The 115,353-nt window shown below is 47.5% G+C and overlaps 7 protein-coding genes and 1 non-coding gene across 12 annotated transcripts; 2 read left to right on the top strand and 6 right to left on the bottom strand.

Annotated features, from left to right (window-relative positions):
- Positions 1–5,638: 5,638 nt before the first annotated feature.
- On the top strand, positions 5,639–20,201 carry MPO (myeloperoxidase). The gene is made up of 13 exons (XM_064494973.1): positions 5,639–5,714; positions 5,847–5,940; positions 6,268–6,443; positions 6,668–6,791; positions 6,885–7,014; positions 7,102–7,308; positions 8,154–8,472; positions 10,289–10,449; positions 12,119–12,374; positions 12,833–13,003; positions 13,792–14,029; positions 14,761–14,975; positions 20,006–20,201. Exons 1-12 carry the CDS (start codon positions 5,639–5,641, stop codon positions 14,966–14,968), a joined length of 2,160 nt encoding a protein of 719 aa, XP_064351043.1. The 3' UTR covers positions 14,969–14,975; positions 20,006–20,201.
- LPO (lactoperoxidase) lies at positions 17,186–53,053 on the bottom strand. Its single transcript, NM_001303552.2, is given in 13 exon segments — positions 17,186–17,867; positions 18,054–18,291; positions 18,951–19,124; positions 19,986–20,238; positions 27,312–27,472; positions 29,008–29,332; positions 30,537–30,743; positions 31,494–31,623; positions 32,073–32,190; positions 33,214–33,374; positions 37,673–37,757; positions 38,989–39,066; positions 51,945–53,053. Coding segments are annotated over 12 exon segments (2,136 nt in total). The 5' UTR covers positions 39,065–39,066; positions 51,945–53,053; the 3' UTR covers positions 17,186–17,659.
- Positions 53,054–56,213: 3,160 nt separating this feature from the next.
- Positions 56,214–68,167, top strand: MKS1 (MKS transition zone complex subunit 1). 4 transcript variants are annotated; one of them, XM_064494972.1, is made up of 18 exons: positions 56,214–56,324; positions 56,722–56,831; positions 58,095–58,165; positions 58,627–58,782; positions 60,232–60,329; positions 60,516–60,644; positions 60,904–61,008; positions 61,442–61,550; positions 62,091–62,147; positions 63,223–63,261; positions 63,519–63,584; positions 65,077–65,147; positions 65,491–65,560; positions 65,659–65,719; positions 66,459–66,592; positions 67,113–67,195; positions 67,281–67,378; positions 67,474–68,167. In XM_064494972.1, the coding sequence occupies exons 1-18, from the start codon at positions 56,245–56,247 to the stop codon at positions 67,563–67,565; spliced, it is 1,629 nt and encodes a 542-aa protein (XP_064351042.1). In that variant the 5' UTR covers positions 56,214–56,244; the 3' UTR covers positions 67,566–68,167. The 4 variants fall into 4 exon arrangements, 3 of the variants coding, with proteins under 3 accessions (XP_064351042.1, XP_010988699.1, XP_031323927.1); XM_010990397.3 differs by having other exon boundaries at positions 63,223–63,265; positions 65,659–65,766; XR_004141840.2 differs by lacking the exon at positions 67,474–68,167 and having other exon boundaries at positions 63,223–63,265; positions 65,659–65,766; positions 67,012–67,195; positions 67,281–67,345.
- Positions 68,168–68,431: 264 nt separating this feature from the next.
- Positions 68,432–79,177, bottom strand: EPX (eosinophil peroxidase). 2 transcript variants are annotated; one of them, XM_010990396.3, is made up of 13 exons: positions 79,093–79,168; positions 78,892–78,985; positions 78,463–78,638; positions 78,157–78,274; positions 77,936–78,065; positions 76,861–77,067; positions 75,394–75,712; positions 73,684–73,844; positions 73,077–73,332; positions 72,481–72,651; positions 70,009–70,246; positions 69,141–69,353; positions 68,432–68,864 (listed from the first exon to the last, which is right to left on the bottom strand). In XM_010990396.3, exons 1-12 carry the CDS (start codon positions 79,166–79,168, stop codon positions 69,152–69,154), a joined length of 2,148 nt encoding a protein of 715 aa, XP_010988698.2. In that variant the 3' UTR covers positions 68,432–68,864; positions 69,141–69,151. The 2 variants fall into 2 exon arrangements, with proteins under 2 accessions (XP_010988698.2, XP_064351041.1); XM_064494971.1 differs by having other exon boundaries at positions 68,432–69,353; positions 79,093–79,177.
- A 3,467-nt stretch (positions 79,178–82,644) lies between these two features.
- LOC116157976 (U6 spliceosomal RNA) lies at positions 82,645–82,749 on the bottom strand. Its single transcript, XR_004142207.1, has one exon. It is a non-coding gene; the product is annotated as a U6 spliceosomal RNA (small nuclear RNA).
- A 9,118-nt stretch (positions 82,750–91,867) lies between these two features.
- LOC105097802 (olfactory receptor 4D1) lies at positions 91,868–92,807 on the bottom strand. The gene has a single exon (XM_010990395.2). It carries the CDS (start codon positions 92,801–92,803, stop codon positions 91,868–91,870), a length of 936 nt encoding a protein of 311 aa, XP_010988697.1. The 5' UTR covers positions 92,804–92,807.
- Positions 92,808–103,437: 10,630 nt separating this feature from the next.
- On the bottom strand, positions 103,438–104,373 carry LOC105097885 (olfactory receptor 4D2). Its single transcript, XM_010990522.3, has one exon. The coding sequence runs from the start codon at positions 104,371–104,373 to the stop codon at positions 103,438–103,440; it is 936 nt and encodes a 311-aa protein (XP_010988824.3).
- A 5,459-nt stretch (positions 104,374–109,832) lies between these two features.
- On the bottom strand, positions 109,833–110,768 carry LOC105097801 (olfactory receptor 4D1). Its single transcript, XM_010990394.3, has one exon. It carries the CDS (start codon positions 110,766–110,768, stop codon positions 109,833–109,835), a length of 936 nt encoding a protein of 311 aa, XP_010988696.1.
- Positions 110,769–115,353: the final 4,585 nt, after the last annotated feature.

Below are 115,353 nucleotides of genomic sequence, written 5' to 3'. Positions count from 1 at the left end.
GAATATAAAGATAGAAAGATAAAATGATGTACTTTATTATTAAAGAATGTAAACTCCATGAGAGCAAGTAATTTGTTAATTGCTTTATTCCCAGTGCCCAGAACAGTGCTGGCACAGAGCTGCTCAGTAAATACATGCTGAATGAATGAATGCACATGGATGAGAAGATTTCATGTCATAAAGATGCCAATTGTCACCAAATTTATGTATACAATGAATTCAATACCAATAAAAATCTCATTTGGATTTCTGATGGAACTAGACAGGAAAAAATTCACAAGAGAAAGAAAATGTGTTAGAATGTTGAAGATTCTTTTTGGAAAAGAAGAATAGGAAGGAGAATTTATCTTGCAACAAATCAAAACATTAGAAAGTTATGGTAATTGTAATCATGAGATATTGACAAACGAATCGATAAACAGTAAATCAGTAGAATAGAATAGTTTAGAAATAGATACACATTTATGGTCAGTGATAAAAGTAGTGTCTCAATTCAGTGGAGAAATGACAGATTATTCAATTAAAGACATTGGGACAACTGGTTATCCATTTGGAAAAAAATGAAAGTAGTCCTCTACCTTACACTATTCACACACACGAAATTCAGACATTTTAGCAATCTGAATGTGAAAAATCAAAGTAATAAGGTATTAGAAGAATATACGGGAGAATATGTTTATGATTTTGAAAAAGGAAGAAATCCTCTTAAACAAGTCTGAAAAGGAAAATCTACAGAGGAAAAGATTGATAAATTTAACCACCTCAAAATTAAGACCCTATGAAAAACATAAGTGAAAAATGACAAACTGGAAAAAACATTAGCAACATACATGACAGCTGACAGATTACTGTTTATCCAGAATACATAATAATTTTGCACATCAATAAAAAGAGTGATTATCAATATGAAAATAGACAAAACTAAACACAGGAAATTTACAGAAAAGGTAATACAAATACAAAGATGCTTAATCTCACTATTAATTGAGGAAATAAAAAAAATAAGAATCACAATAATGTGATTCCAATCTTTGCCTATGAGAATTTTAGTTTGGAGGACAGTTTGGTAATATCTATTAAAAATTTTTTTTTAAATTTTTACTTATTTAATTAATTTTTTGTGGCAGAGGTAATTAGTTTTACTTATTTATTTATTTTTTGGAGGAGGTACTGGGGATTGAACCCAGGACCTTGTGTATGCTAAGCATGTACTCTACCACTTGAGCTGTACCCTTCCCGCTATTAAAAATTTTAAATGCACAAAACCTATGGCCCACCTCTCAGTCTTTACCCTGGAGAACACTTGTGTGTGTGCACAAAGAGGCTCTTGCTACAACATTTTTAATAGTGTAAAATGGGAAAAGTCAACTTCCATCAATAGAAGAATGGTCGCATAATGGGAGGTGTAGGTTACTCAACTAAAGAATACTAGGTAACAGTTAAAAAAGTGAGATAGTTCTCTAAGTAGTTCATGATAGATCTGCAAGAGGTATGGTTGCGTGAGAGACGTATGCCTCTCAACAGTATGTACACTGTGACATCATTTATGGAAAAAATAAAGGGGGAAGGATATTTCCCACAGGTCTATATCTATGAATGAATGTAAAGTGAAAAGATTTGGAAGGACAAACACAAAAATGACAACAGCGTTTATGGCTCAGCAGTGGGGGGAGGGGAATGTAGTAGTTGGAAATGGTGTAATAACCTGATCTAGAGGGATCTTTAAAGTGATCTGTGATATTTCACATTGTAACTGACTATACTTTAATAAAAATAAACGGACAAACAAAGTGATCTGTGATATTTTAATTTCATTTGAAACATATCCAGGTGTTAGTTACCTGCATAATTCAAGATTAATTTTTAAAACTTTAAAGAGAGAGAAAACAAGGTCTTTGGGCTGGGTGCAATTGGTGTGTCAGAGGTGTCTTTGCCCCTGTCCCTTCCCCAGCTTCCAAAGCCTCCTTCACTCCAACCACACACACACAGGAAATCTGGCTGCAATTCCAACTGAAACAGTGTTAAGAAAGAATGAACTGTTTTGCAAGCAGTAGCAGAGAGAGCCCGTTATCCCACAGACAGTTGGACTTCACCCTGGGGGTGGGGATGTTTGGGAAGGTCAGTGGGGGAAAGGAAGGTAGGGGTGTGGGTGGGGAGACTCCCTCAAAGGACTGTAGTCTTAGATGTGGCAGTTCCAGCAGTGCCCTCCAGAGGCCACCCCCAGGATGGGGAGCTAGCGGGTTATCTGCGGGACAAGGCTTGTCTGAAATACCTCCTCAGGCAGACATGGTCTCCTTCTGGTTACTCTGCATGCTGAGAAGCCCTTTGAGCCTCAAATACACCTGTGCCAGACCAATAAGGCTTAGATGAGAAATCAGCAGAGGTACAGACCAGGCGGCCTTGGAGTGACCTCATTTGGGCCATTCTTAGTTGGTCAGAAACAGGGTAAAATCACGGAGCATCTCAAACTTCTGCACACAAATGCAGGCCCACAGCCCAACAAAAGGCAGGTGGTTTGGGGATTACACATCTTGAGAATTCTCCCCGCTCCACATGGATAGTGAAAGGCATTTTAACATCATTCTTTGAAAAAGCTTTAGTTTTTCAAACTGCCTCATCACCGCCCATGAAAAATCAGGGCATGTCTCCTGACGTCCATGAATCACTGCAATGCTTCCTGCCTGGCACTTGGCCTCTGGGGCCTGTCCCCTCGGTGCACCTACCATTCGGCTGCCCAAGTTAGCTTTCCTACTATTTTCTTTATTATTATTATTAATTATATTAATTAATTAATAATAATAATTATTATTAATGGAGGTACTGGGGATTGAACCCAGGACCTCCTGCATGCTAAGCATGTGCTCTACCACTGAGCTATACTCTCCCCTAAAGTGAGCATTCTAAAATGGAACCCTGATCATGGGCTTCAAAGACTTCATGGCTCCCCAGAGCCTTCAGGACAAGAATTTCTCAGTAGGTCAGCAAGAGTGTTACATCCTGGGCCTCTGCCTGTCTTCTCAGCCTCATCCTGCCCTACCCTCTCCCCCACGTTGGAAGCATCTGCATGAAGCCCACCTGTGTCAAGGCTTTTGCTGTGTCATTCTCTAGGCCCAGAATGCTCTTCCTCTGTATGTCTACTTGGTCAACTTCTAAACATTTTTCAAGATAGTCTCAAGCACTGATTCCTCAAAAAAGCCTTCTCTAATGCTCCCAAGGAATCCTGCACAATCCTGCACATCCTTGGGGGTGCCATTGGTCTGCGTACTCCTGTGCTCATTGAAGACAAGACCTTTGCTCAGTGAAGTGCACCCAAGGGCCAGCACATGTGCAAGAGGTGAGTACACACTAGTTGAATAAAAACCCAAGCTAAAGGTCAGGAATCAGTGCATAGAGGCCACTGGGTAAAAAGCACTGGTTTTTAAGTCAAGACCTGATTGCTATATTATTCTGAACTGCGCCACACCGCTGCCCTGGGCAAAGCCGCTTCCTTCCCTGGCCTCCGTCTTTCTCATCTGTGCTATGAGGGGCTTGTGTTAAATGTCTCTTTCATCTTGAGCTCTGACAATTCCCTTAATAGAGTAAAAGGACCCTAATTGTCAGCGTCGATGAGGGTGATGGGGAACAGGTGCTCCCACACATGATTGATGGGAGGATGAGGTGAAATCTTCATGAAGCCATTTGACAATTTTTTAAAAAAAAGCCCTAAAAATTTGGATACCCAAACACGTGGCAATTTTACTTCTAGGACTTTTTGCCTAAGGAAATAATTGAAGATGCAACTAGAGATTTAACTGCATGGATAACGATCCTTGTATTGCTTATAATAGTGAAAATAGGAAATGACCCCAGTACTGAACAAGGGAGGACTAGTGATTAAATCATAGTACTTCATACAAATATTATGCAGACATAAAAATGAAATAAATCTATATTTATTGACATAGAGAGATGTCCAAGCTAAATTAAGTGTTAAAAGTGGATTGTAAAACAATATTTAAAGTATGTTCTTATCACTGATTAAAATACATATTATATCTACATACAGGATATCAAATTATGAAATAAGATTATTGGTGAGTGGTGGGATTATGGGAAATTATCTTCCTTCTTGCTTCTTATTTACGTGAAAGACAACGACAAACCTGGAAAGAAAAAAATTACCCATAAGGTCACTTGATTGTAAATATTTTATTTACTTATTCTCTAACATTTCATGAATGGAAATATACTCCTTACAGGACTTAAAAAGAAGCATCTTCAAAATCTTATAAAATTCTAGAAACTGATTCACAAAAAGCCACTTGTCCAAGTTCACACAGAGCAAGTCACTGGCAGAGCAAGGCTGGAAGAAAGGCCTCCTCTCTCGTGGGCCCCTAGGCTCTGTTTCCTGGCAGGTGCCAGGATCCCTGGGCACACTGGGAAGATGTCACTGCCCCTTGTTCCTTGGCCAAGATGTGGTCTGGGCATAGAAGGCAGGAGTGAGTGGCCGGAAGGTGGCTAGAGGTAGGAGGTGTGGTTAGACCAAACAGGACATGGGAGACACAGTTGACACGTGCCCAGCCTGATGAGGGCCCAGGGAGGTGGACAAACACAGTCATTAGTGATAGGGCACTCCTCCTGCCTGAGAATGGCAGGCCCTTTGCCAGTTGTCCTCAAGGCGTCTCCCTCTTCTATTTCAAAAGTTTAACGAAAATCCTTCTAATTATACTGTTCTTGTCCTTGAGAGGCCCTGGGCTGTGTCACCTAACTGACCACTAACCACAACCAGCCCTGCTCTCTCCTGGTTCCTGAAATCTGGGAGCAGATGGTGGAGGTGTTGAAGACAGCCCCCTACCAAAAGCCAAGAAGAAAGAGGGTAAGCAGTCATAGAGAGGAAGTTACTTTGGTCCTCAGCCCATAGACCCCAGAGTCTTCTTTCCTGTGAAGCCCAACGGTCCCCAGCCAGATTTCCTGTCCCTATAGCCCTCGCCAAGGATAGAGGGCTGCCCACCAGGGTCGGCCCCAGGGGCCAGGTTACACTTGGGGGTGGGGGACGGTGCCCAGAGGCTGATCTGGCCATCATCACTCCAGGTCTCCCCTTCATCTTCTGCTTCCCATAATTCCCTAGGTTGTTGGTTCCTAACTTTGGTCCCTTTCAAAGGAAACCTGGATACTCAGTTTTATCAGAATTTTGAAGGAGGCTTCACTGTCTGTACTCCCTGGGGACAGCACCAGTCTAGGCACACAATGGGGAGCTGAGAAACTCTGGGGTGGTGATGCTAAGTTCAAAGACTGGAGACAGTTCTGGTCCCTCTTCTCCTGCCCATCTCTCTGATCTCAGGGAGCTCTTTTGTGCACCCCAGCTCCGGTGGGGGAGGAGAGTTCAGTCTCCAGGGGCGGGCCTCCTCTGCCCTGCCCCTCCCCCAGCGTGGAGGACATAAAAGCCCAGATTCAGCTAAGAGGGGATGCCAATGCCAGGTGGAGCACTGGGACTTTGGAGGTGGGGTCCCGGACTCCGTCTGTAGGCAGAACCTGCCGAGGGGGTGCTGGGGTATGAAGGTGGGAGTGAGGGGCCTGGGAAGGGAGAGATGTGGGGCTCTCTTCTCCCAAATGCACTGTGGCCTTTGGACACTTACTGGGCTTGGGGTCTTGTTGCAGAATGAAGCTGCCCCTGGCCCTAGCAGGGCTCCTGGCCAGTCTGGCCACGCTCCAGCCCTCTGGGGGTGCCACTCCAGGTAATAGCTCAGAAAGAAGGGAAAACATGGTGTGCTGGGGGAGGTTCTGAGTTTCAGGGATTCCACCTGGGCTCCGGGACCTGATGGGGACTTTGGGCCCATTCCTGACCTCGGGATCCCTGTTCTGAGCAGCTGTCCCGAGGGAAGTGGAGACCTCGGTGGTGCTGACCTGCATGGAGGAGGCCAAGCGGCTAGTGGACAAGGCCTACAAGGAGCGGCGGGAAAGGTGGGGTGCCGGGCACTGCTGGGCTCTGGACAAGGCTACCCTGGACCTCTCAGGGAAGAAACAGGCAGCAGGGAATTTGTGGGTGGGGATGGGTCCCTCTGTCTGTCTGTCAGTCTTTATGTCTCTGGGTGTGAGAACATCTTTAAAACCATGCCTTCTGTGGCCTAGTCTCTGGATACCCAGGTCCATACCCTGTTTATAATGAGAAACCTGCTTCCTGACAGTGGGTCTGCCTACACTGTCCTTCGTGTCCCTCGCCTGGGCTGGGGCTCTGTTGAGTGTCTCTGCCTGGTTTCTCTGGCTCTCACTCCTCCTTCCGCCAATCAGCATCAAGCAGCGCCTTCGCAGTGGCTCGGCCAGCCCCATGGAACTGCTGTCCTACTTCAAGCAGCCAGTGGCAGGCACCAGGACAGCTGTGAGGGCTGCTGACTACCTGCACGTGGCCCTAGGCCTGCTGGAGAGGAAGCTGCGGTCCCTGTGGCCAGGCCCTTTCAACGTCACAGGTACCACCCCCCTACAACCCAGCCCCTCACTCCACTCGTGACCCCGCCTAGTGACTCCAGCCATCTCCCAGCAGTTCCCCCAACACCCTCTTCCAGGGAGTCTCAGGGGCCTCCTGGCATCTCCTCCATGTCCTCAGACTACACCCTCAACCAAGGCTTTTCAGCCTAGGAATGAAAATGGTGGGGCTCGGCAACCACCCACGCCCTACTTTCCTGGCCCACAGATGTGCTGACGCCTGTCCAGCTTAATCTGCTTTCCAAGACTAGTGGCTGCGCCTACCAGGACCTGGCGGTGAGGTGCCCAGAGAAGGACAAGTACCGAACCATCACCGGCCAGTGCAACAACAGGTGCAGCCTCTGCAAAACGACTCAGGGCAGGGTCCCAGCAGCCTGGGGCCAGCTGGTGTCAGCGCCCTGTCCTCTCTCACCACCACCCTGCAGGCGCAGCCCCACACTGGGGGCCTCCAACCGGGCCTTTGTGCGCTGGCTGCCGGCGGAGTACGAGGATGGCTTCTCCCTGCCTTTTGGCTGGACGCCCGGGGTCAAGCGCAATGGCTTCCAGGTGCCCCTGGTGAGCGCTGGCCCGTGGAGGGGGCGAGACCCCACGGAGGCCAAGACCTCGTGGTGTCCAAGCCCCCTGACTCCCCGTGTCCCGCAGACTCGCGCTGTCTCCAACGACATCGTGCGCTTCCCCACGGATCAGCTGACCCCGGACCAGGAGCGCTCGCTCATGTTCATGCAGTGGGGCCAGCTGCTGGACCATGACCTCGACTTCACCCCGGAGCCAGCCGCCCGCGTCTCCTTCCTCACTGGCCTCAACTGCGAGATCAGCTGCCTGCAGCAGCCGCCCTGCTTCCCACTCAAGGTGCTCCCTCCTTGCCCCACCCCCAGCCTGCTGGGTCAGGGGTTGGGGTGGATGAGGGGGCATCGGTCCGGAAGGGGCCACCTCCCTCGGTGCCCAGCTTTCCTTCCCCAGCTCCCCAGTAGGGCTGGCCCTGCCCACTTCCCACTGTCCCTCCAACCTCTGTTTGCAGGTGCCCCAGGCTCAGTCCTCTTTCTTCCCCACACAGGGCTCCCTCCCCACAGCCCACAGCACACAGATCCTGGATTGTGGTCTTGGAGCCGGCCAAGAGCGGACTGGTGTGCTGAGGCACATGCAGAGTAGAGAGGAGGAGAGAAAGGAAGTAGAATCTGAGAGAGAGGCAGAGAAAGACAGGGCCAGAGTGCAAGACAGGAAAGGGACAGGGTAGAGAGACAGTTACGAGAGAGGAACGGAAAAGGAAGAGGAGGCCGGCAGGGTGAAGACCAGATTCAGAAGACAGAGTAGGGAGAAGCAGACACAGAAAAGAGGAGAGAAAGCAGGTTTGGGGGGAAGGGGTCAGAGGACTGGCCCGCCCACCTCCAGGGGGCCCCACATCCCCCAGGTCAACGTCCTAGTCATCACCCCCCAGCTCAGAGGAGCTCTGCTGGTGGAACCGCAGGCCCACCAATCTTTGTGGGCCTTGAGGGGTCTCCTTGCAGGCTGAGGGGGCCAGAAGTTCTGAGGAACTCCTTTTTGATATCTGGGTCTCCCCTTCTGGTCCTGGGCTCCAGGCCATACCCCCTCCCCAAGATGAGACCAAGGCCTTCAGGAGGGTGGACGGGGGAGAGCCACTCCTGACCTCTGTCCCTGCCCTCGGTGAGCCCGCCGGGCCTCTCTCTGTGCTGCAGATCCCCCCCAATGACCCCCGCATCAAGAACCAACGTGACTGCATCCCCTTCTTCCGCTCCTGCCCGGCCTGCACAGGGAGCAACATCACCATCCGCAACCAGATCAACGCGCTCACCTCCTTCGTGGACGCCAGCATGGTGTACGGCAGCGAGGACCCCTTGGCCATGAGGCTGCGCAACCAGACCAACCAGCTGGGGCTGCTGGCCGTCAACACCCGCTTCCAAGACAATGGGCGGGCCCTGCTCCCCTTCGACACCCTGCACAATGACCCCTGCCTCCTCACCAACCGCTCCGCGCAAATCCCCTGCTTCCTGGCAGGTCAGTCCTGGGCGGGGACCTGGGCTGACACAGGGGTGCCCCCTGCTGGAGCCACAGAGGGCCTGTTTGCAAGCCGCTTGTAGATTTGAATTTAGAGAGACTCTCCTCACCAACTTCAGATTAATCCAATTGCCTTGGTAACAAGGTGGATGAGCCAGAAAGGCAAAATCAAAACCAACAAAAACCAAAAACCCAGACCTAAGAAGGAGACTCAGGGATGGCTAAGGATCTTCTGTCCATCTGTCCCTCTCTTTCCCTTTGGGCTCTGGGAGCGAGGAGAGTTGAGTCCTCTAGGGAGAGGAAACTAAAGGGACCACAGTATCCAATATGGTAGCCACTAGCCACACAGGGCCATTTTCATTTACATTTAAGTTAATTTAAATCAACCTAAATTAAAAACTTAGTTCCTCCACTGCACTAGTCACGTTTCAAGTGCTCAATAGCCTTATAGCTAGTGGCTTCCATGTAGGACTGCTCACATGCAGAACATTTTCATCAATGCAGAAAGCTATATTGGACAGAGCTGCTCCAGAATATCACCTCCTATCTACCTTGATTCCCTATAATAAGAGAGGGTGGGATTTTCGATGTGAACAACTGGCAGTCCTAGGAATATGGCTGGGGCAGTGATGGTGGCCATGCCCAGAAATTTTCTAATGATTCTTAATGTAGACCAGTAGTGGGTCTGAGGCCCTTCTCTCTGGCCTCCCAATTTCTCCTCTTGGTGGCTTCCAGTGGCTAGGCCTTAGGGAAGAGGATCAAAGTCAGTGACTGTAGAGAGGAGATCAAGGTCACACCAGGATGAGGGGGGAAGGTATAGCTCAACGTGGTAGAGCACATGCTTAGCATGTATGAGGTCCTGGGTTCAATCCCCAGTACTTCCTCTAAAAAAAAAGGAAATAAATAAATAAACCTAATTACCTCCCCACACTCCCCCAAAAAAGTCACACCAGGGTGGACTTTCTGGGGTGAGTGGTAGAAGAGAAGCTCTCCTCAGCCTCCACGTGGTGTTGAGCCACATGTCCTCAGCCTGGATTGTCATGTTGGCAGGTTGTGAGATGGAAAATCTGCTCTCAGAGAATTTCCTTCCACCAAACTTTAGAACCTGGGGAGGACTGAACCCAGTGTCCTGCAGGAATGGGCCTGGCCCTAAACCTCTGGTCCTTCCAGAGGAGGTTTAGGGGAGGACTGGAGGGATCAGAGGGTCTGACTTGATTCTTCTGGACAGTCTCAGGTGTGGACTTCAAACATCCTGTGCCTTGGCCCCCTCCCCCGATCAAGCTGCACATCAGTACATAGAATGGGTGGCGGCTTTCTAGAGTCCAGTGTTGAGAAGGATTTTGAGGCTGCATCCAATTTTAGCAGGAGAGAGGGCTGTGATCATATGCTGCGTCTGGCATGGGCAGAAAAATAGGGAGAGCCAACATGCATGCTACTTTTTGGACTTTCCTGAGTCAAGAGAATAAGTCAGCCAGACAGTGTTCATGGATCTCCTACTTTGTACCAGGCATTAGGTGTATGTTGGATAGGAGGGTCAGACACAAAATGGCACAAGCCATGGTCCTCACATATGGGAAAGTGGCAAATCACGTGTTAGATCTGATGCCTACTGAATGAACATTTTCAACCAGCAGTGCCACTAAAGAGGGGCAAAGCTCTCGTGGTGGACCAGGGCATCAGGGGATACCTTCTAGAGGAGATGAAAACTGAGCATGGTGTGGAAAGATGGGTGGAGAGGAGGGCTGGGTAGGGGGCATTTCAAGCCTTGGCTTGGGAGGAAGGTCTTAAGCTTGACAGTAGCTTTTGCATCCCCAAGGGGACTCCCGCTCGAGTGAGATGCCTGAGCTCACCTCCATGCACACACTATTACTGCGGGAGCACAACCGGCTGGCCACAAAGCTCAAGCGCCTGAACCCCCGCTGGGATGGAGAGAGGCTCTACCAGGAAGCCCGGAAGATCGTGGGAGCCATGGTCCAGGTAGGCAGTCCCGCGCATCGGTGATGCTGGGGCTCGGCAGACTTGGGATCCAAATGCTCCTCTGCCACATCCTAGCTGTGCAAATTAACCTTCATGAGCCTCAGTTTCTTCACCTATGATACTGTGAGGATTAAATACCTGGCAGATCCTAAGTGCCCGACAAGTGTCACTTGCTTTCTGTCCCTTCCTTCGAGGGCTTTCTCTCCCTTTTTCTTTCCTGTCCGCCAGGAATGGTACTGGGATGTTTAAACAGGTGGGACTAAAGTGCCTGGCACAATAGCTGTTCAGTAAATGCTTCTCCTTTCCTTTGTTTCATTGTCGCTCTTGGCTTCTTTACATACACACACCCCTTCTTTATGGCTCTATCACAGCTCCTTACTCTCCTTATTGTGGGGCCAACTGACATCCTTCAAAGCCCAATGACCCCCATTCCTGGGCTCTCAGATGTCTGCCTGTGATCCCTCAACAGATAAAGCACATTCTTTACTGGGCATGTTTCCCCTAACAAACTAATAGCCCTAGGTAGTGCCTAATCTCACAGTAGCTCAGGCTGGCTTGTTTCAGCCCACCTTATCAGACTCATAAACCCCCGGTGTCCCTTCACGGACCCTAAACTTCTTACTTCACCTACAGCCAATCAGAGACTTGTGCACAAGCCAATCAGTCACCTTGTGACCTGACCTTATAGAAGACTCCAACAATTGGCCCTCGGCGCTCACGTAGGCACCTCTCATCTCTGTGGCCTGCTGTTGTCTATGGCAGCGTACCCTTAACAAACTCCCTTACCATTTCCTCCCTCATCTCTGGTAAATTCTTTTACCAACCTCTGTCACCGGCCTCTGTCAACCGTCCCATTGTGGACCACAACGCTTATCCTTGCTTGTCCCCGGGCAGTGTTCCTGGGTCCCTCCTCCAATTTGTGCTGCTTCAGCACACCCATCCTCTCCTGAAGCCATAAACACAAACACACACACACAAACACACACACACCGCCCCTGGCCCCCACCTTGTTACTATTCCTAGATTCTGCGGGGGAGAGAGTTACAAGAGCCATTGGTGCGTTTTTGATTTGCATTAAGAACTTGAGTGAGATTTGTTTAAGCCTCAGAGGAGATTCTAGAGTCTAGAATCTAGAGTGAGACTGTTTCATCTCTTCTGGGAGAAGTCATCCAGGACATGGCCCTTTTCACTGGGAGAAGTCACCTAGGGAGACTCTTTTCCTTCTTGCCTTTCCTCCTTCTACAGACAATTTATTGAACCCCACCGTGAGCCAGGCACTTGCTGGGCACTGAGTAATTTCAAGAGAAATGAGAGACAACCCTTGTCCTCAATGAGCTATAAGTTAGTAGGAGAAATGAGACGTTAGTAACTCCAGGGCAAGGGAGCTATTGCAGGGACTAACAAAGCCTTTTGTCATTTAATCCTCTAAGGCAGAGGGCAGCTTAATTACCCTTAATTTACATTTGAGGAACTGGGGCTCAGAGTGGTTAATAATTGTCCCAGAGTCACACAGCAGGCAAGCAGTAGAGCCCTGTCTTTGCCTCTTGGTGCCACTCTGTGAGACCCAGATCCAGTGCTGTGGGAGGCAAATCCTTGGCTACAGAGGAGGAAGGGATCCCTGAGCCAGGAGCAGGCGGAGAATCTGCAGGGAGGGGTGATTTTTGTTTAGATCATCACTTACCGGGACTACCTGCCCCTGGTGCTGGGGCCAGAGGCCATGAGGAAGTACCTGCCCAAGTACAGATCCTACAATGACTCGGTGGACCCTCGCATCGCCAATGTCTTCACCAACGCCTTCCGCTATGGCCACACCCTCATCCAACCCTTCATGTTCCGCCTGGACCATCGGTACCAGCCTATGCAGCCCAACCCCCGTGTTCCGCTCAGCAGGGTCTTTTTTGCCAGCTGGAGGGTAGTGCTGGAAGGTGAGCAGGGCCTAAGCCAGGAGTGAGTGAGCCGGCAGCCGAGGCTGGGGTGGGGGCAGGCTTGGTCACGGCAAGCTCGGGCGGAATAAACCCTCTTTCCCTCTTATTTTAGGGACCTGATCTGACTTTCCAGCCTCAGTTCACCTGATTCCGCTTGCCCATCTAATAATAAAGGGTGGGGTGGAGATGGCTTTTAGGGAGCTGGCTCCTTCCTGTGGGTTGTGACTCTCAGTGACTCAGGAAGCCAGGGTCTGGGAGCATGGCAACCTTGCAAGTCTGAATGGCATGATTCCCTAAGACCTCAATGCCCCAGCGAGGACCTGCCCCCTGGGGACACCGTGGCACCAGGAGCCACAAGTGCCCAGCCCTCTTCTGCAATCCCCCTAGTTCTACCTTACTCCATTTCAGCTCTGAAACTGAGCCAAATCCTTCCCCCACCCTGGCTCCTCTTGCCCCAGGTGGCATTGACCCCATCCTCCGGGGCCTCATGGCCACCCCTGCCAAGCTGAACCGCCAGAACCAAATCGTGGTAGATGAGATCCGGGAGCGGTTGTTTGAGCAGGTCATGAGGATCGGGCTGGACCTGCCCGCTCTGAATATGCAGCGCAGCCGGGACCATGGCCTCCCAGGTGAGGGGCTGCAGGAGTCCCCCTGACCCTCCCCCGCTTCCCGCCCAGGGCCCTGCTGTCTCCAGTGTCCCTAGCTGCCCAGCCCCGCGCCCACCAGCCTTGCTCTTAGGAAGCCATCCCAGCTCAGGCCCGTACCTCTCCCTGGTCCATTTCCAGCTCCTCTCACCCCTTTTGTGTTGCTGTAACCCTCCAAATTGGAGCATCACCATAACAACAACAACAAGCCCTCCCACCCCTAGTCTGAAAACCTGTTTCTACTACATTTTGTTTTGTTTCATCTTACTTGAACTCTGAGAGGAAGAGATTATTGTCACTTCAAGTCTACCCGTGAGGAAAGAGGCTTGGAGAGATTCAGAAACTGCCCGGGGTCTCCAGCCTCATCAGTGACAGAGCTGGAATTTGAACCCAGATCAGCCTAACCCCAATGATATGGGAGAGCTGGTGTGGCTGATCCTTTGAGGCAAACTGTGCCCCTCACAGTCTGAGATTTCCAGAGGGGCAAGGAGATGCTCCTATTCTTGGATCCAGCAGGAGTTATGCAATTAAGGATTTACCTCAGGGTGGGAGGGCACGGGGAAGACAGAGAGGCTCCTGGAGATACCCAGCTGTCCTCAGGCTCCCAGAGAGGCTGGAGCTAAGGGTTCAGAGTTCCCTGGGGGTTTACAGTGGGGTGGCAGCCCCTCCATATCCTCCTCTCTCACGTGTACCTCTGTATGTGGCCTCGGTGTGTTGGGAAGGTGGGCTAACTGGGACCCACCCACAGCCACCTCTCCCCTCCCCGCATACAGGGTACAATGCCTGGAGGCGCTTCTGCGGGCTCCCGCAGCCCAGCACAGTGGGCGAGCTGGGCACGGTGCTGAAGAACCTGAACCTGGCGAGGAAGCTAATGGCCCAGTATGGCACACCTGACAACATCGACATCTGGATGGGCGGCGTGGCTGAGCCCTTGAAGAGCAAAGGCCGTGTGGGCCCGCTTCTCGCCTGCCTCATCGGGACCCAGTTCAGGAAGCTGCGGGACGGCGATCGGTGAGGAGGCGGCCGAGCGGCTCAGGCTGGCTGTGCGGCTCCGGGCCTGTCCCTGACCCCCTGGGGGCCCCTCTTCCTCCTGAGAAAGGAAGGGCTAGGAGGAGTCCGTGATTTCCCAGTGTGTTCCGGGGAGCCTCCAGGTCACCCCTAATGTGCTCTGAATCTGTTGATGGTGTAGCAAGGAGGGACCTGGGCCTGGTTGTGAAGGAGGGAAGCGAGACCTCGCTGCCACGCCAGTCACTGCTCCGGGTCTCAGGGCGCAGCCATGGCGCTGCCTGGCCCTGTGGAACAGTCCCGTCCTTGCTTCCCCACCGCCTCTCCCACTGTCGTTTCACTGTCATGTATCTCTCATAGCCACTTCTCACCTCACCTGTATTGTGCTTTTAGGAAAATCGGGGAAAAGGTGGACAAATTATAAAGCACTCCCAAGTTTCTCTCTACCCTGTGGATATAGCCCAGGGCCAGGGCACAGGGCTTGGTGAGCGTGTGTGGGCCTGGCTCCCTGCCTATCATTAGTGGTGCCCTGGAGGCAGGGGATAGGCAACTGGGTAGCCATGAGTGGGGCTCTACTTGTTTGAAAGCGCCCAGGCTGCCTGAGAGCCCGGAGCTCTCCTGCACTGCAGGGCTGCTGTCTGCATGGTCCTCTTGCATCCAGGATCAGCTCTGGACAGTTGATGCCCTCCCAGCCCAGGAGAGCCTCGGGCACAGTGGCCGTGGGTGTTCCCGTGCAGGTTTTGGTGGGAGAACAAGGATGTGTTCAGCACGCAGCAGCAGCGGGCCCTGGCCAAGATCTCCTTGCCCCGCATCATCTGCGACAACACAGGCATCACTGTCGTGTCCAAGAACAACATCTTCATGTCCAACACATTCCCTCGGGACTTTGTCAACTGCAGTACACTCCCTGCCTTGGACCTGGCTCCCTGGAGGAACAGGGACTAGAGGCTGGGTAAGGGGGTGCAGGGTGAGGTAAAGGCTGGGCAACCTGGGCTGGCCAGTCGGAAACAGAGATCTCCCTTCCCTGGGTGAGCCCATCCCTGTTCTGGGTGCCAGCCGACAGAGGAAATGAATGACTAGACATTCACTTGTGTGTGTGTGTGTGTGTGTGTGCGTGCACGCGCACGTGTATGCGTGTGCATTTCATGTGTGTGTTGCCTATGAGCACAGGTAGTGTTTTGTTTGCTGTGTATACGTGTCATTTACGTGAGTGTGTGCTTGCTGTGTCTATGCCAAGTGTATGGAAGGCAGCCAAGCAGATTGGTGAGGAGCGCGTGCTCAGGAGCCGCACTGCTTGGGTTCAGATCCTGCCTCTGCAGCTTACCAGCTGCGTGACTTTGATCAAGTTCCTCCACCTCGCTAAGCCTGAATTTTCTTCTTTGTAAATAACAGCTGTCGTGCCTCCTTAGCGGGTCCATTTGCATCCTCTAGTACTTTGTTGAGCACCTACCCCCTGCCAGTCACTGTGCTAGGCTTGGGAAAAGTCAGACACCGTGTCTGGCCCTCGTGGACCCTACAGCTTGACAGTGTCCCTGGTCAGCAGAGGTGAACCAGCGACCCCCGGAGGAACGGCCATTAGCAGTGCGAGGTGGTTGAGTTATGAGCCCAGGCGAGTCAGGCTCAGTCCATGGCTCCCCTTTTGCCTCCTTACCCTGTTCTCTTGCTTATTCACAGGAGCCTGCCTGGAGAGGAACTAGGGCCCATTGGCCCTTTGGTACCGTTTGTTTGTACCTGATGATTATTCTAATAAAGCACCACTGATAGGGACCTTCGCTCTGTCTGAGTCTGCAGTGGGGCTGGGTCCTCAGTGTGAGGCTTGCTCCGGGCTCTGAACTTGAACACGGGTGGTCTGTGCCTCAGGGCCCTTCATTTTCTGAACTGGAGGTCAGGGCATCCAGGAGTCCTCCTCTGGCTGATTCCTATATGGAAGGCAGTCAGTTCTTAGAAGCCTAGGTGCCAAGCCAAACCTAGCAGACCCTCCTCCGTCACCTTCCACCCGCACCACCCCAGAGGACAGGACTTGTGGTCACCAAGCTCTTTTGTTCATGCATGGCTCCAGTAAAGATTTGCTACCCACTCACTCCATGTCAGGCCTGTGCCAGGTGCTGGGAAATAGAGGAGACACAGCTTTCCTGGGAGAGAGAAAGAGCTGGGGGGTGATGGGAAGGTAGTTCCCTCCCCAGATGACAGGGCACGACTGGGTCCTGCTCCCCTGCAGCTGGCACAGTGATTCAGAGACCCTCAGGACAGTTGACTCCTTCTCACTCCCACCTTCATGTGGCCAGGTTCCCAGACAGGAGCAGCACATGGCTGGGCTGAGGGAGGGGAGGGAGGGTATGTCCCTAATAATCTTGCCTAGAACTTGATCCCTATAAATGACTGATGGGTCCCCTCCCCATTCCCTCCTTTCTTCCCACATTTGAGGAGGGGCACCCACACCTGAAAGTATGCAGGATGCTGGGGCTCAGGTACCCTGAGGCACCCCAGGCAGATATATTAGCATCTCACCATGTAGCTGGATACAGATTGCTCATCTCCGGTTCACTGATGGTGAAAGGGGCATTCAGAGAGGTTAAGGGACTCATGTGAGGCCTCGAAGAAAAGGTGCCAGAGCCAGGGCTGCAGCCCCAGTCTTCTGGGTCCTGGGCTAAGTGCCTCCCACCCACTCCCTGCCAGTCAGGGGATCCGAAGTCCCCGGCTGGCTGACCCAGGAGGGTCACTTTTAAAGAATTCATGAATATGTATCGAGCAGCAGCACTAGGGATGTTCTGGAGCTGCCCGCCCATTGCCCATCAGAGGCTGCACAGGCTCAAGGACTGGCCTAGAAGAAGAGGGTATTTCCCTGAAGGGCCTCTGGAAGGGAAAGTACTTTAGCTCTGGGGGGATCCAGGCTTGGATCTCCTCCCTGTTGACCCCTTGGCACTGCCCTCTCTTGCCCATCCACGGCCTTGGCTTCTTTTCCCAGGAGCCTCTTGCCTCCCCCTTTTCTTTAAGAGCACTTGCAAATCCCACCAAACCGTGCCCTCTCACCCCACAGACTCAAGCACACGCCTCTTAGTGGTGAGACACGTCTGAACTGTAAACATCTAGTTACTTATTTGGCATTGATTCCCAGGCCTGTCTTCCAGGGGAACAAGGTCATTGCCAGTGCCTGTAGTCAATCAGCAAAGTTTATTGAGCAATTACTGGGTGCCAAGCACCATGCTGGGGGCTACCGGACACACTTAGAAGCAGGCTGTGGTCCCTGGATCAAGGCGTTTACAATCTAATTCAAGGGGACAGGAGGAAAGATACATGTGCAAAGACCACAGCCTCAGCCAAGACTTGTTTAGGAGAGAGGATGGGAGATACCTGGAAGGCATCTCAAGTGGTCCAAGTCTTGACAGAAAGGAGGATTTCCACAGGCAGAGAGGATGGGGGAATGCGGGTGGGAGCAGTGGGATTCAAGAGGAAGCGCTGGAGAGGCCAGAGAGGCTGGCCTTGGGCTGGAGCGAGGCTGGGGCGTGTAGAGAGATCCTGCTGGAAAGAAGGGCTGGGACTAGGGTGTGGTGCTCTAAGGGACCAGGTCATTGAACTTGCTTGAAATGGCATCGCGGACCAAAGGGTGCTTTACTGCACAGTGTGGAGTCCACGCCCCTAATTCTCCACTGAGGCCCAGGGTGAGAGGTCTAACTTATCAATGGCTGAGCAATCCACAAAGCCGTGAGGGTAGCTGTTGGCCTGGAAGGGGTGCAGCGGGACCTTGGTGATGTGGGTGTTGTCACAGACAAGGCGTGAGAAGGACATTTTCTGTAGAGACTTCTGCTGCTTCTTAGTGAAGACCCCAGGGTTCTCCCACCAGAACCTGCAGAGACAGACGCAGAGTTTCTCCATCAGCCCAGCTGTGGGCCCCTCCCAACTCTGTCAAAGGGTAGGAACGAGGTCATTGGGGCCATGCCGAGGTCTGGAGTTAGTCCTCAGGCAGGATGTCAGGACGCCCCCTGCAGAGAAGGGTCTCCCTCCCCGCCTTCGCCACGGTGGGGTCACTCGCCTGTCTCCATCTCGGATCTGCCGAAACTGCCTCCCTAGTAGGCAGGCCAGGAGAGGCCCCACCCGGCCCCTTTTAACCTGGGGCTCAGCGATGCCCCCTAGCCAGATGTCGATGTTGTCGGGGGTCCTGTACAGATCCAGTAGCTTCTTAGCCAGCTTCTTGTTCTTCAGCACTGCGTGCAGCTCCTTCAACGTCTGGGGCTGTGAGAGGTCACAGAAGCCTCTCCAGGAGTTGTACCCTAGGGCAGAGAGGCTGAAGCTGTCTCATCCCAGGGACTTCTTGCCCACAGTCTCTTTGGGGGACACGCCCACTGCATCAGCCCCAGAAAGTCTGGATTCGCAGCCTCTGGGACAGGGTAGGCAGGGAGCCATTGTTTTATACTGTGGCACTGAAGCCTAGAGAGGGCTAGTAGGTTCTTTGGGGCTTGCTCTGGGTCCAGGCACTATTCCAACCACTGTACAAATATGTAAACTGAGGAATAGAGATGTTAAGTAACTCGCCAAAGATCGCACAACTAGACAAGGTGTAGCCGGGATTTGAACCCAGGCAGTGTGGCTCTTAAGTACTACATTTAAGAAGGTCCAATAATCATTGCTTTCCCTCTATGATCTGTTTCTTAATATTTTCGGGGCTTTAAAACTGGTTTTAGAAGCCAGTTGTTGATTTCTTTTTCATCTGAGGAGCTCAAAGATAGTACCAGATGTGTTTTCTGGTCTCTGCATTAGGGAGAATGGAAGATTCCATTTCACAGAGGAACAAAGTAAGTTTTAAAAATGGGCATCTTGGTCTTCTGTTTTAAAACTGATCAGAGCCTCAGGGCTATAGAAGAGAGTCCCCAGGAACCCTGGAAAGTAGCCACAAGTTCCCCAGGCATGGCTGGACCCCTGGCCCACTCACCGGGCATCCCATGGTCCCGGCACCGCTGTATGTTGATGGCGGCTAGGTCAAAGCCGTGGATCGTGTAAGGGGGCTGGAAGAGCTTGTTGCGCAGGTCGCCCGTCATCATTCTCTTCTGACTCATGAACTTGGACTTCTTGGCCAGCAGGCCCCGTACCAGAGGGTCAATTCCACCTGCAGGGAGACCAGGCCCTCATGGGGATGGGGGTAGGCTGGGGACATCTTCCACTGCTGTCTGCCCCTTCCACCAGACATTTTCTCGTAGGTGAAAGCAGAGCTAACTGAACCTTTTGGGCTGGAAGTGGGGAGGGAAGAGCCCGCTGTGGCCTGCAGGGTGGGCTGGGGGCTGGGGGCTGGGGTCCAGTTCAGACTGCACACCTTCGGGGTGGAGGGAAGGGGGCACTCCGGGGATGATGGCATGAGCATCAGCCTCAGGGACCTTTTCCCAAGCTCTAGTTCAGAGAGTTGGCTCCTTCTCCTGCCATATGTTCCCGCAAGGAACTGTGCAGCATGGGAAGAGATGGCAGAAATCAAATGCCCTGATTTGTCAGGCCTTAAGGAAAGCCAATTTCATTACAGCCCAGCCCAGGAATCCTAAGGGGAGCTGTGTCCAACCTTTGGCACTTAATGGAGGTGGAAAGCTGTAGAGAAGGCAGAAAGAGCAGTTTATTTACCAGACCCATGCATTCTTTCTACAGCAATCAGAGAAGCCTGAGACAGGGAAAGAAAGCAGAGGAGGCAACTTAAGGTCAGAGGAGGAAGGAAAGAATAATAGCTAATATTTAGTGACCATGTTCTGTGTGTCAGGAACCACTGCAGACTAAGTTCTATCCATATATTTCAATTTTTGTATAGCCTAGTTAGATAGATATTATTATTGTCCCCATTTCACGAATAAGAAAACTGAGGCTCAAGGGGGTGAATTCACTTGCCCAAGGTCACACAGGAAGTGCACGGAGTCTGACTTCCAAGCCAGGTTTCCCTAGAAGCAGGCTGCAGAGTGAGACAGCCAGGTGCTGCCCTGAAAGGACATACCATCTTTGACTATCCTCCAGGTGTTGAAGAAGAGGGTGTGCAGCGGGAGCTCTGGTTCTGGACCCCATGGCTGATAATTCTCATCCAGGCGGGACATAGTGGAGGGGACCTCCAAGTGGCCAAAGCGGAAGGCAAAGGTGAAGACATTGGAGATTCGGGGATCCACAGATTTGTTATAGCCTCGGTATGGAGGGATCCACTTCTGCATCTCATCACCTAGCACAATGGGTAGGTAGTCCCTAAAGGTGATAATCTGGAAGGGAAAACGAGTTGTGAGAAAAGGGCAGGAGGAGACGTAAACCTCTGCAGAGTGAGGTGGGAGAGAAGCTCCAGCCAAGAGGGATGACTGGTCAAAAATCAAGGATGGCTAATGGATAGCACATGTGTCCAATTCCCCTTCCTATGACCCTGGCAGACATTGCTAATTGATCACGACGTACTTTCTGCTGCTCGTTCATAATTTGTCTCCATGTAGGCTTTACCAATCAGTCACTTTAATTTGGCACTTGAGATGTACTCTCTTTGCCATCTTTGCTATAAGTTTACGACTTTGAAGCTAAAGTGACAGTCTTTATGCATCACTTTAACATCATGAAGTCATATTATTAAACTTTTCCCCATAGGCCAGGGTGAGTAGAATGAAGAACCACAGGAATGATTCACAGGGTAACCAAGGAAAGTTCATTCAACCTCCAGTTCCCAAAGAAATGCTGCACTGCAGAGAGATCTGTTTTTCATTTTGTTTTGCTCAAAACAATGAACTAACATAAAGTGAGAAAATTTGGAAAAATCATGCCACCACTTAACTCAATAATTATAATAATTGTTTCTTCTTTCGAATCTTTGTCTACAGGATACCTATTTTTACATAACTGTAATCCTGGAGAATGCATGCTTTTGCATTCTGCTTTTTCACTTAAAGTTTCTCACATTTCTACCTAGCTCACAACTATTATATAATTAAATGTGTATGATATTCTCTTGCACTTGTGGGTCCTTTTTTTTATTGTTTTACTCTTTGGTTGCTGCCCATTTCTTCAGCAGCTTAGATCTAGGGATGTCATCCTTGGAGCAGGCAGTCTGCTCCTCAGGCTGTGGGAGTCAGCAGGGGACAGACCCCTGCCTCTGGCCACAGTGACTGGCTCAGCTGTGGCACCAGACGAGGCTGGTGAGTCAGATTCTCTCTCTCAGGAACTTAGATTTCAAATGCAGCTATCCTAGACTGTTTCTGGTGGCGCCTGATCTGAGGGACAGATGGGGTGATATGCGCTGTCATTTCCTACCATGTGCAGAAAAGCAGGGAAAACCCATCTGCAGAGAAGGAGAGTGGAGAAGTGAAGAGAGGAGCAGAGAGGAGGGAGAGACAGAGCGAGAGTAGCTGCCCTAATTCCAGATGGTTTCCAGGCTCTGGCTTTAACCCTTTCTGAGGCCCAACTACAGTCCCTGCCCAGGGGTTCCAGGAGAAACCCTTACCTGCTTCCACTTGTCTAGGGTGAGCCAATACAAAACACCTGCACTAGTCTGAGTGGGCTTCTTCCTCCTGTAGTCCAAGAAGCCTCATTGCAGGTGGAACTGTGTCTCCCTCAAATTCATATGTTGAAGCTCTAACACTCTAGTGGGACTGTATTAGGAGATAAGGCCAGTTAAGATGTAATTAAGGTTAAATGATGTCATAAGGGTGGGGCCCTAATCCAATAAGACTAGTGTCCTTACAAGAAGAGAGAAGTGCATGCATGGAGGAAAGACCATGTGAGGACACAGAGGGAACACGGCCAAGCCAAGGAGAAAAGCCTCAGGGGAAATTAGACCCGCTAACTGCTGAATCTTGGAATTCCAGCCTCCAGAACTGTGAGAAAATAAATTTCTGTTGTGTAAGCCACCCAGTCTGCATTATTTTGTTATGACAGCTCAACCAAACGAATATAAGCCTCAACTCAGATAGTCTTTATGTAGATATTTTTAATTCTTTGAATGATTTCCTACAAACATCTCTAGCAGCAAGATTTCTGAGTCTAAAATTTTCATAATAAATGTTGAATTCTGGAGACTTTTCTAAGAAATAAATGGAAATAGATCTCTTTGATGGTGAAGAGCACGTGCTTCTGGTTCCAGAATGAGATGGAGTAGACTCATTTTTCCTTAGTCTTCCCCACTAAATAGAACTAAAAACCTTGGAAATTATTCAACAGACAACAATAAATAGACTCTAAAAGCTGGAAAGAAGGTGGGCTGGATAAGAACCTCAGGACTTGAGGAATGACAATAAGATGAGCTCCTACACATCCTAGTCTGGGTCCGTGAGAAGCTGGCACCCTGGAAGCTCCAATAGGAATAGACAAAAGAAGCTATGAAAAGCCTTCTCTCTCTTTCTGCAGAGGACTGGGTCAGGAGAAGTTCAGCAGGGACCTAGCAAAGAGCCCCCAAACCCACTTCACAATCCAAACCATTAGCCATCTTTGCCCTTGATACACAACCCAGGCTGGTGAATGGTCTGATCTGCCTGCAGCAGTAAAGCCCCGTCTCTCTGTTCTTCATCCATTGGCTTAGAGACTCAGGTGCAGTGGCTTCTGATCCTCTAGAAGATTGCCTAGCAACAGAAGGGAGCCAGGAAAGTACCTTCCTGCCCTACAGACAGAGTCAACAGGGGTTGAGTTGAAACCCCAGAAACACCAGAAGAATGAAGCAGACGAGGATGCCGTTGCAAGGGCTCAGGAAACTAAACTGTCTTTGGAACTAAATCCCACAAAAGTATGCCAGAACCTACACGCCAAACCTAAATAGAGTAACTGCATTCTTAAACAGAAGAATTAAACAGGATCAAGAATCTTGTCTCCTAACATAGTAACTAAAATGTCTAGGATACAACTGAAAATCACTCATAAGGCCAAGAACCAGGAAAGCCACAATTTGAGTGAGGAAAGACAATCAACTAATGCCAATGCTGACACGAATCAGCTGTTGGAATCATCTGATAAAGATTTTAAAGCAGCTGTCATAAAAATGCTCCAACAATCCATTATGTTATCTTGAAACAAATGAAAAAAACAGAACGTCTCAGCAAAGAAGTAGAATTTTATTAAAAAATTGAAATTATAGAACTGAAAATACACTAACTAAAATGAAAAACTTGTTGGCTAGACCCAGTAGTATGGTGGATGTGACAGTGAAGACAGACCAATAGAATTTAGTCAATCTGAGCAACAGAGAGAAATAGACTGAAAAAAACTCCCAAAAGTGCCCCCCCAAACCTCAAACAAACCAGAACCTCAGGGTTCTGTGGGACAATAATAAAATATCTAATATTCATATTAATGGAGTCCCAGAAGTAGAGGAGAAAGGGAGTGGGATGAAAAAGTATTTGAAGAAATAATGTTTGAAAACCTCCCCATATATTTACAGATTTAAGAAACTGAATTTCAAACAGAAAAAATCCAAAGAAAGCTACTCTAAGACACATCATAATTAAATTTCTGAACACAAATAAAAAGTGTTAAAAATAGCCAAGGAGAAATGACTCATTACCTATAAAAGAACACCAATTTGAATAACAGTGAATTTCCGATCTGAAATCATGGAGGCCAGAGAAAAGTGGTACATTTTTCAAGTGCTGAAAGAAAAGAACTGTCAACCCTGAATCTAGTATCTGGTAAAACTATTCTTCAAGAATAAAGATGAAAAAAAGACATTCTCAGATGAAGGAAAGTAAGAGAATTTATTGCTAGCTGATGTATCCTCAAAAACTGGCTAAAGGAAACTCTCTAAGCATAAAGAAAATGATAACAGAAGAAGGCTGGGAATTTCAGAAAGGAAATAAGAACAATGTAATGGAAAATAGAAGCAAACAGACTAAATTATTTTCTACCTTATGAGTTTCTTTAATCATAGTTTATGGCTAAAGCACTATCTGATGTGGTGCTAAATGTAGGGATCTAATGGAAGTAAGTTTTCTACACTTCATGGAAAGGATAAAACACTGACACCTGTAGGTTTTGATATGATGCACATATGACAATACTGAGAACAATTACTAAGAAAACTATGCAAACTAGATATTAATAACAGACAGGCAGCAGGAAAATGTTTAAACACTTCTAAATTAAATAACGTACTTCTAAATAGGCCACAGGTCAAAGAGGAAGTCTGAAAGAAGATAACAACAGAAAATACATATTGAATGAAAATGATAACAGAACATATCAAAATTTGTAGGTTACAGCTAACTCAGTGCTAAGAGGGAAATTTATATCACTTATTATACTTATGTTAGAAAAGAGGAAAGCTCTCAAATTAATACTCTAAGTTCCAACCTCAATAAACTAGAAGGAAGAGCAAAATAAACCCAAAGCAAGCAAAACAGGCTAAAGAAGAAAAATCATATGATCATACAAATCAATGCAGAAAAACCATTTGACAAAGTTCCACATCTGTTCATGGCAAAAACTCTCAGTAGACTAGGCAATAGAGCAGGACTTCCTCAACGTCATCTAGAGCAGCTACAAAAAGTTCATAACCAACATTATACTTAATGATGAAAATTTGAATGCTTTTCTTCTATTATTGGGAGATAAGAATGTCTGCTCTCACCACTCTTACTCAATATAGTACTGGAAGTTATAGCTACTGTAATAAGGGAAGAAAAAGAAATTTAAAATGAAGAAATATAACTGCCTTTATTTGCATATGGCATGATTATCTATATAGAAAATCCCAAGGAATCTACAGAACTCCTGGTACTAATTGAGCTCAGCAAGGTCATAAGATACAGAATCAGCAGATAAAAATCGTAAATTATCTGCAAGCTTCAAACTCCCAATTTATCCCTTCCCTGTACACCAGAAATTGACACAACATTGTAAACTGACTAGTATTGAGTCACTTCAATTAAAAAATCAGTTATATATTTATACACTGATAAGAAGTGGAAACTGAAATACGAGATGTAATATTTATAATTCCTCCAAAGAAAATGAAATTCTCAGGTATATATGAAACAAACATGTGTAGGCTCTGGATGATAAAAATTACAAAGAGCTGAAGAAAGAAATCAAAGAAAATCTAAATACTTGGAGAGACATACTATGTTTATCTACTGGAAAATTCAACATTGTAAAGATGTCATTTGTCCCTAAACTGATCTATAGTTTTAATACAATTCCTATCCAAATCTCAGCAAGATTTCTTTGTAGACATAGATTAGCCTGTTTTAAAATATATACAGAAAAGGAAAGACCTTACAGTAGCCAAAATAATTTTGAAAAAGAAGAAGAAAGTGGGAAGAGTCATTCTTCCCAACGTTAAGTCTTATTATGTGGTTACTAATAGTTATTAATTACACAGTGTGGCAATGGTGTAGGAATAGACACATAGATTGGTGGAATGGAACAGACAACCCAGAAATAGAGTCACATAAACATGTCCACATAACTTTTGACAAAGGAGCAAAAGCAGTTCAGTAGAAGAAAGACAGTCTTTGCATAAATGGTGCAGGAGCAGTTAGACATCCGGTAGCTCCCCCCAACCAATGAACCTTGATCTAAACCTTATGTTTTACACAAAAATTAACCCCAAATAGATCATGGACTTAAATGTAAAACATAGAACTATAAAAAGTCTAGGAAAAAAAAAAAAACAGGAGAAAAATCTTTGGGATCTAGGACTAGGGAAAGAGTAAAGACTTGACACCAAAAGCACAATCCATGAAAGAAAAAAACTGATAAATTTGACCTCATCAAAATGAAAAACTCTTACTCTGCAAAAGATCCTGTTAAGAGAATGAGAAGACAAAGTACAGACTGGAAGAAAATATTTAAAGTCACATATCTGACAAAGGACTCGTATCCAGAATATATAAATCATTCTCAAAACTCAACATTAAAAGACAAAATCCAATTTGAAAATATGCAAAACACATGAGCAGGTATTTACTGAAGTGGATATCCAGATGACAAAAAACACATGAAAAGATATTCAATGTGATCAACCATCAGAGAAATGCAAATTAAAACCACCATGAGATATCACTACATACCTACCAGAAAGGGTGAAAAAAAATTAGTAATGACACCAAATAATGACCAGGATGCAGAGAATTTGGGTCATTCATACATTGCTGATGGGAATGTAAAAATGATACAGCCACTCTGGAAAACAGTTTGCAGTTCCTTTTGAAACTAAAAATGGACTTACCATATGACCCAGCAATTGCACTCTTGGGCTTATATTCCAGAGAAATAAAAACTTATTTTCATGCAGAAACTTAGATATGAATGTTCATGGCAGCTTTATTCACAATAGCCCGAAATTGGAAACTATCCAAATGCCTTTCAATAGGTGAACAGTTAAACAAAGCATGAGATGGTTTTCAACAACAGAAAGGAATGAACTATTGATATATGCAACGACTTGGATGAACCTCAAGGAAATATGCTGAATGTGAAAAGCCAATCTCAAAAGAACACATACTGCATGATTTCATTTATATAACATTCATGGAGTAACATAAGTGTACAGATGGAGGATGGATTAGTGGTTGCCTGGGGTTAGGAAAATGGGAAGGGGGAGGGTGGCTGTGGCTATAAAAACGTAGCACAAGGGAGTCTTGTGGCGATGGAACTTGGGTATCTTTATAGTGGTGGTGATTCCATGAAACTACACATGTGATACAATTGCCTGGAGCTACACACACACACGCACCACACCGCATAAACCACACATGAAGATGACTGTGTTTATAACTGATGAAATCTGAATAAACTCTGTAGTTGTTATCAATGTTAACCTCCTGACTGTGGTCTGGTGACATAGTTCTGCCAAGTGTTAATACTGGGGGAGGTGCATGAACATGTTTTGACAACTTCTTGAGAATCTACAATTATTTCAAAATAAAATGTTTAAACAGTAAGAGTCAATATATCACCATTTCTACATCTCTTCTAGTCAGTTGGCAACAATAGCAATTAACTGTGCCGGAGACATGTGGCTTAAGTGCAGAAATTTTTAAAGAAGATAATCCAATCAAAACAACCGAAATAAGTGGGCTGTCACAGTCCCAGGAGTGATGGAGCCTACGGTCCCAATGAGGGCACCTGGGCAGGCACACTGAGTGACCACATAAGACTGACTCTCCAGTACTCTGAATCCAGGGATTCATTTTGGGGCTAAGAGGCAGAAGAAACACAGGTGAAGTTTACAAGAATGAGACGATGGGAAAGCAGCAGCAGAGCAAGGGGGAAAGCAGAGGGGCTAGCGGGAGGTGTGGGGACCAGCAGAGAGCAGAGTCAGGAGCGGAAGCGAGGCTGGCGTGTGGCGCAGTGCTCCTGGGCCCACCTGCATGAAGGCTCCCAGGATTTTCCGGGCTTCCTGGTAGAGCTTCTCTCCATCCCAGTGAGGGTTGAGTTTCTTTAGTTCTCTGGCCAGACGGTTGTGCTCTCGGAGAAGCAGGGTGTGGGAAGTGGCCAGCAGGATCTGCTCTGAGGCTCGGGAATCTCCTAAAAGCCCACAAGGTAGGAAGGTGGGTTCCCCGGAGCAACCCCAGACCCCAGGAACCTGCACGAAGAAATCAGTGACAATGTCCCAAAGAGAACCTCTCCTAAGCCCCTCTTTCCAGTTAATTTAAGGGAAGTCAGGTGGAAAGAGATCAGGGTTGGGATTCATAGATTTGAATCTCAACTCTACACACACACTTTAAGCCGTGTGACTTAAGACTTAACATTTCTAAGCCACCGTCTTCATATCTGGGAAAATGGGGCTAATAAGGTCGACCCTCAAGACTGACATAAAGACTACAGGTGACATTAAAAAATTAAAATTTGGTAATTAAATCCCAACTGCCTTCCAAGATGGGACCCACAAATAAACAAGGGGCTTTTCATTGTGTGGAACAACTTTGAAGGTTTTAGGACTCCAAGTTTGAGGGTAGGGTCCAATTCCTCTGTGTAATACAGGATGAGATAGAGACAATTGGGAGGGATGGAGGAATAGGATGGGAGGTCAGATAGATGGTGCAAGACCGGATCTTTCTCTTTGTGTCCTCCAATCTTCAGGAAAGTCTATTAAATTCACAAATGCTTAGTCGTACTGGGTAATTTTTTGGGGGGAAAACAGGAAAAGGCTTGGTCTGGATTGATGTGAGAGATGCAGGGACACAGCTAAGAAAAGATCTGGCCCTACAGACTGGCCTCCTGCCATGTCTGGGTGGCAGGGGGCTTGCCCCGGGGGAGTGGATCTTTAGAAGAGAGAAAGCCTCCGAAAGCCAAAGGCAGAGAGGACCAGGAGGACAGGAGCCCCCAGAATGAGAATTTGGTTGTGCACGGGCTGTATGGAGTAGGGGCTTTGTGCCAAGTTTATAAAAAGCATTAAAGCTATATCTTCCTCTTCATCTAGAACTTCCTCTTCTAGGAAATTAGCTTAGTAAAAAATTTTTAAATGTGCACCAAGATTCATCAACAAGGATGCTCATTAACTTAAAAACAAGAACAAAAAAATCACAAGAAAACCAGAAATGACTTGAATGTCTCCAAATCGGGTTGACAAAATCAGTTATGATAATAAATGTCACGGAATACCAGGCAGCCACTTAAGAGCCTACTGTAGAAGATGATTTCATGATGTGGTGCATGAAGGGAAGTCATCAGGTTACAGAGCATTATTTCAAGTGCAACCTCAATGATGTAAAACAATGTAGAGAGATGGGATAGAAAAAAACCTGGGAAGATAGTCATTCAAATGCTAAGAATGATTATCTGTGGGTGGTGGGATCTTGTGAATTTTCTTATTTATTTTTACAGTGAACATACATTCTTAGATTCTGTATTCACCTGGGCCCTTCTGCCTGTCCTGGACAGTGCCCGGGGCGGTGGTGGCTCTGTGTGTGTTTTTGCAGAAGATGATGAGAAGGAACAATGGTAAAGCCTCCCCGGAGGCTGCCCAGGGGCCTCGTGAAGTTTTTCTGGCCTCCCTCTGCTCTCAGTCCCCAGGATAACCCCCTTGTCCTCGGGCACCTCTGTTCCCAGCCTAAACTCACCCGCCAGGAAGCAAGGCACTTGGGCAGTGGTGTTGATGACCTCACAGGGGCTCGGCTTCTTGTTGACAAAGGGTGGGTAGGCCAGCCCGTGGTCCCAGAACTCCTGGTTGACGGCCATGAGGCCCAGCGGACTACTGAGGTCACGGAGACTGCTGGCCAGGCTGGGCTCAGAGCCGTACACTAAGCTGGCGTCCAGGAAGGAGGTCAGGGCGTTGATCTGCTCTCGGGCCAAAGACTGGTAAGGTGGATTGGGGCAGACAAACCCAGCTCGGAAGAAAGGCATGCATTTCCCTTGAGTCATCACCTTGCGGTCGTTGCGCGGGAACTGCAGAGACATTAGGGTGACTGGGCAGAGGTGGTACAGCTAGCAACCCCAGGGCAGGTCCAGATGCAGCTGGCAAAAATGCTGATGGTGTCCTCCTGGGACCCTGGGACCAGACGCTGGCTCCAGGTGCCTCCTGCTGACACTATACATCTTGGGCCCCCAATACCTTGAAGTTCATGACGTCCCGCTGTGGAAAAGGGCTGAAGGGATTCATTCAATCTTTTATAGCAAAGGTTACAAATTTTTGGTGGGGAGGGAGTCCTGCGATCCCGGCACAGGGAAGCAGAACATGAGACAGGAAAGGGTTTGTTAATAATAACTGCTAACAACAGCTACCATTTATTTATTTTGGCCCTTCCATGTGCTAGGCATTATGCATACTTTATCTCACTCTGGTCCTCATAAAGCCCTGTAAGGTAGGTAATTTGGTCCCATTTTACCCAGGAGAAAACTGAGGCTCAGAAAGGTTGAGTCATGTGCCCAAGAACTTACAAACTGCAAAGGAAAGATGTGGGATTCAGAGCTAGAGTGACCTCACTCCATAGCTCATGTTCTTTATAACACAGCTCACAGCCTTGATTTATTTCAGTGAAGAAATCACTAACTGTAAAATCCCTGAAGAAAAGGTGCATCATGGCAAGTTCCTTGTCCTTCCTGCTGGAAATTCCCATAAATACTGGCTGCTCATTCTGACTCATCCATCAGGTTTCAGCTTTTTCTGGAAGGAGCCTTCCTGGACCCCATGGTGACTTACAGCAACATTCCACAAATTTTACTGTGTATGAAATGAATCTCCTGGGAATCCTGATAAAATGTAGAGTCTGTTTCCCAATGTCTTAGACAACAATGTCTTGTTGTACTTCTAACAAGACCCCAGGTGACACCAAATGCTGCTGGGCCGGGGACTCAGACAGCCCTCCCCAGCTTCCCAACTTTGCCATTAGTTGTTACTGTCCATTTCCTACACAGACCTTTCGTCCTTGAGGGAAGGGACAGTGTCTCATTTGCCAGGCACGGAGTAGATGATTAATGTCTATTTACTAAGTAAACGAGTGAGTGAATGAATAGATGTGTGAGGCTTGGGAAGCTGTCAAATCAGCATTCAAGATCTACCAAGAGGTCCTGGCTGACTGCCTGGCGGGGAACGTCTGCTACCTTAGGGAGGCAGGGGGTTTGTCAGGGACGCGCAGTTGCAGTGGCCTACCATGATGGGGAAGCAGTTGTCTCCCTGGATACAGTGCTCATCACACTGCGCTTTGGAGTACTCGCTGCTCCCCAGCTCCGTGTCCGGGGAAAAGTCCAGGTCGTGGTCCACAATCTGACCCCACTGCATGAAGAGCAGGGACCTGTTTTGGTCCAGAACACCCTCTTCATTCAGGTAGCCAACAATCTTGTTGGATACCTCACGGGCCTATGGATGGAGAGAGAAGGAGAGGGAGAAAAAGATGCTTCAAGGATTTAGCTTCAACTGCAGTTTATTGAGTACCTATGATATGATAGGTGTGTTTCATCCTTATGACAAGCTTGTGAGGCAGGTGGCGTTACTCCCATTTTGTAGATGTGGAGGCTGAGTCCTAGAAAGGTGAAGTCAATTGACCAAGGTCCTACAGCCACAAAGGGCCAGGTTTGTATGACTGGATGGCTTGCAAGGCCAGTGCTCTTTCCACTCGGAGAGGGAAAAAGAAAGACAGGCTGTTTTCTGAAGCCAGTGCCATGGAGATGCCCGGTGTCTGGGATTAGGGGAGGGGCTCTGGGAAGAGGGCCTGCCAACTCAGATGAGGCCAACAGAGAGGACCTCCAGGCAAACAACGGCTGGTGCACTCCAGGGGATGGGACAGGGCAGGCGCCAGCGGGATGCAGCAGGGAGGCCATCTGCCTGGGAAACCCCAGGGCACTTAGTCTGTTGGCAGCTGGGAAGTGACCATCAGGTAACCGGGCTCCGGGACCCAGGCTCTGCTGCCCTCTAGTGGCACTTTGGGGAACACTTCCAGGGAGCAATTCCAAATCTGCATCTCTCCTGCAGCTCCACCGCGCACCCTTTGTCCTCCCACCTATTTCTTCTTCCTTTCCTTGAGTGTTTGGGGAGTGCATCCCTTCTCTTCTGACTCCCATCCTTCACCTGCCTGCCCGGGGCTCTCCCCGACCCCGGGCCTGCACTCACCAGCGGGAGAGGGAAGCCATTCCGCCTCTTCCCCCGCGTCCACCCAAAGGGCAGGGAGAGCCCGTCCTCGTACTCCGCCGGCAGCCAGCGCGCCAACGCCTGGTTGGCGGCTCCCAGGGCGGGGTGCCTCCTGAAACAGCAAGACCCGTCCTCAGCCTCGGCCGGTCGGCCCCGGGGTCTGCTTCTCCGAAAACCCCACTGGGATCCCCTGGGGAAGGACCTGGAGCCTCTGAACGAGGGATAGGGGGCCCGGAGGAGGTGCTTCTCAACTGTGGGGTGTCTGGGCTACTCTCACCTCCGAAGGCGTGGGGCTCCTCTGCACCGGGGAAAGGTGCTGCTTCCAGTGGATTACAGTGGTCTCTAGAAGGTGGGGAAGTTAGGGGGGTTCCAACAGCACAGATTCCAGTGGGACGCTAGTTCAGGAGGGTAAGGCAGTGGGAGTTCTGCCTGTAATGTCCAAGTGGCAAAGTCCTGGCTGGGTTGGGCAGGGCAGGTGGCCTGGGCAGGTGGGCTGAGCCTGGTGGGCTGGGTGTGGGGATGGGAGGCACCTGCCTTCTATACCCACCCATGGCCACTCACCCGTTATTACAGTCTCCTGTGATGGTGCGGTAAGGGCTGTTCTTGTCACATTTCACCACGGAAACTGGGACGTCACAGCCCACCTCCCAAGAGAGTGCAGTCAAGTCCAGGCTGGGGTCTGAAAGAGAAGGGATGCCAAGTGGGCTGGATTCTTCCTCCGCTTTCTGTGTTTCTGTGGACGCCAGATGGGCTGGACTCTCTCCAGTTTCTGTGGTGGTCCTGTCCCTGGCAGGATTTAAGTGAGGGGCGCTGTGGTCTTGGGAGGATAACACATTGGGAAGCTTTAGGCATCAGAGGCTTCCACGTGGGCACAGAATGGAGAGACACCAACCTCCTAATGCAGGCTGTGCTCCATCCCAGTGCCCGCAGTGAAAGGGAGGCAAGGGAGTCTGGCTCTGGGGGGCTTCTTCGGGGGGCTCATTTGTGAAAGTTGGCAGAGGCCCCAGCACATTTTGAATCTTGGAGTCCAAACTGCTCCCTGCTTCTCCCTACCTTGTCCCAGTTTCCTTCTTTTGCAACTTTGGAATTTGCCCAAACACCCAGGCCAGGGATCTTCCTCCACTTGATGTTTGCCCAGGGAGAACCTGTAGCCTCTTCCTCTAGTCATGACCAATCCCCTCCCTCCGTGACCCTCCGTGAGCTGTGCCATTCAGTAGGGGGTGGGGCGGAGGGTTGGGGAGGTCACGACCAGTCCATCAGCTCATTGTTTCAGCCCCACAGCACCCAGAACAAGAGGGAAATCTCATCACCTGTGACATAATCCCAGTAAATCCCCTCGACACAGGTGGCTTAAACTGGCCCTTTCACAGGTGGAAGTGGTGACACTGTGGTTTGGGACAAGGAACTGGTGTTTATTGACATTAGTCCTTCCTCTGAACAGAGACCTAACAGATGGCGTTATAACAAAGAGCGTGAATGTCCCCTCAATGCGAGCTGGCAGTGGGACCTTGCTGGGCCTGAGTTCCTTTCTCTGCAGGAAAGAGCATGGGCGTCGCTGAACTCAGCCTCTCCTTGCTCTGCAGGTCTAGGAGAGAGAGAGGTGATGGCTCCCAAGAGGAAATGCAGCTTTTGCTGGCTTCTGCTCTCCCCTGTGGCGAGATGACCCCTTCTTGCCATCAGAGGGCTGGTGAGCTTTCTGTACCTGTGATGTTGGTCTGGGTCACTTTCTGCCACAGTCTCTTTAAGGACTCCTCCCACACCTGCCCGTTGCGGATGGCTGTGCGCGTCCGGCCCTTGGCATGCTTGAGGTACTCTGAGAGCTGTCGAGTGGTGGGCACCTCAGAGCTCATGGCAGCCTTCAGCCTACAATTGAGAGCAGTGGGGGAGTCACGACCCAGCCCCTGGGCTTCGACCCTGTAGAAGGAGTTTGAGGCGCCGTGTGTGTAGGGAGGAACTGGGTGGGGGGTGGACAGCATGCTGGAGACCTCCCCCCACTTCTGTGTTCTCTTCTGATGCCTCTGGAAAATCTCTTCTGGGAGGAGGAAGCTACAGCATGTCTTTAAGCTTTGTGACGTCTGCTTCTGAGGGAAGGCAGGCAGAGGAAGGTGAGCCCTTCCTGAATTAGAATTGGCAGGTGGCAGCTGTGCTGGCTGCTTCCAGATCTGTTGGGGAACCTCAGACTCACCTTAGTCCCAGGATGTACGGATTTAGGCTAAGAAACCCCTGACCGTGGAGCTGGCTTCTCATTGAGCCTCATGGACTGAGAATTCTAGAAACACCATGCCTCTGGGCCTCTAGTTCTGCCCATGAAAGCATCCTTAATTCCATCTGGCCCTAGAGTGAGTTTGGGGTTTGTTTAGATGTGGCTGGAGCATCCAGCCTCTTGCTGCCCATTTATTTGGCCGGATGTTCAGCCTTTTTATTCTTAATTTCCCGTGTATAAAATGAGAAGCCAAAAACCCTTCTACTACTAAGAAATTGGAGATTAAGGGCAAGATGTCAGAAAGTCCCTCTATGAGAACCTCCAGCCCCTGCGGTGCTCCGCTTCATCATGTGTGAGTTGAGGGGACTCCAGGAGATGATCTGTAAGACTCTCCACGAACCCCCTCTAGACTCAAGGCTCTAAGACTCAAATATTGGAAGTGGCTCAAATTCTCACAAAGACATCCCTGCTTTGGGGGTGAACTGCACAGGCTGTAACACCTGGCCTGTCCCTGTAGATCAGGTTATTAACTCTATTTCAGGTGTGAGGGGGCCTGGTGTCTCAGCCTGAGGGGCTACGTGGCTAATTACCAGACCTACATGCTTCTAACCTCCCCTCCACCTTGGTGAAAAAGAACCCAAGAAGATAAGCCTGCTGCCTTTTGTTGCAGGAGACCTCATGGCCCAGGGGCCCAGACTCCTGCAGGTCCAGTATGGTAACCACTAGCCACATATGGCTATTTACATGGAAATTCATTAAAATGAAATACACTTAAAAATTCAGTTCCTCGGTGTTCTGGTCACATTTCAAGTGCTCAGTAGCCGCATGTAGTCAGGGGTTCCCATATCGGACAGCACTGACCTAGAGTTTGGGCCTAGAGGTCACGTTTGAACCCTGGTTCCACCAGGATGGGCTTATGGATGTGACCTCCGAGTGAGCTGTGTCTCCTCTGTGAACTGGGAATCAGTGTCACTGACACCAGTGCCCATGGCCTTTGCAACATGCTGTCTGGGTTTGACTCCTGCTGCCACTTACTAGTGGCCTTTGGGCAAGTTACTCAACCTCTCTGTACCCAGTTTCCTTATCCACAAAATGAGGATAATGGTGGTAACCATGCAATTTGATCATTTGGCCTCAAAAACAGCTAAATCCTATAGTTGGGTTAAGCACTGCATAGGATTTGAGGGAGGAAGGAATGAGAAAGGCCAAGAGCAGACTCTGGCACAGAACAGAATAAAGCCACATGCCTTAGCACCAGGCCACCATCTTCATCAGCCAGGTCCCAAAGGGTCCCCCACCCACGAACAAGGAAGGGGGTTGCTGGGCCTCCCAGGGTTTCACCGAAAGTTCCCATGCAAGGTCCTATGTGCGCCTTCCTTCCTCCTGGGCCAGGGCTCCGTGCAGCCTCCTGCCTGAACCTGACTCACCCCGGAGGTACCTCCTGCTTTGCCTCAGGGTGGGGCTCCCTGGGGGGAGGCAGGGCCTTGGAGGAACTCTTTCCATCTCTAGGCCTCCACCCTCTATCTAGTCAGCATCCTCCCCCATCTGGATGGCCGCAGCAGACTCCTAACTGGGTTCCTCGCTCCTCTCCTGTCCTTCTCCCATCCAGCTCCACCCCACTGCCGGAGGGAGCTTTTTGGAATGAAAAGCAGACCAGGCTGCTCTCTGACTGAAGTGCTTCCTTGGCTCCCTGACGATGTGTGTGAATCCACATGCTTACTGCATCCATGCTCGTGACCTTGTGCAGTCAATGCCTCTATCTAGTTCCCAAACATTTTCATCACCCGCCAAGGAGACCCTACGCCCATGAACAGTCACATCCCATCCCTCCCTCCTCCTCCCTGGTACCCACAAATCTGCCTCTGATTCTTGGGTCCTCAGGCTCTGCCCGCGTGCTCCTACTTTCCTACCACTGCCACCAGCACCAGCCTCTTTTCTGTTTCCTGAGCACCCTAAGCTCTTGCCTGCCTCAGGACCTTTGCTTCTGCTGTTCCCAGACCCTGGAATGCCATCCCCCCAGCTCTCTACATGGCTGGCTCTTTCTCACCCTCCATCTGGCTTCCTGGATCCCTGCACCTGGAGCCGCAGCCACTGCTCTGTTTATTTCCTTTCTTGTCCTTCTCACAGATCGTGAATTGCTGGATTGTTTGGGTGCTTGTGAACAAGATGCTTAAATGTAGATTCTTGACATCTCCACGAGGCCCCAAGTCCAAGAACTAACCAGTGGGGGCAAGTCTGAAAGCAAGGCTGGTGCTCCTGTGCTGCGCAACTCACAAGGGAGGTGCTGAACACCGATTTTGTGGCTTTTATTCTGCCCCACCTTCGGTCTCTAACAGGATTGACATTAGGGAGGGAGAGAGAATTTTCATTTGGAGATGGTTTCCCTGCTGCCACCATGGGGCTTCCTCTTTGGACTAATTCTAGTAACAAGGGACTTAACAGGCAGCTCCACTGTGTGTTTGTAGCTGGTGATTGACACCTGCCCAAAAGGCCTAAAGAAAACAAGAAAAGAAGAGGCGGCTGGTGCTCTGAACCTAAGAGCAGAGTAAGCCAGACAGGGCAGCTCTGGGACCCAAATCCGCACATCCTCCAGCAGCAGGGAAAAGTCTCCTGGAGCCTCCTTAAAAGGGACCTGACTCGAGAAGGTGTGGCGAGGGGAGAGGGAGTGAGCCCCAGGCTCCTGGGCTGAGGGTTGGAGCTGTGAGCTGCTGGCCAGAAACTTCTCTGGGTCAGAGAGTTGGCAGCAAATCTCTGAGAGCTGAAAAGCACCCAAGGAGGGAAGGCGCTTCTGACCCACCTCCCTTCCACCCTCACCCTCAGGCATTAAGTTGTCTCGGTGACTTAGACTTTGCCATCCTGCCCCCCTCCTACCTCCCCCAGCTCTACCCCTAAGAGTCAGAAACCTGGGCTGGGGGAGGGGACAAGCTGGACCAGGCGCCCTTCTCTCACTGTGAGAGCAGGAAGCAGCTCTGAGCTGAGGAAAGGGAGACGCTCTGGGCTTCATCTTCTGACACTGACATTTGAATTCCTGAAAGGACACTGTTCTTGGGACTAGAAGTGACCAGAGCACATCTTGTCCTCTAAAAGTCAGCCCAAAGGTTATGGGACCACTTGAGAGTTTATTCAAGGGCCAAGGAGGAATGAAGCCCCAGGAGTAAGGTGGCTTTCTGCTCAGTGAAATGGTTACTCCTGTTTGTCTGCCTCTCCAGCTCCGGGGTGGGCTTCCTGAGGGCAGGGACCCAGTCTACACTGCTTATTTCAGGAATCCCGGCTCCCATATAAGGTTGGAGGGTGGTTGACCCTGTGCTTCGGAGTCCGTAGGGCTGCCTGCCTGGAGGTGCCTGGGAGCCACCCAGTGTGCTCCGCCTCCCCCAGTACAGACATCTGGCTGATGTCAAGGCGACCTTTAAGGTGAAAACTCTGCTCACTTGCTCCGCAGTAGGACAGGTTCTGAGGTGCAGCCTACACTCCCGGATCTCCCCGTGGGATCAGCTGAGGCTAGACCTTAAACCAAATCCTTGCTTAACTCCTTCTTTTTACATGTCCAGCCTTGCTCCCTCACTCCACTGGAGCACTCCCCAGTAAGTCACCGGCATGTGAATCCACGTCTCAGGCTCTGCTTCCAGGGGACCTGACCTAAGTCATGGTGAACGAAAGGACAACTGCTACCCTCAGGCTTTCTGAGACTCTGGTATGCGTGACCCAAGGAATCACTCAGCCACGTGGAAGAAAGTGCTTGTAGGGTCAGATTAGACATCCCCTTCACGGTAACTTAGAGGCTGAGGATTTAGGAATTGTGGGCTGTTACTCCTACGTGCCACACACTCGCAGGTGAGGGTGGAAGGGCAGGTTGTATAACCGCGTTGGCTCCCTGGCTTGCCAGGGCTGGCCCAGGTGTGCTCATCGTGAACGGGAAGCCCAGGAAGGGAGACACATGCGGTGTGTGCATCTCACCTACCTGGTCCGGGAATCCAGGAAAGCCTTGTTGACGTGCACCTTGACCTGACGCACGGCTTCAGACATGGCGGCAGCAGTGGTCTGCGCTTGGATGGGGAGGAGCAAGGAGCAGGGTATCAGACACCACTCTTTGGAAAGGCCTTTGCTTCTGTTTCCCTCTTTCTCAGCCATTAACCCACCCCTCAGATCTGAGCAGGCAGAAGATCAAGATTGAAAACATTCACCAGGAGAAAAAACCTCGAATGGTAAGAATACTCTCTGATCCTCAATAAGCTGTCCGTGTTGTTTTCAGGAGTCCACTACAATATAGCCGTCCCTCAGTATCCACGGGGATTTGGTTCTAGGACCTCCCAGGATGCTCAAGTCCCTCATATAAAATGGTATAGTATTTGCATATAACCTATGCACATCTTCCCATATTCTTTAAATCATCTCTAGATTACTTATAATACCCAACGCAATGTAAATGTCATGTAACTAGTTGTAAATCCAATGTAAATGCTATGTAAATAATTGCAGGAGTGGGTATTTTTTTGGAGGGGGAGCTTTCGGGAATTTTTTTTCTGATTACTTTTCATCCACTGTTGGTTGAATCTGCTGATGCAGAACCCGCAGACACTGAGAGCTAATCGGACCCAGTGATAGGATTCAGAAAGTCTGTGACCACTCAGGTTGGCTCTGGCTACTAGTGCAGATTTTTTTGGTTCTTGGTGAGGTGGACCCGTAAGCTAGTCCATCAAAGGGCTTGGCTGATCACCAGGACCCTGAAGTAGGGAAGGGGATGGTATAGAGTAAAAGTGAGATTCCTTGTTTTCAGTCGTACTGGGGTCTGGAGATTGGAGGGGCAGGATATAGTCTCTAAATAAGGAGGGTATAGTGGCTTAAATAATGTCCCTCCAAAATATATGCCAACTGGAACTTTATTTGGAAATAGGGTCTTGGCAGATTTACCTAATTAAGATGAAATCATATAGGTACAGGATTAGAGTGGGTTCTAAATCCAGTGACTGGTGGTCTTATAAAAAGAGAAGAGGACACACAGAGGACACACACAGAGAAGAAGATCATGTGCAGATGGAGGCAGAGCTTGGAGTGATGCAGTTATAAGCCAAGGATTGCTGGGAGCCATCAGAAACTGGAAGAGGCAAGGAAGGATTCTCCCCTAGAGTCTTCAGAGGAACAGACCCTGCCAACACTTTGACTTTGGACTTCCAGCCTCCTGAACTGTGGGAGAATAAACTTCTGTTGTCTTAAGCCACCCAGTTTGTGGTCCTTAGTTACAGCAACCCCAGGAAATCAACACAGAGCAGCCCTTACCATTGGTGTCAGATGCTGCAGCCTGGAACAAGGTCAGGGAAGCCAAAAGGACTGGGAGATGGAGAAGGACCCACATCACTGAAACGAGACCCAGGATCATGGCGTGAGCCTTGGAGAGTCCCCATGGTGGGGGGCTGAATCACAGAAAGGGGTTGATAAAGCAAAGAAAGCCCAGAGAACGCCAGACACCCTGACACTGGGGCAGAGGAGGGGAAACCACAATAACTAAGCATCTCCCGTGTGTGCAGGCCCGTGGTAGGTACTGAGAGATGGAAGGGAAGGAGCTCAGGCTTCGGGGGTCAGGAGGTCCTACGTTGTAGTTCTGCACGTGCTCTAACTAGCTCTGTGACATCGGGCAGGTTACATAACATCTCTGGGTCCTTGGCCTGCTGAGTGAGGGGGTTGGACCAAGTGACCCAGGATGTCCGAGTCTGCTCTGACAGCCTGTGACTCAAGATCCTGTACCTGTCTTGTCACCGGTGACAAATGCTGTTACCAAATCTGGTACACATCTTAGGGGTTCCCCTTCCCCTTTCCCCTCAGGATGAAAGCTGTCTTTCTCTGGCCCAGCACAAGAGAATGTGCCAGAGACACAGACTCTCAGTTCCTACCTTCAGAAGCCGGCAGGGGCTTTACCCCCTCTCAGAGAGCCAACTTGATGGGAACACATGAATGAAAGTTGTGACAAAGCTCAAGGTGCTCACAGCTGTGTGTGCCAGGTTGCCTGGAGAGATTCCAGCTCTTCGATTAACCCCTTCATCGTGAGCTTTAAACTCTGACCCTAGATTGTCAGATTAAAAGCATGCAGGTTTGTTTGCTTCTGGGCTTAGATTGTTCATTAGATTTGGTGGAATAGACCCAAAATATCTTTCAAGGAGATACTAGCTCCAGCCTGGGAGGTGGCCATGGAATGCAGATGGAATGATGGTGTACCTAGACTGTGTTCACAAGAGGGCCCCATAGTGTGCATTCACTGACTGAACTCCAGAAACGCACCCTGGAGAAGGTCCTCAGATTGGCTGCCCTCTCCAGATCTACTTGAAGCTCCCTAAGAGGAATCGTGGGTCTGGAGTTTTGCCTGAGAAACCATCCAGGGGGTCTTCCAGACATTCTCTGGATAATCTCCAGAAAAGGAGACCTGTGTATCTGGACCAGATAATTTCAGGCCCCCCTGACCCCCCCATACCTCCTCAGTCTTTCCCTCTGACCTTTGATGATCTCCCTAAATAATTTTTATCTTGTTGAATGTACTTTTTGTAAGCTTACTCGAGAAAAAACAAGACAAAGTATGAATAAATGCCTATCTGGCCAAGATTCTCTCTAGCACTTTTTTATTTTCCGCAAGAGGAAATCTCAGACAGTTGAGATTGACCCCTCAGTGGGCTCCTGTCCTTACACCTCTACGAGTGGAAACATAGTCCTCCTTTTTGTGATTTGAGGAGGTCATTAAGCCAGCAGAAATCTGGCCTTTCGAGAAAACAAAGATGATGGTTTTGGAAAATAAAAAGCATCATTGATATTATTTTATTATTAAAAAATTTGGGGGGGTAATTAGGTTTATTTATTTATTTATTTATCTCTTCTTCATTCATGCATTCAATGGAGGTAGTGGGGATTGAACCTAGGACCTCATACATGCTAGGCATGCACTCTACCACTGAGTTATACCCTCCCCAATATTATTTTATATTGTTGTAAAAACACATAGCATAAAATTTGCTGTCTTCACCATTTTTAGCCATACAGTACAACAGTGACAAGTATTTTCACACTGATGTAGAAGAGATCCCTAGAACTATTTCATCTTGCAAAACAGAAACTCCACCCACTAAATGCCAACTCCCATTTCCCCCCTCCTCTCCTCCCAGCCCCTTATCATTGATTTTTTTTTTAAAGAGAACTGATGGGTACACAAGTATTCATTATATTATTCTTTCAATGGCTAATGTATTTTATAATAAATCAAAAACAAAAATTAAAAGTTTAGTCTATGAAAAGATGTATCATCTGAGAGAGACCAAGGAAGAAAAATATCGTCGCCAAAGAAATAAAAGTTGAGAAATCTGAACAGGAAAAGGTCCTTAGATATTCATTTATCCTCTCCTTTCCTGGGAACCCCCTTCATACTTCCCTCACTGAAAAGTGGTGGGTGGGAACCTCAAGGCCAAAGCTAAATTATTTTCCACGTCTTGGCCGTCTTTCCTGGTGGGTGTGAACGAAGCATATGGGACAGAAAGCCGAGCCAAGCAAAGTTCATGCCACTGGCGGCAGGGGGTGTGCAGAAAGATCTTGGAGGCACACTCCAGAGCCAAGAGGCTTCTGGGAGGTTTGAATATTTACTCACATTCTTATCATCATGCTCAGCGCAGAGACCATTTCCCAAGCCCTTTGGTTTGCATCAAAGCTTGGAGTCTTCCCTGGGACATGAAGCGCTATCTGGAGACAGAGCTCTTTCCTATGCAATGCCGTCTCTGCCCAATAAACTCCTATTCATTCTTCAAAGCCCAGGCCAAGTGCCACCTTTTCTATGAAGTGTACCAGATTTCTCCAGGCCAAGTTAGGCCATTTCTCTTTCTGTCCTCCCACAGTACTTTACTCATATCTCATATTACTGTTTCCCCTATCAGACCATGAGCTCCTCAAGGGCTATGTCTTACTGGTTTTTGTTTCTTCCAGTGCCCAAGCCTAGTGTTGGTACAAAATAGGTGTTGGGTGCTTGCTGAATGAGTGAAACCCCTAGGGCAGAGAAATCCAACATCTGGAGGGTGCAGAGGCAGAGGTGGTGATGGTCCCTTAGCAGGGTCCTCCCACCTTAATGTGCCTACTCATCACCTAGGGAACTTGTTAAATGCAGATTCTAACTCAGAAGGTCATAGAAGGGGCCTGAGAGCCTGTACTTCCAACAAGCTCCCAGGTGATGCCGATGCTGCTGCTCTGCCGACCACACTGAATGTCACGACCTCCAAGAGTCTGGCTCTCAGACTTGCTCGGAAGTCACCATGGGGGCTACAGGAAGGACTGAGAAGGGAAGGCATCAGAAGGATTCTTTTCCGTGAATGGTGAGAGCTCTGTTGAGGGTGGTGGGATGGGCCAGTAGGAAAACCAACAAACACCCCATCACCCCCCAAATGCTCTGTTTGATCTTTTGAGCAGTTCCAGTATCAAGAGAAGAATGGAGAAGAGAGAGCTCTTATCACACTCTCTACTGCAGAACAAAATCCACCTGAGCCATAGGGTTTGGGACACCTAATTACATTTAAAAATAAAAAAACTGATTCAACCACTCCATTCTCCCAAGACTAAGCCCATCTAAATATCGCTGCATTCATAAATCTGATTGAGAACCAAGTGTCCATACGGCACTGAAGACACCTGAGACTAGACATTCAGGGCTAACTGGATGTTCAGGGCTGCTGTCAGAAGCATGAGCTGCTGGAAATGAGATGAAGATCCGAGAGCCCTGGGTCAGGGAACCCTTTAAAACACTGCAGACTTTTCCCTATAGTTTGGCGGTCGCATCATATCACACCAGTCTCAAGAACACCATGTGTCATTCTGTGACTAATTTCCCCTAACTTTCTGTGTGACCTGGACCCGTGATCTCTCTGAAGCCTCAGTTCCCAACAGGATGGATGTGAGATCTATGGTACCCTCTAGCCCTAAGAGTTTATGATTCTATGACTCAGTTTTCAGACTCAGAAATGCCTCCTTACCCAACAAAGGGATTCAAACACATCTCCCTTACACAAAATGGGGATGACCTGCCAGGGTGGCAGCCAGAGCTGGCACCAGAAAATGCCTGATGAAGACAAGTCCAAATCCAGTACCAAGCTTTCTGAGAAGTCTTTAGGAAATTTCATCATCAACTGCACAGAAACCAGGAAAGATTAAAATTAATGACTCTTACCTGCCAAGGGCCTTGGCCTCCTGTGGCAGCCAGGTGTGTTTCTCTGCTTGAAGGAGTTGGTTTTTATACCGTCTATCATAATTTATTTCTGGGAGAGGCCCAGAAGGAAAGATTTTGAGGGGCTGATGTGGCTTGGAGGAGACGCTTAGGTTCAGCGGGAAACACCCTGTGACTCTAAGGCAGACACATGAGGAAACTGCAGAATGGCAGGGACTGGTTGATACAGTATCACTGACTCTGGGTGAAGTAAATCCTCTTCTTCCCATGTTCCAGGTCAAATACGTAGTCCTGCTGCAGTCATGGAAGGCAAACCTCCAATCTCTGAGCAGGCTTGTCCCTTTTATGCCCTTAATGGGATCTGAATAGCTCTCAAAATTAGGAACAATTAAATAAATGGCTCTCTTCTCCATTCATTTATTCACTATCCTTTGATTCCTCCCTTACCTTTCACCCAATCCATTGTGGAAGCCAACAGAGATTTAAAATGATTTCTATTTTTTTATTTTTATTTTTTGAGGGGAGGTAATTAAGTTTATATATTTATTTATTTAAATGGAGGTACTGAGTGTTGGACCCAGGACCTCGTGCATGCCAAGCACACACTCTATCACTGAGCTATTACCCTGCCCCCTAAAATGATTTTTAAATGTTGACTTTTTCTGGCCCAAGTTTTAAAATACTGCCCTTTCTTGGCCACCAGAGAAGTAAGAAGAGCCCTGGACTTGTCCCCACCTCTGTCGCTGTGTGGCTGTGGACAAGTCATTCACCTTCTGGTGCCTGATACACTTTAGTTGCAAAATTGATGGCTGGTTTAGATGATTACTAATGTGCTACGACTTCATACCTTCTATGGGGCAATCATTAAAAAACACCAATATCCGGGAATTTAATAATTTAAAGCCCAAGTATAATGTTATATACCATCAAGTTCATTAAATCCATACAGGAAGGAAACAGGAAGGTTCAACGAAAATGAAATTTCATAAAAGTATATTTTACAGACCGACAACACATTAGCCTCTTTATGAAATTATACTTTGGGGTGAAGATACTCTGGAGAACTATCAGAAACTCATCATCCAAAAACCAACCCCCTGAATTTACCTTCCAAAAAGTGATATTCCTTTGCTCTGGCTGATGGAATGGAGTTAGAAGCTGCTTCTCTTGTGGTGAATCCAGGCAAATGAGCTGGGCATCTCGAAAGAAGGCAGCTGTCCAGGAAAGGTAGTGAGAGACTTCAGGCTCTTCTTGTTTTCTTTGAAAGACATTTCTGCTTCTCAGCCAAGTTTTTCTTTGTCTGATCCTTCCCTGAACTTTGAAGCACGTGTCTCAAGGCTCTCGCCTCTGGGTTTCGAGCCTTATGATTTAATGAAGGTGTGTCTTTAGATGGATTTTGACCTAGTTGGTTCTGAATGATTTCAAAATGAAACTTCCTTCTGGAAGAGCATATAGGATAACGCTGTCTTCCTGTGTGCAATATATAGTGAGCTACTGGAGTCAGGGTAAGAGCGAAATGCAGATCTGACTGTCCCTGGGTCTTGATCGTGTTATGAGATGATATGATGTCTTAGGTTGGATCTTTTTGGAATGGGCAGGGGTGGGGCAGTGTCAGCTCCAGATGAGGGTGGTCCTTCCTTTGTTCTGGGCATGAAGCATACCTGGAGGCAGTCACAGTGGATGTATAACTGTCTTGTGGCTAATCTGTATTTTCAGAGCTTTGCTGATGTGTAATGATGTGTTCCTGGACTTACTCAATCTAGTTAACTCTGTTTAGCACAGTTAGATGTCTCCCCATTAGAAAATGGCAAATTGGCCCATAAGAAATGGAGATTGGAAGACAGGAAGTCCAGTAGAAGGCTAAGAAGGCCAACAGCTTCTCATGTATGGGGGCAGAGATTCCAAGAGATTTTAGTAACAGCAGCAGAAGTGGCAGGAAATACCCAGTGAAGATCACGGGCACATGGTAGTGTGCGCACACACGCACACATTTTCCAGGAATTCGGTTTATAGACGAGGCTGACCTTGGACATGGTTGGTTCTCCTCTTCTACTTTAAGAGGTAGAATTCTGCGTGCTGTACATACACTGCATGCTGATTAAAGGGACATCCATGGTCAGTGACAAAGTGATCTCTCTGTATGAGGTGATTTAAGTTCTTACACTGGCCTTCTCGCCATCTCCACCATTTTGGATGATACCTTCCTTGGAAACCCAGCTGGTCCCTTCCTCAGCTGTCTGTTTTCACCCATCTTCCACTGGCTTGGCTGTCAATCACAGCTGGACAGCTAATTTTTTTCTTTCCTGGCTAAAATGCATTTCCTCTTGTTGGTTCTCAGAACACCAAACTAATGGACTTCTTGTCCTGTTACGGAAATGACAGGCCAGCCAAGAAACAAGCACCACTCGGAGGGTTGGAGTACTCAGATTTATTACGCCGGCGGGCTCAGAGGGGCTTCTGCTCCGAAGCTCTGAGCACCTCCAAGACGTGCACATGAGGTTTTATAGGGTTAATTACAAATATGGGGCTATTAGCCAATAAGGCTCAAACAACAAAAGCAAGGAATCAGTACACTGAAGCTTATCAATTCGGAACAGATCACGTTACTGACACTTGTTGAGCTTGGATTTACGAGTTAGCTTGTTAGCCCAGTAAACTGACACTAACTTCAGATTTACAAGTTAGCCCAGCAGAACTCAGATCAGTAATCCGACACTTGTTACACTTAGATTTGTGACTTAGCTTGTTAGCCCAGCTGGGCTTTTCCTTCACAGTCCCCCAGTGGTTACCCTCTCTGAGACTCACCCACTGTTCACCCCAGGAAAGGGAGGAACCCAGGTGCTCTGGTGTAAGCCATCCTGGCCTTAGGAGAGGCGTGGAGATGGCAAAGGTTCTCTGAATGGTGACCTTGGCAGCCAGAGGCCCTTGGAAAGGATGGGAACACTGCCAGGCAGCCTCTTTCAGAGTGAAGAGGGATTTATGGAAGAGAAAAATGTCTGGGATGGTTTGTGTATCTCCCTCAGCAGACAGGAAGAGGCCCCACTGTCTTCTCTAACTATTTTTTAGTGGGAGGATTCATTAGATGCTTGGTGGCTTCTGAAATTGGCGTAAAACAAGGGTTCTGAGTGGCAAACTCAGTATCAATGAGTTTCTCCAATTAGCCACAGAATGTTGGGAACAGAAAGGTTGGGTCTTGGGACCCAACTCTAGTAGAGTTGGCAGAGGGGGTTGCCAAGAACTTCTCTGCTGGAGTGGGCAGAATGCTGTTCCTTCCTTTTCTCCATTAATCAAAAATCTTCTTTTTGGTCAAGGCCATTCTCCTATTTCCCATTGGTGTTCTGTCTCCCCTTGCTTTCATTTCTCCCTCTTAGGTATTCATTGAGCACCTGATATTATGTGCTTCTTGTCTTTTTCCTCTCCTTATTCCCAATCTTCCTCCTTCTCAATTAACATACAGATGATGAGGTTGGAAACCAGTGAATTATCCCAAGTGCTTCTACTCTTCTTTTTTCTCTCCCTCTTCCATCCTCCCATCTCCTGTCTCAGTCACCAATTCCTGTCCATTTGTCCTTCATAAATCTCTTGCATCTGTCATCTTCTAGCCTTCCCTACATTCTGGTTCTGCTCTGACTCACCTCAGTTTTGCTTCAAGACCACATCCTTCTCAGTGGCCTCCCTGCCACCAATCCTCTCCACCCCTTCCTTTGCTCCAGGGCTCTCTGCTACCCGTAGGACAAAGTCTCAAGCTTCAGCCATGGTTCTATCTTGCCTACCCCTCTATCTCTCCCAGTCCATCACACATCACTCCTCTGCCCAAGCTCTTCGTTCCACCCAAACTAACCCATTAACGTTTTTCCCCAACATGCCCCGCACATTCCTGCTCTGCCTCTTTTTCTCTGCCATCCTCCATTCCTGGCTTGCTCTCTCCCTTCTTGTCCGAGCCCAATATCTAGCTCAAGCCCTATCTTCTTCATGAAGCCTTCCCTATCTGCCGAGCCCCAGGGAGCATCGTATATTGCTTCTCTTTCTCTCTCCTTTGCTTTTCCTATTTATTATCTCTTTATGCCTCCTTCCTGTTGCCCAGATTAGCTCTTAAACTCCTCAAGAGCTCTAAATTATACTGGGCAATCAGTAATATTTGTTTTGATGATAAAGATGATGACATTGGTGCAAACGTGACCGTGGCTTAACTTCATCATTCAAGCCTAAGTTCTTGACCGTCAGCTCTAAAACTTGTTTCTGGAAACCATTTCTGACTTGACTAAAATACTGTGGCTCTTCAAAGTATAGCTAGAGGGTATAGTTTCTGAATTTTTCTCTTCTCTCTTTCATCTCCCCAACGTACAGCCCCACTGCCCATCCTGAGCTGTACAAAAACAGAGAGGCCAGGACATGGTGAGGAGCATCTGGATCTTGGTCCTTTCACAGTTGGGTGAAAACAGCAGCTCAAGCCTGTTTTCCAGCCTGAAAGGGGAACTTCAACGCCTATTTCCCAGATGGCGGAAGAAGCTTTCGGAAGCAACAGAACCCACGCACCCTAGTCTTGTAAGGTTCCATCCTTAGGTCTGTTTGCCAGAAGCAGGCTGGAGTTCTGCATGGACATCGCTGAGAAGACACCCCGCTCCACTGCTGACTAGCCCAGCACAAGTAGGCGGTGCCCACTGGGTGCCAGGGAGCACCCTCTGGGACTTACCCTAAATGGCAGATCTCACTGCTTCTTCCCGGGGCTCCACCCAGATGATCTGGGGTGGGGGTGCAGCTCTGGGAGACCATGATGGAGGCTGGATGGGGTGAGGTGCTGTAACAGAATCCCTTCTGCTCTACTGGGAACCCGGGGAGGGCAAAGCGGTTATTTGCCTCTCACTCTTCTCACAGCGCTAAGAAGGGGGCAGAGGCCAGGGGAGGGGAGTGAAAGAGGCTTTACTGTCCTGCTTTCTTGTTCTTCTCTTTGGAAATACAGGGCTTTCAAGACTCTATAGAACATCCCTCTACTCTGCAAACAATAGGGCATGGGTAATGCTTTTTAACTATGGCTTCTGATAGGCCTTTAACAAAAGAGGAGTATGACCAGGTGCTCCAGGAGGAAACAGACTCTGCAGCTTCTTTGATAGCTCATAACTTTTAAAATAAAATTTTTATTTAAGAACAGTTTTAGATTTACAGTATTATTGCAAAAATAGTACAGAGAGTTCCCATATACCCAGTCTCAGTTTCCACTATTGTTAACCTTCTACATCACCGTGGTACATTCGTCACAATTAGTGAACTGATATTGTTATATTATCAGCTCAGATTCGACATCTCACATTTTAACTTAAGAAAGTCACACTTCTGTGAACTCATCTGTGTCTGTTTTACGATGTAAAAATTTAAATTTACTTAACATCAAGCTAAAATGGACACCCCCAGGGACCATGAACCATGCTTAGCCTGTGCTCTGGGTTCTCTGAGCTACTCCGGCTATCCCGGGGAGGTGTCCAGCCAGCTTAGGTAGCATGTGTTGTGGAGAGTGAGCCTGGAGCGAGGTCAGAAGATCTATCTCCCTGGGTCCCGATAACTCTGCTCAGTAGATGTGTGACCCCAGGCAGTCACTCCATCTCTGAACCTCGCCTTCCTCCTCTAGCCATTGGGAACAATAGTGCCAGCCTGTATTACGAGGCGCTGTGACAGCCAACTGCCACCATGTTTGCAGACACGGAAAGCATGATTCATGGGTAAGCAATGAGTATGGAGATGAGTTCTTAGTCATGAATTTCCCCCTGAATCCCAGCCCAGTGCCTGGGGCACTGCTAATCCTGATAATTTAATTCAGTCCAGGACAATTTAAATAATAATAATAGTGAGCGGCTACTTCAGCATAAACTTGTTCTTGAGGCATGCTGTCTGTTCGCTGCCTCATCTGAATCCCCAGTTACTGAGGAGGCCAGAAGCTAAACCTAAGACCCATGTCCTCTCTGCTGGGTTGCATTTCACAGGCTAGGGGGTAGTGGGGAGGAATGGAAAGTTTCATTTCTTTTCTTTTCTTTTTTGGCTTCTGCTGCTGGACTTCCGGTTGGTCCTGGTGACGATACGGACCCCTCCCACCATGGGCTGTTTCTGATGAGGAGAAAGAGAGAGGTCATAGGGACCGTAGGCTCTACCCTATCTCCCCAGCAAAGCTAGGCAGCTCTCGTTTTCCATCTGGGGGTCGTGTGGATGTGCAAAACACTGTCTCCAGACTGAGGACAGCAGCTGCCCACACAGGATTTCTTCTCTTGAACTCAGCCACTCAGGCTAGATGCTGCCACTTCTCAGAAGTCCCCGTGGGCCTGGCTACTGCCCAGGGGTGATGCCTGTCTCCTGGAACATAGCCTAGCAGGGTTTCCTGGCCTCACATCCTAAAGCCAGCCTGCAGTGCTGACAGTTGCTCACGTTTTCTCTTTTCTGTTCTGGTTGCAAATTCTAGGAGGCTCACCTTAATCCAAGCACCTGGGCCCCCTGAGTCAATGACCTCACTCTTAGCTTCCCCTGGCCAAAGCCTAGAATTTCCCCCCTGAATCCCAGCCCAGTGCCTGGGGCACTGCTACTCCTGATAATTTAATTCAGTCCAGGACAATTCAAATAATTCTGCATTGAGCAATTGTTTGGGTGCCCCGAAGATACAAAGATAAATCGAGCCTGGTTCTTCCTCTTAGTAGGCTCACTGATCAGTGGGGCAGAAAAATACAGAAAAAGATAATTGTTCACTTATTGCGCAAGTGTCTGTCATGTACGTGCCAGGCACTGATGTTCTGGGATGTCTTGGGACTCAGGATAGATCTGATTTATGCCTCTGTGGAGCTTAGAGTTGACAATAATTTTTTTAAATAACATTTTTAATTGTATGATTGCAAAGTGTGAGAGTGTAACCTGTCTTTGATTCAGCCTTCCTGGAACTTATAAAATCTACAAAAATAAAATAGAAGTCTACAGTGTCAGATTAGGGATCTGTGAATTTTTGGCTCATCGCTGCATCTGGAGCAAGAGATCATGGCTCCAACAAGTGTAGCTCTGATCATTCCCCTTTGTGGGATATTTTCAATGTTCACATAACCCTGGATTTCCTTTGCTATTTTTGTCTTTTAAAATTCTCCAAGAAATCTAATGTAGAAGTTCCTCTTCTTAATACAATTAAGCTGTATCACCATGGGCTGATGGGCTATAAGAAGTTGCTGACAATCCTACACCCGGAAATTTCCCCACCATCCTCCTAATGCAACAGCATGCGTGGTACATGAACCCTCTTTCAGGACACATCAGTTTAACTCCTTGCTATACAGAGTGTGGTCCATGGATCAGCAGGGTTGGCATCACCTGGGAGCCTGTCAGAAGAACAGACTCAGTTCCCGCCCTAGACCTACTGATCGGAATCCTCATTTGAACAAGATCCCCAGGCGATTTTTTGCATATTAAACTTCAAGAGGCAGACAAGCCAATTATTTCACAATCACCTAAAGAGGATCACTAACTTTCTAAGCCAGGATCAAGCCCTATCTCTCCAGGTTGGCCCATTCCATCAAGTTTCAGATCTGTTAATTACAGCATTTCTACTTACTGGCACCAAATTCTGCAATACTCAGCATGCATTTGCTGGGTCCAAGTCACCAAAAACTCAACTCAGATTGGCTTAGCTAATAGGGAAATGTTCAAGGTGGATGTGGGATACAATAACGGGTGGTCATTATCCTATGTTTTCATATTTTTGTTGTCATTTTTGTTATTTTCCTTTTTTAAAAAATTGTGGTAAAATACACAAAACATAAAATTTACCATCTTAACAATTTTAAGTTCAGTATTAAGTATATTCACATTGTTGTGCAATCAATCTGTTTCATATTTTTGATCATCTGAAATATTAAAAATGGTAGTATCTACAAATCCCAAATTCCCAATTTATCCCTCCCCACCTCCTTTCCCCCTCTGATAACCATAAGTTTGTCTTTGAATACAGACTTTTAAAAGATCATTGCTAATTTGGGAAAAGTCAATGGATTTTAATGAGATTAAACTTGAAAGAATCTTAGAGTTGGCAGAAAGTTCTGCCATTTATTAGAATGCATTGAAGAGATTAATTTCTTTTTATTTCCAGGAGAATACCAAGAGGAGAAGCATGGAAGGTAAATTTTTAAGTCCCTGTGTTTCCAGAAATTGAAACCTCTTCTTAAAGGGGGAGAGGCATAGGAACCAACGTTCTCAGAGTTCTGCCATTTGGAACACTCCTGTTGCTCCAAGTCTTGACATGCCACTGAAGACCTGGGCTAACTTGTTGGGACGCAGTGTAGAGAAAATGGGGCTGCCCACGATAAAGCAATTAATTATCAAAAGCTGAGCATGTTTCTTAAGAAAAGGCATTTGAGATCTGGCTAGGACCTATAAATGAACTGTTTCAGAGGCTGAGTTTCTGGGTCCTGCTGACCTATTTTATTCTCCTACTGATTTGGGTAATGTCCATGTGGTAATACCCATGTGGTCCCACCTGTTCTGCCTGTTGACACACTGCCTGGAAGGGGCTGGGGAAAGGTGAGGACGCGCACTCTCTTGGTGCCCTGAATAAGCTGGCCCGTAAGTAACACTCCCATACCAGAGTTTTCCTGGGATTAACCTCTCCAAAGCATACTTGTAGCAGATATTGTTAGTGCCCTGCCCAGGTTTCCTTGACCAGATGCTGAGCATAACAGCTCATCTGGGACTGCCCTTGGCTGATGGAAGCTATCTAGCCCAGCAGTATGAGTTCCCATGAGGTTCCATTTTGTTTCTTCCAGGAAATCAATCATTTCTCCAAGGAGCCCTGATTCCTTGTGATGGAGAATGATATTTAGAAACCAAGTCTGGGTAATGGGAATGCTCATTTCTGCTGGAGAGTAACTGCTTCTGGACTCTCTCAGTGGGCAGAGCTAGGTACCGTGTGGATGGGTAGTACTCATACATACTTACATACGTATTTCATGTCTGACTCTGTCTTTATACATATTTTTAAAAATACCCAGGGGTTTTATTGCTAACTCTGATTGGGCACCACAGGGTTCATTCTTACCTTTACCTCCTTTCCTTGCTTGTAATTTCTTTCTCAGACAGTCAGAAACATGGCTCTTGTTATGTCTAGTAGTTTATTATTTGTTCAACCCTAGTATACACAGAAAGTAGTTTCAGAATTGTAACTCATACCCCTTTGAGAAAGAAATTTGCCAACTTGAGTAGGGCGTTTGTGGACAGTTTTTTGTCTTTAGCCTTCAGTTTCCATTAAAACACTGCTTTCCAGAGTTATTTTGGTTGGCTCCTTTCTTTCTCACTCCCTTCAGTGTGGTTATGTAAGTATTTTGTAACACAGTTACAGTTGGATTCCGTTGTCATAGCCTGCATTCCAATTTGAGTCCTTCTCATAACTTGGTTAATAGTTTAAATTTTACATACAGTGACATCCACTCATTGTGATCCACAGTTCTGTAGATTTTTAATAAATGCAACGAGTTGTGTATCACCACCATAGTTCCATACAGAATAGCTCCCTTACCCCGTAAATTCTCTTATTCTGCCCCTTTATAGTCAAACCCTATTCCCAGATCCAACCCCAGGCAACCACTGATCTGTGTTCCATCTTTATAGTTTTCCTTTTTTTCTAGAACATCATATAAAAGAAACCACATGGTATGTAGTCTTCTGTGTCCAGCTGCTTTCTTCCGCTTAGCATAATGATTTTTGAGATTCATCCAAGTGGTTTTCGGTATCAGTATTTACCTCGTTTTTATTGTGGAGTAGTATCCCATTGTATAGATATTATACAATTGTAGATATCATACAATTTGTTTAACTATTTACATGTTGGCAGACATTTGCACTCCTTCCCGTCTTTACTAGTATGAAGAAATTGCTATGCATATTTACGTCTGGGTCTTTGTATGGACATGTGTTGTTACTGCTCTTGAGTAAATAATTAAGAGTGGGAGTGCTGGATCTTATGGTAGGTAAATGTTTCACTTTATAAGAAATGTCCATTTTTCCAAAGCAGCTGTACTATTTTGTATTCTGACCAGCAATTTCATGAGTCCGAGTTGCTTCACATCTTCACCAGCATTTGGTATTGTCTACCTATTAAATTTTAGCATTCTAATAGGTATAATAGGTGTGTAGTGGTATCTTACTATGGTTTTAATATGCATTTCATTGATAACTAATGATGTTGAACATCTTTTCACGGACTTATTGTCAATCATGTATCTTTGGTGAAGTGCCTGTTCAAATCTTTTGACCATTTAAAGGTAAGATTGTTTGTTTGATGATTACCAAGTTGTAAAGGTACTTTTTTTTTTCCTGGATATAAGTCCTTTATCAGATATATGTTTTGTAAAGTTTTTTTCCAGTCTGTTTCTTGTCTTTTTCTTAACAAGTGTTCTCTAAGAATAAAAGTTTTTCATTTTGATGAAGAGTAATTTATTAATTTTTTCTTTGATATTTTGTACATTTTGAGTCCTATCTAAAAAAATATTTACCTAACTCAGAGCAAAGATTTTCTCCTGTGTTTTTGTCTGGTAGTTTTGTAGCTGTATTTCTTACTTTTAGCTCTATGATCCATTTTGCTTTAACTTACTAAATTGTGTAAGGTAAAGAATTAAATTTTTTTTTGTTTTTGTATTTTACAAATGGATATACAGTTCTACCTTATTTGTTGAGAATATTATCCTTTCTCCATTGAATTATTTTTAGAATTCTGTCAAAGATCGATTGTATATATTTTGGACTCTCTGTCTCATTGATCTATATGTCTATTTTTATGCCAATAGAACACTTTAGTGATTATTATATTTTTGTATTGTCTAGAAATTAAATATTATAAGTCCTCAACTTTGTTTTTCTTTGTCACTTTTTTTTTTTTTTTTGGCTATCTAAGTCTTTTCCATTTCCATGTAAACTTTACAATCAGCTTGTCAATTCCACAAAAAAACCTGGTGGATCCCTCATACCATATACAAAAATAAACTCAAAATGGCTTAAAGACTTAAACATAAGACAAGACACTATAAACTTCCTAGAAGAAAACACAGGCAAAATATTTTCTGACATAAATCTCAGCAATGTTCTTCTAGGGCAGTCTACCCAGGCAATAGAAATACAAGGAAAAATAAACAAATGGACTTAATTAAACATAAGCTTTTGCACAGCAAAGGAAACCATAAGCAAAACAAAAAGACAACCTACAGAATGGGAGAAAATATGTGCAAATGATACGACTGACAAGGGCTTAATTTCCAGAATATACAAACAACTCATATAACTCAATAACAAAAAAACAAACAACCCAGTTCAAAAATGGGCAGAAGACCTAAACAAGCAATTCTCGAGTGAAGACATACAAACGGACAACAGACACATGAAAAAATGCTCAATATCACTAATTATCAAAGAAATGCAAATCAAAACTACAATGAGATATCACCTCACACCAGTCAGAATGGCCATCATTCAAAAGTCCATGAACAACAAATGCTGGAGACGGTGTGGAGAAAAGGGGACCCTTTACACTGTTGGTAGGAATGTAGTTTGGTGCAACTATTATGGAAAACAGTATGGAGGTTCCTCCAAAAACTAAAAATAGACTTACCATATGACCCAGCAATCCCACTCCTGGGCATATATCCAGAGAGAAGTCTAATTTGAAAAGATCCATCACCCCAATGTTCATAGTAGCACTGAATACAATAGCCAAGATATGGAAATAAACTAAATGTCCATTAACAGATGACTGGATAAAGAAGTCATGGTATATTTATACAATGGAATTCCACTCAGCCATAAAAAAGAATAAAATAATGTCACTTGCCGCAACATGGACGGACCTGGAGATTGTCATTCTAAGTGAAGTAAGCCAGAAAGAGAAAGAAAAATACCATATGATATCACTCTGTGTGGAATCTAGAAAGAAAAGAAAAAAAGAAGACACAAATGAACTTATCTACAAAACAGAAACAGACTCACAGACATAATAAATAAACTTATGGTTAGCAAGGGGGAAAGGGGGTGAGAAGAGATAAATTGGGAGTTTGACATTTACAAATACTAACTACTATATATAAAGTAGATAAACAAGTTTCTTCTGTATAGCATAGGAAACTATATTCAGTATCTTGCAGTAACCTATAATGAAAATGAATACATGTATGTATATGTATGACTGAAATATTATGCTGTACATCAGAAATTGATACATTGTAAACTGACTATAAAAAAAGATAAAATCTTAAAAAAAAAAAAAACCCAAACCAAACCAAAACAAAAGAACACAATACTTACTTAAAGGGTTTCTAGGAGGACTGGGGACAATGGAAACGGAGTGCCCAGGCTGTAGAAGATCTTAAATAAATAGGGTTATTGTTATGGTGAGTCCTTGGTGTTAAACAACAGTAGCATTGTTGCTTAGGGCTCCCAACGCCATATAATCAAACTGACATTATATTCTTGAGTTCAGGGGACAATTGGCTACTCTTTTGGAGGAGCAGTAAATGTCAAAGGCTGATAGCTGTTGACATCCCCAAGGTGCCAGAGAGCCAGACTCGAGGTTACAGTGTGTCCTGCCTTTGACAGACCAATGAAGCACGTCTTCAGAATGGCATTTTGTTGGCTATTCCTGAGGTGGCTTAGGTGGCCATCTAAGGTGGCTTAAAAATCCGGAAATAACACACGCAGGGGAAAAACCAGTGCAATAATAACACATTTTCCTTCCTTACTGTTAGCTTCCTTGTTTTTTCTTTCTCTGATTCAGTGAATACCAACACAAGGATTATTAAATCTCCTGACATTTTCGTTTTCTTCCAAGAATGTATCTTCATGTCTGAGTAATTGTCATCACCTCCCCTGATGAGGGGGGGAAGAATGGGTACGTTCTGTGAGTCACGTCCACTGATTTTCAGGCCAAAGTTTCCCAGCATTCAGTGGAAGGCCGAGTCGTGTGGCGGAAAAAGTGGTAGCTGAGAACTCAGGACACTTGGGTTTGGTCTCCATCACCATTTCTGTCTGAATCTCTGTAAAAGGGGCCGATGGTTCTGCTTTAGTTTCCTCGTTTGTAAAGTGCATCAAGTCTGGCCTTGGGTATAAGCAAGCTTCGTTCGCACACCTTATAAGCGGTGACCCAAAAAGGACCCCGGCTTGAGCGCATAACTGGACTCCGCCCGGGTTGCGCCCGCGCTGGGCAGGCGGCTGCGGCGCCGCGTGGGGAACTGCGAGTTGCGCGCGCAGCGCCTCCGCCGCCTCCCGAACCCAGCGCCCCCGTTGCTAGGGGGACTGGGGCGACGCGCTTTCCGGCCCAGTCGTGGCGCGGCGCGGCGCGGCGCGGCACAGCTGTCATGGCGGAGGCCGCCTGGAGCACTGACACCGGAGAGGCCGTGTATCGCTCCCGGGACCCCGTGCGCAACCTCCGCCTCCGGTAGTCGCATTGCCTCAGAGCTCCGTGCTTTTATGCTCTCAGATAATTGGAGCCTGAACTACAGTTCTCGGTTGTTCAGGACCCCTACTTCCGTTTGCAATCCTGACCTCTGCCCGGTCTGCCCGGGTCTCTCTCACTACCCGGAACCCTCTTCACTCACATTTTCCAGACCCACCCTTTAAGGACCTTTCCTTTCCCACATTCCTCGGAGCCCTGTGTCCCCAGTGTACTTTCTCATCCTTACTCTTCTCCTTAGGACCCCGTGCCCCACTCACCTCCCTTTCTGTTGCCTTAGCCCTCCCCTCTACTGTGTTTTGTTTCCCCCGTTTTTGCTCTGTGTTTATCTCCTGGTTGTGTGTCTTGTAACGGGTATTTTGGGCTTCTCTTTCCCTGGCAGAGTCCACCTGCAAAGAATCACATCAAGCAACTACCTCCATTACCAGCCTGCTGCCCAGCCCGGAAAGGACCTCATAGACTTGGCCACTTTTAGGCCTCACCCAACCGCCAGTGGGTGTATGGTGGTGATGTGGCCCCTTGGGGATCTGGGGAAGGGCCTAGGGTGAGGTTACCTCTTAAGACAAAGTAGACCCAGGTCTGTAGTCTGAGGAAAGGCATAAAGAGGTTGGGTTTCTTGTCCAAGGTCACTTGGCTGGTAAGTGTTGAAGCCAGGATTTGATCCCAGGCAGCTTAAACTACATTATGTTGCATAAAAATTGAATAAGTGTAATTCCTGCCATCAAGATACTGATCTGAATTGTGGTCAAATGTAGTGAAATAGCAAATACCATACTTTAGATATATTATAAATTTGCCTGTCAACCTAAATACCATTTGTGGCATTTTTTTTTTCGAAGAAAGAATGCTCCAGGCTTGAACTACACTTATAAACCCTTTTCAAAACAATTTACAAATGGGGGTCTGCTTGGGAAATGTATATATTAACATCATTTTTACTCTTGCAGTTTTCCTTACCTGGGAAGCCAGAAAAGTGAGCAAGAAAGGACATTGTGTTCATGTTAGGTCACGTCTCTCTCTGCTTTTGTTGTCTGTTCAGAAATATTTCTGAGCAAGAGTGTGAGCTGGTGGGTTGTGAAGCATGTATCTTTGAAGAAGGCATACTCAGCCAGGAGTATATGTATTAGATTTGGTTCTTTTAAAAAATCAGTTCTTTGCAGGGAGGGTACAGCCCATGCTTAGCGTGTATGAGATCCTGGGTTTGATTCCCAGTACCTCCATTAAAAAAAAAAAAAAAAAAGAAAATGGGCAAAGGATATGAATGTACAATCCGAAAAGAATAAATACTAACTGCAGACAAGATTTTAAATGAAAGTTATTCGCCTTTCCTTTTCTTTACTAATACTTAGTCTCTTAAGGTTACAGTGTTTGATTCTAGGTATATGGTTTCAGGAATAGTAAAGATAAAAACATCACAGTTTTTTTCTAGCAAATATTGACAGTTGGGATTGAGGAAGAGCCATTCAGCCTATTTCTAAATTTCAGTGCCTCACACTGAGTTAGAATAAATAATTCCTGGAAGGCATGACTTCCATTTATCCAGATTAGTGATTAAGACTTCTTGGGTCCTAATCTTGGCTTCCACACATATCCACAGCATCTCTAGAGTGAGTCTAGGGTGAGTGCTTAATAAACCAGTGAGTTCCAACAGGTTTTGTGGCAAATGTAAGAGCAGGGACTTTGGCTATAACCAACTACAGAGCAAGAAGTGGTGCTGGTTTGGCTCAAACAATTGACTCTCTGTTGTCTTTGGAGGTGGACACCGCCCAGATGAAGATGAAGAGGAGGAGGCTGTGATTGGGTGGCAAGAGAAGCTCTTTAGCCAGGTGAGCCAGTGCCACGTGTCTGCTCAGTCTACCTCCACCCGGTCCACCTCCCACCTGGCTGGTAGCTGGGAAAGATTCTTGATCCATATCGCCAAACTAATTTCCAGAAGGTTGTAGCAGTTTTATACTTCCCACTGCTGTATTCATGGGGTCAGTGTAACATTATGCCTGCCACTACCCAGTTTTGTGATCCTGGCTAAGGCACTTTCCACCTCTGGGCCACAGAAAGAATTACTGTTTTGCTATGTCAATTCTGTAACAGTAGAGTTGAATTAGACTATCACTCTGGTTCCTTTTAGCTCTAATCTCCTTTGGATCCCCTGTCCTCCATTAGTTTAGACAAATGAGAGTTGGTTGTGAAAACATGTTGGATTGCATCATCTCTATAGAGCTGATTTGACCAGTTATAGGAAAAAAATTTGACCTATTCTTAGTAGATCTCTGTTTCCTTGTGACCTCAGTTTGAAGTAGATCTGTATCAAAATGAAGCAGCCTGCCAGAGTCCTTTGGATCATCAGTACCGTCAAGAGATTCTGAAGCTGGAGGATTCGGATGGCAGGAAGAACCGACGAATCTTTACTTACACTGACTCTGACAGATTCACCAACTTGGAGGAGGTATTGTTCTTTTCCCAAGTCCCATAGCTCCCTTAACCTTTGCCTCCCCTAGCTTTCTGGCCCCACTGTGTGTTAAGACAGAAGCCTGTTCAGGGGAGATGGAGACCCTGTCTAGGAGCCACCGTGTGCCGCTGGCAGCCAGGCCAGAGTAGGTGGGCACAGTCCGCAGGTGCTGTGGCTGCAGCTCCCTGCTCCACCTGCTGGAGGGACTTGGGGAGCCAGCAGTGTCTCTATTTTTATTTTGTTTTATTTTTAATTTTTCACCACAATTCAGCAGCTGCTTCTCAATACCCCCAAGACCAAAGTAGACAAAGATTGTGTTTGTACAAAGCACAGTTGGGCCAAGAAACTCATCTCAGAAAGGGACTTTTCCCCTCTGTTTAAAGCAAGTTTGAGACTCTGAGTCACAAGAGACCATTTAGCAGGGAGATGGTGGCAGGTCTCTTGCCAAACTCAGCCTTTTGAGTATGGCTGACTGCCAGAGGTACATGGCATCGTGGTGAGATGAGCTTGCAGTGTGGACTTCCCTGTCAAGCCACTTGCCCAAAAGGGTCCTGGAGATCATTTAAAGTGTCCATAGAAATGTGGCAGTATCTCTAATGCTAGACTTGCAGACTGCAAATTGGGAGAAACGGCCACTGGGCTTGACTTCCTCCATGCATCGTGAGATCAGACAGGTGGGTGGAATCTAGAACCATATAGATCAAATTCAACATGGATTCAGCCAAAACTGAATATATATGAGTTTTAAGAGGAATTCAGTACAGCACAGGGAATGGCTTATGTCCTCATTTTGCCTGTGACGACATGCCCTCGGGGACTTCAGTTTTACCTTTTCTTCAGTCACTGCATGGTGTATTCTTTTCAGTGAGATTTCAGACTCCTTGAGGGAGAGTAGAGCATGTATTTTCTGATTTTTGTCTGTGACCTTGTAGATTTCTGCAAGGAGCAGGTGTTAAGTGAACGTTTTTGAAAGGTTGATGCTTTTATTAAGAAAGCTGTGGGTTGGTAGATATAAAGTTTGGGTTGTCTGTTTTGGTAAAGAAAAGAAAATTACAGTGAAGTGTTCATTACCCATGTGCGGATTCTCTACAGAACACTTGTATTACATGTGGCATCTTCCAGCTACCTAGTGAATGTCAACGTCTAGCAGGCAGACTCACCCAACTCTTTGGTGGTATGTGCTTAGAGACTGCAAGCTCATTTTAATATTAGCACAAATAAATTCATTTCTGAAGGGTAGGATGCTGCTGAAATCTTAGGGCAAACCAAGGCTTGGTTGGACTCTCCTTTGGGTTGTCCCCTCCATTAGCATGTGTAACTGTGAGGTGGCTGTGCCTCTTAGGGTCGGGTCTCGGGTGAGGTTTCAGAAGGAAGACTTCCCTCCAGGTGCTTGGTCCCATGTGGCCCTGACCAGATGGCTTACACAGGGCTGCCCTGTTTTCCCAGCACTGTCAGAAAATGACCACCGCAGCCAGCGAGATGCCATCCTTCTTGGTCGAGCGAATGGCAAACGTCAGGCGGCGCCGGCAAGACAGGCGAGGGATGTGAGTACCAGCGTGGATGGCGGCTGGGGGGCCTTTGTGGTCCTTCCACGCCAGTGTTCTCGGTCTGCCTACCGACTCAAGTGTCCCATTCTACGGAGGCCCCCACCCTGGTGTGCTCCCCTATGTTCCTCCTTCAGGCTCTTCTTGGGGGGCCAGGGGAGTGACCCTTCCTGTGGTGTCTCCCAGGGAGGGTGGCATCCTTAAGTCCCGAATCGTCACCTGGGAGCCCTCAGAAGAGTTTGTGAGGAACAACCATGTCATCAACACCCCTCTTCAGACGATGTACATCATGGCAGACCTGGGGCCCTATGGAAAGTGAGTGCAGCCCCTCGTGGCCCGGCTCAGACCCTCATCCTTCCTCCTTTCCCTGCCCGTCACCCCCCTTTACAGTCATCTCAGGTATATGGGAGGGAGGCATTTTTTTCTTCTTTTTTCTCTTTGGAAGAAGGTATTTTACCACGATAATTCTCACTACAGCTTCTGTCCTCTCTGACGTGGGCTAGATACCTCTTCCTCTTTCCCTGGAGGTGGGACCAGTGATTTTGAACCCTGGTGTGGATTCCCTGGTTTCTAGGCTTGGCTATAAGAAGTATGAACACGTCCTCTGTACTCTGAAGGTGGATAGCAATGGTGTGATCGCAGTAAAACCTGACTTCACTGGCCTCAAAGGACCCTACAGGTGAGAAGAAGAGGAAGGGGACAGTGGACACCAGCACTCCTTTCCTTGTCTTCCCTTCTTGCCCCTGGTTGAGGAGAATCTCAGAAAGCCCTTCGTCTGTTCTAACTCTTAAATTCCTGGCCGGGGGTTCATATTCTCTTCCAGGCCATAGACCCTTAGGACGCTAGGCATCCTGTTCTCAGAAAATGTGCAGCTACACTGATTTGAAAGTGATGACTTCAGCAGTGTAGTTCAGTGAAAATAATTCTCTGCGCTGCTGCACACAGAGACTGACCCAGACGGAGCACGATGGGCTTGGCCAGGGCTTTTCCTCCGGGCTGACCTCTTCTGTCTTAGAGTAACAGAACCGCAACTCGGCTCATCCCCGGGCTGGGTCTGCAGGACCCCATCTCCTGTCATCAGAGTTAGCCCTTTTGTGGTTTCGACTTTACAGAATCGAGACAGAGGGGGAGAAGCCGGAGCTGTGGAAGTATACGATTGACAACGTGTCGTCCCTCGCACAGCCTGAGGAGGAGGAGCGGGAGCAGCGTGTGTTCAAGGACGTAAGAGCTGGTTCGTCCCAAGTACCAGAGAGCGGGGAGTGAGGCCACGTCCAAGGCTGAGGTCTGCAGCTGCGAGGTCTCGCTCTTAACGGCCCCTCCTGACTTAGGAAGCACTGCTGACATCTCACATACCCGCTTTTGATCCTGTTGTAAGATCATCATAATAATGACCATTTACTTGAGCATTTACCATGCTCCGCGCGAGGCCCTTCACATGCTTTAGTTCATTTAGACTGTACCACAGCCCTCTGCGGTGAATACTTTTATTGTTACCATTTTATAAATGAGGCAATGGAGACTGAGAAGCAGCTAAGCGTTCTGCCCAAGGTCACGTAAGCGCGAGAGCCAGGCTGGTCCCAGACCCGCGGACTCCACACCCTCCGGGCCTCATGGAGACAAAGCTGGCAGCAGCTGGGATGCTCAGGCCTCCGGCTCTTGGTGGCAGTTCCCACTCCTGCTGCTTGCCTCCCTCCCGTTTGGAACTGAACCCCGGTCTGGCTGGGGTCGCCTCTCGAGTTCTGGTTTGGTTTGTCTCCTCAGCTGTATGGCCGCCACAAGGAGTACCTCAGCAGCCTCGTGGGCACCGACTTTGAGACGGTGAGGAGCCCGGCGTCCTGTAGCCCCAGCCCCGCTGGCGGGTGTGTTCAGCTGGAGTGTTCTGACCATCACTGAGTGTTGTCTTCTCCTCAAGGCCCCCAAGACATACTCCTCAGTGTAAAAAGGAAGTAAAAAATAGCATGTGGAGTATAATCCTTGTTACGTTTTAAAAACATTGCATGTTGATCTAGAACTGTTAACCTGTAGAAGAAGGTCCCAAAGGGGACACACACTGTGGGTGACTTTCTCTGGGGAGTGGGCGGGTTGGAAGACGGCAGATGGCTGTTGTGTGATGAGAGGGTTAAATTAGGAATGTTTACTTTTTATTCTCTAAACTTAGGTACTTTTGAGTTCTTATCAGTGGCAGTGTATTTATTTATTACTTTATAATTAATTTTATAAATATAGGAAGGAAAAATGTCTTCCTTACTCTTCATGTCGCTATTCTTCCTAAGTGCCCCGTAGAGATGGGCTGTCATTTTTGTTTGTCAAATAGTTTGGCTCTTAAAAAACAAAACAGAATAGTGCGAGTCAGTTATTCTGTGGTCCTACTCTGTGTCTTACTGCAAGAGTTCCATTTCTAGATCTGGAAACAAGGATGAAATTACCCAGTGGTCTCCCTCTCTCTCTCTAACAGATGAACTTTCATTATTTTTTACATTGCATTAACATCAGATGTGCAGTGTTAAAAAGTTGGATAAGATAGATACACAAGTGATGAGAAAAGGAAACTGCCTAGTTCCTGGACCGCAGCCCTTTACGGGGAGCAGGGCTCTCTAGTTCTCACTATATGGCAAAAGGCAGCTGTGGATGCTTCTCTCAGCTCTTCTCGAAAATACTCATACTTTGTTGCCCTCCCCACCATTCAAATTAGGTCCTTTCCCCACTGTGTTACATGTTTTAGAAATGGAGGGAACAGATCTGTGGAGAAGTGGCTGGTAGGGCGGAGGCATGACAGTCATACACGTGGGTCTGACGTCCAGCTTCAGGTCTCCGAGGGGTTTGCCCACGGGCTGGAGGAGGGGTGCCGGCGCCCTCAGACCTCCTGACCTGTTCCCACTTCTCTCTGCCTCAGACCGTCCCCGGTGCCCTGCGGCTCTTTGTAAATGGAGAGGTAGGTAAGTTTCTTACCAGACGGAGATCCCTTGATGCTCGGCCAGGGCAGGATGGAGCTGTGGAGTGAGCCGCCCCGCCCCAGTGGACGCCTTGGGTTGTCCACAGCACTTGGGAGGCTCAGGCATGAGTCCTTCCTGGAGACAGAGTTCCTGGCTCTCGAGGGACTTATTTTTTCAAGTGTGTGGGCCCTTCAGGACTGGGTCGGGTGCTAAGGGTGATAGGAAAATAAGTTGAAACCGTTTCCTGTTTTCTTAGTTTCAGCCCAAGGCTATGAGTATGACAATCTCTACGTGCACTTCTTTGTGGAACTGCCAACTACTAGTAAGTAATGTTCCTAAGTCTCTCTTTTTGTACCCATTCTGACAGTTTTCCAGAGGCATTCAGTCAGGCTCCCTTCCCGACTCCTCCACTAAAATTGTCACTGTTCTTTTCAAGGTCATAGATCACTTCCAAGATATGAATCCTGTGGTGACGTCTGCTTTCACCCTGCTTGTCTCTCAGAAGCATTTGCCACAGCCCACTTTCCTCGCTGGAACCCTCCTCTTGGCTTCTGGCTCCATGCTCCTCCCTTCTCTCATTGGTGGCTCAGAGGCCTCCTTGGCTGTTTCCTCATCTTCTGTTGACCTCAAATTATTAGCGTATCCAAGGCCGGGCCTGGCCTTCTGTTACTCTCTCCCTCTCCAGTCTTTCTAGGTCTTTCTAGGTGGCTTCATCCATCCCATGGCTTCAATACTGCTTGTATGTCTCAGACTCCCAGATTCTCTGTAGCCTTAGCCTCTCCCCTGAACTCTAGACTCCTGTACAATTACTTCTTTGTCATTTCTGCTTAACATGACCAAGAGAACTCATAATTCCTCCTCTTGCCTCAAACCCACCCTCATTGTCTTCCCCCACTTAGCAGAATGGCGTTGTCATCTACGTAGTAGCTGATGCCAGAAGCCTAGGAAGCATCCTTGATTCCTCACTTTCTCTGGCTCCCTGCATCCGGTCACTTTACCACCAGTTCCTGTCAGTTCTGTCTCCAGAAGATGTCCTGAATCATCTATCTTCTCGAGCATCCTGGACCAAGCCACCAAGCATCTCTTGCTTAGACCAAAGCATTTAGTTTCTAACTTACCCTCTTGCTTCCTGTCTTGCTCCGGAGAGGAACAGTTCATTTGCCGCATATATCATTGCCACATTGAGCATTTTTCAGTTGTCTCTCTTGAACTTAAAACCCCACAGCTTCCCTTCTCACTTAAAGCAGAATCCAAACTCCATTCCCTGAAGGCGCTGGCCCCTGCCTCTCTCTCCCTTACAACATTCTAGTCATGCTTGCTTTCTCTTCTTGAACGTGCCAAGTTCATTCCCACCTGTGGCCTTTTCAGGACCGTTTCTTTTGTCTGAAACCTTTTGTGTCACATCTTTGCATGACTGGTTCTGCTTGAGTTTAGGCTTCAGTCTAAGTGTCCTCTCTGAGTGGTGTCCCTCCCTACCTGGTCTAAATGAGCATCCAAGTCACTCAGTCCCTTCACCCTGTTTCATTTTTAGTTTAGCATTTAGTACCACCTAATCGTCTCTTATTGGTTGGTTTGTTGTCTGCACCACCTCTCCTCCACCCCCAACTAGAAGGTTAGCATCATGAGAGATAGGAAGCTTTTCTGTCTGGTCACCAAGATGTCCCCAGTGACTGGTCACAGCACATAGCAGACACGCAGTACGTGCTAAATGGAGGATTTGTTGCATGAATGAATGGATAACAGAACTTTGTCTTTTTCTCAACTCCTTGCTCTCCTCCCAGGTAAACTTACTACGTGTGGTCTTTTGCTTTCAGATTGGTCGAGCCCAGTGTTCCAGCAGCTCTCAGGAATCACACAGACCTGTGCCACCAAGTCCCTGGGAATGGTATAGCAACGAAGGGGGGGCGCCTGGGAGGAGCAGGACTCCTGGGATGGCATCTGACGAGCATCAGGCTGAACAGGGGAAGGTTCCACTATTGGGTCTGGCCCTTCGCTGTGGGCTCTGCAGGGCTGCCTCGTCCAGGGTCCTCTCTACCTTTTTGAAAATGGTCACAGCTTGGATTTGGGTGTCCCTTCACCTCTCAGCCTCTTACTTCCTACCTGGGGTGATAGTTTATCTTTTCCCCTTGTGGGGGTGACCTTGTCACTGGCCACAGGGAAAACAAATTCCCAGTGAGGGCCTGTCCACCCCATGACACCGAGTATAAAATAATATTCCTCTCTTTTAGGATAAGGTGGCTTACTTCTCCTACCCATTCACATTTGAGGCCTCCTTCCTCCACGAGGATGAATCTGCTGGTGAGTGGCCCGGCAGGTCCCTGGCCGTGGGTCTCCGCAGGCCGGGCCATCTCCCGGGGAGGCCTCCTGTGACCTGGCTGCTGCTCCCACTCATGCAGGTGCCCTCCCGGAGTGGCCCGTGCTCTACTGTGAGGTCCGCTCGCTCGACTTCTGGCAGAGGTATCGCGTGGAAGGCTACGGGGCTGTGGTGCTGCCCGCCACCCCAGGTGACCTTTGTCCCTGCCCTCCATGTGGCTTACGTGCCCTCGCTCCCAGAAACAAGACTAGCACTTCAGAAGATTTGGCCGCTTCCCGTGAGAAGTAGGGATGATTGGGAATTGGAAGCACTTAACTCGCACGATTCCTTGCTCCTTTGGAGGAGATTCCCCTTCTCCATTAGAGACAGCCGGGTGAAGGGACAGCTAACTGAGAAATTGAGCAGCTCTGGTCTCCGCTCCCAGCAACTCTTGATTTGACTCCTGGCCTTGAGGGGGGCACTGCATGGGAAGTGGGCTACTGGCGGGTGCGTATTGAGTAGATCAGAAGCCCTTTTGAAGTAACAGCCCTGCCTTCTGTTGTGCGCCAGGCATTGTGCTAAGTGCTTCTCGTTTCATTCTCCCCACCACTCGGTGAGGTGTCGGTGTTGCTATTATTTCCATTTTGCTAGATGAGGAGACTGGGGTTCAGAGAGGTCGAGAAACTTGTCCTGGTGCACAGGTAATAGCTGGCAGAGCAGAAATTGGAATTCTGATTGATTTCCAAATGGGGACCCTAAACCACCATGATGACCTTCACCAGAGGCCAGGTCGTCACCAGGCCAGGTGTTTTACTGGTGGCGAGGCCCGTGTCGTTGCTGGGGAGTCAGCGAGGGGCCGCGTGCCCGTCCCCGCCATGGCGCCATTCTCCTCTTCCCGCACAGGTGCACACACCCTGAGAGTCTCCACGTGGAGGCCCCTGGAGCTCGGCACCGTGGCTGAGCTGAGGAGGTTTTTCATTGGCGGCTCTCTGGAGCTGGAGGACCTTTCCTACGTGCGGATACCAGGAACCTTCAAGGTGACTTTTGTCTCTGGGGAGACTTCATGCTGGGAACTTATGTCCCTGTTTCTTCTGGAAAAGGTGGAACCGGGGTTAAGGCCTATTGCCCATTGCTTCATTATTGCTTAGTCCCTTCCTTCCTGTGGCTTCAGCTAGAAGTCTTGACCGTGTCTTAAACCAGGTACAGACATCCACACGCTATCCTAGGAGAGCTGTGGAAAACAGTGCACTTAGAGATTTCCCCTGGTCCCTGTCAGAATAACCAGCCCCTCCTTCCAGCCCATCCTTGAGGCTTCCAGAATCAGAGGGTTGGCAGGCAGCCTACAAGACTGCTGGTACTCAAAGGAGGTTGGAATGTGCCCTGATTTACAGTTGGGAGCCCAATGTTAGCCTTGAGGTGATGGAGTCTGGGTGTTGGAATGAAGTTTCCCCAACAGAACTGTTCTCCCCAAGAATGGGAATAAGAATGGGAGTGAGGCCAGCATGGTGCCTGGGGTCTAGAAGCCAACAGAAACCTGACGCTAACTGGATGCCGCAGGGGGAGCGTCTGAGCCGCTTTGGACTCCGCACAGAGACCACAGGCATTGTCACCTTCCGCCTGCACTGTCTGCAGCAGTCCAGGTGAGTGGTCCTGGCCCTCTGCCTTGGGGCTCTTCATCCCACGGGCTGGAGAGCAGCCGTGGCCATGTGGCGGGCTCCCCTGCAGGGCCTTCATGGAGTCAAGTTCCCTGCGGAAGAGGATGCGGAGTGTGTTGGACCGTCTGGAGGGTTTCAGCCAGCAGAGTTCCATTCACAATGTGCTGGGTAGGCTCCCCCTCCCCCAGCCAGCCACCCAGCATCCACATGGGCCCATTTCCCGCCACCATGGCAGCTGACTCCTGTGTCTGCTTCCCTCGCAGAGGCCTTCCGTCGAGCCCGGCGCCGCATGCAGGAGGCCCGAGAAAGCCTTCCCCAGGACCTAGTGAGCCCCTCGGGAGCCATGGTCCGCTAGCTCGCTGCAGCCCTGGCCTTCCACAGAACAACAAGATGAGTGGTAGCCAAGGCCATGCCCTCCCGCCTCTTCATCTTTCTGATTAGAGATCGTGATGCCCTGCTGAAAGCTGGCATCACTGAGAGAATCCCGGGCCTGCCCCCCTGCCTCGTCTCCAGCTGCCTCATCTTCAAAGCTGTAGACCCCGGGGCCCCCATGTGGTCCCCTTCTTCATATGTCAGACACTGCAAGTGGGCATCACAAGGCAGGCTTTTTGGTTTGAGGGCAGTTTGGGGGTGGGCCCAGAGTTCATTCTGTCCTCGACTCAGCCTCCTTCCGTCCTGTCTCACAGCCTCAGTGGCAGAGCTGCGGTGCCTTCCGCTCCACACCTGCTTTATGAACGGAGGCTCGAGAAGGAAGGCAGGCGAGAGAGATCTTACAGTCCCGGCCCGGAGTCCAGCTCCTCTTCCCAGGGTAGCCTCCCCCACTACCGGGAGCTAGCTACATTTGCGATAGAACTTATTTCTGGAGTAAATGAAGGCTGAAGGCAGTGCCCAGTCCTTTCTGCTAGCTGGCTGGTATCTTTTATTGTGTTTTTTTTACATAAAGACTTTTTATACTGACTGATGTTCTGTCGCCTGATTTCCTGTTCAGGTCGCTGGCGTGGCTGGGGTATTCTCCTTAATGCCAAGGCCCCCATGCCACTGCCCTTCCCAGTCCCTGCCTTTTGTATTCCAGAGTGTTTCTTTTGATTCTCTAAACTCAGCCCCCGGGAGAGGCTCAGAGGCTAGTGCCAACTGTGTCTTGGCAGCACTCCTCTTAAACATCTGGAGCAAAGCATGGGACTGAGGTCATGCCCTCCCCAGCCCAACGCAGAAACCAGCTTCTGCCCTCAGCGGTGCTTTATTGGTAGAAGCAGAGTGTGCTGCCCACCTGCAGGCTCCAGGGAAAGACCATGGGTGGAGTGGCTAGAGGCTGGGACTCTGTGGCCCCCGTCATAGGCAGGGGTCAGGGACAGGCTGGGAAATAGAAGAAAGTGGCTGGAAACCTTCCAGATGACTCTTCTTGCGAGGTCCTGAAGGCCCCTTGTTTGGTTCACAAGGCCTTGCACCTGGAGCCGATGTGCAACCTAATAGGTAAGAGGCTCCGTTAGGAGGAGGGTTCAGTGCTGCTGGGAGCCCGGCCGTCACTCCCAAAGAACCAGCTCTGAGCGATAGCCAGCAAAAGCATCAGCAGGAAACGGTGGCCCCAGGGGAGAAGGTAGCCTTGTGGTCTTCCCCAGGTTCCCCTGTCTCCAAGGCCGGAGGCTCCGATGGACTCCTGCGGAAGTGGCACAGGTGGGCAAGTAAGGAACTTGCTGGATATCCAGACATGGAGCTGCTTTTAGGGTGTTGGAGCCTTCCTGATTGCTCCCCAAAGTCCCAGCGCCCTGGAATTAACTTGTCAGCCCAGAAGCTAGTGTCCACCAGGAAAAAATCTCTAGAGACAAGGTCTGTTGTTCTGCTTAGAGGCCTGAGAGGACTCGGCCATCCTGTCCAAGGAAGGATGTGCGGGCCTGACCTAGCACAGGGCTGTCGCAGGGGGGCCTCCCCTTACCTGCAGAAGCCTCATGTGCCTCTCCAGGCTGACAGGTTCAGTCTGGGGATGGAGTTACAGTTCACAAAGCCCAGGGGGTAGGTGTTGGCCTTGAAGATGTCCCTTGGAACAGTGGTGATACCAGTATTGTCACACACAATTCGAGACAAGGAAATCTGGCGAAGGGCCTGGCGCTGGCGCTTGGTGAAAACACCCCGTTTCTGCCACCAGAACCTACAAGACGGGGGAGAGAGGTGGGTGAAGTTCGGGGGGAATGAATAGGAAGGCGCACCCGCTGTGTGCTGGGTACTTTACATACATGATTTCATTCGCCTGTCCAAAATCCCTGCAGGAGAGGTGTGATTCTCATCTTATAGAGGAAGAGTCAGGTTCAGCGGTCAAGTAAATTGCCCAGGATTAAATGCACAGTAATATACATGGCCAGGGCTGGATTTGAACCCGGGTAAATGCCAAATCCAAATAAGGAGTCGGGTCTTAAACCTCAAGCTTATTGGAGGAAAACCAGATTTAGCCTTTTCTGCTTGTTTTTGGGATCCACAAGCCTGCAACAGTGAAGCTGAGAAGTCTGTCTCCTGGGTTAAAGGTGCCTCTGCCTCAGGCAAGTGGTCTCTCTCCCTCTGACCAAGCTCTCCAGGGAGGAGCCTCCTGGTCTCAGATCTTGGAAGAGATGAACCTAAAAAGAGTACTTTCACTGTTTTTCAAAAAGTTGAAGCATAGTTGATCTACAGTGTTCTGTTAGTTTCTGGTGTACAGCTTAGTGGTTCAGATATATATATATATATAAACTTTGTTTCATTGTTGAGTCTTGGAATTCTAGTGCTTTCTGCCTGGCATCTGGGGCTGGTCCCTTTAGGGTAGGGTCACTTACCTGTCTCCGTTTCGGGCTCTTGTAAACTGGTTCTCAAAAAGACAGGCCAGAAGAGGCCCCACTCGGGCCCCTGGCAGAAGAGGCTCGGCGATGGCCCCAATCCAGATGTCAATGTTGTCAGGTGTCCTGTACAGAGTCAGGAACTTCCGTGCCAGATCCCGGTTATTCAGCACCTGGCTAAGCTGCGCCAGATTCCGGGGCTGGGAGAGTCCGCAGAAGCGCCTCCACGCGTTGTACCCTGTAGGGAGAGGGGACAGAAGCCGTTTAGTCTTACCTCTGCCGGTTCCCATTAGCTTCTCTCCACGATTCCTCCCGAGAGAGCTCTGTGGTCAGGCAATATTGGGCAGAACAAAATCCCTGCTGGCAGAAGAGGCCTTGAGCTTTTCAAAGACCAAATCACTCCCCTCTAATTTTCAATGTGAGCAGACAACCATACTTTGTGTCTATCAAACGGAGGCGTATACTAACGTAAAACACTGTTGTAACCAGCACTCACAACCACAATGATATTATTATTGGGCTCATGGCATTAATTAGACACAAAGAAGACAGTACCCAGAACATGAAAGACTCTCAGATTTGTAGAATGAATGAATAAATGAATACATAAGTGAACAAAGAAATGAACAGCATAGATAAAATTTATCTGCTCAGAAGAGGACCACGTGGTCTTTTTATATAAATGAATCCATTTATATAAAAGGTCCAGAATAGGCAAATACGTAGAGATAGATGATTAGTAATTTTCAGGGGCTGGAGTGAGGATGGGAAGTGCCTGTTTTTTTTTTTTTTTTTAACATTTTATTGTAGTATGATTCCTGTATAGTAAATTACACATATTTCAAATGTACAATTTGATGACTTTTGATAGATGTATACACCAATGAAACCACCACCACAATCAAGATAGCTAACATTTCCATCAGGGGAGTGCCTGTTATGACCAGGTTTCTTTTGTGAGTGATGGAAATGTTCTGATATTAAATATGAGGCACAACTCTAAATACACAAAAACCACTGAATTATATACCTTATATGAATGAATTTTATGATATGTTAATTCTCTCTCAATAAAGCTGTTAAAAATTTTTTCCCACCTACTCAGAAACTTACAAAGACCAGCCATACTGATTTTTCAGCTATCAGGATCCCACACCAAGACCAAGTCATAATATGGTGGGGACCATCAAGTTAGGAGATAGCTTCTTCATAACCTAAAGAAACAGGAGTCCAAAGTCGTCCACTGAACTACAGCTCACAAATACCATCCCCCGGCTGAACAAAGGAAAACCATATGATGTTTCACCATTACTAAGCCCTGCTGTGTGAATCTCTCTCAGGACCCTCCCACTTCTGTGAGGTACTTTGTAATCTCCATGTTACCAGTGGGTATTTGCTGAGCTTGAGCAGCTGTGACTTTTCCAAGGTCACCCCCTCTATGCAATGGAGTTCAGATCACACTTTCCAATTCCAAATTTGGTGTTGGAATTGGGACGGGATTGGAGGAGACTGCAAGAGCTAGGATCAGGAAAATATTTCTGGGACAGCTTGGCGGGATCAAAAACAGTGTGCCAATTTGGCTGGCTAGCAATCTCACATCTCCAGCAGGGGGCGCCCACAGCGCTTTAGCTGTCCGGGGCACCCAGGTGTAGGGAAGGAAGGAAACTCAAGTTCTTGAGTGCGGCTATGTGCCCGCCAGCTGCTGTGTTAGGTGCAGGAGGAATTGCCCGCACTTCATTATCAATGGCCACAGAGAAGCCGAGGCAGATGGGGCCTCAGGTTGTACCGAGACAGAGAAGTAGGCGATGGGGAGGGGGAGAGACCAGCAAAGCGGGGGCCAGTCTTCCCCTAACATCGTGGATTGAACAGGGGGAAGTAAGGAGGAATTTTTAACTTGACTGGAATTTCACTACTTCTTAGTTCTGTGGCATTGGGCCAAATTACTAGATTTATTTCCTCACCTATAAAAATGGCTATAACAGCTACTTCTCAAGGTCATCGGGAGGACTAAAAGAAATCCATCAAATTTCCTAGCAAAATGCCTAATTTTTCTTCTTTCCTGGGGTAGAACAGCCAAGACAGTTTTAATTTTACTCCACCTGTTCCCTGCCTCTCAGTCTCTTTGCCTTTCTCCACTTAGAGCCAGGAGCCAGCTTCTATATCCTTGCAGCTTCCTCCTTGGAACTTGCCAGGGTACTGGGGAATGGGGTAGCTCTCCCCTGCCTTTGAAACCTACTGTTTTTTGCTACTTGGAAAGTCCTAATCTCCTTCATTCAGCTCCTGTGTCCAAGTCCTGGTCCTGTGGCGACCCTAAAGCTAGAAACCCCACGGTGGATGAAGAAGATACTGAAAAGGAGGTCCTCAGCCTCAGGCTTGTGTGCCTCTGAGCCACAGCACATCCCGGTGACAGTGCCAGTCAGAAAGGAACCCTGGTCAGGCAAAGCCTGAGAGGAGGGGAGGCAGCCCCCTCACCTGGGAGGCCGTGATCGCGGCTGCGTTGCATGTTGAGGGCCGCCAGGTCCAGCCCAATCCTTCTGACTTGCCGAAATAGCCGGTCCCGTAGCTCATCCACTAACATGGAGTCTTGACGGTTCAGCTTGGCAGGGGTGGCCATGAGGCCTCGGAGGATGGGGTCGATGCCACCTGGTGGTGGGAATGTGAGCAGCACAGATTGGACCAGCCTCTTGGAAGCCCCTGAATCCCATGATGCTAAACTAGCTCAGAGCTGGACAAGCCAGTCACTTAAATTCTATGATGTGTGTATCAGGAAGCAGTGACCCAGGTGGACAGGAAGGGAGCTGGAGCTGGCAGGGAAAGAAAGCACCCTCACTTCTTCTAGAAGGAGTGGAAGGAAGCTCCTTTCTTTCAGGACCACAGCCACCAGTCTGACATCAGTCTCCTCCTCTTTTAGAAATTCTCTAATCCTGGAGGGGATGGGGGCACGTGACTAAGGGTCTTGGTGACACCTGCCCTGTTTTCACTGCCCGTGACCTGAGCAGCAGCCTGGCCTCCTTGCACTAAGCTGGGCCCCACCCCGACTCCTGGCTGCCTCTGGAAAACCCAGGCACCTTCGTGCACGATTCGCCAGCTGGCGAAGAAGGCAGAGCTGAGTGGGACCCGTGAGTTGGGCGCCGAGGCCCGGTACTGGCTGTCCAGGCGGAACATGAACGGCTGGAGCATGGTGTGGCCGAAACGGAAGGCCAGGGTGAAGACGTTGGCCACCCGGGGGTCTACATTGGAGCGGTACCCCCGGTAGGGGCCCAAGGTTCTGCTGGCCCTGGCCTGGCCCAGAACCAGAGGCAGAAAGTCCCGGTAGGTGATGATCTGGAAGAAAAGATGTCAGAAGATCATTACCTTGATGGCCCCCACCCCACGTCCTTGCCTTGGGGCAAAACTTTTGCTTTTCGAAGCCTGCTCAGACATACCAATTCTTTATTGGCATGGTGTCAAATGTTGCCATGTTGAATTCCCATTGTCTGATGGAGATACTGAAGCCCAGAGAGGGTGGGTGACATGGTCAGGGTTACAGGTCAGATCTCAGGAACATTCCCAATCAGACCTGGCTGACTTGAGGCACATCCCTGAGGATGTATTGAGGAAGGTGGGAGTCACTCCCTCAGATGGCTTCTCTGGCCAGATTGCCTTCTAGGGGATGCTGGGACCCAGGCTCCCTACCTGGACCATGGCCCCCAAGATCTTGCGGGCCTCCTGGTACAGCTTGTCTCCAGTCCACCGGGGGTTCAGGCGTCTCAGCTCAGTAGCCAGCCGGTTGTGCTCTCGCACAAAGAGGGTGTGCATGGCTGCCAGTTTGGGGGTTTCCGTTGACCGGGTATCACCTTGAAAATCCCAAGATCAGAGTGAACAGAGCTCTTCCCACAGAAATGTCTTTCTGCTAAGGCAGACAGAGCTCTGGGGACTAGAAAGAGGTGGTGGGACTTTGTGACCTGGGCCAAATTCCTGGCCTCACTGGACCTCCATCTCCTCAGCTGTGCGGTGAGGCTCCACCAATGACCACCCTCCTTCCCAACACAGCGGGCCAGAATGGGGAGGACTGTGGAGTCCTGGGTCCCGAAGTCCCTGGAACGGGTTTGGGCGAGGGGGGGAAGCACAGGGCAGCTGCTGGGCTTGGGCGGGAAAACCTTTGCCTAATGATTCTGCTCTGCAAGATGACCAGATCCGCAGCCAGTGAAGGGACACAGTGACTCAGGGGCCTTGCCTTTGGGACTGTGGGTCCCCCTGCCCCACGGGTTGCATCCTTCTGCACGGTCTGTCCCAGGGGCTAGACCTTTCCCCAGCTTTGGGCTTGGTGTCATGCTGCTCTCCCCAAGGAGCCCCAGGGAGGGAGAAAAAGGGAGGGCTGGGCAGAGCCTGTTCCTGTCAGCAGACTTCCTTCCATGGGCCGGGAAGGAAAGTACGTTCCCAAAGGTGGCCTTACACACAGTCACTTGCTGGCTTTGAACTAAGCTCTTTTGCACATGGTCCTATTCAAACTACTCAGTTTCAGTAGACATCTCATGAAGGTGCACGCTGCTCTTGCTGGGAACAAAGAAACATATGATCCTTAGAAAAGGGGCTTGAGATGACTCCCTGCGAGGGAAGTGGTGGAGCAGAGTGGAAAGAGCCCAGACCTGGCCACTGCACTGACTTGATTCCCACCGTGGGCTCTGCCACCTGACCCTCTGCTCTGGAGCACATCAGTTACCGTCCCTGAGTTTCTCATCTGCAAAACGAGGGCGATAATTGTGCCCTCCTTTCAGGATTGCTGTCAGGATTAGAGATGGCACATTTAAATATCTGAAACAACCAGAAGCGAGGACCATCATTATTATGACCAGGACGGTGTGGGGGAAAACCCTCAGAAGAGTTCAAATTATGCATCCAGAAGAAGGCAGCAGGTGACAGGGTCTAGAAGCAGTGGAAGGGAAACTAAAGAGCGTAAGGGAAGTTAGCCCCAAGAAGGAAAAAAAAAAAAAACAGATGAAAGTAAAAACTACTTTCAGGGAATTAAAGAGGCTATTGCTATGTGAAAGAGAGCGTTTTCTCTGAGGTCCCAGAAGCATGATGAAGAGCAGCAGATAGACAGTAGATCAAAATGAGGGGGACCTTTCCGACAGCACTGCTCCAGATGGACTTCTAGTGGGTGAGCCCATTATCACTGGAGAGAGTCAAGCTGTGATCTCTGGCCACCCTTGGGTCACTTGCAAAGGGACCCCTTCCAGCGTACTGATTCTGTGATGACAGCGCACAGATCTGCACTGTGGTGTGCCGAACACTGAGTTCTGGAGCCGTATACCCCATCCCGTCCCACTGTGGCTTCCCAACCTGGAACCCAGGGACTGGCTGCTTCCTGGGGTGACCCCCCCCACCACCACCACCGTGTCAGACCTGCCAGGAAGCAGGGGATGCGCGCAAAGCGGTTGGTGAGGAGGCAGGGATCATCGTGCAGGTTGTCGAAGGGCAGCAGGGCCCGCCCGTTGTCCTGGAAGCGCTGGTTGACGGCCAGCAGCCCCAGGTGGTTGGTCCGGTTGCGCAGCCGCAGGGCAAGGGAGACCTCGCTGCCGTACACCATGCTGGCATCTACGAAGGAGGTGAGCGCGTTGATCTGGTTTCGGACTTTGTTCCTGTTTCGGGGGCAGGCGGGTGCCGAGCGGAAGAAGGGAATGCAGTCACGCTGGTTGCTGATGCGGGGGTCGTTGGGCGGGATCTGAGATGGAAGAGGAATCTGTGACACTGGGGCTCCTCACGAACAAGCTCCCTTCTCCTGGTCATCCCCCACCTGCTTCAAAACCTTGCTCAAAACTCCCTTCTTCCAGGAAGCCCTCCTTGACTCACCCAGACTCAAGGTGCTCACCAGGCCTTCTGAGCATCCTTAGCACTTTGTGTCATAGAGTCATGAAAGGTTAGAAATGCATGAGGCCTTAGAGCCTCATCTTAAGGATGGGGAAACTGAGGCTCAGAGAGGGGAAGTCACAACTTGTCAGCAGGAAAGGAGGGATGAGAACTAGTTCTCCCAGCACATGAGCCTGTGCTCCTTTCATTCCATTTAGTTCGACAGGTGTTTCCTAAGCACCGTTCTGTGCTGGGTGCTTCGGAGACTGGGAAAGTCACCAAAACTCAGGACAGGTTGCGGGAAGCTGGTGTAATTCAGTCAAAACAGACACCCACGTAGAGTAATGTAACTCTGAATTGAGGCAGCATTTGCTGTGCTTGGTCTAAGTCAAAAGCTAAAGGTGTAATAGGATGCTGGGGAAGGCTCCCCTGAGGACCTAGAGGAAGGAGCCAGCCAGGGCCCCCACACATCGCACCCCACACTAATAAGGGCGAGTGAGTGTGTGAGTGTGTGCACGGACCTCCCCTCCATCCCCAACAGAGGCTCTGCTCCCAGGAGTCCGTCTTTTCTTCCCCAGTGTTCCACACTATCATTGCCTCTCAGCGTGCACGGTGCTCACGGCCAGATCCCAGGAACTGGCAAGAACTGCAGGACCTCGGATCTCCCCAGGAGGGAGAGAAGGGCAAGAGCTAAGAGACTCTAAAGGCTTCAAAAAAAAAGGCAGCAGCCCAGAGGCTTCCCCTGCTGGAAGCAGACCCATGGGTCAAGGCCAGTCTCAACTGCTTCCCTTCTGTGAAGCCTGCACTGAACCTCCTGGCAGGTTGCACCACCCCCACCCCTCAAACACACACAGAACCAGGAGTCTTCTTGTCTCTGTGTGATATCCCAGCATCACAGGCAGTTCCTTAATGCTCCAGATCCCCAGTCCCAGCTCTTAAACTTAAACTTAAACCTTAAGCCTATAACACCATCACCTGGGGGTGGAGGCCACACCAGGGGCCCGGGAAATTAGGGGAGGGTACCTTGATGGGGAAGCAGGGAGGCAGCTGGGCACAGGTCCTCTCACAGTCAACGCCTGCAGTGAAGGCCACCCTGGCTGGGGACTCGGGGGCGAAGTCCAAGTCGTGGTCGATGAACTGGCCCCACTGCATGAACATGAGGGACCGGCCCCGGTCGGAGGTCAGCCTCTCGCTGGGGAAGCGCACGATCTGGTTGGAGACGGCCCGGACCTGGTGGGGAGGTAAGTCAGTGTGGGGCGTAGGCTCCTGACCCCTTGGGGTGTCAGAGCCAACCCAGGACTCGGGATGGCAGGTCACCCCTGCTGGAGTTAGCGTATTTTTGCGTCCTCTCCAGCCCTCCTCTCCCCTTTCCTGCTCAGCCCCACCTCCTGTGTTGCTGTCATTCCTACAAGAATGATCTCTGGCCTGGCTCCTGACGATTCCAGGAGTAAAAGGAGGGGGATGGGCCAGGTTGGCTGGCTCAGACCCCACCTGCTCCCCCCGAGAGGCAGATCGATCAAACTGATAGAACAAGTTATAGACTTGTGGATAATTAGATGGTAGAATTGATCGACAGATGCAAGGACTGGTTGCTAGTTGCTAGGTGATGGATAATAAATATGGAGAGAACTGGATAGATGGAAAGATCAATGGAAGAAAAAATAGTAAATAGATGTTGATAGATGGGTTGATGATAGATTGTTCTATTACCATATGAATAGAAAATGGATAAACTGTTAAATGTGAAACAGTTTAGGTCCATAGCTAGAGCTACATTAAGGTGCATTGTTCTTTAGTTTAGCAAGGTACTTTGATGCTAATTTTTCCGGAAAAAAACGATACTGTAATGGCTGGCGTTACTTTATCACATCTTATATGGATGTTTATACCAAGGACTTTATTGAATAGTCACAACAGCAATAGGAAGTAGGTTTTACTGCCATTTTACAGCTGAGGAAACTGAGACATAGCTGGAGTCACCCAGCCCGCCAGCCATAGAGCCCGGATGGGAGCCCTGGCAGGCTGACTGTGGGCTGTGCTTTGACTCCCTGCGTTTAGAAGAGATGGGGCATCCTCTAGACCCTCAGCCCTGACTCACAAGAGGGAGGAGGAAGCCGTTGCGCCTCTTGCCGGGGGTCCAGCCGAAGGGGAGCGACACCCCGTCCTCATACTGGGCTGGCAGCCAGCGAGCCAGGGCCTGGTTGGCGGCCCCCAGCAAGGGTCTCCTCCTGCGGCGGTGGGTGGGCTGGGGTCAGCAGGGCTGGGAAGGAGGGGAGGGAACGGGGCAACCCCAGGCCAGGTGCCGCCCCGGGCACCCACCTGTTGTTGCATCTCCCGGTGATGGTGCGGTACTTGTTGCTGCACTGCTCAGCCTCATCCCGGACGGCGCAGCCACTGGCCTGGGACAGCAGCCGCAGCTGGGGTGCCGTTAGCACGTCTGGAGGTGGGGGGGCAGCGGGCAGGGTTCTGGCTCCTTCTTGAGCTAGTCTGTTCTGTACCTCCCACCCCTTTCTCCTCTCCCCTCCCAATGCCCCAAAGCCACGTGCTCTGCACCCCAGTCTGTCTCCCTTCCACTCCCAGGCTGGGGCAGGCCTGGGGCGGGGAGCTCAATGGGGTGCACAGTACCAGTGACATTGAAGGATCTGGACTCCTGGAGTTGCAGCTTCTCCTCCAGCAGCCCCAAGGCCACGTGCATATAATCAGCAGCCCTCACAGCTGTCCTGGTGGCTGCTACTGGCTGTTTGAAGTAGGACAGAAGGTCCATGGGGCTGGCCAAGCCACTGCGAAGGCGCTGCTTGATGCTGCCCAGAAGAGGAGGAGTGAGGGCCAGGAGAAGAAGCAGACCCACCCAGCAGGGCCCCCACCGTGGGCAGTGGGCAGTCAGCACAGGGGAAATAGACAGAAGACTGGACGGAAGGGAGGCTCTGCACTGACACGGCACTGCCCCAAGGTGCCCAGGGCCAGCTGATGGGTGAGAGGCCCTTGGCTGGAGTCCACCCCCCATCAGTGACCCTCCCAGGCCCACGCAGGCTCCAGACCCAAGCCCAGGCCCACCTCCTCTCAGTCTGATTGTAGGCAGAATCCACCAGCAACTTGGCCTTTGTTATGCAGCTCTGAAGGACTGAGGTGTCCACCGCCCCAGAGAAGGCTGTTCAGGGGGAAGGGGACTCAGGTTCCAGGGCAGCCACAGGTCCCTCAGACCCAAGTCCTCCCCGCTCCATTGCCCCTCTCCTTGGCCATCCGAGGGGCTACTACCTGGGGCTGTGCCCTCACAGGGCTGGGCCAGGATGAGTGTGGCTAGGACCCCCGCCAGGGCCGGGAGCAGCTTCATCTCTGCAATGAGACCCCAGCCGCAGTGGGGTAAGCGATCACCAGGTGGGGGTCCCCTGCTCCCTTCCCGTGGCCTCTGAGCTGACCTCTCACTTCCTCCTGCTCTTCTCTGGAAGGAGCTGGGAAGGGACTTTTATAGCCTGTTCTGAGGGAGGGAGAGGAGCCCTGGGCGTCAGAAGCCCAGCCTCTTGAGGTGGGGCTCTGGGACTTCCCTCTCATTTTGGGGGGAGTCATGGGACTGAAACACATACCCCCTCCACCAGCGTGGGGATGTTCTTCCCCCTCACCTGCTCACTCCTCTTTGCTGTCAGGTTCACTGATGTATTTGTCCCAGGGCCCAGAGCAGCACCTGGAACACAGAGGGTCATTCAATGAATCTTAGCTGGATGACTGAGGAGTCATGTGAGCCTCTGAAGACTGTGCCTGATCCTGCCACTAACTAGTTGTATATGGTCTTGGGCAAGTCACTTCCCCTCTCCGGGCCTCAGTTTTCACATCCCTAAAATGGGGCTTGGGCTAGATGATTGGCAAGGCTCCTCTCCTCCCCAACAGGGCAGAAGCTGGGGCTGCCTTCTTGTTGTACCTCCCATACCCCCAGAATAAGGCCTGGGACTCAGCAGGTGCTCAAAAAATTGGTTAAGGGAATGAATGATGTAGGATCAATGATTGATTGGGTCTCTCTCCCTTTCTCTCTGTCCTCTTTGCTCTCTCCAAGATGCAGGCGAAGGGGAGGTGATGGCAGAGGGAGGGCCTGGCAGTGAAAATCAAGGGGGTACCTCATAGGCCATTTGGGGGGTACAGTGAGATGTCACGGGGGAGCACCCAGCAGAGTGGTGGCAGCAGGCCTCCATCCAAGCCGAGGGCCTGTCTCGGGCTTCATGCTTCTCCGTGTGATTCTTCAGTGCGTGTCAGTAGCACAACGCGAGTGGTGGGTGTAAATTCTCATGTGCTCTGGGCTTGGTCACCAGTAGCTCCCTTGGTCAGCAGGGGAGGCTACGGCAGTGGGCTCAGCCCACCTGGGCTTGGACTTGGCTCTGCCCCTGCCTGCACTGCCTTGGCTCATCTCTGTTTCCACATCTGAAGGGTAGCATGCCCCCAGCCGGTCCTCCCCCCGGGGCCCAGGCCTTCACACCCCTGGCCTTTCCTCCTGGTCTCCTCCCCTGGGTGAGCCCTGCTTGTCCTTTGCCCCAACCCCATCCTGCTCTGCTTGGAGGGCCCTCACTCATGTCTCCGCACTCAGCCCCAGAGTCGCCCCGCTGCGCCCTGTGGTCCTCACCCCTTCTTCAGGTGGACATGTCCATCCCTTCCCCAGTGCAGACCCCGTACTTGCTGAGTGTCTTTGTCTCCCGCCCTCTGTCCCCCATGCCCGACCAAACCCAGTCCAAACGCCCTCCGCAGCCTCCTCCCACACCTGCGCCACTGTCCGGCGGTTGCTCTTGTAACAGCCCCTTCAGCAATCCCTTTCACAAGCTCCAGCTGAGGGCCTGCCGATCTTATCTCCCTATCTCCAGCAGGGGCCCCTCTCCTGTGCCCGGATGGGGATGGACAGTCACCGCGCAGTCGCCGAAAGCCCACTGAGTTCCTTGCTGCTGACCCCCTGCATGGCCTGGGGAGATCACACCACTCCCTGGATCTGTTTCCAGGCCAGTGAGATGGGGACAGTGGCCTCATGAGGAGAGAGGTTGTAACAGTTGTAGGGCGCTCCTCAAATGTGCTGGCCTCCCCTGCCCTCAGGAAGCCAGACGCCCCCAAAGGTTGGACGGTGGGGTAAGCCAGGGTGGGGTGTATGTAACCCAGGTCACTCTCCTTCCAGGGTCCCCCAAGAGAGGACTTAGACTGAGCCCTGCTCTCCCCCCAGTTCTTTGGCAGTAGTGAGGTGTGCCAGGGTTTTGCCACAGCTGTGGGACAATCTCGAGATAGAACCTGGGCTCTAGACCCAGCCCTGCAAAGTTGACTGATCTCTTAAGGAAGCGGGGGTTGGTTCATTGACTGCTCAAGGTGGTGATGAGAGGAAAGCAGAAAGGAAGTGGCCGCCATGGGGCCCTGCACAACCAGTCTATGGAGGGCAGGTTCCCAGGGCTGCAGGGCTGGGCGGGCAGGCAAGGATCAGGCAAGGGAGAAGCTGGGTCTGCCGCCTGGCTCTCCTGCCTGCCCGCGGGACCCTGCCCCTACGCCCCAACCACCTCGACCCTCCACAGACAACGTATCCTCCCCCTTGTCTGCTCCAAGGCCTCCGCTGATGATGCAAGAAGGCTCCCTCGGGAGCCACAGCACTCAGCACCCAGGAGCTTGTTGAGAGCAATCTAGAGGGGTGACTGAGAGCTGGCCTGGGTCCCAGTCCCAGTGCCGTCATCCGTCTAGGCAAGCTTCTCAACCTCGGAGCCTGCTTCCTCACCATTGAATGGAGGTCCTTGCTCTGTTTACTTCACAGAGCGTTTATGGGAATAAATGTGAAACGCTACCAGGGCCTGGCACACAGCAGGCACTGGACGGTGTTCGTGTGACAAGCTTTGATTGTTGCTTCTTTTACTGAGCTGACTCCAGCAATCACCATCAGGTTGATGGTCAGCTTTGCAGAGCATCCAGCCTTGGGTGCCTGGGAGGAAGGAGGGCAGGAAGATAGGGGGAGGTCTCCAGGGTCAGGGTCGTTTAGACCCTGGTCTCCGAGCGCTGTCAAGGTGGAGTGGGCATGCCTTCACCTGTGCCGAGGCTGTCGGAAACTGAGTGGGGCGACAGTGATGGAGAGAGAAGCCCTCTTGGGACCCTCCAGTTTGGGCACCTGCCCCATCTCTGGCTGTGACCATCACTGGGGGACAGGACTGGATACATGTGGCCCTCACTGGGTGAGGTGAGCAGTTGACAGCTGCTTTTTCTCTGTACTCAGAGAAAGAAGAGACCCAGAGACCAGAAGAGGGGTGCAGGCAAGGGCTTTTCCATCACACCCACTGAGACCTCGCTGGAGAGACTGTCCTAAGCGTTGCCCAGCAGTGACCTGGAGTGTCTGATATGGGAGTAGATTCGTTTCCGGTACCTGATCCTCTACAGAACAAAATTATTTCCAGGAATACTCATTAAATGATACAAGTAATAATAATGGCTAGGAAGGAAATGTGCGGAAGTTCTCTTTTATTAAATTTGGACTCAATCATGCCAGTAAAGAAATAAAAATAAAATAATACAACATAAAAAGGAAAAGAGTAGTGGAGTAGTGGATTAATCCTTTTTAACTACATGAATGTGTTTTAAATAAAAGGAAAAAACTACATATTGGTGAGTTTTAATATAATATCATTACAGTTTCTGTTTTCTTGATTCTTTTTCTTTGATTTTGTTATTACTTTTTTTTTTGGTAGGGGGAGATCATTAGATTTACTTACTTATTTATTCTTAGAGGAGGTACTGGGGATTGAACCCAGGACCTTTTGCATGCTAAGCATGTGCTCTACCACTGAGCTATACCCTCCCCTGTTTGCTTGTTTTTAATGGGAACACTTCATGAATTTGCGTGTCATCTTTGACCATGGGCAATGCTAATCTTCTCTGTATTGCTCCCAAGTTCGTAAGCAAGCATTTGATTCATTTTTTTTTAGTGTTAAAATAAACAAACATTTTGAAAGAATAAATCTGTGTTAAAGATATTCGAATTCACTAAAATATTTATGTAGTAATTAAATTTTGCACTTTAAAAATAGTGCATTTCACCATTTGCACTGTTTCACTGTTTTAAACCTTGAACACAAAGTATAATTCCAGGGGGGCTGGAGTGTAGCTCAGTGGTGGAGCGCCTCTGGGTCCTTGTACATGTTCCCTTTGCCTGACTAACTTTACTCATCTTCACAACCCAGCTGAGACCTCACTTCCTCCAGGAAGCCTTCCTTCATTCCTTTCCGGTTCACCTCTCAACGTGATTTGTGTTCTGTCCACAGAGCACCCTGTGCTGACTCTTCTCTCCGCACACACTGGGCTGTGCTGAAGGCATGCTGTCACTCAGTCCACCTCCTGGACTGGCCACAGAGCCCTTTGGGGGCCCCAGGCCCGATCTTGTTTGCAGCTGTGGACCCAGCACTGTGGGCCTGGCCGGTGCTCGGGAACGTTTGTGGAACATGAATGAACCGTGCCGTGTTCTGGCTTAACTCCCTGAATCCACACACCATCTTTCACCCTGGACAGGAGGACGTGTCCTTCCCCCCACCACATGAGATTTCCTCTTCTTTCTCCAGGTGACAATTTGGAGCTCCCAGGGTCTTGACCCTGAAAGTCCACACAGGTGAAGCGGGGCACGGATTGGGAGCCCCCATGATGGTGACCTGGAGCCTTCGTGTGGGCACTAGGTGGGACCCGTGACTATCCTGGTGCCAGGCCGAGGGCGGGAGCCGGAGCTGCGAGTGATACAGGCAAAAGAATGTGGGGTGAGAGGATGGCCATGTCCCAGGTCTCAGTTGAGTCCCTGGGACGTACCCCACCAAGTGTGGGTCCTTAGCTTCATGCAGGAAATATTTCAAGAGCGAGCCACAGTTGAGTGCAAGTGGATTTATTCTGGGGAGAGGGTAGAGCTCAGTGGCAGAGCACATGCCTAGCATGCACTGGGTCCTGGGTTCAATTCCCATTCCCTCCATTAAGAAAATAAGTAAATAAATCTAATTACCTCCCCCTCCAAGATTAAAAATAAATTAAAAAATTTAAAAAGAAAGTAGATTTATTCTGAGAGATGCATAATCCACAGACAGAGTGCGGGCCATGTCGGAAGGTGAGGGAGCCAGAGGCAGCGATGTACGCTGTTGCTAGATTTTATGGGCTCAGTGACTTCATTTGCTAACAAGTGGATTATTCCAACTACTTTGGGGAAGGGGGTGGGATTCCCAGGAATTGGGCCACTGCCCACCCTTTGACCTTTTATGGTCAGCCTTAAAACTGTCCTGGCACCTGTGACAGTACCATTTAGCATGCAATTGTGTTTCAATGAGCGAATATTGAAGCTCAAGGTTTATTGGGAGTTGAATCGTTCACCATCTTGGTGCTAACTGCTGTGTCTTTATTTTAGTGGCTGTGCCCTGCCCCCTTCCCTTCCCTTCCCTCCTGTCTCAGTCAGAGTGGGTGCTGGTGGAGGGATGTGAGAATCGACAGCCCTCTGAGCGTGGCAGCCAGGGGCTGGGACATCAGAGTGGGATGGCCCAGGTGCCTGGGAAGGTCAGTTCCCTGCGAGGCCCGTGTGAGCTGTTCCCTGTGGATGTGGAGTCCAGAACCCGCTGCTGCGGATGAGCCAGGCTCCCTCCAGGCTGGGGGCCTGGCTGGACCTCAGAGGCTGGGGAGTCCTGCAGGGAAGCACTTCCTCTGAAAGGGAAGTGGAGGAAATAAGGGTCCAAGGTGGATGCCACACAGGACTCATCAAAAGTGCCAGGATACCAGGTGGGGGAAGAGGGTGGGAAGGGATAAATTGGGAGTTAGAAATTTGCAGGTGCTATTATTTATAAAATAGATAAACAACAAGTTTCTTCTGTTTAGCACAGGGAACTATATTCAATATTTTACAGTAACCTATAACGACAAAGAATATGAAATACATGAGATATAGATATGTATTTGTAAGACTGAAAACCAGTGTAATGATGTAATGCTGTACACCAGAAATTGACACAGCATTGTATACTGACTATACTTCAATTTTAAAAATAATAAATTTTTTAAAAATTATGACAGGAAGTGAGGCCACTTGGATATTCCGGAGTCCGGGGAGAGGGGCCAGAGGAAGGGCTGGGAACATCCTTGGGGACTGGGGCCCTGACCAGTCAGCTCCTCACCTGCTCTCCCTCCGTCCCTCCCTGGTGACCATGGGAGTATGAGGCCCTGGGGGACTTGGCCCCGCTGGCCCCACAGCATGCCGTCCCCTCCGGGACTCATCTTGGCCCTCCCTGCAGCTTCTCCTAAGGACAGGAGTCCCTGGCTCCTGCCACTTCCTCTCTCCAGAGCCCTGCCTCCTCTCTCTATTCCTCTGCCCTCTAAGCCCACTGGCTTTTGGCCCCTGAGACAGGCCTCCTGCCACCTGCTGCGGGTCTCAACCACAAAGGCCCTTCTTTCTTTGTGCCTGGTGACTTCTGCTGACCCTCCGGGCCTCATCCACAGGGAGCCTTTCCTGCCCCAGCCCCACTGGTCACGACTTGGGTGGCCGGGTCTTCCTGTTCCTCACTCGTATGGCTCTTTCCACAGAGCTTCGCGTCATTGTAATTATCCGTGTATTTCTGTGGTTGAGTCTGATTAGGCTCCAGCTCCTCGCGGGCCTGTGAGAGCCACACAGAGAAGACGGGTGCCTGTTCTGTTGCTCACTGGAGCCCCAGCACCTAACCCACCACCTGGCAGGACCTTCATACTTCTTTGCGGAACAGGAGCATCTGTGACCTTGCCAGTCACAGCTATCAGGTCAGGGAGTGGATTTGTGTCTGTACATCTATTAGGAACTGGTCCCTCCAGTCAAGGGCGTTGCTGTCCCCGGGCCAGGCCAGCCCTGGGTTAGGGGATGCTGTTGCAGGCCTGGCCCTGCCAAGCTGAGGCCCAGACCCTGGCATCTTTCAACTATCATACCCAAGAACCTTCCTTCCTGCCCTCCCCTGGCCATCTTGCAACCTCAAGATTCTGCAACCATTTCATAAGAACCGTCCACCAGCCACGGTGGAGCTGCTGGCCACAGACCTGATTGGATCTCTTTATCTGCCCAGCTCCAACGGCCCCCATGGAGACAGCAGCGGTGGAGCAGGGCTCAGGGCCTGGGGAAGCGGGGGTGGGCTGCTCCTGTTCCCAGGAGTTCCTAGAAATTGGGTACTTGGCTCTAATCTCATAACTGAGGTCTATAAGCGGAAGGAGCTTGGCTCAAGGTGCGGGGGCTGCACCCTGTGCGAGAGGCCGCGGCAGGCCAGGAGTGTGTGCACATGTGTGTGGGTGTGTGTACGTGTGTGTGAGTGTGTGTACGTGTGCGCTCCAGAGCTGAGGACTCTCTTGAGAGAGGCAGCTCTGAGTGTTCTGATTTTAGCCAATCCAGGAAGAACTCACAGTGGGCCCTTGGTGAGCTGGCCTGGAGGCCCAGCGCCTCTGTGGCTGCTTGACCTCTCTCATCTGATTGGCTAGTAAAATCAACAAAGGCCAGGAATGTTCTGGAGGCACTTGAGAGGTGTGCGGTTCCAGCCTGAAGGCCAGCAACCCATCCTTCCCCTCCGTCCTGTCCCACTTGTCGGGTAATGGAGGCCTGGAGGTTCCAGTAAGAGGGTTGTGCTGGCTGTAGAGGGAGTGGGGGGCAGGATCACCACCCTAGAATTTGCCGCCACACTCCGTGCTTTACTAGACCTGCCTGAGTCCTTGCAACACCCCGTGAGGCAGGTCCTGCCCCCTGGAACCTCAGTTGTGTTGCTGGGGTTCAGGGAACATAATGCGGCTCAGCCAGGAAGGGATCTCAACCTGGGCCTGACTCTGAAATCTGCTTCCTTCTCCCCCAGGCTCCCAAGGGCATGGGTGTGACCTGGACAGAGAGATGCCTCCACACAGAGGCTGGGAAGGTGCCTCAGGCCTGAGAAAGCCACCCCATGGGTGGAACTGGAGGAGAGGCTGAAGGGCCACCTCGGCTGCTCCGATTGTCCCCCCAGACCCCCAGAGTGGCAGCCAGTCTGGAGCAGGGGGTGCAGAAGGAGCACAAAAGAGGGCAGGGGCAGGGTCCCAGAGCCTGAGAGGGACGGCTGCACCCTCCCTCAGCCCCCTCAGCCCACACAGTCTCTCACCAGAAAGGGCCCGCATCCATTTTTGCCTCCTGGCTTCCCAGTACTTCTAGAAAGAACAAATGCCCGAGGCCTCTAAGAATTTAGATACCCCATTAATGCAATAGCCTCTTGCCTGGGGCCCTGACAACATAGAAGATTCAAAACTGCAAACGATGTGTAAGTTTTCCGGTGATGCGTGTGGGGGTCAGTGGTCCCAGCCCCTTGGCAGTGCTGAAGGTGGCTGGAGCCAGCATCCAGTGTCAGGGGCAGAAAATCCACTAGCCTGGGCCCTTTGTGCTAAGTGAGGGCTGCTCTCTCTCCACTCGTCCTGTCCTACCGCCCAGTGCATATTCTGAGATGGTTGTGGCAAGGAGCAGTCAGTTTTGTTGTTGTTTTTAAATTCTACAGAGTTTAGACAAGGAAACCCTCATGGCCTGTATAGGCACCCTCTGCCCTGTCCTGGGTCTTCCCCTGTGCCCATGAGGTGCAGGAGACAGGGCTGTAGGTGGAGATGCAGGCAGGCATCTTTGTCCTTGGGTGCCCAGGCTGCCTCCTTTCCTGTTTTCAGCTCTCTCTCCATCCAGATCCCTCAGAAATTGCTGATGGCTCCTATTGGGTCAACCACTGCTGCAGCCACGTGTGTCTCCTAGGAATGCCCTCCTGTCCTTTCTTTCCTTGGTTCAGCCAAAATGAAGTCAGGAACTTTCCCCAAGAACCTCGGGGTAAAGAGAGCAAAGGAGAACAGAAGGATGAATTGTAGACACTCAAGAAATACTTATTTAATGAATGAATAAAACCATGAATATCTAGACAGAATTCATGACAAGTTTCTTGGACGGTGCCATTTAAGAGGTGCGTTGCTTGCTCCTTTCACAGCAGATACGTTTGGGGTGTGGAGAGTCTGTTCACCTACATGTATCTTCTCTGGGGACAATCCTCACCCACAGTCCTTGTTAAAGGAGTGGACCTGGATGGCCAAACTTATGGCCCAGGACCTGCACATCCCTCAGCTATGTGGGATATGGGGTCCAACCTCAGCCAGTCAGATTATTCTCATGGGGTTTTGGGATTGGAATCCTGAGAGACTGAGTGAGCTGGCTGTGGAAGGCAGAATGAAAAGGTTAGGTTGGTCTGGGGGCTAAGGCTCCCATTAGGGCCATGTACATGGCGACTGCATAAGCAGGAAATGATGAATGGAGGGAGGGAGGAGGAGGGACCAGCTGTGTTGTCCTAACAGTTTCTTATTTCCATAATATTCAACTTCACCTCATTTCAGGGAGAACTTTACTTCCTAAAAATAAACACCATCTTTTTATTGAAATGTGTGGGGTTCACAACCCTTACAACTCGAATCATAACCTATTTCTTCTTTTCAACTCTGCCTAACAACCTGACCCCAAAGCCCCAGTTTGATAGTGGAGGAAAGATACGATGGGTGTGTGGCATGGAGGTCCTGGCAGAGAGGAAGCAAGGCGCCACAGTGAATTGGGGGGAAAAGGCCCAGATGGCTGTGAGGAAGACTAAACTAGAAGAAATTAATGTCGGGAGGGAGAGAGGGAAAGAGAAATGGGAACAGAGGTACAGACAGACGTATAGACAGACGTACATAGTTAACAAACCATTACAGGGCACTTTCTATGGATGTTAGAACCCAAATGCATATTGCAAATACGAATAAATGAATGAGCAAATGAATGGGTCTTTTTTTGCAAGAAGTGTTGAGCCTGCAAATGGCGGTGGGTAGGAGGGATAGCAGTAAGTGGTAAGAGTCTTGAAGACGTGGCCCTGAATTTATGTCAATTTCCAGTCTTGGTTTTACCCTTGATAACATGCTCCCAATTTAAGGCTAAGTCTCAAGGTTCTGCCTTCTCTATCCCTCTGGACAAAGAACAAAAGAGTTATTGGGAAAGGATGTCAAAATAGAAGGAGGTCAAAATTATAGACAGAGATGCTTAGTGCTCAGGGGCTCAACTTGAGTTACCCAGGTCTAGGCAATGGACGTTCATCTGCAGATCATAATGCCAGGTGCTGATTCAATGGCCTTGTCTCTAGAGAGTTCACTAGTTGGTGATGGAATATACATTCATGAGATATCTTATAGCTGTCCAGAGACACGCGCAACCTGCCTTTCAAAGATTCAGTGTGATCTAATGTTGGGAAGACACTTAGAATTCAATAGAACAACAGTCAGATTTCAGGGCTTCTGTTTCCTTGAGATTTGACCCAGAGTAAATTATTTAATCTCTCTATCTCACTTTCCACAACTGTAAGGTGGGAATAAAGGTGTTTTCCTAATAGAAATTGTCTAGGGGATTAATTAAGGTAACACATAAGGTTTCTAGAACAGTTCCTGGAATAACCAATGGTAATCGCTCTCCTCTGTGTATCCCCTACTCTAAAGACATCCTTCCTTCTTCCAGTCTCTAATACAGCTTTGTACCAGGCTTTTTCAGGCAACAGCTAACACATCATAATGTTAATGAACTTTATATGTGTCTGTGTTTTCCCTTCATCATTCAGCTCTAAGCTCGGGCAGTATAAATATGGATCTTTTCACTTATTCGTGCCCTGCAGTGCCCATCCTCGCTGATAGTCAGTAAAAGCGCATGTGTTGACTGCTGGGTTGGTTAACAGCTGTAAGAGTGCCTCCCCTCACTGATGTACGGGCCCCGTACTGGGTGACGTAACAGGACGTATATGGTGTGTGTGCTGAGACAAGAAAAGGGGGAGAGAGATTCTCTGGGTTAAGAAATGGGTGATGGGTACTGTATGAAGGGGACTGGAAGAGCTCTTATGAAGGGAACAAGGATTTTAGAAGATGTTACTGACTATAAGTACAGAAGACAAAGGAAGAGTGTGAAAAAAGAGAAATAGAATAGACAAGGGGGAAAATAGGGGTAATTAAGAGTAAGAAAGGGGAAGGAAGGGGAATGGAAAGGTAGGGGGCCAGGAATGGGGACCAAGGTGAAGAAGGACACGGAGGGTGAGAGATAGATGTGACAAGTAAGGGTTAAGTGGCCGCCGTCCTCGTCCAGCCTTGTCTCACCCACCTGACCTGCCTGACCGCTGGTCTGTTGGAGGTCATTTTAATATCATCATTCTGCTTCCATTTCCTTCCACTCCAGTCCATCTTGTATGTCACTGTTAGTGAGACCTTTCTAAACTCATATCTGGTCCTCTTCCTCCTTCACTACAATCTTTTAATGACCATCTAGTGCCCACGGCTTAAAACTCAAATCCTCAGAAGCTCCTTAACATGCTTCATGGACTAATTCAGGGTTGAAAAACATACTTACACGTGTGCGCGCAGCTCCCTCTCAGAATGTCATACCAAGCTATCAAACGTAGCCTCCATCTGCCCATCTAATCAGTATCCCTCGTGCCCAGGAACTGAGTGCTGTTCAAGGAATTCACAGTCTCTCACATGTGCCGTGTGCTTGGCTGCTACTGGAGCTTTGGAAATGAAACCTGTTTCCTGAAATACTGTCTATGACCTTCTCAACCCAGAAGTCCCGAAATATCACCTCTGTGAATTCTTGTCCAGTTCTCCCATGGAGAATTAATCCCTCATCCTCATTTCTCTGGGTTCCAATAACATTTTATAAATACCTCCTTTATACATTTATCATATTTTTCTGTTGTCTCTCTTAACTAGATTGTAAATTCAATAACTAGTAGCCTCAGGACCTATAATAGCAACTCTGATTTAGCAGTTGTTCAAGAAAAGTTTGCTAACAGTATATTAGTACTAATTACATGGTCTTGTTCAATGTGACCATGTGGAGAATTTGGGGGTGCAATTCCTTATCCTTTGCTCTCAGCATTTTCCCTCTAAAACTCAGGGCCAATTTTTCACTTGGTTGTTGAAAGCCTGGTTTTGCACATGCAACTCCAGGAATCTGTTTCCAACACATTTCCCCTGCAATTCCTTTCTGACGCTCTGCTCATACGTTAGACTTACTACCATCAAGTCTGGGTAACTTGTTGAATCTATCCACCCTCCAGCAAGTGCTTCTCAATCCTTCTTACAGCTACTCTATCTCCAGGTGAGTAAAGTCCGCTTGCCTACCTTCCTTCAGCCCAGAATGGGAGAGAGACTTCAGGTCTTACATCATCTTGGAGATCCTTTTCCTGCAGCATCAGTTTCCCAGTCACTGCTCGTACATCACATCTATAAGAAGGTCTACACATCACGTGTAACCCTAGGGGTAGAGGGAATATCCTTGGGGAAAAATGACTGGACTGGGCTCAGGAAGCAGGGCTGGGCTGATTGCCACTGGGACTAGGGTCCCTGTCTTCTGGCCTTGGTTCCCCAAACATATTACAGTATCCTCTTCAGATGTAAAAACCTGGTTAGGAAAGCAGAATATTTGCAGACTACCAAGGAGTATTTGGTGGAAAAAGAAAAAATCCAAAGGGCAAGAACTCTTACTGAAAATATTTGACAATGTTAAAAGGGAGACCACTTCCAAAATACACTGTGAGGAAGGAGGCAGAGAGGCAGGGAGCAGAGAAGAATGTGATTGTTCCAGAGTTAAGATGAAAGTGTTGACCATTCATCACAGATATTCATCCATAGATGAGGGATGCTCTAAGTTTTCCCTTGTGGTTGTGGGAGACGCTGTTTCAAATCCCTTCCATTTCTCTTGCCTTGACTTGGAGTCAGAGGAACCAAGCTCTTGGCCACGCTCTGCTACTCACTTGCTGTTCATCATTGAGCAAGTCACTTCTCTCTGTTTTCTCATTTGTAAAACTGTTTAATGTAATAATATAACTGTCAGTTTTGTAAGAATGAGATAAAAGTGTGAAAGTGCTTAACACAATACCCGACACAGGACTAGGTCCACAGAAATACTACCTTAATCTCAATTGCCACACCCCATTAAGGCTTTCCTCCAACTGTCACGTGGGAAAACAGAAGTTCAGAGAGATTTGTCATGGAAAGTCAAACTATTTTAAGTTCACTTCCTGCTGCAAATCACTAGGCGCTTGCTTAATCTCTTCATGGCTGCCTGCATCTCCTGATTCCTCAGGGTGTAGATGATGGGGTTGAGCATGGGGGTCAAGACCGTGTAGCTGACAGACACAGCTTTGTCCATGGGGAAGGGAGTGAAGGGCCAGGAGTAGATATAGATACAGGGAATGAAGATCATAGACACGACGATGATGTGGGTGGTGCAAGTGGAAGCTGCCTTCCTCCTCGCCTGCCCTGAGTGGGACCTGAGCATCATCAGGATGGCAGTGTAAGAGACCAGAAGGAGGAGGAACCAGATGAGGACCAGCATCCCACTGTTGGAGATCATGAGGAACTCCAGGAGGGAGGTGTCAGTGCAGGCAAGTCTGAGCACTTGAGGAACGTCACAAAATAAGTTGTCCAGGATGTTGGGACCACAAAAAGGCAATGGGAGCATCAGAACCAGCTGGACGATGGAGTGGACAAAGCCTCCTACCCAGGCAGCCACCACCAGACCCACACACACTCGAGTGTTCATGATGGTGACATAGTGGAGGGGCCGAGAGATGGCTATGTACCAGTCATAGGCCATCATGGAGAGGAAGAAGACAGTTGCACCTCCCAAGAGGTGGAAGAAGAAGATCTGGGCCATACAGCCCTGGTAGGAGATGGTCTTAGTCTGTTGGAAGAAGTCCACCAGCATCTTCAGGGCAGTGACTGAGGAGAAACACAGGTCTATGACAGCCAGATTTCGGAGGAGAAAATACATGGGTGTGTGGAGCCGGGAATCAGAGGTCACCGTGACCATGATGAGGAGATTTCCCACGACAGTGGTGGTGTAGACAAACAGGAACACCAGAAACAAGAAAAGCTGGAGCTCCTGAGTCTGTGAAAGCCCCAGGAGGACAAATTCTGATACCCACGTGAGGTTGCCTGGTTCCATCGTGTCTTCTCCACACACCTAAAGAAAACAAACCACAGACAGACATGCATGAAGCTCTTAGTCCTCAAGGGCTCAGTTCAGTTGTCTACATCGAGATGATGGACATTCTTATGTACAGATCATTATACAAAGAGCTGATTACACAGCCTTGTCTCTGGAGGGTTCACTAGTTGGTGCTGGAACACACATTCATGATATATCTTAAAGCCATCCAGACACACATGCAACCTGACTTTCAAAGCTTCACTGTGATGTAGTGGTGGGAAGATACTTGGAATCCAACAGAACCAGAGTCAAATTTCAGAACTTTTATTTCCTTGGCATTTACCTTGAGCAAGTTACTTAATCAGTTTCCACATCTGTAAGAAAAAAATGTGTTCTTTATAGAAATTGCCTAAGGGATTAAAAAAAAAAAACACATAAACTTCCAAGAGTAATGCCTGGACTAGTAAATGGTAATCACCTTCTCTGTGGATCCCCAACTCTAAAGACAACACCCTTCTTCCAGTCTCTAATACAGTTTTGTACCAGTCATTTTCCCTGCAACAGTCACCACATCATAATGTTAATGAACTTTTCATATGTCTGTGTTTTCCCTCCACAATTCAGCCACAATGTGCTAGAGACATAGGTCTTCATTTCACAATTTATTTGTGCCCTGAGGTGGGCATCCTTGCTCATAGTCAGTGCTTGTAAGTACATGCTGTTAACTGTTGGGTCGGTGAAAAGCTATTGGGTGTGCAGGTTCAGGTAGGGGAGCCTCTGGACACAGCTGGACAGCTGGAACATTTCATTTCTCCCTTTACCAAGTGTAGGTGGTACCTTTCTGGGTGAAGCACCCAAGGTCACATGTGGAGACAAGTGGCAGAGGTGTAACTGTTTCATGTGTGAAGAAATAGATGATGAATATCTTGTTTGAAGGAGACTGAGAGCTCTTCTGAAAGGACAGCAATATCAGAGGATGATATTGAATCCACGGGTAGAAGAGAAATAAAAATGTTGAAGAAGAAATGGAAATAGATGAAGAATTAAAGAGAGGAAGGAAATTATAGGAAGGAAATGGAGGGTTAGAGTGAGTGAAGGAAGGGGAAAGGAAAGGTGGTGGGGCAGTGGGGGAATGGGACCAAAGGTGAAGAAGGACATGGTGGGTGAGAGATAGAGGGTGAGAGGTGAGCGTTAAATGGCCTCCCCACTCTCCCTACCTTGTCTCACCTCCCAGACCCTCACCTGACCTACGGGTCCCCATTATCTATCAGAGATCAGTCCCTTCTTATTATTCAATTTCATTTCCAGTCTACCTTCTACACAGCTATCCAAGCGACCTTTCTAAACGCTGATCTGAACACGTTCCTCTGTCACGTCTATTCTTGCAGTGATTCTCACTAGAGCCCCTTAGGAGCCACATCAAATACTTTGTGGATCAAGTCAGGGTAGAAATACCTGTTACCCATATGCATGCAACTCAGCAGTCATACAGGGCTGTAGAATGTAAACTCCATCTGCCTTTCTCATCAGTATCTCTTCCTTTAATGAACCTCTAGCTCTTTAATTTCATAGTCTTAAATATGCCACATATTTATTTATTTCCATGTTTGTTTCCTGGAATTTTGTTCCCTACTTTCTCAACCTCAAATGTCACCCTCCCTGCCTCTCCTGCCACCATTTCTCCCAGGCAGAACAAATTTCTCATTTCTCAGGGTTCTTTAAACACTTAGCACATACCTCAGTTACAGGTTTATCATCATTCTTTTTTTCCCAGCATCTCCCCTCAACAAACTCCACTGCAATGTCAATATCATGGTCAACCCAGAACTTGGAACAGCAACACTGCTGCAGCACATGCTCAGTAAATGTTGTCAAATTCATGAATTAAGTAGGTAATTGTTTATATGGAGATTTTAGAAGTGATTTTACTTTTCCTCTGTTCCCTATCTCATAAGGCCAGTTCTATGCTTGGTTGATGGGTTTTACATGCAACCTGAAGCAACTATTTTAATAGCATATCCCCCTCAAAATTGCTCCCCAAATCTCTACTCTAACATTAGACTCACTACAATCAAGTCTATATCTCTTGTTTAGTCTCCCCACCCTCCAACAGGTGTTTTCAAGAATCTGATTACCATTGACTTAACAGCCAGCATGGAAACCCTAGTCTCTCACCTTCCTTCAGCCCCGAATGGGAGAAGAGAGTTCAGGAGTTACATCTTTCTGGGGCGTCCTCTCCATGTAGCTTCACAGGTTTCTGGTCTTTGCTCATACCTCACACACACAACTCATGGGATGACCCTGGGGAAGAGGGGATATCCTCAGGGAAAATTGGACTGGGCTCAGGAGGAAGAGCTGGAATGATCCCTGCTGGGGCAAAACAACAATGGGAGTTGTTAAAAAGTTTCTAAGTCTCTCAAAAACACTATTTGAAAGGTCACCTTGAGGGCAAAAATCAAACAGACAAAACAAAAATCAAAAACAAAAAACCCCACAACAAAACAAAACAAAACAAAACAAAACAAAACAAAACAAAACAAATATCCACCAAGGACAAAAATTGTAAGGATTCATGCCATGTGGGATCAGAAGACCAATATCAGAAAGGACAGATTCCTTCAAAATTACTGGGGTTTTGGAAAGACCCAATTCACAGACCAGTGGATCACACACTTGAGCATCCATTAGAATCATCTGGAGGTGAGGTTAAAACTTAGAAACCCACACAAAGAATATTTGACTTAGTAGGTCTTTGGTGGAGCCTGAGAAGTGACATTTCTTTTTTTATATATATATATTAAAAATCATTTTAACACATATAGAAGTATAGTCAATATACAATGTTTTGTCAGAGAAGTCACATTTCTAGCTATTTTTCCCGTGATGCTTATCTGAGACCACAGTTTAAGAACCACTGACTTTGAGTTTCACTGTTCTCTGTCAGGACAACGGACAGTTCTTTCTTCCAACATCATGTAGACAACTGGTTTGATACTTACCTAAAAAAATAATTAATTGATCTTGGACAATGTTATAGGTGGGAAAATGTTTGTATACCACATTGGAAACAAATCCTGTAAATTCTGTCTTTTCTTTTGTCAACGAGACCTGAAGGTTGATTTTCCAATTATATTCAGTTCTATTGCACCATCTATAAAATTCTACTATTCCTTATATGTGATTTATTACTCAATAAGATCCTTCCTTCCATACAAGGACTAGTGCAGGAAATGATATATTGTCTTATTATGATGAACTGGCCAGAACTGGACTTAACTGGCTTTATAATCTTGGTGTACCATAAAAACTGTAATTTCCCAGAGAGAATTTTCTGTTTTACATGAGATTTCCAGGGTGGTCTGAAATCTTTTGTAACAGATATTTATATTTAGAAAAATAAAATCCCTCTCATTTTTTAAAAAAAATCTTTGTAAAGCTCTGCTTTTTTCCACATACAAGAGATTCTAAAATCATTCATCCTTCCCAATATTTACAGCTTCAGTTCATTTTAAAACCCAGCCTCTTGTTAAAATAGACTGGGGTGATGTTAGAGGAGTCAGTAGGTCTTATCCATCTCCTTGACCGTCAGATGTCACTGAGTGTAACATTATTAATAGTAACTAATTAACTTACCTGGGTTAATTCCTTAAGATTCTGTTTTAGTCCCTAACAAGAAAGCCCTTGTAACTTCTAGTTTATATATTTCTCCTCTCAAGGCACAAAAGTGACTGTACGGTGTCTACTAAACCATATCTCAACCCCAAAGTTGACTCCTCAAAAGCGCGATTATGGATGATTTATCTGTTTTAGAAAAAGACTCCAATGTGGCATGTTGTTTTGGAGTTATTGTACTTGGTATTGTGAAAGTTCAAGAAATGTTTGTGTAAAAAATTAAACAGAAATTTCTGTTAAGTAGAGTTGGGAGACCAGAAGGAGGAGCTTTCACACCCTGTGAAGAGAGCAGAGCCCAAAGGAAGAAGAAAGACTCCTCTTCTTTCCTGGCAAGAACTCACCCAATGAAAAGCCCTGGACTGTTTGTTTACAGTAGCCTTCCCACCCTGCCTTTCTTCTCTGTAAAAGTGTTCTTCTTGTCATACACTGAAGGACTTGCAAATGGCTCACCATGGGTGCAGACCCTGAACTGCAATTCTCTGCTGAACCTGAAAAAAAATCTATCTCCCCTAGAGAAATATTTGGCAGTCAACATTTCTTTTAGGTCAATATTTGTTAGCACAACAGAAAGTTATTGTTTTGTAAGACAGGGAGAGCAGTGAGAGGCAGGTCTGGGTACATCTCAATGCTCAATGCTGAGGTTACAAAAATAAGACATACGTTCTCCTCTCAGGAACTCACAGGTTGATAGGGAAACAGATCCAGAAACACATCAATGCACTTCATACAGGTGCTCTACGTAGGGGAATGCTCAAGGGTTAAAAGGCTGAGCAAATAACCATGAATGGGAGAGGAAGACTTCCCAGAGAAGAGGACGCTTAAACAAAGGTGAAGTTCAAGTGTGTTTGGCAAACAAAGGAGGGAAAGTGTGTTTCTGGCAGGAAGAACAGAGGTCCAGAGGGGACATGGCACAGCATACCCTCATGAACCCTGAATGCCTCAACACGGCTGCAGCACAGGGGAAGAGGTGGGGCATTAGGGTGGAGAGGAGGCAGGGATCACTCTGACTAGTGTTAGGACACCAGGCTAATACAATTCGATTTTACCTTGAGGGAGGAGAGATCTCCATGGAGGACGTCATGCTGAAGAATGACCTGCAGATGGAGGTCTCCATGGCAGCAAGGAGGAGGAAACAGGGGAGTTGAGAGGATGGACATAGTGGGTACAACTCCTTTGTTTCTCATATCCCATTTTGTCTCAGAGGAGACTTAATGAGGGCAGTTCCAGCTTTTCCTGTGTCCATGACTCAGTCCATCCCAGCTTCACAATCATCAAAGATGTGAGGAGAGTGAACAGAAGACAGCAGAAAGGGAAAAGGAGATGAGAGCTGAGAAAAGGAGGAGGAGGAGAAATAGGTAATGAAGAAAAATCAGGGAAATAAAGCCAATGAGCCAATAGTCATCCATGTCCCAATAATCTCAAGACACTGGTTCAGTGAGTCAGTGATGCTGTGGTCTCTCCCTCATGAGCCCAGGTGGCTTCCATGCTTCATTATGGTGTATGTCCTCACACAGTCTCATTCAAAGGCTGGAGCTGAGCAATCTCATGGGCGTCAGTTTCTTTCTCCTCCTGCATCTCTTGCCTCTACTCATGGAGGAGAAATCTTTTCCAGAAGTTCCCTGCTTAACACATCTTTTGTGGTAATTTTCATTCCTGGATGACATGAGCACATGAGCATGCCAACTTGTAAGGATTCTGGAAAAATGAACACTTGTGACAGAGGACAAGCAAGGGAGAAGTTGTTGGGAATGGCTTTGGGTAAACACCCAAGAACAAGGCTATCTTCTTATAAAGCCCCTGGAAACAGGAATAAACATGATGGACCAGAGGAAAGAGAACGCTGATAGTGATGAAATTCTGTCTACACGGGAAAAGTCTTATAACTTCGGAGGTCACAGACTCAAATGAGAAAAAATGTCAGGTAGGAGTTTCTCTAACTAAAGAGGTAAGGAGGCTCATCACTCTCTTCATCCCAGCAAAATATTTGAGCATCTAAACCAAATACAGGAAAGCAAGTGTTTTCTTTGCAGAAACAACAACTCCAGAAAAACCCTCCATGTGTTGGAATGTGGGGGTCCTCCAGTAAATAGCTGATTTCCACCAGAACCCCTAAGGTAAAGTCTAAAGGCTTCAATACATAGAGGTACCAATTAGTATTTTATTGCCTTGCTCTTAAGTGTAGACACCCGAGGATCACCAGGAGTTTAATGAAGGCCACTGACACAAAAGGGAAAAACAAAAGAAATAGAAAAATGAATGAGAAGCAAACAGAGATTAATAGGAAACAGAAGTTTATACAATTAACATCCTTTGACAGAAGCAAGAATTTTTAATATCCATAATAAGAACAAGATGGTATAAAAAAAAACAGAACAAAAAAAGAGTTTTTGGAAATTAAAATACGTTGACAGAAATGAATACTTTAATAGAGTGATTTATTGATTTATGAGATTTAATAGAGCGATATACAAAACAAACTAATAGAATTGACAGTCCAGAGATAAATCATACATTTATGTTTAATGGATTTTCAACAAGGTGTCAAGAATATTCAACAGGTAAAGAAAAGTTTCTTCAGTAATAGTGCTGGGACAACTGGATATCCACATACACAAGAGTAAAGACAGACCACTATTTCATACCATATACCTAAATTAACTCAGAATGGATCCAAGACCTAAATATAAGAGCCAAAACAGTAAAACACTTAGAAGAAAACATAGAAATAAATCTTCATGAACATGGATTTGGCAGTGCATACTTAGTGATGATACCAAGATACAAGCAACAACAACAAAATGATAAATTGGACTTCACCCTAGTTAAAAACTTTTGTGCATCAAAAGACACTATGAAGAAAGTAAAAAGATTTCCCCTACGAATAGGAAAAAGTATTTGCAAGTCAAAATTTTGTCAAGGGTCTAGTATCCAGAATATATAATGAACTTGTACAACTCAAGAAAAAAAAGACAAACAACATGATTTTTAAAAGAGGCAATGGACTTGAATATACATTTCTTAAAAGAAGACATGCCAATGCTCAACAAGAAAAGATGCTCAACATGAAAAGGTGCTCAGTATCATTCGTAGTTAGGGAAATGAAAATCAAGCCATGAGATACCACGTCGTAATAGGATGGTAATAACAATTCTACTACTACTGAATAACAAGTGTTAGTGAGGATGTGAAGAAATCAGCAGCTTCAGAATTGCTGGTGGGAATAAAAAATGGTGGTGCTGTGGAAAACACTGTGGCAGTTCTTCAACAAGTTACACATAGAATCAACTACATGACCCAGAAACTCTACACGTAGGTGTATACTCAAAAGTGCTGAAAACAGGTACTCAAATACTTATACACAAATGCTTACAGCAGCATCTTTCAACAGATGAATGGATGAACAAAATGTGCTCTATCCTGACAGTGGAATATGATTCAGCCATAAAAAGAATGTGGTACTAATACATACTCCAATGTGGATTAACCCTATTAAACATTATGCTAAGTGATGGAAGCCAGACACAAAATATTTTACCATTCTACTTATATGAAATGTCTGGAATAGGTAAGTCCATAACAGAAAACAGATGAGTTGTTTCCAAGAGCTAAGGAGAGGGGAGGGAAGGTTGAGTGACTGCATGGTGGGTATGTGCCTTCCTTTCTCGGTGATGAAAATGTTTAGGCACTAGATAGAAGTGATTGCTGCACCGCACGTGAAAGTTCTAAATGCCACTGAATAGTACACTTGAAAATGGTTAATTTTATGTCATGTGAGTTCCATATATATATATATATATATGAAACTATATATTAAATATATATTAAACTATATAATATATATAATATATATTAATTTTGTGCCATGTGACTTTCATATTTGTGTGTGTGTGTGTGTGTCTATATATATATATGAATATGGGAGACAGGATCCTCACCAAGGGAGTTATAAGTGCGGAAAGGGACAAACACAATAAATTCTGTGATGTTCCATTGGGAATGGAAATAGCTGTGAGAACATATGATTTTCTCTAGAAGGATACTAGAGATGGAGAGACGGACAGACGGATGGATAAATATTGAATGTGAATGTGTTATATATATAAAAGCAGAACTAGCACCCAGATACTGACTTCTATATCTGGACTGTCTCCACTCAAAAGAAGCAGACCTGTTAACTGAAATACTTGATTCCAGAGCTGAAGCAGACAGTACAGGGTAAGCCTGGGCCATTTCTCTGGGCCAGGAATGCAGGAGGTGCTGAAAGAACAAAAAGAACACAGAAGCCAGCCTGAAGAGACTTTGGCCAAATCTGGGGGCAAACTGAGCATCACAATAAGTAATCATATCAATGGGTTATAATTCAATGAATGGAAAAAGGAAAATACAAGTTCACACAGATAGAAATAAATAAATGAGTAATGGGAAGTTTGATAAGAAACCAGATATTGACATAGTCTCAAAGTACCTGCCCACAAACTATTTGCTAATTTCCAAAAGAAAATGAGTGGCTAAGGTGAGAAGCCTAACAAACACGTCCTTGGTCAAGTGATCAAACTGATGGGACACAAGTAATGGGACAAAGCAAAATCCCACCTCACAGTCTGCAATACGAACACAGCATGACTCCCGGGATATTCCTGGCAAAGTGACAAAGGTGCATCACCTGAGTCTAATCATCATGAAGCATCAGACAAATCTAAACTGAAGGATATTCTACAAACTAATTGGCCTATAATCTTTGAAAGTTCCAGGATAACAAAAATCACAGAGAAAATCTTGCAGATCAAAGGAGTCTAAAGAGACATGACAAGTAGATTTAACGCATGATTTTGAACCAGATTCTCCTTGTACGAGACTTTGTTGGGACATTTGGCAAATCTTAAGTAGAGGAGAAAGATCGGATTCAGGCAATTGTTACTGTATCCATTTTAATGTCTGCATGACAGTATTGGAGGAAAATGACTTTGTAGAAAAGGCACACAAACAGTCATCAGGCTGGCAACTTACCTTCAAACTTCAGGAGTGAAAAAGGCCTTTGCACTACTATACATGCAAGTTTTCTGTAAATTTTGAGATTTCTAAGATAGCTTAAATAGTAAAAATGTTTAAAGGTTAAAATAAAAGAACTATGTATTTTTATGTCCTTTGGGTAAGAAAAAGTTTTTGTTATTAGAACTCAATAAGATTTAATATTAAAATCAAAGTTCAATATGCCTGACTACGTTAAAACTAACACCAAAAACTAACACCAAAAGAAGACAAACCACAAATTGGAAGATGGTATTGTAATAAACAGAGCTAACAAAGGTCAGTGACCAACTTATATATGAACCCTACATTAACTAGAAAAAGTCAATAGAAAAGAGAACCAAAGGCATTCATGGGAAACCTGAATGCAATAACAATATGGAAAGAAATGTTAGGGAAATTGAAATCAAGATGATAATGGAATACTACTTTTTTAATCAACTTAATTGGCAAAAATTAAGTCTGACAATATCAACTGTTAGGAGGATGTGAATTGATGGGAACACTTCAGCGCTGCTGGTTAACATATAATTTGGTTCAACAATTTTGCAGAAGAATCTGGCGCTATTGGGGAAAGGTAAACCTCTGAGGATCTCGTGACTCAGCAATTCCACCCAAGCTCTATACCCCAGAGCTCCTCAGCTGGACAACTGGAGACAAGTCGGAGAACACGACAAGGAGCACTGCTTGCAATAGCAAAAACTGGGAACAACCCCAGTCAGCTTCGGAACAACCCCAATAAGCTTATCCTCACAATGGAATCGTATCCAGCGGTGCAAATGAGTGAGCTATAGCCAAACAGAAAAACACGTGGAGTTTAGTAACACAACGTTGAACGAGAAAATAGCAAACCCCAGAGTGTTATGTACAACCTGGGATTTGCATGAAGCTCAAAAAAAGCAAAACAAAACAATATACTGATTACATTAAGATGTGGTGGAACTAGTTTGATAAGCAATGGAATGACAAACACAACATTCAAGAAAGTGGTTTCAGCTGAGACGTGACGTGATGGAGAAAACCTGTAGGAAGCTTTAAGGTTTTGGTAACTTCTGGTTCTTGAACTGAGTAGGGTGTCCATGAGTGTTCATGGAAGATAATATAGTGCTGTATAACTTCCATGTACTTTATACATAATCCTTTGCTTGTAATAAGTATTATACCATGTTAAACTACACAGCAAACAAATCTGAATTGTCATGATAATTTCAAACTTGAAAACAAAATAAATATACTCACATGGTTCACTCAGTGTTTTCTCACAGTTTTTTGGATTTTTAGAAAAATATTTCTTGTGCTGCACAATATATCCTTATAGTTTACTTCTTTTATACGTGGTAGTTTGTACCTCTTAATCCCCTGCCCCTTTCTTGCACCTGCCCCATTCCCTCTCCCCACCGGTAACCACTAGTTTGTCCTCTGTATCTGTGGGCCTCATAATTTTTTGGATTTGATTCTTATAATAAACCTGGAGGTCTGGGTCAGAAGGGCCAGGTGGCTCAGCCATGGTCATCAGTCTGGTAAGAGATCGGTTAGAGCCTCAAATGTAAGGTTTAAGACACTGAATCCTAGGCAGTTTCCAGCAACCCAGAATCACAGCAAAATGGGGTGCTGGGAAAAGAAGTCAAAATACAGAAAACAGTACCACTCTTCTGGGGAAATCCTGTCATCCTAGGAGGAACCTGTCCCCCGGAAGGCAGAAAGGAGGGTGTGGCTTTCCAAATGTTTCCATGAGAACCTATCTTATTGTCATAAGGGTGTTCAAATCAACCATTATGAACAAAAATAAGGATATTACTTATTTCCCTAAAACTCAGAGTCATTGGCTCAGTTGCAGTGTGCATTCACTTCTGCAATGACACATCCACAAGCTATAAAGTGGGCAGATACAGCAGCCCCCTCTCCACTTTACAGGTGGAAAACAGACAAAGAGAAGTGACGTACCCCTGTCACTCCCCTTTACAAACCAGCCAGCATCTCCCTAATCTCTTCACTGCTGCCTGTACCTCATGGTTCCTCAGCGTGTAGATCATGGGGTTGAGCATGGGGGTCATGACCGTGTGGCTGATGGACACAGCCTTGTCCATGGAGAAGGAGGTGAAGGGCCGGGCATAGAGGTAAATGCTTGGCATGAAGACCATAGACACGACCATGATGTGGGTGGTGCAGGTGGAAGCTGCCTTCCTCCTCGCCTGCCCTGAGCGGGACCTCAGCATCACCAGGATGATGGAGTAGGAGATCAGGAGGAGGAGGAACCAGATGACATCCAGCATCCCACTGTTGCAGATCATGAGGAACTCTAAGACCGAAGTGTCTGTGCAGGCAAGTCTCAGCACTTGAGGAACATCACAGTAGAAGTTGTCTAGGACATTGGGGCCACAGAAAGGCAGAGGGAGCATCAGAGCCACTTGAGAAATCGAGTGAACGAAACCCACCATCCAGGCTGTCACCACCAGCCCCATGCAGAGCTGAGTGTTCACGATGGTGACATAGTGGAGGGGCCGGGAGATGGCAACAAGGTGGTCATAAGCCATCACCGACAGAAAGAAGACCATGGCACCTCCCAGAAAGTGGAAGAAGAAGACCTGGGCCATGCAGCCCTGGTAGGAGATGGTCTTCTTCTCAGAGAAGAAGTCCACCAGCATCTTTGGGGCAGTGACAGAGGAGAAACAGAGGTCTAAGATTGCTAGATTTCGAAGCAGAAAATACATAGGTGTGTGGAGCCGGGAATCAGAGGTCACTGTGACCATGATGAGGAGATTTCCCACGACAGTGGTGGTGTAGACAAACAGGAACACCAGAAACAAGAAAAGCTGGAGCTCCCGAGTCTGTGAGAGCCCCAGGAAGACAAATTCTGATACCCACGTGAGGTTGCCTGGTTCCATCGTGTCTTCTCCACACACCTAAAGAAAACAAACCACAGACAGACATGCATTAGTGCTCAGGGGCTCCTACTGAGTTATCCAGGTCTAGGCGATGGACGTCCATGTGCAGTTCTAATGCCAGGTGCTGATTCAATGGCCTTGTCTCTGGAGAGTTCATTAGTTGGTGCTGGAATAGACATTCATGAGATATCTTACAGCTGTCCAGCGACGCGCACAACTGCCTCTCAAAGATTCAGTGTGATCTAATGTTGGGAAGACACAGAATCCAACAACCAGAGTCAAATTTCAGAGCTTCTATTTCCTTAAGATTTGACCCTGAACAAGTGCCTCAATCTCTCTGAGTCTCAGTTGTTACATCTAAAAGAAAATGTTTTCTTTATAGAAGTTGTCTAGGGGATTCAATAAAGTAACACACAAGGTTTCTAGAACAGTGCCTGGAATAACCAATGGTAATCGCTCTCCTCTGTGTATCCCCTACTCTAAAGACATCCTTCCTTCTTCCAGTCTCTAATACAGCTTTGTACCAGGCATTTTTCAAGGAATATCTAACATGTCATAATAATGTTAATGAACTTTCTGCGTGTCTATGTTTCCCTTCATCATTTAGCTCCAAGCTCCATCAGTATAAATATGGATCTTTTCATTTATTTGTGCCCTGCAGTGCCCATCCTCGCTGATAGTAAAAGCACGTGTGTTGACTGCTCGGTGGGTGAATGGCTGTAAGAGTGCCTCCCCTCACTGATGTAGAGGCCCCATACTGGGTGACATAATAGGATGTATATGTTATGTGTACTGAGACAAGAGAAGGGGAAGAGAGATTTTCTGAGTTAAGAAATGGGTGATGGGTATTATATGAAGGGGACTGGAAGAGCTCTTCTGAAGGGACAAGGATTTAAAAGATGTTATTGAGTATAAAGATAGAAGACAAAGGAAGAGTGTGAAATAAGACAAACAGAATAGACAAGGGGAAAAAGAGGGGTAATTAAGAGTAAGAGAGAGGGAGGAAGGGGAATGGAAAGGTGTGGGGCGCGTGAGAGAGGATGGGAACAAAGGTGAAGAAGGACATGGAGTGTGAGAGACAGAGGGGACAAGTGAAGGTTAAGTGACTGCCACACTCACCCAGCCTTTTCTCACCCCCCTCACCTGCCTCCTGCAATCTATGGTCTATTGAAGGTCATTTTAATCTCATACTTCTGCTTCCATTTGCTTCCACCTTCCACTTCAGTCCATTTTCTTCTTTCTTCTTCTTTTTTTTTTTTTTTTTTTAGTTTTCTTGTCGGGGGGGGGGAGATAATAAGGTATTTATTTATTATTTATTTAGATGGAGGTACTGGGGATTGAACCCAGCACCTTGTGGATGCTAAGCACGTGCTCTACTACTGAGCTCTACTCTCCCAACCAGTCCATCTTCTACGTCACTGTCAGTGAGATGTTTCTAAACTCATATCTGATCCTCTTCCTCCCTCATTACAATCTTTTAATGACCATCTAGTGCCCATGGCTTAAAACTCAAGTCCTCAGAAGCTGCCTCACTTGCTTTGTTGACTAATTCAGGGTTGAAAAACATACTTACACGTGTGTGTGCAGCTCCCTCTCAGAATATCAAACAGCAAACTATCAAATGTAGCCTCCATCTGCCAGTTAATCAGTACCCGTGTTACCCAGGAACTGATTGCTGTTCAAGGAATTCATAGTCTCTCACATTTGCCACGTGCTTGGTTATTACTGTAGGTTTGGAAATGAAACCTGTTTCCTGAAATGCCTTCTATGACCTTCTCAACCCAGAAATCCTCACATATCCCCTTCTATATCACTCCTCCATTTCTGCCGTGTGAAACTAGTCCCTCATTTCTCTGAGTTCCAATAATGTTTTATAAACACCTCCATAATAGGACTTTTCATGTTATTCTGTTGTCTCTCTTAACTAGATTATAAATTCAATAACTAGTAGCCCCCAGACCTACAATAGCAACTCTGATTTAGCAGTTGTTCAAGAAAAATTTGCTAACATTGTATATTAGTTCTAATTACATGGTCTTGTTCAATGTCAACATGTGGAGAATTTGGGGGGTGCAATTCCTTATCTTTTGCTCTCAGCATTCTCCCACTAAATCTCAGGGCCAATTTTTCACTTGGTTGTTGAAAGCCTGGTTTTGCACATGCAACTCCAGGAATCTGTTTCCCACACCACGTTTCCTTTCTGATGCTCTGCTCACACTTTAGACTTACTGCCATCAAGTCTGGGTCACTTATTCAATCTCTCTACCCTCCAGCAAGTGCTTCTCAATCCTTCTTACAGCTACTCTATCTCCAGGTTAGGAAACCCTGCTAGCCCACCCTCCTTCAGCCTAGAATGGAAGAGAGACTTCAGGTCTTACATCTTCTTGGAGATCCTTTCCCTGCAGCAACAGTTTCCCAGTCACTGCCGTTACATCACATCTACAGTAATGAGTGTGACCCTAGGGGAAAAGGGAGTATCCTTGGGGAAAAATGACTGGACTGGGCTCAGGAAGCAGGGCTGTGCTGATTACCTCTCAGTCTGGGGAGCAATGGGAGTTGTTAAAAAGTTTTGAATTGTATCAAAAACACATATTCTTTGAGAGCTATTCCTTAGGGGTCAAAAGGACCAAGGACAATACAATTTTATAGACCTATGGAATGTAGGATTGTCAGGCCAAGATTCAGAAGGACAAGGGCCTCTTCAAAGGAAACAGGCTCTCTGGGAGTTTTAGAAGAACCCATTTCCTAGACTAGTGATTCTTGCCCTTGAGACAATCACCTGGAGAGCTTGTTGAAAGACAGATTATTGTGGCCCAGCCCCAGACTTTGCCATTCAGTTGGTCCATGGTGAGGCCAAGAATTTGCATTTGTGGCAAGTTTTCAAATGATGCTGGTTCTCCTGTTCCAGGGATCACCCTTTAAGAACCACAGACTTGCTCATCAGCACAAAGGGCTGTTCTCTTTCTTCTGCAAGTCTTTGAGGTGACTGGTTTGATTTCTTTCCTTCTTCTTCTCCTCCTTCTTCTCTTTGTCCTTTTCCTTCCCCTTTTAAGCCTAATTGATCTTTCACCATTCATACCCAAGTCTACCACATCATCTATAAAATGCTAGCCTTTTTCACATGTAAATTATTACTGCCTCTAACAGAAGGACTGGTACAGCAACCCTATATATTTTTAATTAAGAGGAATTGATCAACACTGGAATTAACTGACATTGTAACCTTAATGTCCTGTCAAGACTAGATAGAGCTCTCTGATCTGCATAGGATTTTAGGTAGGTCTAATTTTTTTTTACTGTAAAGGTTTATTCTTGGTAAAATAACTTGTCTGTCTCTGGCCGATAAGAATAAAATGTGAAGATCTTCCACATACAAGAGACTGGATTTAAAAAAACAGTTATTTTTCTAAATATAGTTGCTGTACAATATTATATAATTTACAGGTTTACATTATAGTGATTCACAACTTTTAAAGGTTAAACTCCATATATATTTGTTATAAAATATTGGCTACATTCCTTGTGTTGTACCATACACCCTTGAACTTACTTTTCACCCAATAGTTTGTACCTCCCACACCCCCACCACTATATTCCCCCTCCCCGCCCTAGTAACCACCAGTTTATTCTCTATTTCTGTGAGTCTGCTTCTTTTTTGTTACATTCACTAGTTTGTTGTATTTTTAGATTCCGCATACAAGCAGTATCACACAGTATTTGTCTTCCTCTGTCTGGCTCATTCCACTTAGCATTATAAGGAATTTTGGAGCAGCCAATCCAGAGTCCTAAAATGTTGGAGCTGCTGAATCAACCAACTCTGGAATTTCCTATCACCTAGTCTTTGTAAGTGATATAATTTCCTCATTATTTAAGCCACTGTGATTCGGTGGTGCTGCTACTTGCAGCCAAAAGCATCCTTATTGATATATGTATTTCAAAGAGGATCATCATTGTTTTCAAAAGAGCTCACACCCCAGGGCAGCTGTGTGTCAGATGGTGAGCATCCCATTTTAAGACGGATGTTGTCATATGAGAGTAAAGACAGGAGAGATGGCCAGGATGGCGGAATCAGGAAACTTGTCACAATGGGAACAATTGGAGAAAGGTGGATGCTGCATCTGGAGAAAAGACAAATTAGCAGATGAGAAAAGTATCATCAGATATTTAAAGGACTTTAGTGTGAAAGGAGTTGACACTCTTCTGAGGGACCACTCAGATCAGACATGACACTAAGTCCATTTTCTCTCCCCTCATTGTGGAAGCCCCATTGTGAATAGGGAGACATGTGTGAAATGGGAGTAGGCAGGTGGAAGGGGGGAAAGGATGAACTCAGAGCTGCCATGATGGCTTAAAGAGCCTATAACTTTTATTTCTTGGATGGGATGGTTGCTGGGAGGGAAGATGGAACAAAAAGCTTCTGCAATATCTTCTTAACTTTGGGTCGATATTATACATTGCCCAAGACTTTTACAAAGTGAGGCATACGTCAAAGGAGATGAGGAAATAAATATAAGGTACGGAGAGAGAAATAAAAAGTGCATTCTGAAATTGACAAAGAGCGAGCAGAGTGCAAGAGAAAGTAGCAATGCCTCTCTGTATAAGAAACTGTTCAAGGTGCTGAGAGGATCTGAAGATGAATAGAGCAAGGCCCCCGCCCTCAAGGAGCCCTCATTCCAGTGCAGGAAGCCAAAAAGAAAGACAAAACCCAGGAAGTGGCAGTCTTGAACCGAATCCATACCTCAAATGTGAACATTAATAGATGTGGCCCTGCCCTCTCTGGCCATTCTACAGCATCCACCTCTCAGCCATACCATCCAAGTGATGCAAAGATTGTGTTAAGAAAGTAGAATGTCTTTCAGATTATCTAAGGAGTTTTGGTAGAAAAGAAAGAAATCCAAAGGGCAAATACTTAGAAAATCGGAAATATTTAGACAATGTTAAAAGTGAGGCCACTTCCAGAATACCATAATGGGGAACGAGGCAGAGGGGCAGGGAGCAGAAAAGAATGTGATTGCTCCAGAGTTAAGATGAAAGTGTTGACCATTCATCACAGATACTCATCCACAGATGAGGAACTCTCTCAAGTTTTCCCTAGTAGTTCTGGGAGACCCTGAACTTCAAAACCCACCCATTTCTCCTGCCTTCACTCGGAGACAGAGGAACCAAGCTCTTGGCCATGCTCTGCCACTCACTGTTCATCACTGAGCAAGTCACTTCTCTCTGAGTTTTCTTATTTGTAAAACTGTTTAATGTAATAATAACATACACACTGTCATCTTCTTAAGAATGAAATAGATGTGTGAAAGTGTCTAACACAATACCTGACACAGGACTAGGTCCATAGAAATACTACTTTAATCTCAATTGCCACACTCCATTAAGGCTTTCTTCCAACTGTCACGTGGGAAAACAGAAGTTCAGAGAGAAGATTTGTCATGGAAAGTCAATCCATTTTAAGTTCACTTCCTGCTGCAAATCACTAGGCGCTTGCTTAATCTCTTCATGGCTGCCTGCATCTCCTGGTTCCTCAGGGTGTAGATCATGGGGTTGAGCATAGGGGTCAAGACCGTGTAGCTGATGGACACAGCCTTGTCCATGGGGAAGGGAGTGAAGGGCCGGGAGTAGATATAGATACAGGGAATGAAGATCATAGACACGACGATGATGTGGGTGGTGCAAGTGGAAGCTGCCTTCCTCCTCGCCTGCCCTGAGTGGGACCTGAGCATCATCAGGATGACAGTGTAAGACACCAGAAGGAAGAGGAACCAAATGAGGACCAGCATCCCACTGTTGGAGATCATGAGGAACTCCAGGAGGGAGGTGTCAGTGCAGGCAAGTCTGAGCACTTGAGGAACGTCACAAAAGAAGTTATCCAGGATGTTGGGACCACAAAAAGGCAATGGGAGCATCAGAAACAGCTGGACGATGGAGTGGACAAAGCCTCCTACCCAGGCAGCCACCACCAGACCCACACACACTCGAGTGTTCATGATGGTGACATAGTGGAGAGGCCGGGAGATGGCTATGTACCGGTCATAGGCCATCACGGAGAGGAAGAAGACAGTTGCACCTCCCAAGAGGTGGAAGAAGAAGATCTGGGCCATGCAGCCCTGGTAGGAAATGGTCTTAGTCTGTTGGAAGAAGTCCACCAGCATCTTCGGGGAAGTGACTGTAGAGTAGCTGAGGTCTATGACAGCCAGATTTCGGAGGAGAAAATACATGGGTGTGTGGAGCCGAGAGTCAAAAGTCACTGTGACCGTGATAAGGAGGTTTCCCACAATGGTGGTGACATAGACAAATAGGAACAGTGTGAACAGGAATTTCTCAAACTCCTGGTTCTGTGAGAACCCCAAGAGGACAAACTCTGACACTTTTGTGATGTTCTGTGGTTCCATGGAACCTTCTCCACATGACTAGAGAGAAACCATATGAAACAAAAATCATAATAATTCAATCATTCTCCTTTGGAGAATCAGGATGGAGTTGATCAAAATCCTTGTTGAGTACCATTCCAAAATGGAGCGTCCCACAGAGATAAATACATTTTCACATGATTTCAGTTAATCAAATAGATGCTTCTTCCTGGTGGAGGTATAACTCCTTGCTGAAGGAAGAGAGATGTGTATTAGAAGAAATTGTCATATACAAATTCAGAGGCAAATGTGAAGAAAAACAAGGAGATGATTTTGGCTGTAGTGAAGGTGGGATGCTTAGAGCTTCTCAAGCTTTTCCACCTAAATACTTTCTAGTGGCATTTGTTGCCATGGGGCCATCTGCAGGGGTAACTCCAAGCAGCCCAGGACAAATGCAAAACTCCTCGAACTCTCATGTTTTATATTTTAATATCTATGTAAATTTTCTATTAATCATATCTCTAGACAATCTTTAGAAGGCTTAACACTTAAGTATTGTGGCTTGTAAAACGTTTTAAGACCAAGTTGCTCTAAGATGGAAGGATATAGCGCAAATGATACAGCACATGCTTAGCATATACAAGGTCCTGAGTTCAATCCCCAGCACCTCCTCTAAAAATAAACAGATAGGTAAATCTAACTATCTCCCTCCTCAAAAAAATTAAAGATAAATAAATAATCTTTTAAAAGACCAAGGTGCTCTAGAAAATATAGAAAAGGGAAGAAACATCTTTCTTTAGTTCAGAACTGAAAGTTCCAGAAGACATCCACTTGAAAAATTGAGCCCTTTGGTGTTAATATCCATTCCCTTGGATTATAATTTTCCAGAATTGTCTTCTCTAATCATTCAGAAAATTCCTCCCTGAGGCCCCACCGTGTGGAGATAACAGAACATAGAACAATCTCTGCTCCCTGGTCCCCACCTGACATACGGGAGGGGCAGCAGCAAACACACGGATGTTCTGTTCACGAGCGAATTGGATGAGTACATGTAGGAAGATTTCCATCAACTTCTGTAGACAAACATACAACAGAATTCTCTCTAAAATTATCTGTGAGGTATTACAATGCTCAAAATATTGCCAGGTTTATCTCTTCTAAAACTCATGATTTATTCTCAAATATTTGTGTAAAAATGCTGTTCCAGGAAGATGCACTCTCTTTATTCTGCGGCTTCACCAGCTCTCAGGATAGGACCATTGGTAAAGCATCCCCATGAGCCACTGAGACCCTTGCAAGCTGTTTGGTGGGACATGATGGGAGGAAACAGGGTTAAAATGGGCGTATCCCAGCACAGCAGGGCAGGAAGCCCCGAGACAGGGCAGAGCCGGACAGACAGCACATCCTGGGGCATTACCAGAGCAACCCCAACAAAGGGCAATAGATTTCAGACTGGCTTTATTTCCTTCCTCCATCATGTGTTGTCAAGGTTAGACTTTGTGTGTGTGTGTGGGGGGGGCGGGCAGCAGCTTAAATGGCAAAGTTTGGCTTCTCTGAGAAAGCCCTTGACCCCTAACCCTTCACCTTCAACCCTCCCACCTGATCATTGGTTTCTAAAATGCCAACAGCATAGCCTTATTATCTCTATTTTTGTCTTTATCCCCATTTAGCTGACAACTGTCATACACTCTTGTATGCTTTTATCAGTCAGAGATGCACCCTATACAACGTTGTACGTAAGTTGATTCCTAAAAGACATTTTCCCTCTCCTCAAAATTTTTTAAAAAAAAACTTTGTCTACAGGAAAAAATTCAGGGTTTTCAGATGAGGTTTCAGGGGCTTCCATACAAACTGGCTCCTCCTTTCTTTTCAGACTCACCTGCCACTTAGCAGTAGTGGAAGCTGCAAACATTCATTGTGGCTGTAGTGGTAACAATTGTCATAATAGTAAACACTTACTGCATGTTTACTATGCCCTAGGCACTATGCTAAGCATTTTACAAGCGTTATCCTGTTTAATTCTCATATATTATTCTCATGCTTATAAAGTATAGTAAGTACTATTAATTATCCCCAGGTTACAGATAAGTGAGCCATAAAGAGGTTAAATACCTTGCCCCAGGTCACAGAGAATAACTGGCAGAGCTGGGACTCTGAACTGGGACTCTGAACTGGGTCTGATTAGCCCCAGAATTTGCACTCTGAACTATTACCCTTTTCTGACTTGCTAAGAATCCTGGGCTTCAGGGAAACTGATCTCCTCCTCGGTTCCTGGGGTCTCAGTGCCTTTCATCAGGCTAGTAATGCCTGATGACCTGGATTGCCTCCTCATCCTGTCCACCCCTCTGAATTTTAGCCATCCTTCAATTCCAAACAGGAATTTGCTTTTCCATTCGTTGCCATGTATTGGTATTTTTCCAAAAGGACAGTTCCGTCACTTCACATGTGATTTCAGTGTGAGTTTGAAATGTTGAGTGTTACACAGTAAGATCTTAGGTACATAAAACCTTTCTCATAGATGGTCCCCAAAAGCATGCTATCAGTGGATGGAGTGCCTGGACAGGGAGATCTCTGTGAGAGGTGAGAAGAGACAGAGTAGCCACTGAACAAAGGAGTTCAGTTTAAGGGACCTTGAAGGGAATCCAAGAATCCTAATTCCCAGAATTACCAGGCTTACAAACCTAGAAGCATCATCTTAGCATGGCCAGAATTCTTCCTACAAACTCATAAGAAATCTTTGGAAGTGATTCTCCTACCTGCATGCGTAGAGAATAGATTTAGAGGGATTCTAGATGGGAAAGACAATCAAGAGACATACGGGCAGGGCATAGGCGCGTGTTGGGTAAGGGAAGGATTCCGGATGCTTTTCCATTATTACTCAATCTTGTCTCCCATCTGTCTTGCTCTTAAGACATTAGTCCACACAGGACTAAGAGAGAGGAGGGGAGGAGAAATAAGTAGTTACAAGAATGGGGGTGACTCTAGTCTGTGGTCATCTTGCAAACATTAAGAGTTTTTATTAAACACAAGATTTAAGAGGAAGGAAAAATGGCGGTGCAACAATAGAGAAGAAATAAAATCCTGAAGTGAGGGGGAGAGGAAGCAAGCAGGAGGAGGAGGAAGAAAAGAGGATTAAAAGGGGAACATTGGAGGGTAGGAAGGGAGAGAGAGGGGCCTGGTTTTTTTTCTCTTAGGTGTGGGAAGAAGCTGTAATGCGTGTGTGGGAGGTGGGGGGAAAATCATTTGCATCTATATACTGCTCTCCCTGCCACTCTGACCTAAATTCCACCCAACACATAAGCCAGCACAGACAAAAATCTTAGATACAGATAAAGTCAATGGTCTCCCAAATCCCATTCCCCAGCATTCTTGCCCAAAGACTTCCCCATACCGTCCCTCCACCCCATGCTTGTCTTACAATAGGCTTTGGCAGGATCCTTCTTTCTCAGTGCTGACTTGTCCATGGGAAGGACACTGGGGCATCACCTACCTCTAGCCCAAAGAGGCCAATGGGACTTAGAGCTCCCCATCATCCAGGCCACCCTGCTCCTGCAGCTCCATTCCTCTCCTGGCCTTCTCAGACCAGGAACACACATAGGATTGGCCTTAAGGGGAGGGACATTCCTCGGGGAATAATACTTAGGCTCAATTCATGAAATGAAGCTGGGTTCAGGCTGCTGAGAGCAAGAGCAATGGGAGTTATTAAAAAGCATGTGAGCTATTGCATCAGATGCACATGAGCATTGGGAAACTGTCTGGGGCAAAACACTTCAGGGGCACTGATCGTAGGACCACGATGAAGAAGGTTAAGGGCGCTTAAAGGAAATAAATTCCCAGGGAGGTTTATAAGAACCAAATCTCTTGAGGTCAGCACCATGGGCAGCGCAAGGCCTCTACCCTCTCCTACCACCACCGTCGTTGAACAAGTGAGCTATGTCCTAGGACATGGTCCAGGTCACGCCCTTTATAGACTAAACTCCGAAGCCTTTTTCAATGTACAACTGTGTAGGGATCTGTCACCCCAGCCTGTGATCTGCTGTCCTTTCATCTACAGTGAACTTCTCAATATAAATCGACTAAATTTACTCTCAAGATAGAACTCACATACCATAAAATTCACCATTTTAAAGTGCACAGTTCAGTGGGTTTTAGCTTATTCACAAACTTGAGTAACCATCCCCACTATCTAACTCCAGGACATTTTCATCACTCCAAAAAGAAACCTCCTATGCTTCAGCAGTCACTGTACATTCTGTTCTCTCTTCAGTCCCAGGCAACCACTAATCTAATTTTTGTTCCTATGGATTTACTTATCCTGGATATTCCATATAAATGAAATCACATGATACGCTGTCTTTGTCTTGCTTCTTTCAGTAAGCACAACGTTTCCAAGGTTCATCCATATTGTAGCATGTATCGGTACTTCACTCCTTTCTATGAACAGATGATATTCTATTGTAGGGATATATACCACTTTTGTTTAGCCATTAATCAGTTCTTGGATATTTGAGTTGTTTCTCCTTTTTGACTATTGTGAATAATGCTGCCATAACGTTTGTACAGAAGTTTTTGTGTGGACTTATTTTTTCACTTATCTTGGGTATATACCTAGGAGTAGAAGTACCAG

The sequence above is a fragment of the Camelus dromedarius genome, chromosome 16 (assembly GCF_036321535.1).
Source record: "Camelus dromedarius isolate mCamDro1 chromosome 16, mCamDro1.pat, whole genome shotgun sequence".
Lineage (NCBI taxonomy): Eukaryota > Metazoa > Chordata > Mammalia > Artiodactyla > Camelidae > Camelus > Camelus dromedarius.
This window is presented reverse-complemented; position numbering and strand designations above follow the sequence as displayed.

Bases quoted from the DNA above. Each gene is read 5' to 3' on its own strand.
- EPX (XM_064494971.1), bottom strand. From the start codon at position 79,168: ATGAAGCTGCTCCCGGCCCTGGCGGGGGTCCTAGCCACACTCATCCTG. The intron at 70,247-72,480 runs GTGAGGGGGCTG...CTCTCCCTACAG, and splicing joins CCGCGATCACGGCCTCCCAG to GGTACAACGCGTGGAGGCGC. The intron at 69,354-70,008 runs GTAAGTGACCCT...CCCGTCTTGTAG, and splicing joins AGAGCCCGAAACGGAGACAG to GTTCTGGTGGCAGAAACGGG.
- LOC105097802 (XM_010990395.2), bottom strand. From the start codon at position 92,803: ATGGAACCAGGCAACCTCACGTGGGTATCAGAATTTGTCCTCCTGGGG.
- LOC105097885 (XM_010990522.3), bottom strand. From the start codon at position 104,373: ATGGAACCAGGCAACCTCACGTGGGTATCAGAATTTGTCTTCCTGGGG.
- LOC105097801 (XM_010990394.3), bottom strand. From the start codon at position 110,768: ATGGAACCACAGAACATCACAAAAGTGTCAGAGTTTGTCCTCTTGGGG.
- MPO (XM_064494973.1), top strand. From the start codon at position 5,639: ATGAAGCTGCCCCTGGCCCTAGCAGGGCTCCTGGCCAGTCTGGCCACG. The intron at 7,015-7,101 runs GTGAGCGCTGGC...CGTGTCCCGCAG, and splicing joins ATGGCTTCCAGGTGCCCCTG to ACTCGCGCTGTCTCCAACGA. The intron at 12,375-12,832 runs GTGAGCAGGGCC...CTCTTGCCCCAG, and splicing joins CTGGAGGGTAGTGCTGGAAG to GTGGCATTGACCCCATCCTC.
- MKS1 (XM_031468067.2), top strand. From the start codon at position 56,245: ATGGCGGAGGCCGCCTGGAGCACTGACACCGGAGAGGCCGTGTATCGC. The intron at 65,767-66,458 runs GTGACCTTTGTC...CTTCCCGCACAG, and splicing joins GGTGCTGCCCGCCACCCCAG to GTGCACACACCCTGAGAGTC. The intron at 67,379-67,473 runs GTAGGCTCCCCC...CTTCCCTCGCAG, and splicing joins TTCCATTCACAATGTGCTGG to AGGCCTTCCGTCGAGCCCGG.